Source organism: Erpetoichthys calabaricus, chromosome 9, assembly GCF_900747795.2.
Source record: "Erpetoichthys calabaricus chromosome 9, fErpCal1.3, whole genome shotgun sequence".
Taxonomy (NCBI): domain Eukaryota; kingdom Metazoa; phylum Chordata; class Cladistia; order Polypteriformes; family Polypteridae; genus Erpetoichthys; species Erpetoichthys calabaricus.
Genome location: NC_041402.2, coordinates 94955164 through 95095996, shown reverse-complemented (window position 1 = coordinate 95095996; position 140833 = coordinate 94955164). Strand labels below are relative to the sequence as shown.

General features: G+C 37.7%; 2 protein-coding genes across 2 annotated transcripts in view; both read left to right on the top strand.

Moving 5' to 3' along the window:
- Positions 1–19400: 19400 nt before the first annotated feature.
- Positions 19401–120542, top strand: LOC114657964 (transient receptor potential cation channel subfamily V member 5-like). Its single transcript, XM_051932217.1, has 18 exons — positions 19401–19466; positions 29742–29802; positions 29901–29978; positions 44465–44618; positions 61534–61631; positions 61736–61858; positions 62116–62256; positions 63145–63243; positions 65951–66126; positions 67619–67765; positions 74729–74941; positions 86658–86744; positions 87903–87979; positions 96983–97148; positions 109829–109895; positions 110006–110274; positions 119817–119923; positions 120023–120542. The coding sequence occupies exons 1-18, from the start codon at positions 19401–19403 to the stop codon at positions 120285–120287; spliced, it is 2394 nt and encodes a 797-aa protein (XP_051788177.1). The 3' UTR covers positions 120288–120542.
- A 9210-nt stretch (positions 120543–129752) lies between these two features.
- The window catches only part of LOC114657965 (transient receptor potential cation channel subfamily V member 5-like), a 78435-nt gene continuing 67354 nt past the window's right edge, over positions 129753–140833 (top strand). The window contains exon 1 of the mRNA XM_028809957.2: positions 129753–130041. Coding sequence (XP_028665790.1) covers position 130041 — 1 coding nt within the window. The 5' untranslated portion in view covers positions 129753–130040. The remainder of the gene's footprint in view (positions 130042–140833) is intronic.

Here is a 140833-nt window from a genome sequence, read left to right as displayed (position 1 = left end):
ACTGCCCTGGACCTAAGACTTCATCCTTCTGCTGGTCTCAGTATCATGTGAGTCATATCTTAGTTTCTCTGTCATTCCCAATGGATACTTTGAAGTATCTTCAGCTGCCCAAGAATCTGCTAATAGTACTCAAAATGAGCTCTACATCTGCAGTTCACAAAAGGAGAAACATAATAACCCCCAAAATTGCCTGGGGCTATTTACAGTAGAAATGTGATAGCAGGACTGAGACGTTTGCAATTATATCTCTTCTATATATAGTAATAATAAAAATATTAGCTGTTGATGAGTCTACAGAGACTACAGAAGTGACACTAATTGGCTCAACATTTCATTAGTTGGATTGGAAATCACAGTAGTCCCCAGAACAGAATAGAATAACTCCTCTTTTAGTCAAAATTAATTAGTTTTTATTTCTGAAGACCAGATGCTTTATAATCGGAGGTTAGTCAAGTCCTTTTAATATCTGATCATCTGTATTTAACAATAGTTGTATTTTATTCACAGCTGCTGCCTTCTTATTATTTAATTTTAAAGACAGATATACCATTATTTACATTATATAAAAAGCTAACACATGACACAGCACATTTTTTCTTCTTTGCAAAGATGGTGTCATAACCTCCTCATTAAGTCAAAAACAAATAAGCTACTTTAGGTAGGCTTAAGTATTTCTCTTACATTCCTCATATCAACATAAAGACATTTTATATAGCTCCAGTTATGCACTAAAGCTTACTTGTGAAATATGATAACATTACAGATCAATCAAAGATAATACACCTCTGACAGGACAAAAAAAAAGAGTTTGCCCTAAGAGAAAAAGAATAAAAAGCAAAACATTTCAATAAAGACACAGCAGACAAGTGTAATTGCCATCCCGGAGCCATCCACCATTAAAATTTCACAGCCCCTCCTTAGTAAATTTTCTAATTTAATAAGCTTGCATATAAAGTAAATAAAAGCAAATCAGTCATTTTCTAACCCAGTTATTCCTGAACAGGGTCACAGGGGGATGCTGGAGCCTGTCCCAGCTAGCAGAGGGCACAAGGCAGGAACAATTCCCTGGACAGGGCGCCAGCCCATCGTAAGGTGAACACACACACCAACCACAGACAAGGGCCAATATAGCATTGCCAATTCACTTTACCTGCATGTCTTTAGAATGTGGGAGGAAACAGGAGCACCCTGAGGAAATCCACCCAGACACAGGGAGAACATGAAAACTCCATATAGGGAGAACCCAGAAACTGAACCCTGATCTTCTTACTGTGAGGCAGCAGTGCTACCACTGCACCACTATGCCACCTGTAAAGCAAAGATTATACTGTAAAATCTGCCACTTCACCAAGCTGAATCTCCTTTTTGCTATCAAAATTATGTACTTTTTTAAAAATTAGATTCCCATCTAGTTTTTAGGACAAGTTTCAATTAACTACAAACTGCTCACAACAAATGATAGTGAAATGAGCCATGTTTAAACTTGATGTAGTAACATTTGGGGTAACAAGCTCATAAAACATCCAACATACTATGAGTTATCATTTCCATTACACCTGACTCACTAAAGAATCCAAAATAAGGTTCTAAGGTGGAATTATTCAACTTTTAACAGGAATGCATCCAAAAACTGGGCTAGTGTCAATAATCAATTTTTCCCGTGGCATACAACCTAGGTTCTGTATGACTTGATCACTCAAAATTACCACAGACTTATTAATAAGGAATAAAGCAGATGAATTTAACATAGGCATCAGCTTTTGTTTTTTTTTTTGGAAAATATATAAAACAAAAATAATGTGCAATTAAACTGACATCAAAAATAGCATGAGAAAAATTAATAGAGCATTTAAGTGCAAATGGTAACGACAGAAATACTGAAAAAATAACTTTATTGATATAATTGGATTTCCCCGTACTCAATAACCTGCCATTTTTGTCTATTATAGCACTGGAGAGTGGTGAAAAGTCCATGTTTGTCTCAAATGCAGATAAGAATTTCTCTCTGTTTGGTACTCATGTCCATACAGTTGTGACTACTACTGCATTTTTATGCATCTATTTTTAACCTTTTAATGTGCTGCTTAGCTCTTTCATAAAGAGCATTGGAAAGTCACTCTGAGTGTAGACAGCTCGGCATACGAAAGATAGGAAAAAGAATACAGAATTATGAATCTGTAATAATACGAATAACAAATGAAAAAGTGTCTCTATACCATAATTTAGGCATGCCTGTCATTCATGTAGTGGACTTACTCTTAATCACTGTATTTTGCGTACTTTCAGAACACTAGATAAAACAATTCAAAATGATGTCCAATCCCTGCTAATAAAAGCAGTCCAACTGAATCATGGTGCATATTCTTCAAGCATGCAAGTAAACATTTCACTACATTCGGAACACATAACAAAACTGCTACTACACCCACAAAAACATACTTGCTTTGACTTATTTTCCTTAAACTCCTATAATTCAGATTAAAATTGTCCAGCACAAGATTCAAAAATACATTTTCTCCATATGGAAGATTTTAAGACTATGGCATTTCATTTACACATTCAGTATAGTCAATCTCAAGTGAATAAAAGAATATAAATTCACATCAGATTATTTCTATAAAGTATCCTTCATAATGGCGATGACATTGAATACTTCACAATATGACACACACAACTAATTTTAAAAATCAGGTAAAATAAAGAAAAACTAAACAATATAAAGATGATAGAGAATGAGAATTCTTGTTGTGTAAAAGTGTTCTTGGTAAAGTTGATTCTTAGTAAAGTCACATGAAAATGTAAATACACCCCAAGAAAAATCCTGAAATTTTTAACATATTTGAACAGGAAAAAAGTGCCTACAGATAAAGGTGATACACCTGAATAAGTGAAACATAAAATGTACGTGGTGTATTAATTCATATAATTTAAATGAACAAATATGCAGATTTGTCATGTGGTAAAAGGAAGTGCATCCCAAGTGTACGTTTATCACCACTTCAAATTGCTAAAATTAAAATCAGATGTTCCAGTATAGGTAATGATGATTAGAACCTCCTTAGGGAGCTGCTGGAACCTGCCTTATTTAAAGTACAGATATTCAGGATCTGGAATTCCCTTTACTATTGACATGTTAGGTGTCATCATGCTAAGAGAAAAGAGCTCTCTAAGGCCCTCAAAAAGAAGGTTGTGGATGCCTTTGAGTCTGGCAAAAGATTTTTTAAAAAACACCAAATTATCAGAAATCAATCATTCCACTGTAAGGAAAATAATCTGCAAGTGGCACAGACTTCAAGCAACTGCTAATTTGTCCAAAATCTGGCTTTTTGAGACTAAAAAAAGGCACAAACTTTCACTGCGAGGTCTGCAGGTAACTGTTGCAAAAGTTATTGTTAAAGTATATGCATCTACAAACAGAAAGAACAGTACAAATTTGACTGGTTCCAGGAATAAAAGCCTTTGTTGTCCATAACAACATTAGAACAAGACTACAGTTTGTTCCACAAAGCCTGGTGTTTGCCTGTGTGTTCAATGGCAATATGCTCTGGACAGATAAATCAAAGAGAGAGTTGTTTGCGCATAGTAACAGTAGACATGTTTGTCACAAACCAAAGACAGCATTTCAGGAGAATAATAATTATTCTATGAATTGTGTTGGTGGAAATATAATGGCTTGGTGCTGCTTTGCTTGTTCAGGGTCTTGGCAGCTTGCAGTCATCAAGTCAACTATGAATGATGTGTCATATCAGAGTGTACTTGAGGAGAATGTGAGGCAACCTGTATGAACACTGAAGTTAAGCCAGATCCAAAACACACTAGCAAATCCTCCAAAGAATGAATCAGAAAGAAGACATGGAGGGTTATGGGGATGCCTGGTCAAAGCCCTGATTTGAATCCCATTCAATTGTTGAGGTAGAATTTGGAACAGGCAGTACATGCAAGAAATCCCACAAACATCTGAAGGAATTGTGCTTTGAGGCTTGGTCAAAAATTACACCACGTTGATGTCAGACTGGTAGACAGTTACAGCAAGGTTGTGGTGGACTTTGTCTAGTGGCAGGAAGAATCAGCAAGACAAAAGAGCTTGTGGTGGACTTCCAGAGTACCAAATAGCCTCTGAGACCAGTCACCATCCAGTTCAAGGACGTGAAAGTGGTGCAGATCTACATATACCTGGTGGTTCATGTAAACCGCAAACTGGACTGGTCTAACAACATGGTGGTGCTCTAAAAGAAGGGCCAGAGCAGGCTGTACTTCCTAAGAAGACTCAGGTCATTTGATGTATGCAGCACATTGCTGGAAATGCTCTATCAGTGCTGTAGACTCTTGAGGAAGCAACTTCAGCTCAAAATGCACAATTCCTGAGCAAATTCATCAGGAAAGCCTGCTCCATTACAGGGCTGACCCTATACATGCAGTAAGAGATTGTGGAAAAGTAGATGGTGGCAAAATTGGATTCCATTCCGAAGAATCCACTCTATCCCCTCCAGGAGGTGCTGTCTTGGAGCACTTTTAGCCATAGTCTTATACTACCAAAGTGTAATAAGAAGTGCCTCTGGAGGTCTTTCTGCCTGCTTGTATCAGGCAATTCAATGCTTCCTTACAACAGCTCAAATTAAATGCTGATATGTTTTTTTATTTTGATATTTCTGTATAATGTACATTATTTATTTATTGATTGTATTATTTGCCCTGCATCTTTATCCTTGTTTTTTATGTTTCTGCTGTTCCATGCATCTAAATTTCCCCTTGGGATTAATACAGTTTATCTAATTTAATCTAATTTCTGCTAAAGGGGTCAATGCCAGCTTCAAATGCAAGGTTGTACAAACCTTTGTCCCAGTAAACCATTATATTTATTGATATTTTTTCAAATGAATGATTAAAAAAGCAAATTTTCATTGTGTTTCTATTCAAGCATATCTCCTTTATCTGTAGCAACAGTTTGCATGAATATCTACTATTTGCCTGTTCAAGTTTCTTAAAGAATTCAACCATTACCATGGTTTTCCAAGAGTGTATATGTGTGCATTTGTTACAAATGTATATGCTTCATACTTGAATATTAGTAATAAGTTATGTTATAGTTACTGTAAAAGATAGGGAATGTAAATGAAAAGTGGCCAGTTTTGTGCTCTAAGTTAAGCATGTGGCTACAATGAACTTCTGAGAAGAATATTTGTTTACGTCTGTTTTCCATGCCTCCTTTTCCTTCCATTGACAACTTACATGTTTTTCCAATCAGGAAGTCCTTTCTACTGCACACAGTGTGCTAAAACCACTTTATCATATTTTAAATGACTTTCTCCATAATACATCTAACCCCTGACATTTTATGGGCTTTCTCATTTGTACTTGTTTCTCTTAAAGAACACCCTAGCACCCATTGTAGAATACACATTTCTGTTCTTTTGAGTAGCTCCCCCTTTTTCTTTCCAATAGCCTAGGTTTCACAGCCATACAGGTATATTTGTTAGAGTACTGTCTTATAAAACTTAACATTTCTATTTCCTTGACAATCTCTGATCATTTATAACTCCTCCCACTACTGTTCATTTTATTGTTCCATCTCTAACTCTGTCCTTTATTGCTGTTTCACAACCACCTTTTGCCTTGAACAGATAACCAAAGTGTTCAAAATGGTTCACTTGAGTTACTTCTACATTTGTTCTATTTATGGCTCTAACTCTTTCATTCCTTCCGTAACTACTAATGAAAGAGGGAATCAGCAGAGCTTTACGGACAGTTTTGCAAAATTGCCTCTAATGTAAAATTAATTTTGCATGACATTTCACAATTGTGATAATCAGAAAACGATAAAATAAAGTTTTGTTGGTGCTTTTTTTGGTGACCACACTCCTAGGCCATGGACTCTGTTTTCCATGTTCTGCACCAGTATAAATTTCCTCATGCACTAAAGTTGTCACTATTTACAACACACACCATAACTTCTGTCTTTTCAGCAGGTTCATCTTGCCTGAAGAAGGGGCCCGAGTTGCCTCGAAAGCTTGCATATTGTAATCTTTTTAGTTATCCAATAAAAGGTGTAATTTTGCTTGACTTCTCACAGCATTTACTCTAAATGTATGCTTCAGGGCTCCTGGCCAACAGTTTCAAGTTTTATATACAGACATTTGTTACTTAAAACCACAATTATTTTATTGATTCAGCGTAGTGTCCCACTACACATTATTTAGAAGGTACCCAGGGTGACAAATTTACTCCTTTTAGTCCCATTATCCAGTCAGAATCATGTATTTAATTATGTTCTTATTTGTTATAATGAACAATCCCTGCAAAAAACTTTTAAAATTGAACTGAATATGCTTAGTGTGAAAAGTGTCTTCAAGTCATGCTTACACAGTCAGCTTGTGTTTGTTTACCAGCCTTTTCGTACATCTTTCATACATAAGCCAATCACTGAAACAGAATCTTGAAAATTAAAGGAATCACTTTGAAAACACATCAGATCTCAATGGGAAAAAATCATGCTGGATATCTATACTGATATAGACTTGGTAAAGGATGCCATATCGTTTGATGGAAATGAAAATTATCAATCCACAGTGGGCTGAATTCAAAGACACCCGAAAATCAAAGTGAAAAAATGATGCAGCAGGTAGTTCATTTTGCCGAAATTTCATTGCAGCAACTCAAAATCGTACTCAGTAGTTTGTATGGCCACCATGTGCTTATATGCATGCCTGACAACATTGTGGCATGCTCCTAATGAGACAACGGATGGTGTCCTGGGGGATCCACCCCAGATCTGGACCAGGGCATCAATGAGCTCCTGGACAGTCTGAGGTGCAATCTGGCATCCGAAACATAATGTCCCAGAGGTGTTCTATTGGATTTAGGTCAGGTGAGCGTGGGGGCCAGTCAATGGTATCAATTCCTTCATCCTCCAGGAACTGCCTGCATACTCTCGATACATGAGTGCATTGTTGTGCACCAGGAGGAACTCAGGACCCACTACACCAGCATGGGGTCTGACAATGGGTCCAAGGATTTCATCCCGATACCTAATGACAGTCAAGGTGCCATTGTCGAGCCCAGGGGTCTCCAAACTTTTCAGCCCGAGGGCCGCATTAACTATCAAACAGCAGTTTGGGGGCCAACTACACACTCGAGGTCCAAATAAAAAAGAATCAAAACATAGATGTTGTTTTTAATTATTTATTTAATATTATTTTATTCAGTTATTATTTAATAACACATTGATACACTACACATGAACACCTGTATTAGTGGGAATGGTGAAATTGTTTCCTGGATGCCAAAATAGCAGACATTTCTGGCTTTAGATTTGATGTCCCTAACATCAACAGTGACCTGAGATTATCATCAGACAAGTTTGTTCTCAAATTGTTCTTCATGTATTTCATTCTTGAAAATGTTTGTTCACACAAGTATGTTCTTCCAAAGATTGAAAGGTACCTTGATGCAAAAGTTTTGACATTAGGAAAGTCTTCCTTGGGCAAAAACTGGTAAAAACCCACCAGTCCTTCTTTGAACTTGTCCCTAAGGAAGTCATTTACTTGCAACTCAATGACCTCCAACTGCAGTTCATCTGGGCAACTGGCCACATCTGCTTCAAATGGGTTTTGAAACAGTCTCACTTCTTCTGCCTTTGAATCCAAGTCAGAAAACCGCTCCTGAAACTGCAGCTGGAGGTCTTTGATGATCTCGCATGCAAATGACGTGGGGAACTCAGCTGTTGCTTCAGCCATGAAGACCTTGCACTGCTGAAAGTGCGTCAAGTTGTTGGCCTGTACTTGTTCCAAAAACAAGACAAGTTTAGATCTGAAGGCCTTTAGGTGGGTGTATAGATCAGAAACTAGATTTTTCTCTCCTTGTAGTTTTAGGTTCAGAAAATTTAAATGACTAGTTATGTCTGCAGCAAAGGCCAATTTCCATACCCACTCTTCATCAGATAGTAATGGCTGTGGCTTGCCTTTACTTTCCAGGATGTCACCTATTTCCTTTCTTAATTCAAATACTCTGCTCATAACTTTCTCACAATTTAGCCATCTTACTGCTGTGTGATATGGTAAATCTTGCGATTCTGTGTCAGTATCTTTCAACATGTCTCTGAACTGTCTATGGTTGAGCCAATGTGACCTTATTAAATTCACCATCTTCACCACAGGATTCAGTACACTGCGGGCCGTAGTTTGGAGACCCCTGGTCTAGCCTGTAGAGGTCTGTGCTTCCCTCTATGCCTCCCCAGACCATCACTGATCCACCACCAAACAGGTCATGCTGAACAATGTTACAGGCACCATAACATTCTCCACGTCTTCTCCAGACCCTTTCACGTCTGTCACATGTGCTCAGGGTGAACCTGCTCTGATCTGTGAATAGCACAGGGCACCAGTGGTGAACCTGCCAATTCTGGAATTCTATGGCAAATGCTAATCAAGCTCCATGGTGCCGGGCAGTGAGCACAGGGCCCACCAGAGGATGTTGGATCCTCAGGCCACCCTCATGAAGTCTGTTTCTGATTGTTTGGTCAGAGACATTCACACCAGTGGCCTGCTGGATGTCATTTTGTAGGGCTCTGGCAGTGCTCATTCTGTTCCTCCTTGCCTAAAGGAGTAGATATCGGTCCTGCTGATGGGTTAAGGACCTTCTACGGCCCTGTGCAGCTCTCCTAGAGTAATTACCTGTGTCCTGGAATCTCCTCCATGCCTTTGAGACTGTGCTGGGAGACACAGCAAACCTTCTGGCAATGGTACATATCGATGTGCCATCCAGGAGAAGTTGGACAATCTGTGCAACCTCTGTAGGGTCCAGGTATCGCCTCATGCTACCAGTAGTGACACTGACCATAGCCAAATGCAAAACTAGTGAAAAAACAGTCAGAAAAGATGAGGAGGGAAAAATGTCAGTGGCCTCCACCTGTTAAACCATTCCTGTTTTGGGGGTTGTCTCATTATTGCCCCTCTAGTGTACCTGTTGTTAATTTCATTAACACCAAAGCAGCTGAAACTGATTAACAACCCCCTTTGCCACTTAACTGTCCAGACTAATATCCCAGAAGTTTCACTGACTTGATGCTATACTCTGATTAAAAAGTGTTTCTTTAATTTTTTTGAGCAGTATATTTATATTTCGTGAACAGTCAAAGGATTGTCTGAACCCTAAGATAAGTAAATGGTTAGACTCAAAATTCAAGGTTCTTTTAGTGTCATTTGTATTTTTAAAGTACAATAAAATTGTTGAGGTCCAATATTCTCTTCCTAAAGTAATAGGTGAATGCAAGAGGGCTAGTAAAATACTATAAATAACAGCTGTGCAAGATAACACAATGCAAAAATACACAATAAACAAGACAATATAGTAATATAATTTATAAAAAAAGGTTAATATTATAACAATTCAAGGAGTGAGTGAGACAGAGGAATGGATTCAGCACTTAGACAATCTGGCCGTAGGTGGCCCTTGAAGGACCTTTAGTTCTTCCATGGCTGAAAATCCATCTTCTTCCTTGGCTGCTGATGCCACAACCCTAATCTTCATTGGGCTTTTCCAATGAAACTACATGCACTAACTAGTCCCTCGTTTTCATTACTAAAGTGAAGATGTCCTCTGGTGACCAGTCTGACTTCTTAAATACTGGTAAAGCGAGAAGTTAGAGTTCAGTCTTGGACCTGCTTCTGAGGACAGAGCTCTACACTCAGAAGAATAAAGCTCTTTATGGCAACCTCAGCCATTTTTATTCTTCACACAAGTACCTTTTCTTTCCTTTGGAAATTTTCTCATAAATAGAGATTCTCAAAACTTCTTTTGACTGTCTTATCTTTCACTCTGCATATACTGTATATTATAAATGCCAGAGAGAGAGAGAGAGAGAGAGAGAGAGAGACTGTAAGTGTAAAAGGGGTACCCCACCTGAAGTCTTCTGAAATCCACAGAACCCATTGTTGCAAGAATGTACAGTATATAAAAACATATATACAGTATATACACACACAGGGATAACTCAAAAGGTATCCACAATATATTTATAAAAATGAATATAGAAAGAATAGCTTATTTAAGCACCACTTTTGATATACTGTTTTGGATGTGTGTGATAGAAACTTAAGCCTTAATCCTGGTACACAATCTTTCCAGCAATTTTCAATCACAGTGTAGTATAACATCCCCGGTGTTTCAGTCATAGCGTTCTTAAACTATCCACTTCAAAATCAAACTTGGCAGAGTGGGCTCCGCCTATGTGAGAGTTGATAACCAATAAGTGCTCAGCCAGATGTATAGAGTATTCACAAAGGCAGAAGATCCTAATCACATCCACAAGAAAAAGAAGGTCATAGAATAGCAATGGCAGTCTCAAGAAATGAAGCAAATAATGTGTTCTGAACTGTTGAAACACAGAACAAGCTTGTGGAACTTTGTAAACAGCACAACCTCTTGTCTTTGCTGTGCAATGACTGAGTGGAGAAAGAATAACAATGCTCCGAATGGAGCAAGAGGAAATCTAACATTGTTTTGAGAAGTTAAAGGGGAGTCATGTAGTCTGAAATTCCATCATATTCTGTGGTTCCTAGTCATGCAATCTGACATCCATGACATGCAGTAACTGCAGCCATTAAGTGCAACATGCTGTCTGATTTAAAGTCATGTGTGCAATTTGAACCTTAGACAAACAAAAATCCTGCATTCATGTACCAGTACGGTTGTAGCCAAAAGCATAAAAAAACAGAAAAAAAAAACATTATTCACTTACCATCTTGTGGATGACGCAAGCTTCACTATTTGTTTTGACAGAAGACATTCCAGTGAGCCTTTTATTTAAAAGAAAAAAAAGAAGCACAGGGGGATTCAAACACTATGAATGAAAGAATGCCATTTTGTGAATGTCACAGGTGCTTTTTACAGCACACCCCAAGTAAGTCCACAACAGGTCTTTCAAGTATACCTTTTAGACAAAACAGCAATATTATACTTTAATCCCTTTAATTATAAAACAAATTCCAAATTGGTAAAAGGTGAATTTATTTACAAGTTTATGCCTTTCAAATAACTTTATCAATAAAACCCGATAATTTCAAAGCTTGTAGAAGTAAATAGAACAAAGAAGAAAATTATACAATGTAAATTAATTACCATGTATATAGACTATCTTCCTAGAGTTTAATGCAAAATTATATAAAAACATTTATTAGCATGTTTAATCCAACTCACCAGCATCAACCACAAGGACATCTTCTTTCATGGCACTGATCCGAGCTCCAGAAACATCCTACTTACTCTGAATCCTGGCATTTTCCAAAAGGTTTGCCCACAGCATGAGCAAGTTGCCTCTAACATGACAGGGAGAACTGTCAGATTTCTTGACTGCCCTTGACTGGGTTTGTGAACAGAGTCACTGACTGAGCCTGGGCAAGCTAAATCTGGGATGGTAGTTCATTTATTACCTCTTTTAATTCACATAAACATTCTACCATTGTGAAAGACCATTATTGTGGCCCATCTGTTTTTCTTACTGAATATGTTTTGGCTCATTTCTCCCTCACAAAGCATTGCAAACTCAACAACTTCTATGAGTAAGACAGAAGGTGGCATGGCTTTACCTAACTTTCAGTTTTATTACTGGGTGGTAAATATATAAGCTATAAAAACCTGGACATTGGCACAAATAGATGAACATATACAGGCTTGGTCCGCAATAGAAATAAAATCTTGCAGCACTTCTTTATATTCCTTGCTTTGTACCCCAGTAAATACAAGTTATCACCAATACACAATAAACAAAATCTGCCCAATTTTCCTCACTTCCCACCTACTTCTATTACGGAAGAAATATTGATCAGTCTTGAGGACTCAGAAAGTATTTCTGTAATATATTAAAACACTTTAAAGTCCCTCTCTTTCAAAGGTCCAAGAGTACAGTGGGAAAAGGATCTCTTACTCAACATTTCAGAAAAGGAGTGGAAGGCAGCCATGCACAGAATTGACTCTAGCTCCATATGCACAAAGCATACAATTTTTCAACTTAAAATTCTTTTGCAAGCACATCTATCTCATATAAAATTGTCCAAAATGTTTCCAGGGCGAGATCAAACCTGCAAATGTTGCAATCAAGTTCAGCCTCATTGGGCCACGTGTTTTGGGCCAGCACCAAATTAACATCATTCTGGACCAAAATCTTTAAACGCCTTTCAGACAACCTTGGTGTCGCAATCCCTCCTAATCCAGTAACAGTTGTGTTTGATGTACCCCCAGATGGACTTAAAGTGGAGAAGGACAAACAAACTGTGATTGCCTTTACTACACTATTGGCACATAGACTTATCTTGCTCGACTGGAAGAATCCTAACTCACCTCTTTTAAGTCAGTGGGTAACTGATGTTATATACTATTTGAAACTGGAAAAAATCTAATACTCACTTAGTGGATCAGTGCAAAACTTTTTTTAAAACTTGTCAGGATCTAATCAATAACGTTTTAGAATAAGCATTTAAATTGGGGAAAAGGATTTTCTTCCCCCCTTTTTTTCCCTACTCTTAAAGTTTTACTTAGTCAGTTGGCATAGCCATCTTTGTCATGGGTGGGGCTTGATTTGAACTTAGTTTTGTCAAGTGTGAATTGCTTGTATGGAATGTTATTTGCTTTTAATAAATTCAATAAAATGTTTAAAAAATGTAACAAATTAAATTAAAAAAAAATAAAAAACTACTTCTGTGAGAGCAGTTTCCACATTGGCCAGCAGAGAGAGGTAAACATGACACCACAGCAAAAGTGAGACACCCTTCAAGAAAGAAACGGTCACTTGAAAAATTATTCATGAGGCATAAAGAGAAAATCGAAATATGCAAGCCCCACCACCGTACATATATCTGAAGCAAAACTCCTTAAACTTTCTTAGGCCCTCCTAGTCCTTCTGTACAAATGTTTCTGTAGTTCCATTGCATAGTCTTACCAAAAAAGCATTCAATGGCAAACAAAAGCTGACTTAAGTCCATCAAGTGCTTTTTTGGTACATCTTCCAGGACTGTTAGTGCTTCTATAAACTGCTCACTCAGTCCGCATCCATGAGTTTCTGCTATAACTTCAAAACAAGTCCATAAAGTCACCCAGTATCTCAAAGAACCTTGGCATAAGAGGCTTTTGGTAGGTCCATTGAAGGCACTGGCTGGCTCACCTCCAGAATGCTCCTCAACATTAGAGCAAGATTCAGATGGGTCTAGAAAATCATCAGTCTACAGTATATGTTGCTCAGTGTATCCTTCTTCTACTTACATTGGTGGTACTATCCTTAACAGTACAACTTCATTCACACCAAAGTGTAACAATACTCAAGAAAATATGAAGAGAATGGAACTTCTCGCACACTTGTACTTAGTTTCAACATCAACAGTTGTTTATTCATAGGAAATATTTACTTTTAAGTTTATTTATATAGCACATTTAAAAATGACTGAAGGTGCTGCACAGCAGTTAAAGTAACAATAAATTTAAAAGAAAGAACGTGATAAGTTAAAATAATTAAAGTTAGAATTAATACATAACCAAGAAAAATACTTGCAAGCGTACAATCATAAAACTAAATATACAATTAGAGAATAGACGACAAAGATAACAAGAAAGTCTATCAATGGGACATAGAAGGAAGTGATTAAAAGAAGGTTTTTATTATGATTTAAAATTGCCTGTAGAAGGTGATCTTATTGTGAGGGGCAAGCTGCTCCAGTGATTAGGATCCACCACAGCTAAGGTGTGATCACCCCTAAGTTTCAAATGTGCACAGAACAAATAGTAATAACAGGTCAAAGGACCTAAGGAAACTGGAAAATGAGTCAAAACAGAGCAGATCAACAAAAAAAGCTGGAGCTGATCTGCGTTAATCCTGGAAAACAAGCAATACATTTTTAAAATCACCCTGTACCTCCCAAACAGCCAATTGAGAGAAGCTAACATATACCAACACACTCACCCTGTGCCTGGTGTTTAAATCTCAAAACACACTGATTCTTAGTAGGCTTTTAACCTATTTTGGGAAATGTCCAATCTCTGTGGTTTTTCAGCTCCTGTATTGCATAGTGCACAAAAAAACACACAGTAGGTGCTCCTCCTCTCACTGGACTTTAGAGGATAGCTCTTGGAAATCTAAATCGACTTAGAAGCCAGTCATAATCATGGGACAAGGAGCCAGTATGCTCTGTAAATACACACTCTTTTCTAATTCTTTCATTTAAAATGTCTTCTAACAATGCTAAAGCAGCCATGGTAGTTGTAATAGTTTGGCCATTATATTGTTACAGGTTGATTAAAATCAAGTACCTTAAATTTGTAAACAATATGCAATTAAGTTCTGAGGTTGCTGTGAAAATGTAAATAGCTTTACACCAAGTTAATTCTTATACATCTTGATGTGTGCTTGGAAATGGGCATATGCAACATTTTTGTGCGTATGCACCATTTATACATTAGGCCCAAAGTGTTTTCACAACGTGCTGCCCCTGAAAGTTTTTCTAACTGCGTGGCAATATGGATGAGGTGTCTTGTCCTTAAATGTTGAATTTCATGGACAGGCTGGTAAGAATGATAAACAAAGGGATGAATGTAACTTAACAGCCCATTAAAATGCAAGGAAAACCTGCAAAAATGCTTGAAATGCAACTGTTCATTATGTATAACACCTGGAATTTCGTGTCCCTTCTCATTTAATGCAGGTGCCCTTAAGTTGTGATTGTCTCCTTGTGCTTGTGCGTCTTTGTGTGCTGTTTCTCTTGAATTCTATGGAGCACAGATATCTTCATAACAGTCATATAAATTGATCTGCGAACACAAACTAATTCAGTTTCACCACTAGTACTGTAGTGCTTGTCTTATATTGTCAACGTCTTTCTTTTAGCAGGTAAGTAGATGTTTAAAGCACATGTTTAAGCACTGTATGTCTGACATGTGGTTCCCATTTACTCCTCTTATGATTCTTTTGAGTTTGAACAGAATCATTACAAATGAATGGGAACTTTTGTTGATAATTACCTTTTATTTAAGACACTGTTTTAATGCTGGATGGGTTTGATCAGACTGAGTAGAAAAAGCAATAGGAGGACTGAAGATTTTTGTGCCATGATGAAAAAGGGAGCACAGTATAATTAAAAATGTACTGTATATGTGATCCAGGCATTGAATTGCGGACTGAATTTATCCATGTCATTGCGAGGGAAAGCAAGTTACATCATCCTAGCAGACTCAGCAACAGAAATGATTCATTCTGTACCAACATATTTTTGATGAATAATTCTTAATGTTGGTGACTTCAGTGAAGGAATCAAGGCCTATTAGGTCTGTTCCTTTCGTGGACACTACTCTAGCTAAATATTAATGTCTTTAAATATAAATTTGTGGTGCAATTGAAGCAGGTCAGACTTACATCTTCACTTACAAGCTTGTATTGATAGTAGCTGCTATTTGTTATCCAAACCAAAAATTTTTTATGTGTGTTTTTGTAGGTATTTTTTTATCATATTTATTTTACTTATTTCTTTGGAGCTTCTGTAAAAGTTTAATATTTCCTTGATGACAAATAAAGTATTATCTAACATTTAATTCTCTTGTTCATTATACAATACAGTAACAACAACAACATATATTAGAATGTATAAATTGTTGGTTTTTGTACAATTTGTTATTGAAATTGTTTAAATAGAATATATAAACATAATATTTAAACTAAAACATTTATATCCATTAAAAAAGCACAAAATTAAAGCTTAAAAATATCATTCTAATGTTTAAGAATTATTTGCTTTAAACATTACTTTAACACACGCTTTTTAAGCTCATTAACTGTATAGGATTCTTTTAAATTTGAATTGAATCATTACATATGAACAAGACAGACAATTCTCTTTCATTTGATTCATGAACTGAATCATTACCTGAGAAGAAGGCATACAATTCTCATTCACTTATGATTGTCTTACATTTCATTTTATTTAAATTATGCATCACAAAGGCATATGATATGCATTATCAGCATGTTTAACATATTGATGAATCAAACAAATCAAAAGAATCAATTCACTTAAAAGTAAAATGAATTCAAATACCCATCACTAATCCACAGACAGCCAATTGTAAATTGCAATAATAGCATATTGAGGGATAGCAATATATATTTCACTGGCAGTGACAAGGGAGGTAAACCTTGCATTGAATAACTTTTTCCCACTGAATATCTACTGGAGAAGTAAAAGACAGGACAGAACAGGAGGTACAGCCTGCCACGCATTGCCTGGACCTGTTTTTCCACATACATGTAGGTATGTCAATGTCATTTTATTATTCCTTTTAGACATTTTCACTTTAGGTGAATTGATCTATCTTTGGTGTTCATTTCACATGTAACTTTTAATGATGTGAACTGCTGATTTACAAAACATCAGCCTGTTTGTTTGTCTAACTGAATACTGATGCTTACTTAAATATATCAGAATACTATCTATATATCTTAATGGTGTTTTGCTGTCTGGATACTTTCAATTTCACATGTAGACTTAAAGTTATGCATGCAGAAAGTGTCATTTATTCCACTGTAGAAGTTAATAATATATGATGTCAACTTAATTTTTTTAAACCTTACTTCACTACCTTTTCTTTTCACCAGCCACAAAAGCCAGGGAAAGTATTTATTTATTTATTTTAGGGGTGCTTTTTGATTAAAAAATGTAATGCTGATTTATTGCACAATTACCAATTGCTTAAACACAACAGTTTATTTGCTCTAGTTGTTCAAAGGATGCTGTTTTTTATTAACAATATATGCACCTACACAAAGGAAATGACCATTTTGTCACTGATCATGTTTGTCAATGATCAGAGCTTTAAAGTTGTTTGAAAAACTAGCTGTGAATACGCACCTGACTTTAGACTTGTAAAACAAGTATTCAGTTCAAAATATTAGTTGGCACTGCTTTGGGCTTTCCGTGTCAAAGTATCTAAACTTATACAAGTGCAGCTCACCATATCTCAAACTGGCTCATTCACCTTGTGATTGCCTTCTCTGATACACCACATACTTCGTTACCTGTAACTTTGTCATCAGGGGCCTCATGTGTAAATGGAGCATATGCACAAAAAATGTTGTGTACACCTGTTTCCAAGCTCACGTTAGGGTCTACAAAACCTAAACTTGGCGTAACTCTACACACATTTTCAAGGCAGCCTTACACCATGCTTTCGTATGTCTCTTCTCGGTTTTGTAAACGGGCGGCACCCAACATCAAAGCAGCGCTACTGTTTCTTTGGGGTTTCCCTTTCTTTTTAGATTTGCATCCATGATGCAGGCTTTATCAAATATACCGAAATGAATTGTCTAACATTATAATGTTGTACGGAATGGCCAAACTATTCCAAATACAATGGCTGCTTTAGCATTGTTAGAAGACATCGTAAATTGAAGAATTAGAAGAGAGCGCATATTTAGAGATCATACTGACTCCTTGTCCCATGATAGTGACTGGCTTCTAAGTCAATTTAGATAGAAGAGCTATCCTCTTGGAGCTGTGTGCTGTTAGAATATTGGGATGTATAGTTGATTTTATTTTTATGATGAAATGCATTAAATTATGTATACAGTAATACATTTTAAGGGTAAATTTTTAACGTCATTTAAATAATGTATTCTGTTAATATTTAAACATGTGGGAACACAGTGGAACGGTGTAAGCACTTCTACCTTCCAGTAAGGGGGTTAAGTCCCAGGTGTACACTGTCTGGAGTTTGTATGTTTTCCTGATGGGTTTCTTCCACATTGTCACACATGTGCGCTTAGGAGGACCTAATGAAGGTAATTCCATGCCAGGCCAGGGGGTGGCGGGCGCAGTAAACCTTCCTCTGTTATTTCTGCAGACCAAATACTGGAAATTCTGCCTGATTCAGTCTTGATGACATCACTTCTGGTTCCAGCCTAAATTATGTCACTTCCTGTAAAGACCTTTCAAACCACCATCTTTGGCTTAACTAAGTCACTTCAGTTTCAGACTCCAACCAATTTCACATCAGTGTTATTTTTCAAGCCCCTTTGCAGCCAGGGAAATTATACAGATAGCTGCCCCAAACCTTTTTAAGTGTGTCAAGTCTGTTAATTTCACAACGTGCTTTGGTTTCCTTGCAAAGCATTGCAAATTAGGGAATTTGGTGATGTTTTAAATTGACGCTACTAGTGTATGTGTGTGCTCGTATTCACCCTGAGATGAGCTTGTGCACAATCCTGGAATTGTTCTTGCATTGCGCTTAATGTTGCCTTGGACTGGCATAACCCTGGATGAAACAATGAAAGACACAGTGGTTTCTTTCCAAAGCATTGCAAGTTTGGGGATTTGGTGATCCTAAAATGTGATGAGCTGGCAATCCCATCCTAGGATTGCTCCTGCCTCACATGTGATGCTTTCTGGGACTGACGCGACCCTGGATGGATGGATTGATGGATGTATGGATGGATGAATGGAATAATTAAACATGTAAAATGAAGATTTTTCAATGTTCTTTACAAGTTTTGAAAAATCAGTGTTCTACGTTTACAGCTGGTTTTACATTTATTACAGACTTTATTGTATGGTGATTAGTTATGTGGTGGAAGAAAATAGAAAGATGGGAATTGGGGATTGGTATGTTTGATGGAGAAGGAACTGTTGCAATAAAGAAAGCCCATCAAGAAGGACATTCATTTAATCACCAGGCCACCTTGTCACAATATCTCTAAATGTAATTGCAAAAGCAGCTGTATGTTCAATGTAGAGAACCTTTATGGTCATTGTGACAAGGCTCTAAGGGGCTAGATGTATGAATTAGTATCCCACTGGTTTAATTGAAATACTGTGTAAATGTTGGGTTTGGGAGTTGGTGGTTGGGGACACAGAATTCAATGGATGTTCTCCTGAGCAGGCTTTCTTTATTGCATCCATGCTGTCTTTATTAAACATACCAAACCCCAGTTCCTATCCCTTCGTTTTCTTTCCTCACATAACCAATCAGCACACAATAAATGTTTTTTGTGATAGTAAAACTAGTTATAAACATAGAACACTGAGTGTTCAGAAATTTTAAGGAACATTGAAAAATCTTCATTATACATGTTTAATTATTCCATCCAGGGTAACGCCTGTCCTAGCAAGCATCGTGCACAACACAGGAACAATCCCTGGATGAGGTGCCAGCTCATTACATGGTCAATATGAGCACACACATATACCAGTAGCATAAATTTTGCATTACCAAATCCGCTAACCTGCATGTCTTTGGAAGGAAACCGCAGCACACCGAGAAAACCCACCAGGAAAATATGCAACCAATAGGCAATGAACCCCCAGGACGTGACCCCCCCCCCCCCTTTACTGCAAAGCGAGGCACAAGACGTGGCAGAATTCATGCAGAGGATGATGGCGGACATCCAAGCCTTAAAAGTCCTGGTGGAGCAAGAACAGACCCAAATCGTGAAAGCAGAGGTACATGGACACACTTGTGCAGTTCTCCAATGGGACCTATCTATGGGACTGTCCCAGGTATTGTTACCCTTGCACACTGATAACGATATTGAAACATTTTTTTTAAATTTTCAATCGCACAGCTTCATGGTAGTACTTGGACTGCGCAAAGTGAGCACCTTTCCTGTGGCAACTGGCAGAGTGCGCCTGTTACAATACGGAAGTAGCCGGTGATTACGATAAACTCAAGGCCAAGGTGCTGCTGAGATATGGGATGAACAGAGTAGGGCTTGTCATGAGTGGACCTTCAACCCCGAAAAACCTGCATGTGTTCTTTTATTAATGAGACTGAGGTGTCTGACAATGTGGTTAATTTAAATGTCTCTGAGCACAATTGTAATGCATTAAAGTGTGTAGACCATGAAGCTGTGTAGAGTGGGTCAGGCGATAATGGTGAAGAATTTATAGAGGAGAATCCTAATTAGGCTCTTAAGAATTCTTGAGTTGCCTGGGCTATTGAGTTTGGAATTTCAATGGTTGCTATTTACTGCTCTTGTCAATTCTTTATACCACTCAATCGAGCCTTGCAAAAGTTGCAGATTCTTCTTAAAATTAACAATGTAAAAGAGACAAGAGCACAAGATAAAGGGTCTGGGGCACCCAAAGGCAAACCCTGTATATTGAGGTTATGCAAAAGACATGGGGTGTTCAACCCCATTGATGCTTTGGCTCAGCACAGTATCCAAGCCTGTGTCTGAAGCATTGGTCTGCAAAATGAAAGGAAATGAAAAATCAGGGGTTATTACAGGTGTTGAAGTAAGGGCCTTTTTCAGGTCACAAAATGTGACTTCTGGCTTTCCATTCCACACCACCGAATTAGAAGCCCTTTTCCTTGTCAAATTCATTAAAGGGGCAGCCCTCTTGGAGAACTGGGGTACGAACTGATGATAATACCCTGCCGAAACCTAAGAAGCCTGGATTTGCCTCTTGGTTTTTTGACAGGGCCAGTTAAGTATGGCATTAACTTTGGAACATTGGGGACATACAATGCCTCTACCAGCCAAGTAGCCCAAATATTTTGCCTCAGATAAACCAAAGAAACATTTTTTGCCTTAATCCTTAGGCTGGCTTTACTACGTGTTAGTAACACCGCATGTACTTGTTGTATATGGTCTTCCCATGTACCAGAATAAATGACGATGTCATCCAGGAAGGCAGCGCTAAAGGCCTGGTGGGGCTGGAGCATTCTGTCCATCAGACACTGGAATGCTGCGGGTGCCCCGTGCAAACCAAATGAGAGAACCATATACTGCCAATGACCATTCAGGGTACTAAACATATTTTTTTCCTTTATGGATGCCGTTAAAGGAATTTTCCAATACCCTTTCGTCATGTCAAGAGTGGTCAAGAGTATTGTCCTTTTCCCAATCGCTTGAGGAGTTTGTCTACTCGCTGCATGAGATAGTGCCAGCTCCCATTTGTCTTTGGATCCAGAACGATGGGGCTATACCAAGGGCTAAAACTCTCCTCAATAACACCCAGATCGAGCATTCATCTGATATCCAATTAAACCACCACTAATTTGGCTTCTGGGAGGTGATATGGCCGTTCTCTGATAACAATGCTCAGTTTCATTACAATGTCATGCTCAATGACAGAGGTTCTTCTAGGTTGCTCATTAACAACTTCCAGGAATGACAAGAAAACTGCTTAGAGCTCTCGTCATTGCTAGGGAGTCAAATTATTGCCGCGATTCAGCTGGTGGAATGCAAAGAAGGAGTGAGGTTGGGAGGAGTAAGGCTTGGCTTCCCCCTCCCTCAAAGGTTTTAATAAGTTCACATGGTACACCTGATTAGCCAGTTGCCTATTGGGTTGTTTCACCAAATAGTCAACCAAACCTTTGCACTCCTTAATCTTGTAGGAGCCTTGCCAATTGGCCAATAATTTGGAATGGGTAGTGGGAATGAGCACCATAACACAGTCCCCGGGGCGAAACTCTTAAGGAGTCGCACCACAGTCGTCATAACGAGACTGAGCTGATTGAAGATGCTCAATGTTCTCTTTTAGAAAAGGTCTAATTTTGCCAAATCTATCTTGTAACTGTGCAATATATTCCAAAATATTTGTGGGAGGATTGGCCTCCTCTTCCCAGCTCTCCTTTAAAATATCCATGGGGTTGTTGTCCATAAAGTAACTCAAAAGGGGAATAAACCCATGGAAGCTTGTGGGACCTCCTGGTACGCAAACAGGATGAGGGGAATTAACTGATGTCAGTTTCTTCCATCCTCACTGACCACCTTACGTAGCATTTGTTTGACCATCTGGTTAAAGTGCTCTACTAAGCCATCCATTTCAGAATGGTATACAGAGATTTTTAAGTGCTTAATGTAGAGTAATTTGGTAACCTCTATGAACATTTCCAAGGTGAATGGTGTTCCCTGATCCATTAGGAATTCTTTTGGAATGCCCACTCGTGCAAAGACCCAAACAAGTTCCCATGCAATAGACTCCGATGTAGCCCCTCTCAAGGGGATGACCTCAGGGTATCAGGTAGCATCATCCACAATGATTAAGATATACTTGTGGCCTCTAGCAAAGGGATCTAGGGGTCCGACAATATCGACCCCAGTCGCTCAAAAGGAACATCAATTAGCAGAATCGGGACAAGAGGAGCATGGTCCCGCTGGGGAATCTGTTGCAATTGACATTCCGGACATGAAACACAAAAGAAATGGACCTCCTCATTGATTCCCAGCCAATAGAAATGGAGTTTAATTCTCTGAAAGGTCTTCTTGGTACCTGTAGGCACCAAAAAGGATGTTGATGGAAAGTCCGTGGGACTAACAGCAATGTCCGCACCTCACCCTCAAGATCAGATACCCAATATAGTAAATCATTTTTCAAGACAAAGTGAGGCCCCTGATGCATGGGATGATTTGTGCATTGGCCATCTGTCAGAACAACCACATTTAATGAAAACATCAAGGAATCATTGTTCCATTGATCTCATTTGAATGAAGCAGGCCTCTGTCTAAACTGAAAATGTAATTGGGTAAGGGGATCACGTGATAATTCAGCGGGGGAAGCAATGCATTGCAACACCATGTCTTCCACCTGATTTATATCATCAGGCAGCCGCAGCGGATCATCACTCCCCTCTGACTGAGTGGCTACATCAATAGTTGGGTGTGAATGTGGTGTGGTCACAACCTCTGATGGATTTTCCCTGTCAATGACAAGGCCCAGTGCTTTCTTAAAAGTGGGAAGGATACTTCAGCTGTTATTGTCCGACCAGTCTCACCTGAGAATTACAGGGATGGGAGGGCTGTGCTTAACAACCACTCAGATCTTTTCTGTGAAGCCATTATAAGTTATAATACATCGGGTGGACTGATACCACTGGGTTTCCCCATGGATACAGGTCAGACTGGTCGATCTGGACTCCCATTGTTACAGAAGTATATATCAGCGAGCTATGATAGAAACACTGCTGGAATCAGTAAATGTTGACACCTTAAACACGTTTACAACCACCACCACATCTCACAGAAAAGACAAAGGGTGCACAAAACAACAATACATTTCTCCATTGTAACAGTTGGGTGATGTATATGGCTTCCCCTCTGGCCACACCTTGGGGTCGTTGTCACACCAGGAGGGCTCCTGTGTAGCAACCCGTCCTTGCTGAGACTTGAGTCGCTCACCTTCTGCTTTCTCAACTTGAGAAGCAGTGTGGTGTCACTTGATGGCTGAAATTAGGACATCAATAGTTTAGTATTTTTGCCTCTGGACAATATAGGCAAGATTTTCTGGAGGACTTGTATGAGGAAGTCACAGGTAACAAGCTCTGTGATGTCTTGAGAGGAGTTGCTTTCAGGCTTTAACCAATGACCCACATGGCTCCAGATTTCATAGCCCTGAGTACATGCAGGCTTTCCAGGGTTGAAGGTCCACTCATGACAAGCCCTGTCTCAGCAGCACCTTGGCCTTGAGTTTATCGTAATCACCAGCTACTTCCATATTGTAACTGGCGCACTCTGCCGGTTGCTACAGGAAAGGTGCCCACTTTGCGCAGTCCAAGTACTAACATGCAGCTGTGCGCTTGAAAATTAAGAAATAAGTTTCAAAATCGTTATCAGTGTGCAAGGGTAACAATACTTGGGACAGTCCCATAGATAGGTCCCATTGGAGAACCGCACAAGTGTGTCCACGTACCTTTGCTTTGGCGATTTGGGTTTGTTCTTGCCTCACCAGGAGTTTTAAGGCTTGGATGTCCACCATCATCCTCTGCATGAATTTTGCTACATCTTGTGCCTTACTCACTGTTTGAATTTTTCCACAGAAATCCTGCCAACTGCGCCACTGTAAAGGAGACAAGAGCACAAAATAAATGGTCTGGGGCACCTGGAGGTAAACCCTGTATATTAAGGTTATGCAAAATGCATAAAAATAAAGCACGTGGTGATGCTCAAAACTGAGACGTCCTTGAAATCAGTCAGTCTGCCCAAGATAGCGTTATTTCCTCTTATGATGAATTCTGGGAGGAAGAGGCAGGTCCAGGTGGTTTGACCCGGGAACTGATGTCACAGTGGGAGAAGTGTCAATCTTCCATTCTGCCGGAGGGGAAGGAGAAGAGAGAATGTTATTACAAAGTGCCCCCTCATATCTCAGTGGTAAATTACACTCCCCAAGCACACGCGTATGACAACAGATGCTACACAACTGAGAAAACAGGGGAATGTCTTACTTCTGTTTTGGTATACTAAACTCCATAGCTGAAACACATGGCCAAATACTATATCAACTTTCAGGAAGACGTACTTTATCCCTATATCTGAATTTAATGGCATTCCATTGTACAAGAATACCAGTATGCAGCTTTCCCTTTCTAGGATTGCTGCAAGGAATTCATAAGAAACCTTTTATAATTGTGGAACACAGTTGAATACCTAAACCCACATCATTGGATGAGTAATTAAAGAAATTAATGCAAGTGAACATCCTACAGCCTGGTTTCTTGGTTAGATGAAAGGAGCTACAGTATTCCTTAAAATTAGTTCAGTTGTTTGTGATGCATGTGCCAGTGCATACAATAAAGGAATTAAGAGTCACGTGGGTTATTTATCATGTGATAAATACGTGCAGTGTTGAGTATATGTCCAATGACTTCTCCAAAAAGAACTGCTCCACCCTAGAACCGATGACTCCATCAATAATATTTGATGAAGAACAGCATTTGAATACATCACCTCTTGCTGATACAGGAATAGGCATGGTTTTATGCTTTCCATGTGATTACATGCATTAAATTTGTCTTGGTCCTGCCTTGTGCCCTGTGTTGGCTGGGATTGGCTCCAGCAGACCCCCGTGACCCTGTGTTCGGATTCAGCGGGTTGGATAATGGATGGATGGAAATTTGTCTTGGAGTTATGCGATGATTATTAGATCTGTGGACCAGTGTTTCCCTCAAAACTTGTTTACTAGTGTAAATGGTTATAAAATTATCTTAAAATTTACTTTCACACAAGGACTACATTTCATGTCAATTTGCTCGTAAACCAATTAGATCAGTTAAAAAAAGAAGTAGGTGGAAGGCAACAGAACTACACCAGCTTTTTGTATACACAAGCTTTATTGTTCTTTATAACACTGTAAGCATTCTGGTATGCAATCATTTTGTGTTACTTGCAGTTTCAGTTTCAATTCTTGTCAACCCTCCTCTATATGTTTTAATGTGTGACCACTCAAAGTCCTTACTGGTTCTTGTTTCTTTTGTGGAACATTTTGTCCAACTTTATGGCCCCAGAGTTTATGGTGTATAGCATAACATGGTCTGGTTCGTGTAAGCATTGACACCAAATTTCATGATATTCTTGACAACATATCTGGATTTCCTTTTTAGAATTTTTAAGGTCAAACTAAAAACGTGATCCAATAGCTAATGTTTCATGTCATGTCATAATTGTACTGCAGATTTTAGGAATCACCAATAATGCTTCTACCATTAAAAACATTAGAAAGCTGCATGCAAAAGAAGCTTTGTGATGGTTAATCTACTACAGTAAGTTAAAGGAACAGTGGTACAGTGTAAAGTGGTACACCACAAAGTTGTGCATAAAAGTCTCAAAAGGTGACAACTTTGTAAAAGCATTGGCTGGGGGCAAAACATATTGAAGACAATGAAGTTTACTTATTTTATCTTGAGATTGGATCTTTAAAAACATTTTATGATTATACACTTGACTCCATCATTTTGAGGGTCTGCTTTGTGTCACAACTATCCCAGGAGCTCAAAAGTGTCAAAATAGATAAGTGTATTACAAAATGTGCTTTACTTCTTTTATCAAATATATTTGTCAGCATTCCAGTTTTACATTTCAGTTAAGATACAGATATGTCTTCTGTCAACCACTTTACTCCGACTCTAGTTTGAATAATTAATGGTTTTAGGCCTTTATAACAGTGTTGGCATGTACATGAAAAAGCTCTTATAAAGATGGGTATTAGTTAAAAGTTTCAGCAAGGTTCTTTAAAAGGGTTTTTAGTCTATGAAATTATTTACATTTTTAGTACTGAAATATCTGGTGTTAATAAAAAGAACAATTGATTATTGGCATATGTAAATGTAAGATTTCCTCAGAGCTGTAATATTAATGTGTATGATATAGTAGATTTTGACAATGTATTTTTAAGTAAATTGTCATGTTTTTTGCCATGATTTTAAACAAAATATACACGGAATAAAATAATCCACATATCTGACAATATTTCTCTGTCAATATCTTTCATATTATACAATGTTTTATACAGCAGAATTTTTGGAGACACCCGTAGAGGAGCTAGTGCCAGTTTCATGGGTGAAGGATGTTGTCTGTGCCTGCTGGCCTACTTACATGTCAATAGACAAGATACAAAAGGCAAAAACGTGTCAGGAAATGTCTGGTGATATCATCTTGAGATCATCCTGGTCTTTCAGTGTTTGGGTACTTCATACTAAAGGTATGTCATGTGATTGTTGACTGTCTCTGCTATCAAAATCAGCACAATGTTAGAGATGAAAAGCATACTCAAATAGATTGTGCAGAATGATTGTTTTGAATAACAGTAACACTGACTTTATGTTTTATGTCAAAGTTTGTAAAATTACAAAGTGATGTGTAATGTGTTTTTATGTAATATAACCTTTTATTTAAAATGTAATAGTTAAAGAACTGGTCTATAGTCTGAAATGGTCCATTAAAGAAGTTCTGTAGAATAGCCAACACAAATTGTGTATGGCAACAGATGGACTATAAAATGGGCCTTAACCGTTTAAATATACCACGTTATATATACCAATGATATATAACTACAATGCAGGTTTTCTAATAAAGTAGGCAGTGCAATGCCTTTTGGGTAATTTGACTTTTTTATTCAATTTACAAAACAATAAGTATGTTTTGTTTTTGAAATATTTTTAACAGGTGCATTTAATGAAGCCCACTTGAAGCTTCCCAGGGCAACTTTAATGGTTTATTTGCAGATAGAAAAAGAGGGAGATCATTCAAAATATACGAAAATGTGTAAGAGCTGCTGAGGTTCTGGGGTGTTAAAATCTTGAAGGATGAGTACTAAGGTGTTAAATTGTTTTTCTAATCATGCAGTAGCCTTGACTTATATTTTATTTGAACCCATATTTGGATTAGCTTATAACTGCTTTTAGCCCATCTTTGCTTATTTTTATCTATTGCCTTAGCTTGTATATTGACTTTTTGACAAATAATGCAGCAACAATGTTAAGACTCTTAAGTCTCCTTCTATGGTTTGTACTAGCAAAGCTGCCTATGCCTATATTTTAAGATCATTTTGTTGTTTAAGAGAAATGATACTTGTTAAGAGATAAGTGATGACTTATGTGTAAACTTATAAAACCAGCCTGCTCAATGCAATGAGCACACACACATCTTAGGAGCTGCAGTAGGGTGCAGTGCATTTATGTGTGCCTAGCAATAAATCCTTGCTTCAGACATAAATGCGTAATCTTTTATTTTTCATAAAGGTAATAATTTTAAATGTTTCTACAAATGTAAAAAACTGTTTATTTCTGTAAATTATTTACTTTAGAAAAAAATGACAAATACCAGAATGTTAATTTCATAATCTAATGTCTAGTACTAGTATAGGGCTGATACATATGGATGGATGGCCCAAATAGTAACCCGTGGTGTGTGAGTAATGTAGGTGTTATCTCTTTAACAGACTAATTCACCCACCTGTATAAACTGGCCTGATAAAGGTCTCAAGCCACATGTTTGAGGAGACTAACGGCTAACTGGGTGTTGCAGTGAGGAAGTAAAATATATGTTCCTCAGATGTTCACTTTTGTGTGGTAGGTTTTAAGTTATTTTTTTTTTTTTAAAAAAGTATTTTTGTATATATGAATTTTTAAGGGTGAAGGTATTTTAACTAATTTTAACTTTTGTTTTGTAGATACAATGGGGCTTGTCATGTTTTTCTTTACATTTTTCATGATATTGTTAGATTGATTTGCCATGTATTATTGTTGCACCATTTGTTTATAGATTTTGCTTTTGTTTTATTATCATTTCACTAGTTCTTGGGGGTTTGTGGGGTTTTATTGCACATTACAAAGCTCATTTGTATTCCTGTTTAAATGAAAGCTTTGATGAGTTGCATTGTATTTATCTATTGTTTATAATAAATTGTATTTATATGACTCCATAAAGACACAAAAATTTATTATATTAAATGCCAGACTTGTGCTTCATTAGTTAGTGTAACTCAATCCAAAGTAATTAACAAACACTCTGTTTCTTGAGAATTTCAAGAGAAACTTCTGATATTTCTGGGCATTCCTTTACTAAGAATTGAACGATACACAGATATTAGCTGCCCCACAGAATTTGCTGACAGTGTATAAACCTGTCACTTGAACTATTTTGATATTTATTGAATTCACTTATAGTTTTAAATTGTGTTTATTTGTGCTTATTTTATTAGAGGAAGTAAAAGGTTAATGCCTATACTGAGAGTGGAGGGGATGAGTGTCCCATGGCAGGAAAGGTGCTGTAGGAAAAACTACAACCTTAATGCCTCCAGCACCTAACATACTATCACCACCATAACCACTGCAGCATGTTGAATCCTCACTCTTCAGCTGGCAAACTATTACCTGTTACTCAGGAGAGAGATTCAGTTAAAATTTCCATCCATCCATCCATTTTCCAACCCGCTGAATCTGAACACAGGGTCACGGGGGTCTGCTGGAGCCAATCCCAGCCAACACAGGGCTTAAGGCAGGAACCAATCCCGCGCAGGGTGCCAACCCACCGCAGGACACACACAAACACACCCACACACCAAGCACACACTAGGGCCAATTTAGAATCGCCAATTCACCTAACCTGCATGTCTGTGGGAGGAAACCGGAGCGCCCGGAGGAAACCCATGCAGACACAGGGAGAACATGCAAACTCCACGCAGGGAGGACCCGGGAAGCGAACCCAGGTCCCCAGGTCTCCCAACTGTGAGGCAGCAGCGCTACCCACTGTGCCACCGTGCCGCCCTCAGTTAAAATATTCAATCTGAATATCGACATAAGAATATAAGAAATTTGACAAATGAGAGGAGACCATTCAGTCCATTTGTCTCTTGTTTGTTTAACTAATAGCTAAGTTGTCCAAATACCTGATCCTTCTTAAAGATTGTCAAGGTATCTGCTTCAACTATGTGGCTCAGTAGTTTGTTCCAGCTTCCCACAATTCTTTTGTGAAAAGAAGTACTTTCTGTCTGGTGTCTGAACACATGACTCGCTGTTAATTTGAAAGAATTCTGTACCCGTACTTTATCAATGCCTTTGAGAATTTTAAAGACCTGACTTAGTTCCCCATGCAGTCTCCTCTGTTCGACACTGAACAGGTTTAATTCTCTGAGTTTGAAACAGTGGATGTACCAACAAGGTAGGTGTTCCTAAATGAGTGGTCACTAAATATATCGATACATTAAATGCACTTGAAGCAACAAATTTGTTAATGGACATGTTTTATGATGTAGCATTTGACATGCAATACAATGCACAAGGCAAAGGAAAGAGTTTTGTTTTGCTGAATTTCTTTACTGGTTAATGACTTAGTTATAATGTCACAGACCTGTTATTATCTGACATTATTTACCTACAACACTTTGGCATTTAGTCATTTAAATTTAATTCTCTTGATTGTTGCCATATTTGAAAGTTATTTGAGGTATGACCACCAAAGAAACTTTGTGGTGAATCATTTTAAAACTCACCTATAGGTGAACTGGAGTGGAGATCATCACAAAGAGGCTTTCAAGCTTTTGACTCTGAAGGATGTCAGTAGGTGGAACACAAGATACTTAGATATATTTTGGATAACAAATGGGTGAGGTTTGTTGTAACTTAATTTTCCTGATTAACCTGTTTATTTTTCATAGATGCAGTCATAATGAACGCCCCAACAAAAAATTCATCTGACAAGGAAATTGAAGAGATGGCACCTGACAGTGAAGGTGGCAAGAGAGAGAGCAAAATCTAAAAATAAGGAGTAGTTATACCTACTATTTAGAGCAATGTAAGCATTTCTGATACAAAGCAGTTGCTGCATATATTGACTATTTAAGTCTCATTGATTAATTCTTATGATTATTTTCAAAATTTCTTTTCCTTTGCCTTCCTTCTATATATTAAATAAATATACCTTGTAACTGGAGTACACTTGTGACTAGCTTTACTGGCTGCTTATTAAAGCATTTTTTAAAACTTTCTTTCCAAATTAAGCCATGTAATTTGCTTTTCTGCAGTATTTTTTACAAATTATTAATCAGTTTGCAAGTATGGGATTATATTAAAGTATATATTAATGCAGTAAATGATCAACAAAAAGAAGCAGGGAGATTCTGATTTAAAGTGTACAAGAGGCTATAGATTCCGACATGGTGACTTCAGCATTCAAATCATTGGCTCCCACAGCTGCCGCGGATTGACTAGGGATTTAAGTCAAGTGCTATGGAAATAGCACAATTCTGGCTTCAAGTGTAAAATATATGATTCTGGCATGGTCCAGAGGAATCTGATTTTAATGGAGATCTGAGTTTTTCACTACACGATCAGCTTTGGTGAGTGATCGGCTGCCACTTCTGGCCTGAATGTCTCCGATCAGCGACAGGCAGTTATTCCAAACAGACTTGTCCCGATTACTGTACTACAAACACATCTAGGCCAACAAATTAGGATCTGGCTTGGAACAATCTGCCCAGATGTAGCCTATGTGTATTTTGCTATAGGGTATGGTGTGTGCCAGTTTGTCAGTAACAACACAGAATTCTTTATACACTATCTATACTTTATGCAAAATATAATATCCACAAAGTCAACAGATTTCCTGACTCAATCTTTGATGATCTTTATTACCAGCTTTTCTCTTTTAAAGAATGCATTGGTAATGAGGCAGACAAATATAAGAATCCAGTGGGGACTATGGCTCTTGGTTAAATATAGCATTTAATGTTCCTGCAGAACTAATTGAGAACTCTGTGATAATATAGGCAAGTCGAGGAGTCTTAATGTTTGGGCACTGCCTGAGGATCCCAGGAGCATTGGGGTCTACAATGTTTCTGGTCTGCTGTCAAAGAGGGGCCCCTGCGTACCACTTTGCCCAAGTGTAGTACTATGAAAATATTGTCATCTGCTTCTGTTGCTTCCGCCCTCAGAAGTATACAGACGATTGCGATTAAAATTTCCCAAGTAAATGTGGCGCAGAGGGACAGCGTGAAGTTTTTCATCCTTTGCACACACGTTTTTATTGTAACCATCGGCAATCAACGGCATTATTTATATAAAGGCACACATTCCAAAACGAGTAGGTTTACCAAATCCATTAATCGTGAAATTGTCAACAGAGTTTCTGCAAATACAATAATGCTTGTTTCTCTGTAATCGAAATGAAAGCGCACATATGCTGATAATTCTTTTGTTTTAGTCCAGTTTGTTTCGCAAATAGAAAAATCGGTGAGGGAAATCGCACCCACTTGATTGTTTTTCAGGCTCTTTCTCATATTTTCCTTCATGACCCCTACGGTGTTCTTTTCTGGTTATACGACTTCGAGAAAAATGTTTCTGAGTTAGTGGTCATTTTCACAGAAAAATCGAGCGTCATTCAGGTAGATTTCGCTGAAACAGGCACCGCGTCCGCTGTATCCAATCCGATTGTAGATTGATAGGAAGAGTAACAAGTCGGGAGAAGAGTAACAAAGTCAGGAGAAATTAATCTAAATAACAAACGTAAAATTAAACATTTTGAATTCTTTGACTGTTCTGTGACACCGAAAATAATTACATTTAAATAAAAGAAAAGTTTAGGATAGGGTAGACAACGTTAAAAAAAGTGAAACGTTTAAAAAATACAGAGCGATACGATGCCTTTGTCCTTATCGTGTATTACCAGATAAATGCCAATTTACTAATAAGGTCCTCCTCATTTGATGAAGAATAATGATGTGCAATCCCATTGAAAATGTCTCATGATTGGCATTGTAATGTGCAATACATAACTTACCACTGATCAGTCCAATGGCACAGATGTCAGAATAATTCTGATCCAAAAATAAATGCCATCCGATTTTGCATAAATGGCATTGCATATTTATTCAAATGATACATACTGCAATGTACCATACTGTTTATTTTAAATATAAATGAAAGCGAAACGCATATATTTTTATTAATTTACTACTTAAAGAAAAATAATCAGCTACATATAAAAATACACTTCCACATTCTAGCGTTGTGGTAATGGTTGACTGTCACGGAATGTACAAGTGACGAGTGATTTGCGCTTGGCACGATGGGTGGGGATGGGGTTTGCGCTATGGCTTCATTCTTATAGTGACCCGGGTTCAAAGTGCAGGCAAGAGAACAGTTTTGAGTTTTCAAGTACTAATGCCTGTATAGTTACTGCGATTGCATCCCAGTCGAAAGATGCACATGTTAACTAAATACATCCAAACTGACCTTATCAGAGCTGTGAGAGTTTTACATGTTGGAATAGCGTTACGTCGTCAACCTGTTTCAAACTTGAGGCCAAATACCCCGGTTTTGACATCTGCTTCCCGTAATCCATGATGGAAAAATAGCTTTTTCGACTGATGGCCCAATTTGTAAGTGGTTTGCGAAATTGCCTACTTTTGTTACTGTTTTTAAAATCCACTAATTTTCACCTCAAAAATTTTTAAACCGTAGCTCATCTTTACTCAGTCGGGGTAAAGACTGGAATCAGTCTCCGAAAAACAGACCGTCACTCACAAGGCGCGCTCAGAGACAATCGCTCAGTCGTCAGTGTCCGGTTTTGAGCAGCAAAGAAACACAAGACGCTCGTCTTTGAGATGTTCTACCACATATACTGGATCCAGCTGCCGCCATGCTGAACTGGACAAACACACATATACAAGCATGATGGATGTATTCTTGGAAAATCGGGTACTAAACGGACGGCACGGAAGGCAGTTCCTATCTATTCTAGTGTTGGGCTCCGTGGGGGAGGCGCCCCGGTTGCTTAATTTTTATAGTTTAAATTATTAGACTGACCTATCACATATACTGACCTTAACGTTAGTGGGATGGAGCATAGTTGCCTATAGGTCCCTAATGGTAATGTCCCCTTTGGGTGCCTAATGTTAAAAATGAAAATCCGATTTGCGTCACGATAATAGAAAAGGGTAGGCCTACTAGCCGTCCGTTTTATGTTATGGAGGGATTATTTGTGTCTTTTATTATTCACGCGCGGCACAGCAGTGCATCCTTACAGAAATAAATCATCCATGCGGCTTCACCGTGTCGTTTTAATCTCGCTGTTGAAAATTAGCAGCGTGAGCAGCACCACCCCTCCCAGCAGATAGGCTGAAAAGTTTTTGACTGTGGGACGTCTTACTCTTTCATAGCGCTTAGTCACTGTAACGAAATGCAAATTTCCCCAAAACGACTTTAAATCTATCAAAAGGGAGTTATTAAATCATCAAACAAAGTGACAGATGCGACAGGCGTGAAGGTATAAAGGTATAAAAAAACGAAAGCATTTACACGCACTATTCACCTGCTGTTCGAAATATTTCGGCCGCGTTACAGACAAGTAAGTTAAGATTTCAGTCATTATGTGCTTTGTAAATGGAATATTGTATCAACTCTAGCCATTGTTTAAATGCGAAAGACAAAGAACGCGCATTCTTTTAAAAAAGTGTAATTATTGTAAATAGTATATGCTGCTATAAACTTCTTCTTTCGGCTGCTCCCTATAAACACTAGCTTTAATTTATGTCTGGTATATATACTGTTTTCGACATGAACCTGGGAATGATAATCTGTTTTAACAGTTAACGTTTTAATTTAACAAGTCACTACTATATGTTTTGATGCCTACAAATGACATTCTTATGAGTCAGATTTGCTGGATACTAGATTTCGAATTCGAGAAGTATCATTTTAGAATTATAGAGATCCACGTTTTCCCTATGATGCCATAATACGCATTTATACTGTCTTATGTTTTTTTTTTTTTTTTTTAAATGATATAAACATTTAGTAGCAGTTTATCACTATATGATGACCAGAGTAACAGTCACTGAAAAACTAATGACCCATTAAATATTTTGAATATGTCAAGCCTCTTAAATGAACAGATTTCATTCCTTCCATTCTTATTTGGATAGTTGTCATAAACATGTAAAAAATGATACACATTGTAAATTAACTCCTAGTAAAATAATAATAATTTTACTCTTTTCAATTTAGTTTATTTGTATTTATCAACAGTCTTTTATATTTTTTCACTGAAGCTATTTTTCTCAGTAAATCTGGGTTCTTGAATAAGGATATCTTTACATAGCATGCTAATGAAATTGAGTCTTGTGAGGATTAGCCCTTTAACTGAATTTGTTCTGCCCTTTCGAAAACAAGCATATTTCTTGTTCAAGTATTCTGTGAAGTTGCACTTTCATTTCGGCATAATTGATATTTCTGGATTTATGTAAATGAAAGAATTATGAAAATATTATAAAATTGCTTGAAGAAGTGACTTATTACTTGATCCACCGATAACTAAAAAGATATTGCATTTAAATGACAGAATAAATGTGTGATTTTTTAAAACTGAAACTTTAATAGTTGATTAGTTCATTGACAATTATAAATCCATTTTGGAACAACGGTTGGTAATAACAATATTTTCCATTAAAATATTATAAAGCAGTACTTACTCGCACTTAAATACGACGGACTGTACCTGGATGTATGAAATGTCTTGTTTAACCAAGCTGCTAAAAGAAGAATCGAAAATGAAATCTCACACAGAAAACGTGAAATAGAAATTTCGATTTTGAATGAATTCACTTAGTTACGTTGAATTAGGATTACCAATAATTAAGGAAAGGAACCACGTTTATAATGAACTATCTACTTGCCAAGAAAAAGAAACCTGAATTCAAAAGATGAAGTGGAAAAGCCAAGCTGGACCGATATTGACTATTCTCGTCAATATCTGCGTAATTATTTACTACCGGAATGGAAGTGAAGATTCTGGGGAAAAAGTGTGCGCACTACTTCCGCAAATGCTGGTTGGTGTACGGCTTTCAGTTTATACCAATGATAAGGATATGGAGATTTTCAAATTTTAGGAGCCAAAATTCCAAACATTTTCAAAATTTTATAAATTTCTCCTGGATAGCCCATGGCGCGTTAAAAATTAGGATGTCCGGGAAAATGAAGACGACTGGCAGGCGGCAGCCCTATATTAGCATAAACTCTTTAATGTCACAGCGACTTCAAATCCTCAGCTCTTTTCTGTGTATTACTAGGACACAAATGTGCCCAAATAATGCGATCATTATTTTTCTTAGTTAAATTGCTCGTTGTCAATGTATTTAGGGTTGTTTGTATTTTTCTGCACTTGGTAAAGCAGGTGGGTGGTTTAACTTAATGCGATTTAGAAGTAAACAGGGTGAATTTCCCTGAAGCCCCCTAAAGCAAGAACGTCTTAATGTCAATATTAAGGTAAATCGTTAATTCAAAAAGATGTCCCGAAATCCACCGAAACTAAAGTAGCACGTTAAGTCCTTCGTGATCACAGTTGTGATGTGCAGGCGTATTCTCTTCACGGTCTCATGCCACTGTTGTTTTTCTGATTTTTGAAATTTAAGTCTGCCCTAAACAAGGACACTGACGAAAACGCTTTCTTTTGAAAAACGTGTTTTTTGACTATTTCTGATGTCATTTATTGTTCGTTCATCCTAGAAACTATGTAATTATGCGCGTTGACTAAGTATATACTACTTTGTATTTGCTCATAAAGTGATCGATTAAGACAGGTTTCAGACAACCCACGAAAAAGTTGCTCTTTACTCAATAATAGTCATTGATTTCGGGAAACTAACTCGATTTGGTAATGAGATATTTCCAAATGTAAGGACAAAAGTATCGTCTATGATCTGCATGCAAACACATATCAATCCTCAGTTTTCTTAAATCGTTTTTTACCATTGGAATCTATGCCAGCAGCATTGTGCTCAGGAAGGGACACCAGTGCTTAACAGTGCACAGACTCATAAAGTGCCAAAGTAAAAATGTCAGCCAGTACAATATGCAACCATTTTGGGCTTTTAATAAATTCTGTTCCTGTTTTCTTCTCTGTGCATGGCAAAGGGCATATGTATTGTTTGCCTTAGAAACTGGCATTCATTGCACATATTTTCACTCCAGATATACATTTTAGCCAAAACTTTATAACTCTGCCTCATTTATCCATTTTTGTAGATAAGGATTAATAACCCCATGTCTTTTGAAATGTTGCCTTACCATTTACTGTAACTAAAAACTTTCTTGCTCTTTGAGGACTCTTGACTTATAACATTATTATTATGGTCTATGATGAACTTATACCAAAGTTAATATTGTTATTAAGTTATTATATTGATGGCCCAATGAGTGAATAAGTTGGTGTGCATGTGTATGTGTCAGTGTCGCCCTGCAATGAACTGTGTCCTGATCCAGGACTGCTCCCTGGCCACCAGCTAATGACCTCTGGTTCCAGAAAGCTTGATTGTCTAAAATACACATCAGATTAAATGAAGTACGTATTCAACTAAACTATATTACATTTTAGTATTATTGCTATACTTTTATTTTGGAGTTTAATTACAACTGTGTAACTTGCATTAAAAGTTAAAATGACATTTACAGTCCAATTCTGATCTATTTTTATCTTAGTTTATTTAAATAATTTATATTCATTTAATGGGGGAGATTCTTTAGTATTTTAGAAATTAGAATATACCAAGGAGGGCTGTTCTACCATGGAATACAAAAGATACTTTATTTCTTGTCTAGCTATTCATGCAAACGCAATTTTGTGTAGTTGTGACACATATTTTTTGAAGCTGGAAACATAGACAGTTGAAGGCAAGATCTTGTCAATATGCTGACAATTATTTTATATTCAAAGACACAACCAAGAAAACTGTTTATTGAAATAGATGCATTTTCATTATGACTCTGCTCTTCATTTTTATTTGTTTTTTATATTCTTGGAATAAGAAATTTATCAGCCTTTAGTGGGGTTCCCCTAAACATTTGAGTTAGCAGGCTATGCTCTGTGTTTTCTTTTAACCAAATACGTTTTGCAGCAGTTTTACTATAAAATACAAGAAACAAATTATTTTCATATTAGAGAAAATTAATATATTTAACATAATGTTTGAAATAACTAGATAGGAAAATAATCAGTAGCTATCACCCTAATTTGAGAATTCACTGTTAAAAATAAGGCTAATTGGTTATAGATAGTTTTATGCATATGAAGGAACATAAGGATAAAATGTTTCTGATATTGATATTTTTTTAAAATTCAAACAACAGACAACGTTTTGAAACAATGAGATGGGCCTTAGTCAATGCTGTAATAAGTCAATGTGTCATTGAGCTTGAACTTCCCTTTCAAGAACATTATGATACACTTTTAATTTCTTTAAAGAAGGTCTACTGATGGACACATTGAGAGAATCACAAACCAATAAAATATGTATTAATTTTATTCAGTATGGGTTCTGTAACTATTTCATTTTTTAACAAACTAATAGTAAAAGTGCAAACCATTTTAATAAATGTTCTACTGGTCTGATAAATTATTTTAACAAGAAACCTCTGAGCACATTAAAATTCTTCACTGGCAAGTTGGCAGCTCAAGTAACTCAAGTAAAAGCATTATGTATAATAAAATAACTTTTTAATCTTGATGTATTTTAGGTGTTTCTGACTGTGTCACTTCACAGTTATTGCAATTTTAAACCAGTTTTGCATTGATGATACTGATAAAGATGAAACAAAAGCCCTGCAAAGAATTCCCATAAGAATGCATTAAATTAACCACATATTTTTGCAGCAAAAGATATAATACAATAAATGGTTAAACAACAATGCTTTTATACATATACATGCATGTAAATTTACATTTAAGCTGTGTTTTAGCACCCAATATCAATCCATTGTTTAAATGTGCAAGAGTATTCAATGAATAGATTGATGCATTGCCATAAATGCACCGGTGAGATATTGGTTGAAATTGTTTGGTAATATAGAACAAGGCTTTGCACTCTCAATGTGATGCAATATCCGTAAATCTTAATAACAGAAATGTGTTTCTTTTTTTTTGACCAACGAGAAAAGTACTGCCTCATTACATTTATATTAAAGTATTTATACAAACAGGTTATCCCAACCTTGAAGTATAGTGGCCACCCACATATCTGAGTTAACGTAAATGATTCGGTTAAGGCAGAAACCTGGTTTCTTAAAAATACATGTTTAAAAATCCTTGGTTACATGGCCATGAAGTGCTTTGAGAGGCTGTTGCTAGAACACATCAAGGACATCATCCCTGACAGTCTGGATCCCCTCCAGTTTGCCTACCGTTGCAACAGGTCCACTGAGGATGCCATCTCCATAACACTTCACACCACCCTGTCTTATCTGGAGAACAAGAACTGTTATGCCAGGCTACTGTTTGTGGACTACTGTGAAAAGCACCCCACAGGTCAACGTGCTGAGCCCCCTTCTTTACTCTCTCTACACCCATGACTGCGTAGCTAAGTACAGGTCTCACACCATCCTCAAGTTTGCTGATGATACCACTGTAATAGGTCTGATCAGCGAGGATGATGAGACGGCCTACAGGGAGGAGGTCAGACTCCTGGAAGAGGGTGTCAGAACAACAACCTCACCCTCAACGTTAGCAAAACTAAGGAGATGATTGTGGATTTCCACAAACAGGCAACAGAGCACAGCCCCATCTACATCGGTGGCGAGGCTGTGGAGCTGGTCAGCAGCTTTAGGTTCCTCGGAGTCATCCTCACTGATGACCTTAAATGGGCAAGTCACACTGCGGCAATAGTCAAGAAAGCCCAACAAGCCTCTAATTCCTCAGGAGACTGAGTAAGGCCCAGATGTCCCCCTCAACCCTGTGCAGATTCTAGAGGTGTACTGTGGAATCCATCCTGACAAGATGCATCACCTCCTGGTACAGCAACTGCTCAGTTCAGGAGTGCAGAGCTCTGCAGCGTGTGGTGAATACAGCACAGCAGATCACGGGCACACAGCTCACTGCAATCCATGACATCCACACTACATGCTGTCTCAGGAAAGTGAACCGTATCAGGCGGGGCCCCAGACAAGAAAAAACTCCCAAACAAACTCTTGCAGCAGCATTTTGGATTAACTGGAGGCTGTATAAAGAATAGTTTGAACTTCCAGTGAACACTGTTTATTTAGAAAGTACCTTAATTTCCCAACATTTTTAAAATGGAAGAAACATGATTTGGACAACTTTGGTAATGTGGGTTTAAAATGACATGCTAGAGTCAAAGATAACTCCTAGATTGCGGGCTGATTCCGTAAAATTAATGGTGATTCCAACTGAGTTAATTAATGACAGAATATTGTTGTGATCAGCGTCATTCCCTCCAACAATTAACATCTCTGTTTTATCTGTGTTTAAAGACAAGTAGTTCTCATCCATCCACTCCTTTAATTCACTAACACAACTAATTAAAGACAACATCGGATAAACTTCATTTGATGTAAATGAAAGGGAAAATCTAATTGAAAGGGATCTAAATGAACTGGGTGTCATCTGCATACGAGTGAAAATTAACGTTATATTTCCTAATGATAGATCCCAGTGGAAGCATGTAAATTGAGAATAGTAAAGGTCCCAGTACTGAGCCCTGCGGGACACCATATCTCAGTTCTGTGTATAATGATGGAGTACTGTCAGCACATTTCTGGAATTGATTTGATAAATAAGAACTAAACCAAGCGAGCACAGTGCCTGTAACCCCAACATCATTTTCTAGCCTGTGCAGTGAAATAGAATGGTCGATGGTGTCAAATGCTGCACTTAAGTCTAACAACATAATTACAGTGGAGTTTCCTTCATCAGAGGATATCAGAATGTCATTTACAACCCGCATTAGTGCCGTTTCTGTACTATGACCAGTGCGGAAACCAGACTGGAAAAACGCGAGCAGCATTCTCTTTTCTACTTGATTGTGAGATTGAGCCCTGCAAAGGAACCGACAAGTGTATCTAGCCTTACACACAGTGCTTCTGGAACAATAATAACATATGCATTTTTATTTCGATATGTTAAGTATTGCATTAAGTTGCTCGTTACTTTAAAAAGTAATCGGACTATGTAACACACGTTGTTTCAACATGTTACCGTGCTGCTTTCCAAATTGTTATGCTGAGTTTAGTACTGTATGTCCAGCTCATTGACATATATTTGGCGATTTTTGAAATATTGAGACAGGTTATTTCAGCCTGGAGAAGGAACAATGCAATGACCTAAACGATTGTCTCTTTAAATTTATTTTAATAACGTTTAGAGTATATCCTTGGCTGCTGAAAGCATATGCGAAGCAAATACATGTGTAGGCTGACAGAGTGCAACAGACATGTTTAGCTACAAAAGCCTTAACAGTAACACAGTTATGGGTTAACACGGTAATATTGTGAGGTTATTGGTGGATAAATTTGCCAATGTTAACCATTTTTTTAAAGAGGCCAATAACCTGGTTTCTCTAACCAGAATAAGGGCTTTAATTACTTTTTAAAAAACAGGTTTTTGTTGATTACAGTGGTGATTACTGGTGGATTTCGGTTTACTGAGGTGCATGTAAACGCACCTACCGTGATTAGCATAGTGAAGAATACAATTTATTACAATTCATTCAAAACTTAACTCACCAAGTGTTCTTTGTACAAATACCTTAAAATGATTTAACTCCTAAGCTCATACTCATACTTGCTGAATTTATGCAGTTGTAACAGCTCAGGTGGTGGTCAGAAGTTTTCAAGTGGCTGAATGTATAACGGTCTCATTGTGTCGGCAGGCGCACATTTTTTCTTCCTTTCTGTGTACTTAAAGCATCAAAGTATTCCCAAGAAGATTCAAAGAATCAACACAGAAGCGAATGAATCTAGTGAGAAAAGCATGAGGGTCACCCTAACTGTCCGCCATTGAGAAATGGGACTCTAGTCTGATTCATTCATCTATTTTCATTGTCTGTCAATAGAAACAAATCTATGTAAACTGCTCAAAGAAATTAAAGGAACACTTTGAAAAGTGTTGAAAAGTGGGAAAAAAAATCATGCTGGATATCTATACTGATATGGACTAGGTAATGCGTTAGGAACGAAAGGATGCCACATCTTTTTGATGGAAATGAAAATTATCAACCTACAGAGGGCTGAATTCAAAGACACCCCAAAAATCAAAGTGAAAAAAATTATGTGGCAGGGTAGTTCGTTTTGCCGAAATTTCATTGGAACAACTCAAAATTGTACTCAGTAGTTTGTATGGCCCCCACATGCTTGTATGCATGCCTGATAATGTCGGGGCAAGCTCCTAATGAGACAACAAATGGTGTCGTGGGGGATCTCCTCCCAGATCTGGACCAGGGCATCACTGAGCTCCTGGACAGTCTGAGCTGCAACCTGGCAGCGTCGGATGGACTGAAACATAATCTCCCAGAGACGTTCTATTGGATTTATGTCAGGCGAGTGTGGGGGCCAGTCAGTGGTATCAATTCCTTTATCCTCCAGGAACTGCCTGCATACTCTCAAGACAAGAGGCTGAGCATTGTTGTGCACCAGAAGGAACCCAGGACCCACAGCAGCAGCATGGGGTCTGACAGTGGGTCCAAGGAGTTTATCCCGATACCTAATGGCAGTCATGGTGCCGTTGTCTAGCCTGTAGAGGTCTGTGCGTCCCTCTATGGATATATATCAGACCATCACTGACCTACCACCAAACAGGTCATGCTGAACGATGTTACGGGCAGCATAACCTTCTCCATGGCTTCTCCAGACCCTTTCACATCTGTCACATGTGGTCAGAATGAACCTGCTCTGATCTGTGAAAAGCACAGGGCACCAGTGGTGGACCTACTAATTCTGCTATTCTATGGCAAATGCCAGTTGAGCTCCACGGTGCTGGGCAGTGAGCACTGGGCCCACCAGAGGACATGAAGTCTGTTTCTGATTGTTTGGTCAGAGACATTCACACCAGTGGCCTGCTGCAGGTCATTTTGTAGAAATCTGGCAGTGCTCATCCTGTTCCTCCTTGCCCAAAGGAGCAGATACCGGTCCTGCTGATGGGTTAAAGACCTTCTACAGCCCTGTCCAGCTCTCATAGAGTAACTACCTGTATCCTGGAATCTCCTCCATGCCTTTGTGACTGTGCTGGGAGACACAGCAAACCTTCTCACAATGACATCTATGAAGAAGTAGAACTACCTGTGCAACCTCTGTAGGGTCCAGGTATCGCCTCATGCAACAAGTAGTGACACTGACCTTAGCCAAATGCAAAACTAGTGAAAAAACAGTCAGAAAAGATGAGGAGGGAAAAAATGTCAGTGGCCTCTACCTGTTAAACCATTCCTGTTTTGTGGGTCGTCTCATTGTTGCCTCTCTAGTGCATTTTTTGTTAATTTCATTAACACCAAAGCAGCTGAAACTAATTAATAACCCTCTGCTACTTAAGAAGGTATAGAGGTTCTTTTGTGTGCCAAAAGTCAATAACCAGTTCCATGGTTTTGCTGATGTTAAGTTGTAGACCATTTTTTCTGCACCATGAAGCCAAGTTTTCCACGTGACTCCTATACTGTGTTGCATCCCCCTTACCATTAGTGCAGAATCATTAGAGAAATTTCTGCAAATGATAAGATCTGGTGTTATAGTCTGAGGTGTACATAGCGAAGAGAAAAGAAGACAGGACTGTTCCTCGTGGTACTCAAGTGTTGCTCACAACCACGCTAGAAACACAGTCCTTGAGCCTTACAAACTGTGGTCTGCAAAGAGATTATCCATCTCTGAGTTTACTGCTTAATAGGAATGGCTGGATGGTATCTGGAAAAAAAGAACAAAAAAAAAAAAAAAACCCATAATCCTCTTAGTGCTACCAGCTTTCTCCAGGTGAGAATAATCCCTGCGGATAAGCAGATAGATAACTGCATTCTCTGCTACAATCTTTATGTGACTGTAGTGTACTACCACTAGTAGTGTACTCTGATTAAAAATTGTTCCTTTACTTTTTTGAGCAGTATATATACATGGCTAATCGTTTAAATATTTTTTGTTGTTCTTTTGTAATAATTAGGTTTTGCTGTTCAGTGCATTAAATGGATGTCTTAAATTATTGAAAAATTCAGTTGTTTATGTAAAACGATCTTTCTATCCTATATTTCTTTTCTGAACCATAATGAAGACAAATGGTTAAGACAAATTTAACTGGCTTGACACTACTGGGATTTTTCAAATTAGAAAAGAAGATGAAAAAAAAAGTTGACACTTCATTGTGAATGTAGTAATAAATCAATATGCACATCATAGGCAGGGCAGAAGGATCTCTGTGATTCCTAAATAGATTAAGCAGTAGTTAATGCATGAATAGACAGTGCCCAAGGATATTTGAAATATTAAAATATGAGATACTGTATTTAGTACTACTCTTCTAAAGAAAAGATGTAAAACTTCATTTTCTGTGGAAAATGCAGTGCATGGAAAGTATAATTTGGCCTTTGCTGTATTTGTTAGCTGATGTTTTTATTTAAAAACTTTCTCCATGGCTTCTCCAGACCCTTTCACGTCTGTCACATGTGGTCAGAGTGAACCTGCTCTCATCTGTGAAAAGCACAGGGCACCAGTGTTGGACCTGCCAATTCTGGTATTCTATGGCAAATGCCAATCCTAACCTTTCACTCATGCTGAAATACGTCTGTCACAAACTACTCCTGACACTGTTCTCCACCCATTCCACCCTACCTGCACTGTGTTTCACCTCTCTTCCACAATCCCCATTACTCTGTACTGTTGATCCCAAGTATTTAAACTCATCCACCTTCGCCAACTCTACTCCTTGCATCCTCACCATTCCACTGACATCCCTCTCATTTACACACATGTATTCTGTCTTGTTCCTACTGGCTTTCATTCCTCTCCTGCCCAGACCATATCTCCATCTCTCCAGGGTCTCCTCAACCTGCTCCCTAGTATTGTTACAGATCACAATGTCATCAGCAAACAAGAGAGTAGTGCTCTATTAAGATTAAACGGAGCTGAATTGAATCTGGGACAGACCTCTGCCACCTGAGACCCTAAACTGGATTAAGAGGATTTCAGAATGTTATGTTGTGAATGAGATATCTAAATCACATTATATCACTGAAGTAGTGTTCATCACTAAACTTTATTTAATCTAAAAGTTTTATTTGCATCAATTATTGAAAGCAATATACAGGAACTAGAGTCGCATTATATTTAATTTTGCTAATTGCTACAGTTTGAAAGCAATTATTGTATGCAAACTATACCCTTTCAGCTATTTTTCAAGTGACTTATGTCAGGTTTGATCTTTTATTTTCATATTGTATATTAAATGTATTCTTTGTTTTAACAGTGTCCAGTGCGGATTTAACCAAAACAAAACCACCTCTATTTTTACGTGCTAACCGATTAATAAGAGAATGGTGGAGTGAACTTTTATATAGTTATCACCACAAGAAAGACTGGCAAGAAGTAGTTGATGAAGCTCACCTCCAACAGCTTCGCAGGTAAGGACTAAACTAATTACCTTTTTCATTCTGATTATTTGCATTGTGCAGTGTAAAAAACATACAATTCTAAAGTAGAGGGATATTGAATAATGATTAGCTTTTTTGAAGAAGCTCTTACAAATGAGAACATGAAGATTTTTGATTTCTTTTAGCATATGTTCCTCAATGTGCATGGCTTATTTTATGGAATGTAACAATATGGGCAGCGGCCAGATTAAGCATAAAGTAGATCCATTAAATAGGAATAATAATACTAGGAGTTTATTCTTTTTCCATAATTCTCTAATGTGGCCAATTACAATCTGCGAGGTCACACTATCCCATATCAAACATGAAGTAGCTTGGACTACCATGATACCTCAGCAGCATAGGCCTGTATGGGCTCTCTGCCTATATTAAGCCTTGAAGAGGAATATAAATGTGATAAAAAGGAAGACTAGATATGGAGTCCCATGACCCCTTCGTAAGAAATGCTGTGCCAGTCCTAGCGACAGGGAGGAAGTGGGATGCAGCTTCAGCAGTGGCAGAAGCAAAGGCTGCCCTCAGACACCAGAACATTGTCAGACAAGTCCAACATGGCAGAGGGGGAACTTGGTTTGACACCAACAATACCCATATGGCAAAAGGCTACACTAAATGTATGCCAGCATCTGGTGGTGGAGGAAGAGGAAGCAGCCAGATGTGCCAGCACAGTCTCTTGGCCTTAGCACTAGGAGACAAGTGAGTGTCAACTAACACCATCCACTTAAATACCCAAGCTACCTTCCCGCAACTAACATCCTTCATCTGGGAAGAGGGGAAACAGTAGACTAAGCCTTCACCTTCTGACTTATGCCCGCTGAATATATCCATCTGAAGTCACAGCCACTCTCTACCCAGACTTGGTTCTTTGGTCTTCAGCCAATATGTCATTGTTGAGCTGACAGTCCCTTGGGATGATGCCATCGATGAGGCATATGAAAGAAAAAAGCTGCAGTATGGCAATCTTGCAGCTAAAGCAGAGGAGCAAGGCTGGAAAGTGATGGTGCGTGCAGTAGAGTTGAGCTAAGGGGCTTTGTAGCCAGATCCACTACAAGGCTGCTGAAGGAAGTGTGCATCAGAGGGCACGCTCATTGGAAGGCGAATAAGGAACTCGCCACTGTCAGTGAAAGAAGCAGTCACTGGTTGTGGAGGAAGCAAAAGGAGACAGTACGGGCTGCCACATGACCACTTAGTAACCATTCAAAACACACCCAGGTCTGATCAGCCTGTGGTGGGCCTGCCTCGGCTGAGGATGTCTTGTTTTAAAAGGCCAAAACACCCTATGAGGCCGGGGTACACAACTGATGATATGTCATATTGGTGGAAACATCACTAAGTGGTCATTATCATTGTCATCCAGACAAAGAAGACATCTCCAATCCCACTCAAGGTAAGTGCTGTGCTGAATCATCAGGGATTGTAATATCTAGTCCTTTTAAACAAACTAAAAAAAAAACATGAGTTCTCTATTCCCTTTTTTTTTAAATTTTGAAATATATTTTGTTTCCATTTCATCCACCATTTTGTAATTTTTTGATTGCTGCCATTTGGGTTTCCCATTGTTAGTGCTAATGCACTGTTAGGGGCATGTCCTCAGAGGTCATGAACTTTGATCACAAAGTAATGAAATAAAAGGTTATCCTGATAAACACTTTCTCATTTGAGCTTCAGATTCCAAACCCAAATCTCTTATTTCTTTTCCTAACTTTCCTAACTTTGATTATTGGTATTTTTGACTTTTTGCTTTAATTTTTCAACTACACATTTTTGTCTAATGTTTTGACTTAGACAATTGTTATTACTGTATTTATCTCCTAGTTTTAACTCTTTCTCTGGCATTTTTTTTATCTCCTGCCTCACTCTCAAATATTGTCTGCTTGCAAGTCAAACTGAGACCTTTCAGCTCATACAGATTTAACAAGTTTTGTAGTTAATGTGTTACTATGCAGTAAAAAGCATTTAAATGTAGTCATTATTATAATAAAATGCATTGTGGACCACTGGGCTGCGTACAGCCACCATAACTCGAAACAGACAGGCAGAGACACGAAGTTGCCACACAGCACACATTTTATTCACGTGGGGAAGCACTCTTTCTCTGCTCCCAATAGCACAGTCCAGCCCATTAACCTTTCTTGTTTCTTCTTCTCCACCTCCACTCCTCTTCCGCTAAACTTCATTCACCTCTTCCCGACTCTGGCACCCTGAATAGAGTGAGGCGGCTCCTTTTATTCACCTCCTGGGAGTGCTCCAGGTGGCTCATCAGCGTTACCTGGAATCAGTCCCAGGTGTGGTGGAAGTCCACTCTAGGGCTCTTTAGCTCCCCCTGGGGAGCCCCCACAGAATCCAACAGGGCTGTACCAAACTCCAGCTCCCAGCATGCCCTGTGGGAATCTGTGGTGCCACAGCCACCCAGGAAGGCTACCCTCTAGCATCCCAGGAGAGGCAGTGCCTTGCAGGTGCTATCTTCCTCGGTCCTTCCATCCAGCTGCCGTCCCGGCTGAGTAATAGCCATGGCTGTCTGTCACAGCGTGTTAACCTAAGAACTGATGTATACCAGAAACATGTATACAGTGGATTAAAAAAATATTCAGACCTATTCACTTTCTGCACAATTTCTTATGTTTTACATTTAATTTTAAATGGATAAATTTGCCATTTTGACCATCAATCTGCACTTAATATCCTATAAAGTCAAAGTGAAAATAATGTTTCAGAAAAGTCAGCAAATTTATATATAAAAAAAAAGTTTTATAAAAGTATTCAGACCCTTTTGCTTTGGCACTCCAAATTGTGGCCAGAAGCGTCTGTTTGCTTTAATTATCCTTGAGATGTGTCTAAAGTCAGAAAAGTATTTTCAAACACTCCCTTAAGTTGCACTTTATGTTCAATTGTTGTTAATTGTTAGATGCCCCCTAGACAATTCACAGAACTAGAGTTGATATATAACTGACCTGTAAGTGAAGCACCTTATAATCAAATCAGTAAAGTTTTCTGTGTTACATTGAACTATATTTGAATCAAGCAGTCATATGAAAAAGTTTGGGAACCCCTCTTAATTCTTTGGATTTTTGTTTATCATTGGCTGAGCTTTCAAAGTAGCAACTTCCTTTTAATATATGGCATGTCTTATGGAAGCAGTAGTATTTCAGCAGTGACATTAAGTTTATTGGATTAACAGAAAATATGCAATATGCATCATAACAAAATTAGACAGGTGCATATATTTGGGCACCCCAACAGAGATATTACATCAACACTTAGTTGAGCCTTCTTTTGCAAATATAACAGCATCTAGACGCCTCCTATAGCCTTTGATGAGTGTCTGGATTCTGGATGGAGGTATTTTTGACCATTCTTCCATACAAAATCTCTTCATTTCTGTTAAATTTGATGGCTGCCGAGCATGGACAGCCTGCTTCAAATCATCCCATAGATTTTCAATGATATTCAAGTCAGGGAACTGTGACAGCCATGCCAGAACATTGTATTTCTCCCTCTGCATGAATGCCTTTGTAGATTTCGAACTGTGTTTTGGGTCATTGTCTTGTTGGAATATCCAACCCCTGCGTAACTTCAACTTTGTGACTGATGCTTGAACATTATCCTGAAGAATTTGTTGTTATTGGGTTGAATTCATTCGACCCTCTACTTTAACAAGGGCCCCAGTCCCTGAACGAGCCACACAGCCCCACAGCATAATGGAACCTCCACCAAATATGACAGTAGGTAGCAGGTGTTTTTCTTGGAATGCGGTGTTCTTCTTCCGCCATGCAAAGCGCTTTTTGTTATGACCAAATAACTACATTTTTGTCTCATCAGTCCAAAGCACTTTGTTCTAAAATGAATTTGGCTTGTCAAAATGAGCATTTGCATACAACAAGTGACTCTGTTTGTGGCGTGAGTGCAGAAAGGGCTTCTTTCTCATCACCCTGCCATACAGATGTTCTTTGTGCAAATTTCGCTGAATTGTAGAACGATGTACAGATACACCATCTGCAGCAAGATGTTCTTGCAGGTCTTTGGAGGTGATCTGCGGATTGTCTGTAACCATTCTCACAATCCTGTATTTTTCTTGGCATGCCAGACCTGGGTTTAACAGCAACTGTGCATGTGGCCTTCCATTTCCTGATTACATTCCTTACAGTTGAAACTGACAGTTTAAACCTCTGAGATAGCTTTTTGTAGCCTTCCCCTAAACCATGATACTGAACTATCTTTGTTTTAAGATCTTTTGAGAATTGCTTTGAGGATCCCATGCTGTCACTTTTCACAGGAGAGTCAAACGGAAGCACAACTTGCATTTGACCACCTTAAATACCCTTTCTCATGATTGGACACACCTGTATATGAAGTTCAAGGCTTAACGAGCTAATCCAACCAATTTGGTGTTGCAAGTAATCAGTATTGAGCTGTTACATGAATTCAAATCAGCAAAATTACAATGGTACCCAAATTTTTTGCACAGCCAGTTTTTCACATTTGATTTAATTTCATACAACTAAATACTGCTTCACTAAAAATCTTTGTTTAGAAAAACACCCCAATACTCAGATGTTCCTAGGAAATAAAAGACATACCACTGTTATCTTTTTTGTTGAAAGTAGAGTAAATTATCATGCAGGCTGAGAGGGGATCCCAAACTTTTTCATATGACTGTATATCTCAGAACCTGACATGGTGTCAGAAATGGTGCAGCTGAAGTAAAAACGTGTTGTGGAAAGAATTGTTCCAAACAAAAAGAAAAAGAGAATGAAAATATGGTGAAAATTGAGAAGTTACAGCTACATCCTATCCTTCAGTTTTCAGATAATCTTGCCAAGAACTGGAAATGATTTAAACAGTGATTCAAAGTATATTTAGTGGCAATTGGTGCAGATGAAAAAAGCAAGTAAATGTCTGAATTTGGAGAGTTAACAAAATCCCTCATAAAAGACAGGATTATCTATGGAATACCAGACAACGCACTTAAAGAAAGGTTACTAAGAGAGCAGGACTGGGATTTGGAAAAAGTAATAAGAATAAGCAAAGCAGCTGAAACAATCAAAGTACAAGTAAAAGAAATGTGTAATGAAGAAAACTCAGTACATGTAGTGAACAAAAAAGAAAAGAATGAAATGCATTTAAATACAGAGAAAAATAAAATTGGAAATAAAAAACAAACAGCATAAAACAGGCATGTGGACATTGTGTATATAAAGTTTGTAAAAAATGTGCAAAATACAACCATTTTGCATGCTGCTGCCAGTCGTAAGTAAAACAAAGCCAAGTGCACACTGCAGAAGAGCTTTTATATAGATAAATTGACTGAAGTAAGTGGGAGAAAGAAATAGTGTCAGTTCAAGTGGACAATGCAGTTATTTCATTTGAATTAGATACCGGAGCACAAGTGAACATCAAGCCTGAAAAGGAAAAGAAAACTACAGCCCAGACCATGTCTGCAGGAACCAGAAAAAAATACTCAATATTCAGGAGTGCAAATACCTGTTAAACGGCAATGTATAGCTAGAGTTGTGTATAAAAACAAACAAAATTCATTGTTATTTGTAGTTATGCCAAAAATGCTCAGGCAATTTTAGGATTGTCTCCTTGTGAGAAAATTAACTTGATTGAAAGAGCGCTCAATATTAATGTGGAGGGCAGTGCACAATATAAAACACTGCTCCAAAAATATAGTGATCTATTTAAAGAATTATGTTGTCTTTCTGGGGAACACAACATAAACACAGAAAAAAAGCATAACTCCTGTCATACACCCCAGTAGAAAGGTCCCATTTGCCCTGAAGGACAAAAGGATCTGGACAGAATGTAGAGCATGAAAGGAATCAAGGAAGTTGATGAACCTACTAAATTGCTGAGCTCTCTGGTTATTGCAGAAAAGAAAGATGGTAATATAAGAATATATTTTGATAGACCTGAATCGAGCTTTCAAGAGGGAATACTTCAAACTTCCAACAAGAGAAGAAATTATGGCACAGTTTGCAAATGCAAAATATTTTGGTAAACTAGATGCCTCTTCAGGATTGTGGCAGCTAAAACTGGATGAGTCTGGTTCTAAATTATGCACATTTAATACTCCATTTGTCAGATATTGATTTCTGAGATTGCCTTTTGGCATAGCATCAGCACCAGAGGTCTATCACAAACATTTAGAAGAAGTTGACACCTCTGTGGATGACATAATTGTAAGGGGATCTTCAAAAGAAGAACATGATTAAAGACTGAAGAAAATATTAGATGCTACAAAAGCATCAAATTTAAACAAAGAAAAATGTATGATAGGAATACAGAAACTAACATGACTAACATCTGCTATTAAAAGAAAGACATATAGCGATTTATGGGTATGGATATTTATCTTGCAAAATTTATTCCAAATCTGTCAAATATATTGGCTAATAAAAGATTAGGTGTTAAAGTTCTATAATCCACATAAACCAATCAAGATTTCATCTAATGCCTCACAATATGTATTAGGAGCTGTACTGCTACAAAAGCATGAAGAAACATATGCAGTCAGCAGCATATGTATCTAGATCTCTTACTGGAGCCGAGACTAAATATGCACAAATAGAGAAGGAGCTATTGAACATCATTTACGGATGTGAACGCTTCCATCAATTTGCATCTGGACAAACTGTAATGGTTGAAACAAACTGCAAACCATTGATTGCTTTATTAAAAAAAAAAACTCGTATTGACTGTACACCATGTATACAATCCATGATGATTAAACTACAGTTATACATTCTGCATGTAACATTCACTCTTGGCAGATGGATGTTTACAGCTAACACCTGTCAAGAGCAGTAGATGAAAAGTTTAGACATGAACAAAAGGTCTCTGAGGCAATTGAAGCATATGTAAATATGGTGGTAATAGCAATGCCAGAGTCAAACAGCAAAACACAGCTTATCAGAACAGAGACAGTAAAGGATGAAGCAATGCAAAAGCTGAAAGAAGTAATTATTCAAGTATTCCAGAAAACAAGCATGACTGCATCCCACAAGTAAGTGAGTACTGGAACTGACAGGCAGAATTTACAGTTGTGGATGGAATTATCTGTAAAGGTTGTAAAATTGTGTTACCAATATCATTAAGAAATCAGATGTTACAAAAAAAATCATTAAGGGCATGTAGGAATTGAAAAGTGCAGGGAAAAGGCACATGAGGATTAATCAAGATGTAAGTGACGAAATGGAAAGATGTTCAGTATGTTTAAAATATAGACCTAGAAATCCTGCAGAGCCTTTAACATCTCATCTTGTACCAAAGAGTCCATATGAAAAAGTCGGTGTTGATTTGTTTATGTGTCAAGGAAAAGAATTTCTGATGGTCACTGATTACTTTTCTGCATATCCTAAAGTGTGTGCATTGAGTACTGCAAAGAGTGAAGCAGTAACAAAATGTTTGAAAGCTATTTTTTTCCAGAAATGGGTTGCCAATTGAAGTCTTCAGTGAAATGGGCTATACTGTAATTTACAACTGTTAAATTCAGTGAGAAATCAAGCAAAATGACACCTTTTATTGGCTAACTAAAAAGATTACAATATATAAGCTTTTGAGGCAACTGAGGCCCATTCCTCAGGCAAGATGTAATTAAGATGTGATTACATAGTTTGTACTGGCCTCTCTCCACTCGCTACCAGTGAGATTTTGGATTGATTTTAAAAGTTTATTGTTTGCTTTTAAGGTCTTGCATGGTTTAGTGTCAAAATACATCTCCAATCTCCTTCATCCCCTCTTGGGAATGAGGGCTTTGAGGTCATCAGCTCAACTACTCCTTGCAGTTCCAAGATCATGGATGAAGTCTAGGGGTGACAGGGCTTTTCAGTTTTTGCTCCTAGGCTTTGGAATGATCTGCCGTTCCACATCTGGGGCTTCCTGTATAACGTCGTTTGTAGAATTCATATTAAAACATGGAGTACAGACAACAACAGAAATGTGCATACGCTCAAAAAATTCAGATGCATAAAACTATCCATAAGCAAAGTTCCATGCACTTCCCCTTTATAAATCCTAATCAATGTGAATTTTAACATACATGCATGCGAAATAGCCCCAACGCTGACTTCTCTCAGAATTTTGCATATTTGAATAGGAAAATCAATATGAATAGACCTTTCCATTCAGTGTTTTGATAAAAGACAATGGTGAAAGCACATATAAAAAAGAAGAAATTCACCAAATGTGAAGTGCAGGTCATACTCGGTGAAGTGGAGGCAAGGAAAAGCGTACAATTTGCTGGATTAGGCAGTGGTATGAGCAACAGAAGGAAATTGATAGAGGCACTCTAAAGTTCAGAAAATCAGTGCCCAAAATAAAAGAGAAGTGGTTAGATGTCAAAGTCGACGTGAATAGTCGAGTGTCTGAGTGTCATATAAAACATATTAGGACCACAGAGAAGAAAAAAAAGGTCCATGTCGAGATTAAAGTTGAAAATCTTTAAAGTAGAACATCATAAACAGAAACAGTAGCACTGCTTTGACACTGGGTGCAGCCTGTTTGCAACACTGAGCAGAAAAGTGCACAACATAGTGTGAGGCTGCCATGAAAATGTGCGTGGCTTTATACCATGTTGGAAACAAGCGTAGGCAACATTTTTGTGCGTACACACTGTTTATACATGAGACCCCGGATCATCTTCTACTGAGGTTTTAAGACTTGATTTAAAATCTACTTTTTCTTTTTCATCTTTCACTCTGGATAAGGTCGTCAGGTGGGAGGATGGAAATTAAATAGTCATTAATAAACTATTTTACATATTTGTTTGCTTTACAGTAGTCTTGTATGTTCTTTTGTATAGCACTTTGATACAGCTTCTGTTGTTTTTAAATGTGCTTTTATAAATAAATTTGAATGGGAAAATGCAGATGTTGTGCATTGTTTGAATGGTGACATTTTGTTCTTTGCCTATGAAGACTAAGGTATACTAACCAGGTATTATGGGTAAATGATTAAAGACAATCATCCATCCATCCATCCATTTTCCAACCCGCTGAATCTGAACACAGGGTCACGGGGGGTCTGCTGGAGCCAATCCCAGCAAACACAGGGCACAAGGCAGGAACCAATCCTGGGCAGGGTTCCAACCCACCGCAGAAGACAATCATTAGACTACTAATTATATTCTATGGACCCAAGTTTAATTTATTGAGATGCATGGTAAAACTATAATTATGTTATCACAATCACTGTACATACCTGTTAGGCTGACAGTTTAAACTGAAGGCTAACCTTTCAAATACTTGTTTGTATTGCTACTAAATGTTAATAACTCTTTGCTCATATTGCAGACATTTGACCATTTTAGAGAAACTTTAATAAATATAGAATTAAAAGAAAACCTTCCAATGCAGTCCAGTTACAATGAGTTTTCTGAAATATGTTTTTCCATGATAGTTTTGCTAAGTGGCTCCTCTCCCGTTCTCACTGGTTTCTACATGCAAATCTAGCAGTGATGATCCCAATCAAAGCATGTTTGAAAATTTGCCACTGTGAGCTGAGAAATTTGTAGACATCCTGTTCTGTGAATAATTTGCAGTTTGCATGTAGATGGTATTTATGATTGGCTATTAAGTTTCATCTATCACATTAATGATTTTTTAATTATTTTGTTGATTCAGGATAGAGATTGGTACATAGTCATATGAGAATTGAATTGCTAATAAAATTAGTTTGAACTGTCAACCAAAAAAATTGGATATGAGCAGATGGTATGGACTTTTCAAATCATTTTTACTAATGTGACTTTTTTCTAGCAGTGCTTTGGTGGGGGACAGGGGCTGTCCTCTTGCCCTCATTTCCTCCCAGAGATGACACCTGTATTTAGAAGAATTCTGAACTTATGTCTTTATGTAAGACAGATAACGATATACTGAAATACATTCAGTAACTGTCTGAGTCATTTTTTATGATGATCCCTTAATGTTTGCTTTTTACCAGTTAAGCAAGTAAGGAGCTTTCTCCTGAGACTAACCTGTGCTTTTTTTCTGTTTTATATGTAATAGTCAGTTTAGACTGGTTACAGGATGACATCTCTGTATTAGTTCCACCCAAAATGCTTATGTATAGTTTAGCCAAGCATATTTAAAACTTAATTTAGTTTTATCAATAAAGTGTAATCTCTCTCTAAGTAGTTCCAGTTATTCTTGGCATGTTCAATACTTAAAAAGATCAAGTATTCTCTTGATCAGTATCTTTATTGTTTTGAAAGAATGGGACAAATGTTCAGTTGCCTGTAGCAGTAAGGCAGTCTAGTTCTCTTTAAATTTAAACTTAAACGTGAATTACTAGTTTTAGAAATCCAGTTTCTGCTTTAACTTCAACAACAGCAACAAAAACCCTGAAAGGCTCTTGAAATATGTCTTCATATAACAAGGAATGGAAGTAATGAGTGATTATATTCCTTTTGGAGTAATAAACAATTAATATGCTTTTTGTGTTTATTTATACTTTAATATAACTATTAATGGAAAAAATATTCAGGCACAGAACAATGCTTAACAACAACCAAAATTTGCAGTGGACATTTATGTTTCTATGATTAATTTTCAGAGTATTCCTATGTAGAAACTATTTATAGATGATCCAACTGAAAACACAGCCTATTTTTTAAACTTTATATTTCAGTGGTTTTAACTATGTAATCTAGGTACTAAAAAGTTACATAAACAGCCCATGTAAAATATTTGCACGGTGTTGGTACACCTAGACACAGACCTTCTTGTTTACATTTTTACACATTTTTCAGAACTTTACTAGGGGGCTTCTCCCCCTGCTTGCTTTGCTCACCAACCCCCATACCTGCGACTACGTGCTAGCCTCTTTGCAGTTCTGTCACTCGCATATGGGGATGTAGATGTACAATTTAAACAGATTTTTATTTTCATGGGAATTCTTACAAATGCATAATAGAACTATTTTACATTACAGCAAGTAATTAACCATATTGAAAAGAGTAAAACGTAATAATTTGAAAGTAAATTATATTTCATGTTGTGTTAGAGTTAATCATTGCGTAATACGATTTTGTTCTGTTTGGCTTTGAAATAAACACGCAAATACTTTTTAAACTTACACTTTCACTGTAAAACTTCAGTAAAAACTATTTTTGGTATTAAATTTTCCTCAATATCGCACTGAATTTTGATTCTGTGTTTGGACTTTCATTGTTATAATGCAAGGTATAACTGACCGTGATTGAATTTAATTTTTTTCTCCCTTTTAAATAAAATGACTTTTCAAATGTTTGGCTCTGAGATTTGTTAATTGTCTTTGCTATTCTAACGGGAGACTGTTAACGTTTTAATACGAATGGCATATCAAGATCTCATTTGTTGTGTAATGTTATCCTCGGAAGATGTCCTACATTACCTTTCTTGGATACATACTTCTTTTTACAGTAATTTGTGGAAGACCAGACTGTGTTAACGGTTGTAGATATTCTTCGGGATATTGTAAGTTGCTGTTTACATCTTCTGCACGATCACCGCCAACTGTTTCAGCATAGTCTATTGATACACATTTAACCAATTTGCCGTGTAACCGATTGACATTTTTGGCATTAATTTGTTTGACTTCATCGTTTCTCAGTGCTAGGATTGCTCGTGTACTCATTTTTTCTGTTGATAACCCTTTGTGATGAAATTCTTCAGTAAGATTTGGACATAATACATCTTCTTTGATTGGGAACTTAAAGTGAGGAAAACATTAAAATTCATGTCAAAAGCATTCACACGAATGAGAAATGGGATTACCGTGTGTGTGGTTGAATTTGGTTGAGAGGAGGGCATGACTTGAAAAAATCTCATGGTCAAAGTCTTATCTCGTGGGACTTGAAACAATCTTCAAAAAAAGTCTTGTCTCATCTGAAAGTAAAAGGTAAAGGAGTAATGAGAATGTTTCAAGGAATTTTGTCTGGGACTCATACAATATGATAAAATATGAGTTTATGTACAATGGAGAAATATGTAACAGAATTAATTTGATCATATTTATGAATATTGTTTAAATGTTAAAATTTATTTTCTTTTTGTTGCCCACTATATAATAATTGTATACAGTAAATTGATTACTTTTATGATGGCTCTGTGGGTAGGTGCTCCAACTACAATGTGCTTATAATGAATGCCTTCAATATTGCTTTGAAAAATCTCAAACACTGGGCTTTGTTATTTTCTACCAGCCATATTGATCTCTGATTCCATCTCAGACACAAACAATTTATAGACAGAATTTTGCACCTGCAGGCCTGAAAAGATATTAAAAAAATAAGAAAAGAGATTGTACTGTGTTCTGACAGGTGTGACCATGAAAATCATGGGGGCTAAGGAAGAACAGGGCTCTTAGGCTTGAATCAGCATGCAGACCCCACCTAGCTGTACTGAGGGAAACAAAGAAAAACAAACATGTAGTGTCAAGGTTAGGGGCAGTGAGACTTGAAAAGCTCACACACAGTAAACCCTGAATGGGCAGAGTGAGAGCAGGTAATACAAGTATGGACAGGCACAAAATGACAGAGACAGCAGCTGAGATTAAGAACAATATATACATTATCTAAACCTGTTTATCCAGAGCAGGATCACAGGAACCTGGAGCCTACCCCAGCAGGGTTGGATGCAAGGCAGGAAAAATCCTTGGTATGCAGTGTGTATGGTATGGCTGATGTTAAGAATAAAAAGAATATGATATTTCAACTATCTCTTTTGAGAGAGAGAAAAACATTGAAAAAATGGGGACAGATATTTTAAAACATAATTCTTCTACTGGATTTTTTTTTGCAATATCAGGTATTTTGAGCTGTGAATATGAACTAAAAAACATAAATTAATAAATATAGAATAAATACAAAAGCAAATTAGTATGTTTAGCTTTTCATCACTTGGTAGACTCTCTTCCCCCACCTAGTTCAGTAGAGACATTGCCAACTCTGGAATTTTACAAGGTTTGTATCGTTTCATTGTTAAACAACATTTTTAAAGCAAAAGGGATTGGTTGGTAACCATATGCTGATTTTGTTTGATGACCTTGTCAGTCTCTTGATCAGTGTTGTTTTATTTTCAAAAATCGGGAGTGGCTTCCTCTAGACTCTCTCGTGTAACCAGATATGGGGATAGATATTTGAGGAGTAAACCTCAAGACAATGATTATATTATGTACATTAAAGAACCATCAACAACAAATCAAATCAAATTAATAATATATTGAACAATTAGTTGAATAAATTGGACTCTGGGGCTGCATGAATAAAAAAAATCGAGTATGTGTTCAGGTAAAGTACCACTTCCGGTTGATGGATTTGACCCAAAAGTTAATACAGATCTACAATTCTGGTGTAACAACCACATGCCAAATTTGAACCATCTACAGTCATATGAAAAAGTCTGGGAACCCCTCTTAATTCTTTGGATTTTTGTTTATCATCGGAGGAGCTTTCAAAGTAGCAACTTCCTTTTAATATATGAGATGCCTTATGGAACAGTAGTATTTCAGCAGTGACATTAAGTTTATTACATTAACAGAAAATATGCAATATGCATCATAACAAAATTAGACAGGTGCATAAATTTGGGCACACCAACAGAAATATTACATCAATACTTAGTTGTGCCTTCTTTTGCAAATATGCCTCCTATAGCCTTTGATGAGTGTCTGGATTCTGAATGGAGGTATTTTTGACCATTCTTCCATACACAATCTCTCCAGTTCAGTTAAATTTGATGGCTGCCAAGCATGAACAGCCTGCTTCAAATCATCCCATATATTTTCTATGAAATTCAAGTCATGGGACTGTGATGGCCATTCCAAAACATTGTACTTCTCCCTCTGTATGAATGCCATTGTAGATTTCGAACTGTGTTTTGGGTCATTGTCTTGTTGGAATATCCAACCCCTGCGTAACTTCAACTTTGTGACTGATGCTTGAACATTATCCTGAAGAATTTGTTGATATTGGGTTGAATTCATCCGACCCTCGACTTTAACAAGGGCCCCAGTCCCTGAACTAGCCACACAGCCCCGCAGCATGATGGAACCTCCTCCAAATTTGACAGTAGGTAGCAGGTGTTTTTCTTGGAATGCAGTGTTCTTCTTCCGCCATACAAAGCACTTTTTGTTATGACCAAATAACTAAATTTTTGTCTCATCAGTCCAAAGCACTTTGTTCCAAAATGAATTTGGCTTGTCAAAATTAGCATTTGCATACAACAAACGACCCTGTTTGTGGCGTGAGTCCAGAAAGGGCTTCTTTCTTATCACCCTGCCATACAGATGTTCTTTGTGAAAATTGCTCTGAATTGTAGAACGATGTACAGATACACCATCTGCAGCAAGATGTTTTTGCAGGTCTTTGGAGGTGATCTCTGGGTTGTCTGTAACCATTCTCATAATCCTGCGCATATGCCACTCCTGTATTTTTCTTGGCCTGCCAGACCTGGGTTTAACAGCAACTGTACCTGTGGCCTTCCATTTCCTGATTACATTCCATACAGTTGAAACTGACAGTTTAAACCTCTGAGATAGCTTTTTGTAGCCTTCCCCTAAACCATGATACTGAACAATCTTTGTTTTCAGATCTTTTGAGAGTTGCTTTGAGGATCCCATGCTGTCACTCTTCAGAGGAGAGTCAAAGGGAAGCACAACTTGCAATTGACCACCTTAAATACCTTTTCTCATGATTGGACACACCCGTCTATGAAGTTCGAGGCTTAACAAGCTAATCCAACCAATTTGGTGTTGCAAGTAATCAGTTCTGAGCAATTATATGCATTCATATCAGCAAAATTACAAGGGTACCCAAATTTTTGCACAATCAGTTTTTCACATTTGATTTAATTTCATACAACTAAATACTGCTTCACTAAAAATGTTTGTTCGGAAAACACCCCAGTACTCCGATGTTCCTAGGAAATGAAAGACATACCACTGTTATCTTTTTTGTTGAAAGTAGAGTAAATTATCATGCAAGCTGAGAGGGGTTCCCAAACTGTTTCATATGACTGGATACAGTTGCTTATTTGAGTTATCGTGTTTACACACACACACAGACATAATTCCAAAAAACTGTATTTTCGGACCCGGGGAGGTCTAAGATTCATCAAAATGACGAAGTTGAATTTTTTTCGTGATTACTATACTTTCTCTATACTTCGTGTGCGAAGTGGCAGGTGAATTACTGTCAACAAAAAAAAGGCACCTGAGAAATAAACTGAAATGTTACTCATGATTTTTCTGTCCATACGGTAAAGTTTTTGTTGACCAGCACATTCCGATTTCAGGCGTTTGAATTACATCTTGATATACAAGAAGTGCAAAGAAAGGTGGCACGTAAATCGCATTTCTTATTCCACAGGCTTTACACGCGTATTCTGTTTGCTGTTGTGTGAACACTCACCCTCCTTCACCAGCCGCTGTTCACGGAATGAATATGTGCTGGCGACTCATGGTGGATGACTTTCGATTTCTTCCATTTTTTTTCCCTACAAGGGTTTTTTTTTGGAAGTTTTTTCTTGTCTTCTTAGAGAGTCAATGCTGGGGGGCTGTCAAAAGGCAGGGCCTGTTAAAGCCCATTGCGGCACTTCTTGTGTGATTTCGGGCTATACAAATATAAATTGTATTGTATTGTATTGTATCTTTCTTTGACTTTTGCTACAGTTTTAATATAAATTAGAAATTACATGTGGCTTATTTTGTCTTTTCGTCATATAACTCATTGATGTAGTTTTTTTATAGTTTGAAGGATTTTATTTTTTCTTTTTTTTTCTTTTTTGAACACAGTGGTTTTATTGCTGCATTACTTAAATGAGTGTGTCTTTGGCTGGAATTGCTGTATGTATTTTGTTCTCTTAAATAACATCAAATTCAGAAAAAAAGAAAGACACTGGGCTTTACAACCTTAGGACTTGGATGATGTGCCATAACTGAAGGAACTAAAAATGATGAACTGTATAAAAAAAAAAAAATCATACGGAAAATGTCCAGGCATCTGTCCATGAAGCTGAAAGATAGTTGGATAATACAATAAGACGAGCCAAAAAAAAAAAAGCAAGTCAACATCAAAATGTCTAAAATGAAGCAACTTTTGGACTAGCCTAGTCCAAAATTAAAGTCATGCTTCTGAGTTAAAGTTGCTTTACAAGGATAGAGTCAACTAAAATTCTTCAACAGCAATTTGAAAGACAGGCATTGAATTTTAATTCAGTGAAGATTTTTTAACTTTAAATGGTCAGACTTGCTATGTACTAAATGAGCAAACACCAATTGCAAACATGTATTACACTGACCATGGCAGCTGATTCCTATCTTGTACAGTAACCATTAGTTTGGTGTCCCAAACTGTGAAATATTAATCCTTTGCAGTATTAGAATAGACCGGATTTTCCACTGTTCACTTGGCTGGACAGCAAATTGTCTACCAGTGAAAATATTATTATTAAGTGGTGATTTGTCCAGTACAGGTTCTTACCTTGCTGACAAGTTCTGCATTGTCTGTACCCAATCTTCAATACAATGACCAAATGGATAGGTATCTGTATATTATACTGTATGTCATCGAGAAAAACATGAATTAATGTATTTTGTTATAAAGAGATGCATTAGCAGCATTCTGACTTTTAAAAATAGTAAATATTATTACATGTATATTAGTCTGCGGTGGGTTGGCACCCTGCCCGGGATTCGTTCCTGCCTTGTGCCCTGTGTTGGCTGGGATTGGCTCCAGCAGACCCCCGTGACCCTGTGTTCGGATTCAGCGGGTTGGAAAATGGATGGATGGATGTATATTAGTAGTCACACAACAGCATCTCTTTAGTGCTAAGACATTAGTTTATTGATGGCGAACACAAATAAAAACTCCCAATGTAATGAATTACTTTAACTTTCTTGTTCACAGTATTCATGAAAATCTTCTTTTTCTTGCTGCTAAAGAAAATGATGTGAAGTCTATTAAAGAATTAATCAAGTTCTCCAAGACAGATATTTTTGAGAAAGGTATGTTATGTTATGATGCAAAAAATACTGTATACTATGTAGAAAATGCCCATTTCTCTTTGCCTAATAGAAGTAATCTATTGGTTCTTTTGTTTTTTGTACAGGTGCACTTGGGGAAACCGCACTTCATATTGCTGCTTTGTTCAACAGCCTGGAAGCTGCTGTTGCTTTGATTGAGGCAGCACCTGACCTCATTAATGAGCCCATTGTTTCAGACTTCTATGAAGGTAAGTGCAGACATGTTTTAGCCCTGCATAAACACAATATGAGTGAGCCATCACATATACAATCTGATAACTGGAAGTAGCTGCCAAAAGCAGGTTTGTTTAGGACATAATCTACAAGTGGTTTTAATTTAGATTTTACTTTACATGACTTTGTTTCATTTGGTCTACTGATTAGCATGTTTTAGCTGATAAAGAATATTCTGTAATGCTAAGAGACTAGCCTGTCTGTGACAATTTATAAAGTTGTTCTTTTTCAGGGGTGACAGCACTCCATATTGCTGTGATAAATGAGAATATGAATTTTGTCCAGGAGCTGATTCACAGAGGAGCTGAGGTGGACACCCCTCGGGCAACAGGGGAATGCGTTCAAAAAAAGACAAAAAATCTTGGGTATTTTGGTAAGGATTAAGCAATGATACAAATAATATGCTCATAGCAAAATAGAAATGTAACTTTTAATGGTGTTAACAAGGAAGGGGTTCATGATGGTGTTATGGCTAGTGCTGATAACTTGTACCTTAAAAACTCTGAGTTCAAATCCAAACCTGAAATCTAAATAAGTAAAAGGTGTTTTGTCCACCTCCAAATTAAAAAGATATGGAATTTCTATGGGTTGGGAAATTCTAAATTATCTAAGACAGAAATTCCATCAAGTTTTGGGTCTGCCTTACTCCCAAAGTTGCCAGTGACTGGCTACAGTAAAAAAATGCAACAAATATACAGGATGCAATAACTTTTGGAGAAGTTTTTTATATTTAAGATAGTCAGCATGGAAAAAAGTAAAACACACAGTATATGGAGGACAAAACCTAAAAAATATTTAGCTAGAAGTGATAGTATTGAGTTGTGATTATGATACTGTTGGGATTACAGAAGCATGGATCAATTAAAGTGATGGAGAAGAATATAATAGCAATGATTATATATCTTTTAGGAAAGACCAAGTGTAGGTGAGGAGAAAGTGGGGTGTTATATGTCAAAAAATATCCAGGTGCATAATATCCACACAGAAAAAGATTTAATCAAGTTCTCCACGACAGATATTTTTGGAGAAAGGTATGAAATTAAATACAGATATAATTTTATATTTCAAAGAAACTTCAAAATGTTAACCATTATTTAGCCCATTGACACACATTATGGAGACAGAGTAACTGCCTTCAGGGTTTTTATTTTCCATTCTTCTTCTTTACTTTTTATTTATTGGATCAGGCTTTTTGGTTTGTATTTTATTTTAATCCTTGCCACTTTCTCAACTTTGTGCTTTTGTTGTTTTCATATTCCAGGTGAACACATTCTGTCATTTGCAGCCTGCACAGGAAAGAAAGAGATTGTTCAATTACTGATTGAGAATGGGGCAGACATAAGGGCTCAAGACAAACATGGTTTGTCACACAGTTACATTTCTGTTTTTTCACATAGTGTAATCCTTTCTATGAATGTAAAACATAACTTTTGTCTGTTGGTTTATTAAAATAAATATATATACAGTACATAAACTACAAATATTGTTGGCTATTTTCACATTTTTTTCCATCATACACAAAGTCAAATACATTTTTGGAATACAAGCTTATGTGGCCATCTAGGATTGTGACCTTGGTGTGGTAATCTATCTCATTAATTCTTAGAACTATTCAGTTTTTAGGTCTTTGTTCTTGATAGGATTGTTCATGGCACTCTGATCTAAAGGAAGAGGCAATACTTGACTTAAGCAGGTGTCTCTGTCTGATAGCTGACCTTCAGATCCAGGAGGATAAATGAGGTTTCTGTCTGCACCATTGAAGACTAGACCAACTCTTTACTTTTGCACAGATATGTAAAGGTTCATGGGAATTATTTAATTCTGTTTACATATGCTTTGTGGATTTTGAAAACACTTATGACCATGTACCTCTCATTGCCTTCTGAAAGGTCTTACAAGAGTATAGGACTCCATGGCTGCTGTTGCATGCTATTAAGTCCCTGTATTTGCAGCATGAGAGCTGTGTTTGCATACTTTGCATTTAGTCAAGTCTGATCAATATGGAAATTGGATTAAAACAGTGGTGCATCTTGTCTCACATTCTGTTCATGATTTTCATGTACATGATATAATAATTGCATGTCTGCTTTTTGAAGATGATGTAATCCTCTTTACTTAATTAGATTGTGATCATTGGCATATGCTAAAATGGTTCAAAACAGTATTATTTATTTGGGATAAGAATCAGCATGTCCAAATTTGACATGATTGTCCTTTCCTAGAATAGAGTAGATTGTGCTTTTAGGAAAGGGGTGAACAATTACCCAAGTTCAAGTACCTTGAGTCTTTTTTACAAATGAGAAAAGAGTTAATTGTGAGATTGACCAACAAATCAGTGTAGAGCATATTAATTAAGCATTCTACTGGATATTCTACTGGTGGTAATGAAATGGAAACTAAATTATTGATAAAGCTTTCATTTGACTAGTCCATTTCTATCTTTATCCCTACATATGCTCACATGGATAACATCCAAAAAATTGAGATTGTGAGTACAAATGGCCAAAATGAACTTATTTTATAGGGTTACCAGGCTCACTCCCTGTAATAGGGTCAGTAGGTCAATGATCTGAGAAGGATTTGGAGTTGAACTGCTGCTTCGTCTTTTCAAAATGAGTTAATGTATTTTGGGGTTGTATTTAAGGTGCCCCCTTGGCACCTCCCTTGGGATGTTAATGAGGCACAACTCACTGTTAGGAGATCCACAGGCAAATCCAGGACATGCAGGACAGACTATTTCTTTCAGCTATCAATTCCTCAGAGGTGCTGGAAGAAGTTCCCATGGACATGGTTGCCTAGTCAACCTAGCTTTGTATGGTCCTAATCAGGATAAGCAGAATGAAATTAGGTTGAACCATATCTGTGGAGTAATCAAAAAGTTTTAAGATAGTAAGAAAAACACCAGTAAAAACATTTATTTTTCAATATAATCCTTGTGAATACACTTATAACATTAATAAAGTATTTCTATGCCACTCATTCCATTTTGTCTTGCTTGTGAAACCACTTCTGTATTCGACTTGACATGTTATAATTGGCTTAATGAGGTATCTTGAAGTAGCCCTTCAGAATGGGGAACAGGTGATTGCCACAGAGAACCAGATTTGCAGAATAGGGTGTGTATGTTATCTCATGAAATTCACAGGTTTTCAGAGCAGTTTTTGCAGCAGTGTGAGTAGGGGCATTGTCATGAAGCAGAAGGATGACAGTTGACAGCTTTCCTTGCTGGTTTTCTCTGATTGACAGCCATGACACCAATTCAAACCAGGATAACCAGTTCTGAGGGCCTTTTGAAGCATGTATTAAATATGACAACATCATAAAATATTATTGATATGATCTTGCTAGAACAGGATTAGGCCTTGAATTTAGTTGGCATTGGAGAATCACTGGTCTTGTTTTATTTATTTTTTAACTATTTGTTATAAGATATTTAAGTTTCATCCCCGGTTATGAAATGCTTTTCAAATTTTTCCATCTGATTTCATTAGCTCAAAATTCTCCCTAGAAAATTGGACGTGCTCATATATAAAGATATTTTACTTATATTGTTTGTTCATGACCTATGACTAAACCCCAACAGTGTTTGCTGTCTTACACACTGTCAGTGTTTGATTCTTCATTAAGATGCATTCCATAATGGCATAAGAATGTAAAAGGCTTTAAGTCATCATCAAAAGAACCCTGCATCCCATCTTGATTGCGATAAGTGGAGGAATAATAGTTTTGGGACACATTGACTAGTCAAATATGAATTTCTTAAGGTATATTGTACTATAATATTAGTAATACAGTGATAGCACAAAACTTGATCTTGGGTTGCTTGTGAAAAAAGAAACATGCGTTGTAAGTGATAAATACTAGAGACTTGTAATTCACAGATTTTACTGCGCAGAAAGTAATCTTCTGTCACTTATAAAATCAGAATACTGGCTTGATGTTCAAGCTGAAAACATTTTGATTATGCCTTGCATGTGCAGATTTTTATAATTTCATTTTCTGCCATTAGAGACTATAATATATACAATATGACTTATTGGTTCATACTGTATTTTTGTTTCTATCAGGTAATACAGTGCTGCATATTCTGGTCTTTCAACCAAATAGGATCAACTCCTGCAAGATATATGACCTAATTATGGCTTGTGATTTGAAGGAAAACCACAGAATTCCGTTGGATCTCATCCAGAACAGTAAAGGATTGACACCTTTCAAACTAGCTGCAGCTGTGGGTAACTCAGTGGTTCGTATGATCTTGACTTGATATTTGTGAGTTTAAGCAAAGGCATTGGTGATTGTTCTGTGCAATAAACTCAGTTTATATTCTCATCAATAAGAGAACTGAGATGCTGGTGTAACAGAAACCCGGACCACAGACAGACACCACGCCTTATTCACACAACACACCTTTATTTTTAGTACTTTCACAGCACACACAGTGCACCAATCCCCACAGTACTCAGTCCCTTCTTCCTCTTTTCTAGCAGGCTCCACTCCTCTGCTCTCCTCCAAGCTCTGTCCACTGCCACCCGACTCCAGCTCCCTGAGTTGTGGCAGCTGTCTCCTTTTATAGAGGACCTGGAAGTGCTCCAGCTGTTCCATGCCCTGCACAGGAGGGCTCAGCCATTCTCCACATGCCTCCTGGTGGTGTCCATGAGCCACAGGGTTGAGCTTCCCTGCTTTGTGGCAGTGTAGCAAACCAGGAGGGCTGTCCTCTGTCGTCCTGGCCGGGTAAGCATCCTGGCCGCCCATTACACTGGTTACAATATTCTTATTTCTAGAGGAAGAAATTCAATGACAAAGATGTAGCAGAATGTGCTGCTGCTTCATTGTGCTTGAGCTCTATGTTTGTCCTTCTTAGGAGTTTTTTGTATAGAGTTTGCATTTTGTTCCCACATGCATGACCTTATTTTCTTGATATAAAACATGCTTCTTATTCTAATGGTGACCTGCAGAAAATTGGTAGAAGATCTCCTGGTTGTCACTGTTTAGTCCTACCGTATACTCCGTGCGACATAGCCTAAAAATACAGGCTTTAATTGAATAGATGGACAAAAGTCACAAACACAAGAAAGAATATACAAACATGACATAATCTAAAATTCAACTTACATTCAAATGTTGTCCAGAATTGTTTAAATAATATTTGATAAATGAAAATTTTAACCTTACAGTATGTACAAATTAATCATAACTAAGCAGTAACACCTTATTTACCTAATGGAGTAATGTGTTCATATAAAGGTCTGTGTAGACATTACTTACAAATAAAATCCTTCTGACAATAAGTAGTTAATAATATGTTTGGTAAACTACAGTGTTGCCAAGGAAAAATAAAACTGTTATATACATGTACAATCTCCAGTCTAATAATGGTGTTTTACTAAAGAATTGGTCAAAAGTAGATGCTAAACACTTTAGGTAAAAAGCAATCCATGTGTACTAATTTGAAGTATTTTTTTCTAGATGTACAGGTATGTTTACTTGATTTTACAATGAAGAAGAAAATATATGTGGCCAAAGCTGCTATTTCAACTCACAAGGTTTCAGCTATTGTATAGCAGTGAAAATATAAGTGTTACTAATTTAACTCTTATTCTGGTGTTGTGTTTTTTTTGGCATCTACCAGCATAAAATGCCATAATACAATTCCATAAAAATGAAGAAACAGTTGTGAAGGAGCTACTGGAAAAGCTGAGTACAACACAATTCTAAAGTTCATTCTTGTCTTTTAGATGTTTCAACATATAGTGAACTTACGTCGCATTTACCAGAGTTGTTTGGTTCCACGGTCAACTTATCTCTATGACCTTTCAGAAATTGACTCCTGGGCAGATGACAACTCAGTCCTGGAACTTATTATCTGCAGTGAAAGCAGAGAGGTACCGTGTTCTTTTTATTTTATTTTGTCTTATTTATGTTGTGGTGGTAATTCGCCTTTCTGAAAGAACAGGTGACAATATGAAGTTAATTTAAATTACCAAGGACTACAGGCACAGTTTACAAAAAAAAAGCAAAAGTTGAGCATAAGTCACATTTCAGTACTCAAATGGAAGAGACTATATTTATGGTAAGTTTATACAGTACAAATGTGAGGAAATTAAAATTTCCACACTAGTTTAACCATAAAATAGAAAAATATTTTTATACATAAATTTGTGGTTTAATCCTAATCTGTCCATTTTGTAACCCCCTTATTGCAAACTAGGGTGATAGGGGGCCTTTGCATATGCTGACAGTATATAGCATAAGACAGGAATCAAGCCTGAACAGGGTGCATGTCCATTACAGCACAAACACGTTCATACCAAGCCAGTTGAGTGCAGCAACTCATTCTAACAGTCATTTCTTAGAAACATGAGAACATAGAGAGCTGTAAAAAATGCACTCATACACTGAGAAGAAAGCAGGTACACACTGCACATAGTGAGTGGACAGGGTGTTAAACCTAGTCTTCAAGAGCTCTGAGACAGCAGTGAAAAAATGTGCCATGATGCCCCTCACCTTTTATGTTCTGTATTTTATAAATGAGTAATGATAATAATAAACAGATACTGTTTTCAAAATCTTCATTAATACACTCCAAGTTTTATCTTTATTAGTTTTATTACATTACATTAAGTGTGATTCAGAACAATTAAGCATACAATTAGTAACAGCATATTACATATCAATTAAAATATTCAACTTCAACACCATCTATCTACAGATCTATGAGATTAGATAATCTAATATGCAGTTGTCATTCAAGGATAGTGGAGCACCTGAAAGATTACAAAAGTCCCAGTATATTTATTTAAAGACTACATTAATATATTCTTGCCAAATTGTAAAGAAGCTTTGGACATCTCCTCAGTTGGAAAATAAAATGTTTTCTAATTTTAAATATATTTGGACATCATTTTTCCCACTATGTTACAATAAAATAAGTCAACAAGTAGGCTATATATTAAAATATATTACATTACTAGCAAAATACCCGCGCTTCGCAGCGGAGAAGTAGTGTGTTAAAGAGGTTATGTAGACACATATCTACATATATATATATATATAATATATATATATATATATATATATATATATATATATATATATATATATATATATATATATATATATATATATATACACATATACACATCCACATATATATACATATATATATATATACACATATCAACATATATATACACACATACATATACACACATACATAAACACACACATATACATATATACATATATACATACATACATAGTGCGTTGTAACACGGGCTGTGATTGTTACATGGGAGGGAGATGACAAATCACAGCTTCCCGCTTTCTAATCGGGCCTGTGATTGGTGCTTTGACGGATGCCCAGATCCCACAGTATGTCCCCTTAGGAGAGGCGTTAGGCAAGTGTAATTGAATAGTGGTGCTGCAAGTTTAGCTTTACACCTGTTTTTAAGGCTTATTGACTGAAAGGGGCTTTCATGAAAAAACTTAGGGCTTTGCTACAGGATACACCCTCCACAAGTTAAGGAAGTAAAAATAAAGGTATATATTTCTTGTTTTATTTAAACCTTTTAAGTTTGTATGCGGGCGGCATGGTGGCGCAGTGAAAGGGTGCCAGTTAGGAGACCCGGGTTCGCTTCCCTGCGTGGAGTTTGAATGTTCTCCCCGTGTCTGTCTGGGTTTCCTCCGGTACTCCGGTTTCCTCCACAGTCCAAGAGACATGCAGGTTAGGTGCATTGGCGATTCTAAATTGTCCCTGGTGTGTGGGTGTGTGTGGGTGTGTGCGCCCTGCGGTGGGCTGGCACCTTGCCCGGGGTTTGTTTCCTGCCTTGTGCCCTGTGTTGGCAGGGATTGGCTCTTGTATTTAGGATATAGCGGGTTGGATAATGGATGGATGGACATTTGTATGCATAGCCCCATTTGCCCGTTTTCGTTTTTTTTCTTTCTTCTGTAATATTTCAGCAAACCCGGAGCTTGTCAGTTCAAATCCTGGTACTGACACCACTATGTGACCCTGAGGAAGTCACTTCACCTGCCTGTGCTGCAATAAACAAAAGTAATGTAACAAATTGTACCTCAGATGTTGCAAGTTGCTGGAATAAAGGCATAGTAAAATAGATAAATATGTATTATACACATAGGAACTATTCATTTATTTTCAGTTAAGTCATCTGCAGCAAACCTTTATAAATGAGGGTTTCTCCTTTGTTAGATAGTGCAAACTGTTTCTTCTTCATTGAGGTTTTTCTTGGAGAGCTTTTTTCATTTCATTGAAAATGAAGCAGCAGCTGCCAAAATATGTAGCTTTCTTATTAATTTTCAACATTGTGTAAAATAACTTTATAAAGTAACATAAAAGGTTTAAATACTGGTTATACTTTTACACTAAAATATTACTAAAGAGATACAAAAAAAGTAAAATGCATATGTTGTTTTTCTTTAAGGAGATTAAATATTACTGAAGAAAGAAAAAAAAACCCAAAACAGCCAAATGGGGCTATGCATACGAACTTAAAAGGTTTAAATAAAACAGAAATATATACCTTTTATTTTTACTTCCTTAACTTGTGGAGGGTGTATCCTGTAGCAAAGCCCTAACTTTTTTCGTGAAAGCCTGTTTCAATCAATAAGTCTTAAAAAGAGGTGTAAAGATATTGACAATAAGCTACGCAAACCCACCAAGACATGCCATCGTTTAAATCAAGGCGCGAGTCGAAAAACACCATCCCATACTATTAGTTAACAATTAACACATTTCTATATGTATTGTAAGCATACAACTGATAATATGTTGCGCTTATTTATCTGGTGTACCGACATTTTTCCGCGTTTAACGGCTGAAATCTAACGTGGTTTGTGCCCTTCAGAATGAAAACAGTTTGCATTTACCTTTTTAATAAAAGGCGATCTTTTAAGCCTGAGAAATCACCCCATAAATGCACACGTTTAATTCTTTATCACTTTAAACAACAGAACTATCCAGAACATTTCAGGCATACATCCAGCATTCAAACTATGTATAAAAAGCACAACTGTTAAAGGAATTCAGCATTTCTTAATTGAAAATGTTCCTTTAATCCTCAACATGTCTCAATGAGTCGTTCTGGTGGTTTTACTTGACGTTTTGATCTTCTGGTTAATTGTGTTTGCAGTTGAGATGTTCTTTCCTGATTTATACTTGTTTTCTCATTAATATTTGTTTCGCTGGTGTTAGTGTTCTGATTAGAGGTTATTGGTCCTTTGATGTCTCGACGGTTTCTTCTTAGAACAGCTCCTATTACACAATTCTGTCACATACTGGTCTATTGTTTCTGGAAACATGTAAAAAACTTGTGCCGCTCAAACGTCACATTGCGCTTTGGGTTGCAATACGTTTCAAATTTTTCAACTATTTTGTTCAATTTCATATTGTCTCCATCTTCTTCAAACTGAAAATTGTTATACACCTCTAGCGCCTCTTCGCCAATTACATGTAGAAGCATAGACGCTTTCATTTTTTCACTTTTCCTATCTGCTTCAATCGCAGCAAGATACAACTCGAATCTCTGTTTAAATCTTTTCCAATTTTCAGCTACATTTCCCTTTAACTGGAGATTTGGTGGGGGCTGTAATCCTTCCATATTTTTTTTTTCTCTTTTGCTAGAACGTCTTAGCGCTTTCTGACCGCGTTTTCGGGTTACTCACAGACACGAGACTTGTTCAAAAGCTGAACCTCTTCTTCACATTCCTCTTCCAATCCGCCACTTCTGACACCATGTAGTGATCTTGTTAGGTTCGTAGTTTAATCAATACACAGGATTGAAAGATATAATAACCTTTTAATAGACAGACTTTAGAAACATTTACTGTACAAGTTACTACTCGTTCTTTAGTTCACGCCCATTCTCCTACTTGCATTGGCATTCACAAGCAATACTAATCATTCTGTAAGTATCCCTTAATAGACCTTACTAATAATCTATCATTACAAAATCCAACATGGTTTGTGCCCTTCAGAATGAAAACAGTTTGCATTTACTTTTTTAATAAAAGGCGAGCTTTTAAGCCTGAGAAATCCCCCCGTAAATGCACACGTTTAATTGCACATGTGTTAATATGTATGCTTACACAGTATTAAACCCACCAAGACATGGAATCGTTTAAATCAAGGCGCTGCTCTACCTTCTTCCAGATCGGCCCCAAGGCGTTTCACGTGATTACGTAGGAGGCGTGATGACGCGATACGCGACTCCGCCCCGTCCATTACAGTATATGGACAAAAAAGAGTTCCAGTTATGACCATTACGCTTTGAATTTGAAATGAAACCTGCCTAACTTTTGTAAGTAAGCTGTAAGGAATGAGCCTGCCAAATTTTCAGCCTTCCACCTACACGGGAAGTTGGAGAATTAGTGATGAGTGAGTGAGTGAGTGAGTGAGTGAGTGAGTGAGGGAGTGAGTGAGTGAGTGAGTGAGTGAGTGAGTGAGTGAGTCAGTCAGTCAGTCAGTCAGTCAGTCAGTGAGGGCTTTGCCTTTTATTAGTATAGATTAATTGGCCTGTATTATCATGTCTGGTAATAATAAGTGAGTAGAGTAGGAGTAATGGTTTCAATACTGTCTTAACAGATAGGCAAAGATTTTTTTCCCAGTATGGTCTGAGTGTGGGACAGTCCCAGAACCTTTGACTAAGCAAGGAGGGTGTGTGACAACACACTCACAATTATGATCTTTGCTTATATTATATATTTTTAATGCTCTGTGACTTTGATTTCATGCTCATTATTGATTTATGTGATTATGTTCCTAACTTTGCTAACCTTTTTTATGACAGCTTATATTAGGGATTACAGAGAACATTAATAAGGAATTCTTTATTGTCCCTATTTGTAAGTTTTTGAATTTTAGAATTTATATCTTTAAATAAAAGAAGATATTATCTTCTAAAAGATATACAGGTAAAATTCCATTATAACGAATATCTTTACAACAAAATTTTCATTACAACAAAGTATTTTTATGGTCCCGACAATTTCCCCATATGACACAAGTCTATAGAAATCTCGTTACTACGAAATACATTCAGCAGATACTTTCATTACAACGAAGTGCCCAGAAGACCTTGAAATGCTTGAATGAATCAGTCACAGCTCAGTTGTGCACAACAATCCCCAAACAGAAACATTGTAAAAAAAATTTTATTTCTTCGAACTTTCCTCGTACTGTTTTTTTTTTTTTTTGCTGTTTTTGTTTTCGGTGGTTTTCAGTGATACCTTTTGCTTATTGCTCGGCAACATTTGAAAAACATCCACTGGAATTTAACTCATTGTCACCCTCCTATAGAAATGGCAGACACGAAAAAACGATAACAGTTCATATTAGAAAAAAAAAACTTTACATTTTTGCAGCTGTCGATTGCGGCAAAAAGAAAAAAGATGTTGCCTGTGAATTTAGAATTTTGCCATCGACGCTGTCAATTTTCTTGAAAGACCTGGGAAAAAAAGAAGAAAAATCTGTGGTTGCAAATGTATGCAAACTGCTGCGTTTAAAGACGTCGAAAAAGCAGTTTTTATGTGGTTCAGTGATGCTCTTTCAAGAAACATTCCTATTAATGCGGCACTCATTCAAGAAAATGTGAGGTTTCTAAACTCTCTTGGTACCTCCCCCAACTAGACAGCAAGCTGAAGAGCGTCCTGAAGTGTGATCACCATGTCTGTGGAAAACTGTTTATCTGTTGCCAGAGCAACAGCAGGCTCACAGCTCTGATGCGGCTCGACACTGAAGCAAACAGAAAAGATCTCAATGGGTGATGCAAGGAACATTGTAATTGCAGGTAACAGTATTAACTAACCTATAGTCACAACCCTGCCTGACTGCTGTGTCTGTGTGTAGGAGAGTGGCAGATCCCACTACAACAAATAACCCTGCTGTTCCTGTTTCAAGCTAAATAAAGCTGGTTTTGCTAAACTACTGAGACTCAGCCTCGTGTTTTTGTGTGTAAGACAGGGACTTATAGTGTGACCACGATCTTTTAGGATTTTCTTCTGTGGCGCCTCACTGCACCGCTGTGAGCCTGTTGTTGCCCTGCCCCGGGAACGGACAAAGAATCTTACATAGACTCGGAAATCACGCTTTAGGACACACTTCAGCATGACGTTCCCGTTGGGTGGGGTGTGGGGGGATCCCAAAAGAGTTCAGAAACCTTACAATATGAAGAAGAAGAAAAGGATGATTCAGCTTCTGATTGATAACTGTGCTGCATACAACATGCTTCTGCACTTAGATAATGTTCGCATTGAATTCCTCCTAACCAATTGCACGGCAGTGCTTCAGCCATTGGATTTGAGCATCATTCACACCCTGAAAGTGTATTATTGCAAGGAAATGCTGAGAAAAATGCTCATCAGCATAACTTGTAGACAAGAGAAGATTAAAATGAACATGAAAGAAGCTATTGAAATGATTGCAAACACCTAGATGCAAGTTAAAGAAAGCACTATAGCAACAAATACAGAATCTCATTACTACAAAATTTTCATTACAACGAAATATTTTTTAGGTCCCTGGCAATTCATTGTAACAGAATTTTACCTGTATATTGTTTAAGCATGGAATGTTTTGGATGCCAAAGACTGCATCCAGTGCTGCTGCAGAGTAGCTCCCTAGGTATTACATAAATTCAGTGAAAGTTGATTCCTACAAACCCTCATAAAATTATTTTAGGAGCAACATGAAACATTTGCATATTTACAGAACACTATGTTTCTGAATGATGTGTTTTGATGCATCTTGTTCATCATATTTTCCAGGAACATCATGAATACAGTAATCAATACCATGTTTTCTTTTAACTTTTTCAAATTATTTTTAATAGGCATGTTCTATTCTGGAAATGACTCCGGTGAAGCAGCTGGTCAAGTTAAAGTGGATGAAATATGCAAGGCATTATTTTCGCTTCCTGATGCTTGTGTATATTTTGTACATCATCATCTTTACCCTATGCTGCATATTTCGACCACTTAAATTACGTCCGGACAATGCAACGGATCCCAGGGACGTCTTGCTATATGTTAAAAAAAGTGTGCAGGTAATGCCTATACTTCCTCTCCTAAAAATAGAGGAAGACATTTTCTTTTTTTAAACATTTCACTATCTAAACACATATGTCTATAATTTGAATTTCCCTGTTTCCATCTGTTTATGCATCTTTCATGCACAATATTTCATATATCGTGTTTTCTTTTTCTGTGTGTTTATTTAGTACTTTTTGATGAAATTGTACATCTGGGAGTCTCTATATATTTTAATAGTGTATTCTCTGTTCAACTCTGTATTTGTGTTCCTTGTAGTTATATTATTTGGAAGTTTTTCTGCCTATTTTTGAACATGTCTGGTACCCTTTTTTTCACACTATCCTTCTTAATTTAGTAAAGGGAAATTATATGTTACCAGTATTTTTCTATGAACTATTCATTTATTATCTATTTTTGCATGATCTTTTCCATATACATTATCCATTCATCATTTTATCAAGGTTGAATATTGTGCAGAAAGAAGTGATTAAAAGTTAAAGTCATAAGAGCTGGAGAAATGTGTCATCAGACAAACAAACATGTTTACTTTAGAGCAACTAGTACAGTTCCTTATGGTATTATTCCCTTAACAAACAGTATAGTCTGAGAAGACTACAGATTCTTGATATTTTAATGCTTCATCATTTACTTTCAAGGTTGAATAGATGGTTAAAGTCTATCCTTTAAAACGTCTCATCAGGGTATACCATTATCTTGGGCTTTCTAGGTAAATCATACAATGTTGTAGATGAATATGACTCTACTCTATGATTCTGAAATTTTTACTTACTTTTTAGAACATTAGAACAATTTGATGAGAATAGACAACAACAAAGCTTGTCTGTCCTATCTTCTTAATTTGTTCGAAATAACATCAAGCCTAACTCTGAAGGTTGCCAAAGTCCTACTGTCCACCACACTACTTAGCCTTTTGCAAACACCCGAGCAAGTTCAACTGAAGTAAAGCCGGCAGCTGACCAAGAGAAATAACCGGCAGTGAGAAATTAAAGTCGATCGCTCAGCGGGTGGTGGAAACTTAAAGCCGACGGTCTCTTGGTGATTCAGCTGATTTTGGAAAGCGCTGAAGCACCGAAGTTACTACAAAAAAAAAGGAGACGATGACATCAACACTAAATGTAAGTTCTATCTGCTCTCTGCCTGTTGAGGGCACGTTTATATGTTGTATGTCCTGCAGCATGTACAGTTCAGGTTTTCTGGCCGACACTGTAGACAGCTTCACCTGCCAAAAGTGTTTAGTTAATTCAGAGTTGGTCGGAAAAATATGCGAATTGGAGGACCGCATTAAGAATCTGATAGCAATTAGGCAAACCAAAAATTGGATCGACTCAGTTTGTTTAGACAGTTCGGCTACTTCTGATTCGGCTTCAGTCTCTCCAGGTCCCACTGTAGTCAGTGCGCGGCCAAAGTCAGCAGCACCAATTCAGCCACAGGGCGAGTGGGTAACAGTAAGACGGGGGTCTAAGAATCCAAAATTTAGTCCCCCTGCACCCAGGTCGCCAATTCGGACCCAGAACAGATTCTCAGCACTCCGCAGCGCCTGTGGAAACTGAGAATAAGAAAGTGCTCATAACTGGCGATTCCATATTGCGGAATGTTAGAATACCAATCTGTGTTAAACCAGCAGTTAATGTTAAATGCCTCGCAGGGGCCAAGACTTATGGCATAGAGGCCACATTGTACCGTGTCGCAGACGATGAAGTATCTACCTTATTGCTGCATGTCGTCACTAATGATATTTATTCACAGCAATCTGAGGTATTAAAGAGGAACTTCATCTCTCTATGCATCAAAGCTAAAAGAAAATGTCAGAATTTAGTTATATCTGGCCCCTTACCATTATTATATAGAGGGGATGTGATTTATAGCAGATTGCATTCCCTTCACTGCTGGCTAGAAACCTGGTGTGCAAATAAAAGCATAGCGTTTGTGAACAATTGGAATGATTTTTGGGAAAGGCCTGGATTTTTCAAAAGAGATGGTCTTCATCCTAACTGGAGGGGATCTTATGTGTTATCCCAAAATATGGCAGCAAAACTGCCCGGTTGACTGATTAGAGCACCATCCAGGCCGCAGTCATGTGATCTTAAATCACAGACTGTTGTTTATCCCACCTGTTACCATCCTGAAGCTGTTACCCAAAATCCCTGTCATGGGGCATCCAGTAAATTTAGTCTTGATACAAACCTTAAATTAATTGATAACCAAAAAATAAGGTGTATAATTAGACCAAGGGATAAAACCAGACCCTCCACCAGGGACATCTGTAATAGAAACTTACTTCCAATTAAAACAAAAAATATATCACCAGTTCAGAAAGAACCATGCAGTTTTAAATGCTGCTTATTAAACATTCGCTCTCTTGGCACTAAAGCTGTTTTGGTAAATGATATTATATTAAGTAGAAAATCTGACCTGTGTCTTCTTACTGAAACCTGGCTTAGTAAATGCGACACTGTCCCCCTAGCTGAGGCGTCACCAGATGGCTACTCGTTCCTTCATAAGTCTAGAGATTCTGGTCGAGGAGGAGGACTTGGAATAATTCACTGTAGCAAAATGCAAATCACTTCTTAAAATTTAGGCAACTTTACATCCTTTGAGGCATTCATTTTAAATATTCTAACAGATTCCAATTCAATTATAATGCTAGTCTACAGACCACCAGGGCCATATTCATTGTTCATGACTGAATTTAGCAACCTTCTATCTGATTTGGCTATAAATTATGATCACGTAGTACTGATGGGGGATTTTAATGTACACATTGATGTGGAAACTGACACATTTACCAAATGTTTTACTTATTTGTTAAATTCAGTAGGATTTTGTCAGAATGTCAAAGGTCCAACTCATAATCATAACCACACATTACATTTAATTATAACTTACAAAGTTGAAATTCAAAATTTAAATATTACTCCATTAAATGAAGTTATTTCTGATCACTACTTAATTACATTTGATTTAGTCCTGCCCTTGCCAACACACTCACAGATTAAATCAAAGACAGTGCGACATCTACATAGTAATTCTGCTTCAAAATTTATGGATACTTTGAGTAAGTAGAGTGTAATTGTGGAAAACCATTTAGATCAGTTAACATCAAATGTAAACGTGGAAAACAATTTAGATCAGCTAACATCACATTATAATGTGACCTTAAGAAATGCTCTGGACACAGTGGCTCCCCTTAAAACAAAAGTGATCAAAGCACATAGAAACTCTCTCTGGTTTAATGAAAATACTCAAGCTCTTAAATTAGAGTGTCGAAAACTGGAGTGCAGATGGAGAACAACAAAGCTGCATGCTTTTCAAATTGCATGGACAGAGAGTATTAATAAATATAAAAAAGCCCTCTTTAAAACTAACTTAGAATACTATTCTACAATAATAGATAGCAATAATAAAAATCCTCGGGTATTGTTTAGAACAGTGGCTAAATTAACAAATGGAAATTCAGATCAACAGTGCAAAATACCAACAGATATTAGCAGTACAGACTTTATGAACTTCTTCAATGAGAAAATTAAAATATAAGATCCCAGATCTCTGCATCACAGTACAAACCAAATACTAGCTTAGCAGACCCTGTCTCACATTGCATTCAGCACTTTAGTAATTTTAATCCTGTAACTGAGCAGGAAGTCTTAACTTTAACTTCTAAAATGAAGCCCACTACTTGTTCCCTAGGTCCAGTGCCAACAAAACTTGTAAAAATTGCAATGGATGTTCTTGCAGCGCCTATTCTAAACATTATCAATAGTTCATTATTCCATGGCACAGTACCTGATGCACTAAAAGTGTCAGTCATTAAACCATTACTTAAAAAGTCAGACCTAGACCCACACATACTAAATAATTATAGGCCTATTTCAAATTTACTGTTTCTCTCTAAAATACTAGAAAAAGTTGTCGCCAGTCAGCTTCAGTCACACTTTACGCATTACAATTTATTTGAGAAATTCCAATCTGGTTTCCGCACTGGTCATAGTACAGAAACGTGACTAACACAGGTTGTAAACGACATTCTGATATCCTCTGATGAAGGAAACTCCACTGTAATTATGTTGTTGGACTTAAGTGCAGCATTTGACACCATTGACCATTCTATTTTACTGCACAGGATAGAAAATGATGTTGGGCTTACAGGCACCATGCTCGCTTGGTTTAGTTCTTATTTATCAAATTGATTCCAATATGTACAGAAATGTGCTGACAGGACTCCATCTTTATACACAGAAGTTCATTATGGTGTCCCATAGGGCTCAGTACTGGGACCTTTATTGGTTTCACTTTACATGCTTCCACTGGGATCTCTCATTTGGAAACATAATGTTAATTTTCACTCGTATGCAGATGACACCCAGTTATACTTTAATTTAAATCAAATGAAGTTTCTCCACTGTTGTATTTAATTAGTTGTGTTAGTGAATTAAAGGAGTAGATGAATGAGATCTACCTGTCTTTAAATAGAGATAAACAGAGATGTTAATTGTTGGAGGGAATGACGCTGATCACAACGATATTTTGTCATCATTTAATTCAGTTGGAATCCCCATTAATTATACTGAATCAGCCCGCAATCTAGGAGTTATCTTTGACTCTAGCATGGCATTTAAAATGCATATTACAAAGTTGTCCAAATCATGTTTCTTCCATCTTAAAAATGTTAGGAAATTAAGGCACTTTCTAAATAAACAGGATTCTGAGAAAATAATACATGCATTTATCTCTAGTAGGATTGAGTACTGCAATGCGGTGTTCACTGGATGTTCAAACTGTTCTTTATACAGCCTCCAGTTAATCGAAAATGCTGCTGCAAGAATTATTACAAGAACAAGAAAATACAAACACATAACTCCAGTTCTTAAATCCTTACACTGGATCCCGGTTAAGTTTAGGGCAGATTTCAAAATCCTCCTTTTAACATATAAAGCATTAAATTGTCAGGGTCCGGCTTACTTGTCGGAACTTATCATGACTTACAAACCAGAGCGCACATTAAGATCTCAATATGCCGGTCTGCTTATGATTCCAAGGATTAATAAAATAACAATGGGAGGTCAAGCTTTTAGTTACAGGGCCCCTAAACTGTGGAATGGTCTGCCTGCTACTATAAGAGATGCCCCTTCGGTCTCAGCTTTTAAATCCCGGCTGAAGACTCACTACTTCAGTTTAGCATATCCTGACTAGAGCTGCTGATTAACTGTACAGACTGCATCTCTGTTGTTAGTCATTAGCACTAAAACATAAGTAACATGATAGTTATAATTGGATACTAACCCTCACCTATTCTGTTTCTCTTCTTGGTACTGAAATGTGGCACTTGGTGCCACGGCCCACCTGCCAAGTTGTTTTGCCTGCCTAAGGTAAAGTCATCCCTGATGGAGGATTGCAGGAATCTTGGGAAAAATCGGGTCCTTTCATTGGATTGGCTGGCCCAGCGCTGTTTCGGCTGTGGAATGGCCAAATAGGGGAGGCAGCTTGATGGATGAGGTCTCCAGGACTCTAAATATATCCAACTCTTCTTATGTGATATCATCTACTGTTAAATTCTTCTCTGTACTTCTAAAATTTTTATTTTTATACTGTATTGAGGATTTGTTCTGTTGTGTGTATTGTATTGTATTGTATTGACCTCCTTCTTTTGACACCCACTGCACGCCCAACCTACCTGGAAAGAGGTCTCTCTTTGAACTGCCTTTCCCAAGGTTTCTTCCACACTGCAAAAAATCAGTGTGAAAAAATGAGAAAAAACAAATAAAAAATAAGAAAAAGGTATTAGAATCAAGCAAAATTATCTGCCAATATAGTGAGAAAGTTTAACTTGTTAACTTGTTAAATTTTCTAAAAATTAGATTATATATCTCACACTTACAAATCTACTCAAGTCAGTTATTCTTAAAATAAAAAAACAAGATCTATTATTTCTTTTCAAGATTGTCTGGCTTGTTAAGATTTCATTTTTTGCAGTGCATTTTTTCCCTACTAGATTTTTTTGGGAGTTTTTCCTTGTCTTCTTAGAGAGTCAAGGCTGGGGGGCTGTCAAGAGGCAGGGCCTGTTAAAGCCCATTGCGGCACTTCTTGTGTGATTTTGGGCTATTCAAAAATAAATTGTATTGTATTGTATTGTATTGTATTGTATTGTATTGTACTTGGCAACTTATTTTATGTGTCTATTGTTCTCTGCGTGAAGAAAAACTTCCTAATGTTTGTGCAAAATTTACCCTTAACAAACGTCTAACTGTATTCATGTGATCTTGTTGAAATCATTTTAAAGTAACAATTTCAATCCAGTGTACTAATTCCTTTCATAATTTTTAACACTTCAATCATGTCACCTTTTAACCTTCTTTTGCTTAAACTGAAAAGGCTTAGCTCCTTTAATCTTTCCTCAAAACTCATCCCCTACGGTCCTGGAATCAACCTAGTTGCTTTTCTCTGGATATTTTCTTACACTTTTAGGACAAAGGCATCAGTGTACTTGTCTGATATCCTAACTTAGATCTCCAGTTCTCCTCTTTTTTCTTTTCCTTTCATCTCATTGCTTATGGTTGGCCATAGGTTTCATAAGCACACTGAAAAAAGAAGGATTGTGTCATTAGGGTAGAAATCTAAAAATACTACACCTGTAAGTTAGATTTGAGGCAATCTAAAACAAGCCATTGGTACCTGATCTTTTAACTGGCAAGGGAGACTGAAGCATTAAAGATATTTAGTAACTAGATAGTGTTTAATTAGGTTTCATATAGCTTTAAAATAACATAAATGCGAGGCTTTAAGTGCATTTTCCAAGTTGTAAGCATAAATACTGGTACTACGTAGCTGCACAAGTCACCCACTAGCTCATGCACACCTTCTGCACTCAGTACAAGATTAAATGAACATTAACCTGAACGTTTTAAAGCTTTTCCTCCAAAACTAATTATTACCTGGCCGTAGAAATCTTTCAATTTGTCTAGTAAGCAAACAAGTAACAGGGGGAACACATAAAGCTGCAATCCCACTAACAAGCAAAATGTCACCTCTTTTATTATATAAATGGTGATATTGCCATGATTGTCTAGTGCATTGAGCAAAATCGAGGGGGGTTTCAAATGACAAATCCATCTAAACGAGTTTGTAAAATGTTTTTACTTAAGATTATTAACAAGATTACTGGAAAAAAAATTAGTTAAATTCTATTCTCTGTTGCTTTGTTGACCTTTAATAACTTATTGTCATGAGCAAACCCAGGAATTGAACCACATTTAATACAACTACAAATCATTGCGAATACAGTATCATGCCATATTGTTTAACCAATGCACCAGTAGTTTAGGTATTTGTAAATGACATATTTAGAAATGTTTTGGATACCTTCATATCGGTTTACATTGATGGCATACTATTTTTTGCAACAGCATGTCTCACATGTCAGAAAGGCTTTGTCATGTCTTCATAAAAACAATTTGTACATAAAAAATAGAAAAGTATACATTTCAAAAGAACTATTTTTAGCATATGTAATTCTGGATGAAAAATGAACTAATCTAAGGAAGCTTTTATTTTAAATTTTAAGTTCCCAGGAAACTGAACTGAACTGGTTTCTTGGATAGCAGAAGAGTTATTTGACAAATTAGATAACATGTTTACAGCTGCACCCATTCTTTGTTATTATGATATCATCTTTCAATTCGAATTTGAAGTAGACGAGTCCAGTGCTGGAGTGCAATTCTATTGCAGAATTTGCCAGACACAGAAAAACTTCATCCTTGTGCAAATTATTCTAAGAAACTAACTTAAACTGAACAAAATGATGATGCTGGAAATTAAAATATAATTTCAATTAAATAAGCTTTGGAAGAATGGCTTCTCTAGCTAGAATATCCATATGTAATTTATGTATATCACAAAAACTTACATATTAGAAAACGTCATCTTCTTCTTCTTTTGGCTGCTCCTGTTAGGGGTTGCCACAGTGGATCATCTTGTTCCATATCTTCCTGTCCTCTGCATCTTGCTCTATTACACCTATCACCTGTAATGTCCTCTCTCGCCACATCCATAAATCTTCTCTTAGGCTTTCCTCTTTTCCTCTTGCCTGACAGCTCTATCTTTAACATCCTTTCCCCAATATACCAAGCATCTCTCCTCTGCACATGTCCAAACCAACGCAATCTCGCCTCTCTCACTTTGTCTGCCAACCATCCAACCTGAGTCAACCCTCTAATGTACTCATTTCTAATCCTGTCCATCCTCGTCACACCCAATGCAAATCTTAGCATGTTTAACTATGCCACCTCCAGCTCTGTCTCCTGATTTCTGGTCAGTGCCAACGTCTCCAACCCATATAACAAAGCTGGTCTCACTACCATCCTGTAGATCTTCCCTTTCACTCTTGCTGATAACTGTCTGTCACAAAGTACTCCTGACACTCTTCTCCACCCATTCCACCCTGCCTGTACTCTCTTTTCACCTCTCTTCCACAATCCCCGTTACTCTGTACTGTTGATCCCAAGTATTTAAACTCATCCACCTTCACCAACTGTACTCTCTCCATCCTTACCATTCCTCTGAGATCCCTCTGCTTTACACACATGTATTCTTATTTGTTCCTCAATAGGGCTTATCTCCACCTCTCCAGAGTCTCCTCAACCTGCTCCCTACTTACAGATCACAATATCATCAATAAACATCATAGTTCATGGGGACTGCAGTCAAATCTCATCTGTCAAACTATCCGTCACTCAGAGCGGATCCCTGATGTAATCCCAACTCCATGTTGAATGCATCTGTCACTCCTACCACAGACCTCACCACTGTCACACTTCCCTCGTACATATCCTGTACAACTCTTACGTACTTCTCTGCCACTCCCGACTTCCTCATACAATACCACAACTCCTCTTGAGGCACCCTGTCATATGCTTTCTCCAGGTCCACAAAGACACTTTCTGGCCCTCTCTATACTTCTCCATCAACACCCTCAGAGCAAACATTGCATCTTTTGTGCTCTTTCTTGGAATGAAACCATACTGCTGCTCACTAATCATTACCTCCCTTCTCAACCTAGCTTCCTCTACTGTTTCCCATAATTTCATGCTGTGGCTCATCAATTTTATCCCCATGTAGTTACTACAGCTCTGCATATCACCCTTATTCTTAAAAATCAGTACCAGTACACTTCTTCTCCACTCCTCAGGCATCCTCTCACTTTCCAAGATTCCATTAAACAATCTGGTTAAAAACTCCACTGCCATCTCTCCTAAACACCTCCATGCTTCCACAGGTATGTCATCTGGCCCAACGGTCTTTCCATTCTTCATTTTCTTCATAGCTGTCCTTACTCCCTCCTTGCTAATCCGTTGCACTTCCTGATTCACTATCTCCACATCATCCAACCTTCTCTCTCCCCCATTCTCTTCATTCATCAGCCTCTTTCCATCTTCTGAAAACACCCTCCTCGCCTGTGAGTATGTTTCCATCGTTATCCTTTATGACCCTAACCTTCTGTACATCTTTCCCAGCTCGGTCCCTCTGTCTAGCCAATCGGTACAAGTTCTATTCTCCCTCCTTAGTGTCCAACCTCTCATACAAGTCATCATATGCATTTTCTTTAAACTTTGCCACCTCTCTTCTCACCTTGCGCCTTATCTCCTTGTACTCTTGTCTACTTTCTGCATCTCTCTGACTATCCCACTTATTCTTCGCTATCTTCTTCCTCTGTATAATCTCCTGTACTTCCCCATTCCACCACCAGGTTTCCTTTTCTTCCTTCCTCTGTCCAGATGTCATACCAAGCACCCTTCTTGCTGTAACCCTTACTACATCTGCTGTAGTTGCCCAGATGTCTGGTAACTCTTCACTACCACCCAGTGCCTGTCTTACCTCCTCCCTAAACTCAACCTTGCAGTCTTCCTTTTTTCAACTTCCACCATTTGATCCTTGTCTCTGCCCTCACTCTCCTCCTCTTTTTGATCTCCAATGTCATCCTACAGACCACCATCCTATGTTGTCTAACTACACATTCCCATGCTACCACTTTACAGTCTTTAATCTCCTTCAGATTGACTCTTCTGCATAGGATATACACTACCTGTGTGCATCTTCCTCCACTCTTGTACATCACCCTATGTTCCTCCCTCTTCTAAAAAACATATTCACCACAGCCATGCCCATCCTTTTTGGAAAATCCATTATCATCTGACCTTCTTCATTCCTCTCCTTGACACTATACCTACTCATCATCTCCTTGTCACCTCTGTTCCCTTCACAAATATGTCCATTGAAATTCACTCCAATCACCACCTTCTGTCCCTTGGGTCCATCACTTCATCCAGCTCACTCCAGAAATCTTCTTTCTCATCCATCACACACCCAACTTGCGGGGCATATACACTAACAACATTCATCATCACACCTCCAATTTCGAGCTTCATAATTATTACTCTGTCTGACACTTTTTTCACTTCCAAAACACTCTTGACATACTGTTGCTTCAGAATAACCCCTACCACATTTCTCCTCCCATCCACACCATGATAGAACAATCTGAATCCACCTCCGGTCCACCTGGCCTTACTCCCCTTCCATTTAGTCACTTACACACACAATATATCAATCTTCCTTCTCTCCATCATATCGGCTAACTCTCTCCCCTTACCAGTCATACTGCCAACATTCAAAATTCCTACCCTCAGTTCCACTCTGTTTACCTTCCTCCTCTTCTCTTTCCTCCGGACACGTCTTACACCTCTTCTTCTCCTTCTTTGGCCAACAGTAGCCCAATTTCTATCTGCACCCTGTTGGCTAACAGTACTGATGACGGTCGTTGTTAATACGGGACTCGACAAATCTGGTATGGAAATTTGTATTTTCAACATGTTGATCTGGCAAAATTTTACACTGGATGCCCTTCCTGATGTAACCCTCCCCATTTATCCGGGCTTGGGACCAGCATGAAGAAACACACTGGTTTGTGCATCCCCTGTGGCTGGGTTTTAGAAAATATACATATTACAAAATTTACTCTTATTACATAAAACACAAAACTTACTCCCCTAATGGTTCAGGATATCATCAGTTTTGTTTATTTAGTTTTTCTCTTATTGTCTAAATATAATTTTATATATTATGTTATTAATTCAGTTTTTGGTTTAGTTTTGTCATTGTGTTTTGGTAATGTTATGATTTTTGTTGTTATTATGTATTCGTGTAGTGTTGATCTGTCGTTTCTCCTGTATTTAGAGCTGAAGGTGGTGGAACCACCTAACTGTGTGACTGGGGTTCTGGCCTCACCAGTACTAGTAGTACTTGTGCTATTTTATTTTGTATTTATTTAATAGTAGTAATTATGTTTATTTTGATTCACATTGGTTTGTACATTTTTGGATTCTTTAGCCTTTGACCCTGCATTTCTCAAATTACGGAATATCTTTTGATTCTAAATGGGGTTCTATACAAGTGCTAGTTATAGTCATTATTATTATCATACAGTATAGCTTTAAACTTTTTTGTAATCCATCTTGTTATGTTCCTTTATAACAAAAAAATTCCTTCAATCAACCAGTTCTTTTTTTAATCTGCTTACCTAGTTCAAGGTTGTGAGTTATCAAAAATTTTGACAGATGACAGCCTATTTATGAGTTTTTATTTAAAACACATTGATGTTTGTAACCAAGGTTATGACTATTCTAAACACAAAGTATTACCAATTTCATTTATTCTCAGGAAAGTTACATAACCTACAGTGATCATCTTAGACTGGTTGGTGAATTGATTAGTGTAATTGGTGCAGTGGTCATCCTTCTTTTAGAGGTAGGTATTCCTCTGTTTCATTTATACACTCCAGTTTAGGTTCCTCTACTTTTTTTTTTACCTAGCTGTAATAGATATTAAATTGCTCAGAAATTAAAATATACAAAGGAGAAATTAACTGATTTAAGGTCTGCAGAAAGTGCACTTGTTTTGTTTGTTAATATTCTTTTGCTTTTGTGCATTTAAAATATTTAACACTGTTACAACTGTATGTTATTCCTTTTAAGAATACGTTAAATTTGAACTGGATTTTTAAAAGAAAGAAAGTAATTTCTGACTAGTAAGCATGTATTCTAACTGAAAAGGGTAAAAAAACAGCTATTTGTTTTTGGAAGTTTACTGATAAAAATGGCTGTTTTGATTTTTACTTAATCCCCTTCCCACACACACACCACCACCACCAAGTGTCTTTAGGATATTCCATTGAGTGCTGACTCAGGATGTGAAATGTGTGGTGGGGGTAGGAGGGAAATAAAGCTGCTGCTTCTGAGGTACTTGTGAAATGATATCTCTCTGAGATAGTCTTAAAATGTAATCTCTGAATAAAGCTCCTGCTTCTGATATGGTTTAGATGTGCCGTGCTTAAACACAAACTACACTTTGATATTCCAGAAGCATGGATTTAGTTTAATGACCTCTGAATATAGACAGGAAACTTTAGAATTTATGATCTGACATTTAAACATTGAATGTGTTGCTGATCTTCATCTCCTTTCAGAATCACAGAATGATCCAGGTTGTACTGGTATTAATTGCCACAACCCTATTTTACTTTTGGTTTATATCAATATAATATGTACAGTTATGAGTGAAGTCCTAAGGTAGTATACTATAGTCTTGGGTGCAAGTGCATTGCAATTGTGAATGGTATATCTCTAAAGGCTGTAAAGTTTGTAAATAGAAAAACAGGAGTAGCAGCAGAGGTGAAACATATAACTGCAGTCTATGCATTTGATAAAAAGGGATTTATTGTTTTCAGGAAGGTTGCCCCCAAAATCCTTCCCATGATAAAACACTAACTTTCACATAAAGTGCATCTACACTAGGGTTAACCTCAGCCCCAGGAAGAATAATTAAATGCATTTGAATTCAACTGAAAGTGTACCAGCTGTGTTTCATTTCCTAATTATTAATGAATATTTTTTTTTTATTTTCAAGATCCCAGATATACTGAGAGTTGGACCTACAAAATATTTTGGTCAAACAGTTTTGGGTGGTCCTTTTCATGTTATCATGTGAGTGTGTGTTTTTCTTTAATTTTTTACCACTCGTTATTTTAGACTGAGTAGGCTGTATCAGTGAGTGTTGAAAATAGATTAACAGACTTTGCTACTCAATCTGGAGTATTAAAGAATATCTACCTTTCATGCCCATGTATTTTGAAGCCTCATTATTTATAAATTATTCAAGAAAATTAATTTAACAGTTCATTGATTTATTTATTTTTATGAATACAGTGTTTGTTACAAAGTTAAAGAAAGTGAGATTCTAATTCAGGAATAATAGGCAACAGGAGATACACGTAATGAAACCCAGACAAATTGTCAGTATATTATAATAAGAACTCATTCACCCTAGCTCGCTTATAAGATGAACTCACACAGCCTACCTCACTTACACTGTGACAGTATATACTTGTCAACCAAACAAAACAAACAAACAAACAAAAAACCCTGAGATTTAAACAGATTTAACAACAATTCTGACTCACTCAGTTTTAAAAAAAGGTATAGTGAAACACAAGAAATGTGATTTCTTTGAAAGAAAACAATAGGTCAATGACAATATAGCTTGTTGCCATCATAAGGGAAACACAAGTAAGAGGCTTTCACCCTCTTTATAACATTAACATTCTTACTGATTTTAGTTTATATAGCACAAGTAGTATATTGCACATAATTACTACAAATTAATATATGTACAAATTGCAATAAATCATGCAATTTGGATCAAACTATTGTGAGAGAAACACAAGCTGGAGACTCCATGGGTCAGACTTGTTTTTCCAGCAAATCACCTAGATGCTCAATTGGATTTAGATCTGGTGAATTTGGAGGTCACTTCAATACCTTGAACTCTTTGTTATGTTCCTCAAACCATTCCTTAACAATTTTAGCAGTGAGGCGGGGCACATTATCCTGATGAAAGCGGCCATTGCCATCAGGGAATACTTTTGTCATGAAGGAGTGTGCATGGTCTGCAACAACTTTAGGAAGGTGATGCATGTCCATACACATCAATGCCAGGACCCAAGGTTTCCCAGCAGAATACTGACCAGAGAATCACACTGCCTCCACTGGCCTTTATTCTTCTCAGGGTGCATCTTGCTGTCTCCTCTTCCCCATGTAAATGACACATATTCACCCAGCCATCCACATGATCTAAAAGAAAATGTTATTCATCAGACCAAATCACCTTGTTCCATTGGTTCATGGTTTAATTCTGACACTTATTTACACTTTGTGGGGTCAGCTTGGGCAATCTGAGAAGTCTGTGGCTAAATAGACCCATAAGAAAGCAATTATTTATGAATAGCTGAAGATAGTTCATGCTGTTACTGTGCAAACATGTTTCTTCTTGTTCCTGTCCCATTGCTAGGAGTCAGCTGCCTTAAGGAGTCTCCTCCATCTTTACCTAGTCTTCACATTATCTCTTCTTAACCTCTCTTCCTCATATTCATCTTCCCACACTTCTCCTATTTTAGCACCTGTCTCTCATTTGACCTTATCTCTAGGACAAGACTTCTTTATATTCTGTCATTAGTACCCTACTTGTTTTTACTAATTACATGCCCATACCATCTGAATATGTCTTATTTAATTTTCTTACTGATAATGTAACACTCCAGTCACTGATGCTAACCTCTTCATTTCTTAGATTCTGACTCAGTAAGAAAGTCAACCTTTGCAATCTCATTTTTGATTCTTTCAAGTTTCTCTTCCTTTCTTTTCTTTATTGCCCATGTCCCTAATTCTAATGTTAATAGATATACTGTAGTGTTAAACAGTGAAATTCAGCAATATGCTTTTTACAGCTAATATGCTATGTTTGCCAAGTATTTTCCAGAAATACTGTATGTTGTGCAGCGTGTTTAGATGAACATAATTTGCCAAGTGCTCTGCGATTCTTTGCAATGTTTTCCAAATACTCTGTCATGCTTTGCGAGGTCAGCATGACATCAAAGAGCTTTAGCAGACATGCGCAGAACGTTCACGCATGCTTACTGTAATGCCATTGTTTTGATGATTTGTGCTGCCTTGTGGAAATATGCTACTATAACACATATTTATACATTTAAAAGTAAAAACATTAAAATGAACATAAGATTTTTATGGTATTACTCACCATCAGCCAACATTTTTTCCTAAGGTTGCACAAATCAATGGGAACGGTGAAGTATGAGTTGAAATGTATACTTGAAGTTCTTCTAGTAATGGTTTCCTAAGATGTTTTTTCATTGGCCATTTAGTTTTAAGTGTGTTGCTATATGATATTTAGATTTTTGAAATCAAAAATATAAAAATTAGTATGACAAAGCAATACCCAATGTACAATATACTGTGATCAATGCACAAGGAAATTTTATAGTGACATCAGTAAATCAGCTAGTCGCAGATGTGACTGTCTCTGGGTCACAAACACACAAGGAAAAAAATGTTGTTTTAGCTGCTGAGATGCGCAGAAACCACTCCCAGTCCACCAAAACATTTGACAGTGCTGTGCTGTTTTTCTGGTATAAAACCACACTTGTTTCATCAAGGGGAACCTCGCTCTTCCACTAATAGTCAATTCAACTTCCAAAACCTGCTTTTAGACTTTGATTGCTATACAGTATGTGGGTCATCAGTGGACTTAAAAAGGTAAAAATGGGTCCCAAAGCCACAAAGGTTGAGAAACACTGCCAGATTTCATTCCGGATGCATTAAAAAAAAACAAAAAACTTTTAACTATTGTCATTTGAGGGACATGTTAGCTGACTATAATAAGAATATTACTTATAATGTCACCAGATAAATAACACTGATTTCTGTAGCTGGCAGCAGAGCATCACATGGCTAATTATGTATGTAAATTAGCCACATTCTTAGCTGCAATTCCCAAAATAAGCCTTAAAGGAGCTCTCTTCCTCCCCTTCCCTTCACCAGTAATACAGGACACGCTGTGAAATATTCATTCATTCATTTCCCACTGCTTATCCAAAGCTAGGCCCAAAATGTCCTTTTCTATAGCCACACTTGTCAACACATACTGTGGGATCTCAAGGCATTCTCAGGACCTCTGGGTGATATAATCCTCCCACGTGAGCCTTGGGTCTTCCCCATGGTCTTCTCCCAGCTGGTCGTGGCTGTAAAACCTCCAAATGGAGGCGTCCAGGAGGCATCCTCATCAGACGCCCAAGCCTCCTTAATTGGCTTTTCTCAATGTGGAGGGTCAGCGGCTCTACTCCAAGCCTCTCCCAGATGTCTGTTCTTCTCACCCTATCTCTAAGGGAGAGCCCAGACACTCTGCAGAAAAAGCTCATTTCAGCCACTTCTACCCACGATCTCATTCTTTTGGTCATTACCCAAAGCTCATGACCATAGGTAATTTGAGAGCTTCACCTTCTGACTCAATTCCTTCTTTCCCACTACAGATCGGTACAGTGATCGCGTAACTGCGCTTGCCACCCTCATGTTGATCTCACATCTCTCATCCCCTCACTCATGAACAAGATCCTGAGGTACAGTATTTAATCTCTTCCACTTGAGGCAGTAACTCACCACCCCCTCAGAGAGGACAGTCCACCCTTTTCCTACTGAGGGCTTTGACCTCAGATTTGGAGGTGCTGACCCTCGTCCCTGCCGCTTCACACTCGGTTGTAAACTGTCCCAATGCATGCTGGAGTTCGCAGCCCAATGAAGCAAACAGAAACACGTCATCTGCAAAAACAAGTGATGCAATTGTTTACTGGGCATTTCTTTCTTCTTGATAGAAGAATAAAGTGTGAGGCATCAACACAGATACAGTGGTGTGAAAAACTATTTGCCCCCTTCCTGATTTCTTATTCTTTTGCATGTTTGTCACACAAAATGTTTCTGATCATCAAACACATTTAACCATTAGTCAAATATAACACAAGTAAATACAAAATGCAGTTTGTAAATGATGGTTTTTATTATTTAGGGAGAAAAAAAATCCAAACCTACATGGCCCTGTGTGAAAAAGTAATTGCCCCCTTGTTAAAAAATAACCTAACTGTGGTGTATCACACCTGAGTTCAATTTCCGTAGCCACCCCCAGGCCTGATTACTGCCACACCTGTTTCAATCAAGAAATCACTTAAATAGGAGCTGCCTGACACAGAGAAGTAGACCAAAAGCACCTCAAAAGCTAGACATCATGCCAAGATCCAAAGAAATTCAGGAACAAATGAGAACAGAAGTAATTGAGATCTATCAGTCTGGTAAAGGTTATAAAGCCATTTCTAAAGCTTTGGGACTCCAGCGAACCACAGTGAGAGCCATTATCCACAAATGGCAAAAACATGGAACAGTGGTGAACCTTCCCAGGAGTGGCCGGCCGACCAAAATTACCCCAAGAGCGCAGAGACGACTCATCCGAGAGGTCACAAAAGACCCCAGGACAACGTCTAAAGAACTGCAGGCCTCACTTGCCTCAATTAAGGTCAGTGTTCACGACTCCACCATAAGAAAGAGACTGGGCAAAAACGGCCTGCATGGCAGATTTCCAAGACGCAAACCACTGTTAAGCAAAAAGAACATTAGGGCTCGTCTCAATTTTGCTAAGAAACATCTCAATGATTGCCAAGACTTTTGGGAAAATACCTTGTGGACTGATGAGTCAAAAGTTGAACTTTTTGGAAGGCAAATGTCCCGTTACATCTGGCGTAAAAGGAACACAGCATTTCAGAAAAAGAACATCATACCAACAGTAAAATATGGTGGTGGTAGTGTGATGGTCTGGGGTTGTTTGGCTGCTTCAAGACCTGGAAGGCTTGCTGTGATAGATGGAACCATGAATTCTACTGTCTACCAAAAAATCCTGAAGGAGAATGTCCGGCCATCTGTTCGTCAACTCAAGCTGAAGCGATCTTGGGTGCTGCAACAGGACAATGACCCAAAACACACCAGCAAATCCACCTCTGAATGGCTGAAGAAAAACAAAATGAAGACTTTGGAGTGGCCTAGTCAAAGTCCTGACCTGAATCCAATTGAGATGCTATGGCATGACCTTAAAAAGGCGGTTCATGCTAGAAAACCCTCAAATAAAGCTGAATTACAACAATTTTGCAAAGATGAGTGGGCCAAAATTCCTCCAGAGCGCTGTAAAAGACTCATTGCAAGTTATCGCAAACGCTTGATTGCAGTTATTGCTGTTAAGGGTGGCCCAACCAGTTATTAGGTTCAGGGGGCAATTACTTTTTCACACAGGGCCATGTAGGTTTGGATTTTTTTTTCTCCCTAAATAATAAAAACCATCATTTAAAAACTGCATTTTGTGTTTACTTGTGTTATATTTGACTAATGGTTAAATGTGTTTGATGATCAGAAACATTTTGTGTGACAAACATGCAAAAGAATAAGAAATCAGGAAGGGGGCAAATAGTTTTTCACACCACTGTACATGGCAAAGGAACAAAAAAGATGTTCGCACTGTGCCCAGAGCCGCACTGCAAACAATGGAACTAGCCAATCCCATGCAGCCGCTCAGTGGAATGGCCAATGTGTGCCCCAAGAGTGGGACTCTGTGAGTGCAATGATCCATATTTTATTTACTTATTGCTAGTTTGTAGCTGTTTGTTGAATTGTATTTATGGTATTCATTCCATCTGCGACTTTTCTTGTTTGAAGTGCAGCGGTTGTCACGGCTGCCTCAAAGCTTAGATCACACATTTGGCCAAAGTTAAACCAACATATTTGGCACACTTTTCCCTAGCACCCAGGGACATCCTCCTTCCCTATTGACTTCAATGCATTTTGCAGTGTTTAACAATATCGCAAACATTTCCATGATTTCGCCAAACTCGCTACAAAAATTTTTTTGCAATGTTCGCTCATCATTAATCATTACTTTTATTTTGCATTCCACAGTGGTACCTCGTACCATTCCCTCTATATTATCTTCATTGTTTCAGCTTTTTCCACTTGAAAGCACCCCCTCTTGGATTATAACTGACCCCAAGTAATTGGGTCTGGTTATACTGATCAAATGCAGATTAAAACTTAACACGTGCAAACAGGATTTTCCAATAATCATGGGTGATTGGAATTCAAAAGTTGCAGACAATGAACAAGAACAGGTACTTGAGAAATATGGCCTAAGCAGCATTAATGAAGCTGGAGAACGCTTGATAGAATTTTGAAAGACCAATATCATATTTTTTCAAATACTTTTTTCATGCAGTATACCATGATCTTTGGCTTACTAGCATTTGATTTCAAGCATCCCTTCTCATTCCCCAATGTCACCCAATTTCCTTTCTCTACAATTTTTCCTATGACGCTGCCATGACCCCTTGGTGATCAGCACATAAAAATTCCCAGAATTTACCACCCCAATATACACACTGAGAACATTGACAACAAGAACAAAGTGGAGAGGGCTAAGAGCTGAAATCTGATGCAAGTCTACATAATTACACATTCAGTTTCTCCATATGTAGTTCCCACCATTGTTATTAACACCTCAGATCATTTCTGCCACTCTTGTGAGTTTTTAGAACCTACCGTTTCTTTACCTTTAGTGAATCCATACTGTCTATCAACTATTTTAACAACTTCTCTTTATCTGTCATCTATTACGCTTTTGAAAACTTTGACAAGTATTCTATTAACTGGACCCCACTATTGTTTCCACAATCCAGCATATCTCTCTTGTTTTTTTTAAAAAGGGGACTGGTGTTTTCTGCAGCGCATCTGCAATTTTTTTTTTTTTGTTTGTTTGTTTTTTCTGTCCTCCTGGCCATCTAACCTTACTTTATTCTTTGTTACTTAGTATTGGCTAATCTTATTTTTACTTCATATAAACCTTTCCTTCTTCATCTTGTAAAGCACTTTAAGCTACACCATTTGTATGAAAATGTGCTATATAAATAAATGTTGTCAATAGGACCACCCAGTCCTCCTTTACTTCCCTCAAACTATCAATGTGTTTTTCCTGTCTTCATCAAATCTAATGCCTCCCTACTTTCCAGACTTTGTAAATTATCATCGGTCCTACTACCTTTTCAAATATTTCTAGTTGCCTCAATGATACTCTGCATTTGGTCATAGTACTTTGTCCATCTACTCTTAATAGCATTCTTATTTTGCAGTATATTTTTCATTCTTAATTACAAAGACACTTTCCAGATCTTTTTTGTTGTTGTTTTCTGATCCTTTCTATCCTTTACCGATGCTTTTCTCCTGACCTGCTTCCAATTTCACAAACAAATCTTCCCCCACCCATGCTCTTGTTGTCCTTACTTCTGTATCAAATGCCTCACTTTACAATCCTTAATTGCCTTTGACATCTCCCTTACTGCTTACTGCACTTCACCATCCCACCACAACCACTCCTTCCCCTGTGGATTATGTTCAACACTGTCTCTGCTACTTTCATGCATAAAATTTTTATTTCTCTTAAAATATAATTTCTTCCTTTCCCAATGGAAAAACCTAAAAAATTCTGTTTTCTCTTATCGACTTTCTAAACTTCTCACTCTTTTCTTCCGTCATACCACACATCTTAATTGTTCAAATATCCACATCAGTTAGTATCAGCCTGTGCTGTTTCCTACAGGATTTTTTGGTATTTTACAGTTGACTGTAAACTTTCTGTCACCTCTCCTCATCAGGATGTAATCTATCTGATTTTGAACTCCACTACTCTTACAGGTCATCACATTCTGCTCTGATTTCAGAAAGCAGATGTTTATGCACACCAGCACAAAGCTTCTTTCTTGAACATATTCTCCCTATTTGTTACTTCTTTCAAATCCACATTCTCTCTATTCAACGTTGTATCTATCACTCTCCTTTCCCACTCCCTCATTCATATCTGCTCCAGCATAATTATCTCCTAATTCCTTAACTCTGGCTCGCTTCTGCTTCCAGTTCCTCTTTAAATGCCTCCTTTTTCTCTTTTTCACAAACCATTTGAAGTACATGTGCAGAAATTACATTCAGAATTTAATTTCCCAATAATTATCTTATATTAAGTTATCTATTACTAGCCCTTCCAACTTCCACCACCTTATCCCAACATTCTGAGACTCATAATAGTATGTGCTAGCAGAGCTGGCTCAGTTTTCAAGCTTGCCTAACAAACAATTAAGTGGATATCTTCTATGTTTTGATGAGTCAAGGTAACACCATTTCAATCCTCCTTTACAAGCATTTGTTCCCCCACTATATCTGCAAACTCTTTACCATACTGAATAGCAGCAGAACAGCATTAACCTAGCATAACATTATCAAACATGCTTAACTTCTTTAGTGTTGCAGGGGGACAGAGACTATCAACACAGCATTGGGCAGAAAGCAGGAGAAAATTCTAGAAAAGGCACCATCTTATCACAAGGCATTGACACCTACACTGGGACAATCTGGAATATGAAGTTAACTTAATTTCTTTGACTTTGAGATTGTGGGAGGTGAACTAGAATTTTCAGAGTAAAATGCGAGTATACATGAGAGACATGGATCTGTGAGGCGGCAGCATTACCCACTATACCACCATGGCACCCTATGTCTGTATTTATTTATTTCTGTTTCATGGCACCTGTCTGTTTATATTTTCAGTATTACCATCGTGATTAATACAGTTACATATGTAGTCAGGCGCTCTGGCACAAAAATGGTAATCTATTGATCAAAGTGTTTGTTTTTTTTGAGTAGCAAAATAAGCATAAATATTATGCTCAATGTGCTTTGACATTTCTGACTGTATTTGTGAAGTGGGTCAGAAAATGGATGAATGGTTATCTATTGAGAAAGTATAGCCTCATTTATGATAATGAGATGGTCTGATAAATAGAAAAACTAATATCTGAAAATGAAATTGGTTGCACTTTTAAATCTGGAACTATTTTCACAATTCTTTCTTAAATTGTGGAATACATTACAACCAACTAGTTCAGAAGTGCAAAAAAATTCTGATATTGACCTGTAACTTAAGGAATTTTTTTAAACAGCCATAACAGAATTATTATTCGTATTCATTTCTCCTCATTTACTCAATCTTTCCTTTTTCTCCAGCATAATTTATTCTTGTCTATTACTGATCTTACTTATACTGCGGGTAACCAACTCAGATGGAGAAATGGAACTTATGGCATTTGCACTGGTGCTTGCATGGTGTAATGTACTCTTCTTTTTTCGTGGATTTGAAATGTTAGGCCCATACATTGTTATAGTCCAGAAGGTAAGTTTATTCCTCCAGATTATTATGTTACTCTTGACCTCAATTGATATATTAATGCAAACAGTTATTTAATATCTGAACCCTCTTAGTCCATTTCAGAATTGCAATGAACTTAAAACACCTGTCTATTGACCTTACTTATACATGCACAGCAAAGTAGTTTAGATTTTTCCACATACACACATATGTTAGAAAAATGGAGTACCTGGAGAAAGCCCATGTGGGTATGGGTAACTCTTGGAAATTGCACATGGTGACCATGCCAGGGATCAAATCTGGGTCTCAGGAACTGTGAGACAATCGTGCCAGTAATTGTAGCACTGAGTTGCACTATTATTCTATAGGGTAAAATGATGACAGGTGATGATTTAGAGTTATATATAGAGCAATACCTGAAAAACTAGACAAGCATGACATTTAGCATTATACACAATACAAATACAAAGTATTAAACAATGCTGATGACGCAGATACAGTTTAAATTTAAACTCTTATTTAATTTATAACTCATGTTGATTTTCCTTTATCAGTTTGTTTGGTTTTTTCCATCTCTCTCCTGCAATTCCACATTAAAATATCTTAACACCTCTTTATTTTCAACTTTCTCTACCTCTAATCGACCTTTATTTGTTCTTGCCTTTATAGACTTCCATAGTCTGCCTTTACTTTCAACTTTTTATTTTTTAAAAAGCTTTTGACAAAACTGGCGTACAGTTAGGTCCATAAATATTTGGACAGAGACAACCTTTTTCTAATTTTGGTTCTGTACATTACCACAATGAATTTTAAATGAAACAACTCAGATGTAGTTGAAGTGCAGACTTTCAGCTTTAATTCAGTGGGGTGAACAAAATGATTGCATAAAAATGTGAGGCAACTAAAGCATTTTTTGAACACAATCCCTTCATTTCAGGGGCTCAAAAGTAATTGGACAATTGACTCAAAGGCTATTCCATGGGCAGGTGTGGGCAAGTCCGTCATTATGTCATTATCAATTAAGCAGATAAAAGGCCTGGAGTTGATTTGAGGTGTGGTGCTTGCATGTGGAAGATTTTGCTGTGAACAAACAACATGCGGTCAAAGGAGCTGTCCATGCAGGTGAAAGAAGCCATCCTTAAGCTTCGAAAACAGAAAAAAGCCATCCGAGAAATTGCTACAATATTACGAGTGGCAAAATCTACAGTTTGGTACATCCTGAGAAAGAAAGCAAGCACTAGTGAACTCAGCAACGCAAAAAGACCTGGATGTCCACGGAAGACAACAGTAGTGGATGATCGCAGAATCATTTCCATGGTGAAGAGTAACCTCATCACAACAGCCAACCAAGTGAACAACACTTTCCAGGGGGTAGGCGTATCGATGTCCAAGTCTACCATAAAGAGAAGACTGCATTAAAGTAAATACAGAGGGTGCACTGCAAGGTGCAAGCCACTCATAAGCCTCAAGAATAGAAAGGCTAGATTGGACTTTGCAAAAGAACATCTAAAAAAGCCAGCACAGTTCTGGAAAAACATTCTTTGGACAGATGAAACCAAGATCAACCTCTACCAGAATGATGGCAAGAAAAAAGTATGGAGAAGGCGTGGAACAGCTCATTATCCAAAGCATACCACATCATCTGTAAAACACGGTGGAGGCAGTGTGATGGCTTGGGCGTGCATGGCTGCCAGTGGCACTGGGACACTAGTGTTTATTGATGATGTGACACAGGACAGAAGCAGCCGAATTAATTCTGAGGTGTTCAGAGACATACTGTCTGTTCAAATCCAGCTAAATGCAGTCAAATTGATTGGGTGGCGTTTCATGATACAGATGGACAATGACCCAAAACATACAGCCAAAGCAACCCAGGAGTTTATTAAAGCAAAGAAGTGGAAAATTCTTGAATGGCCAAGTCAGTCACCTGATCTTAACCCAATTGAGCATGCATTTCACTTGTTGAAGACTAAACTTCTGACAGAAAGGCCCACAAACAAACAGCAACTGAAAGGCACTGCAGTAAAGGCCTGGAAGAGCATTAAAAAGGAGGAAACCCAACATCTGATGATGTCCATGAGTTCAAGACTTCAGGCTGTCATTGCCAGCAAAGGGTTTTCAACCAAGTATTAGAAATGAACATTTTATTTCCAGTTATTTAATTTGTCCAATTACTTTTGAGCCCCTGAAATGAAGGGATTGTGTTAAAAAATGCTTTAGTTGCCTCACATTTTTATGCAATCGTTTTTGTTCACTCCACTGAATTAAAGCTGAAAGTCTGCACTTCAAGTGCATCTGAGTTGTTTCATTTAAAATTCATTGTGGTAATGTACAGAACCAAAATTAGAAAAAAGTTGTCTCTGTCCAAATATTTATGGACCTAACTGTATATTTAGAATTTTGTCATCTTTGTCAACATACATTAATTTCCACTTCATTTAAAATTAATAAGTTTCTCAGATCAGCTTAATCTAATCCAGTGTCACGGGGTGATATAAAATAGTTACCTGAAAATGTATTTGTTACTTGCATTTGTTGCTTACCAGGAATATTCAGTCTAGTTTAATATATTTTTTTAATGTGAAATCCAATAAATCTCCATTTCATAACTCATAACTGGCAGAGCATTTCACACATATACACACACACCAACTCTGCTACCTGACTGTATGTCTTTTATCATGCTTCCACAAGTATTTTCCATCTCAGGTTTCATAGCAAACAAATTTTGCTCACATGTATGACTATATAAATATATAAAGTGCCTACAAAAAATATCCACCCTCTTGGAGTTTTTACATTTTGTTTTTATACAACATTGGATCACAGTGGATTTGATTTGTTTTTTTTTTACACTGATGAACAGAAAACGGCTCTTTCATATCAAAGTGAAAAAAGATCTCCGCAAAATTATATAAATTAATTACAAATATAAAACACAAAATAACTGATCACACAAGTTATCACCCCTCTTTAATTTGACACACCTTAAATCAATAATTAAGAAATGGAATGAGTAAGACATAGATGTAAATCACCTTACAGCAGGAGGCACCCAAAAACTGAGTCATTGTGCAAAAAGAAGACGTGTGAGGGAGGTCACCAAGAGATTTATGAAAACTCTAAAGGAGTCACTAGCTACAGGGATTGAGATTGAAGAGACTGTGCAGACAACAACTACTGCAAGCATAATTCACCAGTCACAGCTTTATGGAAAAGAGGCAAAGAGAAAGCCTCTGGTAAAAAAATAATGTATATGTCATCTCAACTACAGTTTTTCAGAAGGTACATTAGAAACTCTGAAGTCAGCTGGTGAAAGGAGACCAAAACTGAGTTTTTTGCCCATCTGTGGCATGTTTGTTGTAAGCCAAACACTACATACTACCAAAAGCACACCATTTCCTGTGTGTGACACCAGGGGCCTCATGCATAACGGCGTGCGTAGAATTCGCACTATAACATGACGTAAGCACAAAAGCCGAAATGTGCTTACGCACAGAAAAATCCAGATGCAGGAATCTGTGCGTTTGCCAACTTCCGTGTTCTTCCACTACATAAATCCCGCTCAACTTGGAAATAAACGCACGTGCACGCGCTTGCTATCCCGCCCCAACTCCTCCCAGAATTACGCCTCTTTGAATATGCAAATCAATATAAATAGCCCTTAAGCCCAGTGTTCTGTGAAAAGACAATGGCAAAAGTACGAGGAAAAATAGAATTTCAGCGAATACCAAATGGAGGCAAAGAAAAATGTACTATTTGTTGGTTTAAACAGTTATATAAGCAACAAAAGGAAGTTGATCGAGTGACATAGTGTGTCGGAGAAACTCAAAAGCTCAAGTTCACAAAGTCGCACAGTGCCCGAAATAAAAAAGTTGTCACATATCAAAGTTGGCGTGAAAAGGCGACTTGTAGCCCACCGTCTGAGTGTCATATGAAAGCTTATTAGGGTACAGTGAAAAAAAAGGCACACAGTGGGGGAAAAGCACGAAATGTCAACTTTAATCTCAAAATTTCCACTTTAATCACGTAGTTTATTTTGTCATTAAAGTAGAACATCATTAACTATATCTTAAAATCATTTAATTTACTAGTTTCTCAAATCCCATCGTAACTAAAGTAGCACATTAAATGCTTTGTTTTGTATTTGATCTTATATGTGCTCTATGTGCCTGAATCACTATGTGCTCTTCCTCCGACAGGACACAGAATCCATTACGTTCGTAATATTACAGCTCTCTGAGTAATTAAAATACTGAGAAGTACACGTGATATCATTTTCATGATGATATGATTTAAAGCATGTTATTAAACATGGGAACACGGTGGTGCAGTGATTGTTCATGTCTTGCAACAAGATGCTTGCTGCGCCATGCGCGACCTTCAATGAAATGCTTTACAGTATTACAGAAGTGCTGTCTTTTTCAAACGTACTAACCCCCAATTCCTGTCCTTACTTTTCTTTCTCCAAATACCCAATCACCACACAATCAGCTCTGTAATAGATGTTAAGCCATCTGTAAGCTTAGAACACTGATTCTTCAAAACTTTTAAGGAACATCGAAATACAGTATCTTCGTAATGTTTAATTATTCTATCCATCTATCCTTCCAGTGTTGCGCCAGCCACAGCATGAAAACAGCGCGAGGCAGGAACAAACCGTGAACAAAGCTCAAGCTCGCTAGCGCTGAGGCACTGTGTAGTTAAAGTTAAAGTTTTATCTGTATAATATAATCAACATATTTTGCTGCATTTCATCTTAAAAATGATATCGTCATCATATGTAAATACGTGCTTTATAAAGTGGCTCAGGTTGTGCAATATTATAACTGTATCATAAGTACAATTACCTCAGGGTAACTTACACGTACAAACAGTTCTACAAGGAGCACTTGATGGACTGATTGAGTGCGTGTATAGTTCTTGGGATGAAATAGTTTGTGAACCGCGAGGTCCGAACAGGAAAGGCTGTGAAGCATTGGTCGGATGAGAGCAGTTCAAATAGCGAATGGCTAAGGCAGCGAGTGCTTGATGCTGTATACCGATAATTCTCTTTCCAATCGCTCTAGATCTGTGATTCACACTCAGATACAGTGATATAAATACTCCAAGTGGTGCAGTTTGAGTAATATGGAAAAAGATGATCCGCTGTGGCAACCCCTAATGGGAGCAGCTGACAGAAGAAGAAGGTGCAGTGAGAGTAACAACACTAAAGCAGTTATGGTATTTAGAATAGTTTGACTATTCTGTGGACCATTATATTGTTACAAGTTAATTAGAATCAGATGCATTAAATTTATGAACGATATGTGGTTAATTTCAGTGTATTTGATAAAGCCGCCGTCTTGGATGTGGATCTAAGAAAGGGTAACCACACAGGAACAGTAGCACTGCTTTGATGCTGGGTGCCGCCAGTCTGCAAAACCGAGCGGAGAACTTGCGTACGACAGGGTATGAGGTACCATGGAAAAGTGCGTGGCTTTGCGCCAAGTGTAGATTTTATACATCGTGATCTGAACGTGGAAGCGTTCTTACGCAACATTTCTGTGCGTACGCACCGTTTATACACGAGGCCCCTGATGTTGTGGGAGAAGATTGCGTAAGGATAAATCTAAGACTATGCAGGAATTGCTTGAAAACAACAACATTTTATTGTTCTTGTAATTTTAATGTTCTGTAGTGGCCAAGTCAGAGTCCAGATCTCAATCCAATAGAGAATTTGTAGCTAAACTTGAAAAACGCTGTTCACTCATGATCCCCATGCAATCTGATAGAGCTTGAACAGTTTTGCCAAAAGAATGGGGGAAAATTGCAGTTTCCAGATGTGCAAAGATGATAAAGACCTGTCTATACAGTCTCAAGGCTGGAAATGATGGCAAAGGTGCGTCTACTAAATAGTGACTTTTCAGACACGGATACTTATGCAACCAATTAGTTAATGTTTAAATTTGTAATTCATTTACACAACTTTTCAGAGATTTGTTTTAATTTTGACATTAAATACTCTTTTTCTGTTGATAAATGTCAAGAAAGTAAAATTAAATCCACTGATTTAATGTTATATAACAATAAAAGGTAGAAACGTCCAAGTGGGTGAATACTTTTTAATGGTGCTGTATGGTGACAGTTGTAGAGAGGAGGACACTATGCAAGCTGCTATTTATTATGGACAATGAACATCATCCACTATACACCATAAACTATACTAGCTGTATTAGCTATGTGCTACACCTGATATGTCACTTCTTGATCGCTACTGTATAACTTTTTCAGAATGTGTCACTTTAAACATGTTACACTGTCATCTTAAGCCATGTTACTTTATTTTATTTTATTTTAATATTAATGTCACTTTAGTATCTGTCACTTTAATATTATGTGCCATGTGTCTCTTTGGTAGTATAGTATTATTTACACAATTCCCATTGCACTGGCATTATTGCATGCACCAGCTTGTGACTGAATTATTTGTACAGTATTTGTAATTTTTTACATTGTGTACTTAAATATTTCTACTTAATCTGTTACAATTCTTGGCTACTGTTCCTTAAATTCCCATCGTGATCAATAAAGTATCTATCTATTGTGGACGAAAAAGGCACACTGAAAAGCAGACAGATAATATTTTCTCAATTCTCTTTATTTATTCATTCGGAGTCGCAGTAAGTAGAGATTCAAAAGAGCATAACTTGTTGCCGCAAAGCTCAATTGAACCCTGATCAAAAGCCAGGAGGGGTTTTTTATACTTCAGCATCTCATGATTAATAAGACAGAAAGAACATCCTTATCAAAACAGTAAAGTTAAACAATATGTCTGTTGAGCTAAGCATTATCTGTGTTTTGGAAGCTAAGCACAGGAGAGACGCCTTTGCATAAATTACTGTACATGTACTTTCTGCAGCCTTGTGACCTTGTCCCTGAAACATTCACTCTGAGAAAGGGAAAACAAGAAACAGCTTAGATTTTATTCATGTGGACACTATTTCTCCTGAACCCTGGAATAACATATTTTTGTTAGTTCATAAGCCAAAGCGTCTCTCACTGGCAAGTTACAAAATAGTTATTATAAAAATTCTAATTTACTAAACACACAAAATACATGGCGCTGAGGAGAACATTCTTCTTCTACACTATCTATCTATCTATCTATCTATCTATCTATCTATCTATCTATCTATCTATCTATCTATCTATCTATCTATCTATCTATCTATCTATCTATCTATCTATCTATCTATCTATCTATCTATCTATCTATCTATCTATCTATCTATCTAATTAAACACCAAGACAGGATCAGAACAATAAGAACATTGACTTGAATTTTACTGTTAATTTTGCTTTCATGTTGTCTTTGATACAATACAATACAATACAATTTATTTTTGTATAGCCCAAAATCACTCAAGAAGTTCCGCAATGGTCTTTAACAGGCCCTGCCTCTTGACAGCCCCCCAGCCTTGACTCTCTAAGAAGACAAGGAAAAACTCCCAAAAAAACCCTTGCAGCTGCATTTTGGATTAACTGGAGGCTGTATAAAGAACAGTTTGAACTTCCAATGAACACCACATTGCAGTAGTCAATCCTACTAGAGATAAATGCATGAATTATTTTCTCAGAATCCTGTTTATTTAGAAAGTGCCTTAATTTCCCAACATTTTTAAGATGGAAGAAACATGTTTTGGACAACTTTGTAATATGCGCTTTAAATGACATGCTAGAGTCAAAGATAACTCCTAGATTGCGGGCTTATTCAGTAAAATTAATGGGGATTCCAACTGAGCTAAATGATGACAAAATATTGTTGTGATCAGCATAATTCCCTCCAATAATTAACATCTCTGTTTTATCTGTATTTAAAGACAAGTAGTTCTCATTCATCCACTCCTTTAATTCACTAACACAACTAATTAAAGACAACATCGGAGAAACTTCATTTGATTTAAATGAAAGGTATAACTGGGTGTCATCTGCATCCGAGTGAAAATTAACATTATGTTTCCTAATGAGAGATCCCAGTGGAAGCATGTAAATTGAAAACACTAAAGGTCCCAGTACTGAGCCCTGCGGGACACCATATTGAACTTTTGTGTATAATGATGGAGTACTGTCAGCACATTTCTGTACATATTGGAATTGATTTGATAAATAAGAAGTAAACCAAGCGAGCACGGTGCCTGTAAGCCCAACATCATTTTCTAGCCTGTGCAGTAAAATAGAATGGTCGATGGTGTCAAATGCTGCACTTAAGTTCAACAACATAATTACAGTGGAGTTTCCTTCATCAGAGGATATCAGAATGTCATTTACAACCCATGCTAGTGCCGTTTCTGTACTATCACCAGTGCGGAAACCAGACTGGAATTTCTCAAATAAATTGTAATGCGTAAGGTGTGACTGAAGCTGACTGGCGACTACTTTTTCTAGTATTTTAGAGAGAAACTGTAAATTTGCAATAGGCCTATAATTATTTATTATGTGTGGGTCTAGGTCTGACTTTTTAAGTAATGGTTTAATGACTGACACTTTTAGTGTATCAGGTACTGTGCCATGCAATAATAAACTATTGATAATGTTTAGAATATTCGCTGCAAGAATATCTATTGCACTTTTTACTAATTTTGTTGGCACTGAATCTAGGGAACAAGTAGTGGGCTTCATTTTAGAAATTAAAGTTAAGACTTCCTGCTCAGTTACAGTATTAAAATTACTAAAGTGCTGAATGCAATGTGAGACAGGGTCTGCTAAGCTAGTATTTGGTTTGTACTGTGATGCAGAGATCTGGGATCTTATATTTTTAGTTTTCTCGTTGAAGAAGTTCATAAAGTCTGTACTGCTAATATCTGTTGGTATTTTGTACTGTTGATCTGAATTTCCATTTGTTAATTTAGCCACTATTCTAAACAGTACCCAAGGATTTTTATTATTGCTATCTATTATTGTAGAATAGTATTCTGAGCGAGCTTTAAAGAGGGCTTTTTTATATTTATTAACACTCTCTGTCCATGCAATTTGAAAGACGTGTAGCTTTGTTGTTCTCCATCTGGATCTGTCTTAGTCCATCTCTGAGATGAAGACTGAACTTCTTCGGTACTGTTTATCTTTGGAGAATCCTTGGGTACTGCTGGTTTGACTATGTGTCAAATGAGTGGTTGGTCATGGAGACCCAAATGAGGCACATTACCTGCATTGTGAGCTAGTGAAAGTTATGGCGTTACAAGCATGTGGTGTAATTCCCTGAGGGTGATTCAGCTCGCTCGAGCACCTGGACCAGACCAGACCAACACCTGGCTGTGGCAGATAATGGTCATTTCTAGAGGGTGGGACAGGACTGTGTGTCTGCCTAGGCAGTTGCTAATCATGATCCTGAGCTGTTTCGTTGTGTGGTGGGTGCAGCAACGTGCTGTATTAGGGAATGCTCCCCAATCTGACCTGTTGTGTTTGAGTTCTATGAAGATGTGAAGATATGGGAAAGAGTGATGGATGCTAGGCTGAGAGGAGAGGTGGTGATCTGTGAGCAGCAATATGGTTTCATGTCAGGAAATGATGTTTGATGTTTGCTTTAAGAATGTTGATCTACTGTAGAAGTACAGAGAAGGGCAGAAGAAACTGCATTGCATGTTTGTGGATGTAAAGAAAAGGTATGACAGGTTGCCAAGAGAGGAGTTATGGTACTGTATGAGGAAGTCAGGAGGAGCAGCATAAAAGTATGTGAGAGTGGTGTAAGATATGTATAAGTACAGTGCGACTATGGTGAGATGTGCAGTACGAATGACAGGCTGGTTCATGGTGAGAGTGGGATTACATCAATGCCTTGAGCCCTTTCCTGTTTGCAATGGTGATTAACAGGTTGACAGATGAGGTCAGACAGGAATCTATGTGGACTATAATGATCATGAATGACATTGTGATCTGTAGTGAAAGCAGACAGCAGGTTGAAACCAACCTGGAGAGGTGCAGGTATGCACTGGAGAGAAACAGAATGAAAGTCAGTAGGAGTAAGATGTAGTACATGTACATGAATGAGAGGGAAAGCGATGGGAGGGTGCAACTGCAAGGGGCAGAGGTGGTGATGGTAGACAAATTTAAATATTTGGGCTCAACATTCCAATGTAGCAGAGGGGTAAAGAAGAGAGTGCAGGCAGGGTGGACTGGGTGGAGAAGAGTGGCAGATGTGATTTGTGACTGAAGAGTACCTGCAAGAGTGAAAGGGAAGGTCTATAAAAAGGTAGTGATACCAGCTATGTTGTATGGTTTGGAGACAGTGGCACTGACGAAAAGAAAGGAGGCAGAACTGAAAGTGGGAGAGATAAGGGAAAGAATTTTGGAATTTGAGGATGGAACTGCCAGAGAAGATGAAAAAAAGAATGCCAAAGAAGAGGTTTATAGATGTGTTGAGGGAAGACATGAAGGCAATCGGTGTAACAGAAAATGATGTAAAAGAAAGGAATAGCTAGAGATGGATGATCCACTGTGGTGACCCCTAAATGGGAGCAGCCAAAAGAAGAAGAAAGAAGTTGTCTCTTTGAGTTCTAAAATGTGTCATGAGCAATTAAAAATTTGTGTACTTTGTAATGTTGTTCCGTTGGTGTTTTATCTTGGTAGAGTAATATATTGCTCTACTTTCCCCTATTGTATTATTAATTTGTAGCCTTTGTCAGAATGCCTCAAATCTCACAGACTTATCACTGTTTATAAGGTATTATAGTATATAACTTCTCCCCACCTTCCCTTCTACATGTATAACCTCAGGCAATTAGGTGTAGTAAAAGACAAGCAGGAGTTAAGTTACAATTTAAACAATGTATTATTGATAATATTCATAAATAATAACAATATGCAAAGTACATTTGAATATTGGCAACTATACAACATGATAAATGGTGATGTGTAGTTTCAGGCGGCACACAGACTTGTTAGTTACTTAAAAATGTCTCTAGTTAAGGCATCATTTGTGGTCAGCTTTCTTCAGAACAGGCCACATTGTCTGTCTCAATTTGACTGCCGAGCTGTGCTCTTCATTGTGTTGTCTTTTTCAGTTCATCAGTTTGGTAGAGGAAGGTAGAGTGAGGGAGTGAGCAAATTTATAGATGTTCTGTCCAACCCCTAGAGCCAATAGGACGTCATAGTACTTAAAGGCTTCTGATACAAGCCAGTTCCAAACAGCCATACTTCAGACCAATGGGGGGGATAGAACACCTTAACACCTGCCATCCCCCAAAGCCATATGTTAAGGTAAAGCTTGGCAGTTAGGCACCCTGGCTTTGTGTGGGAGTTGAGAGACTTCAGAGAAACATTTACCAAACTTGTCTCAGGCACTTCCCCCAAATCCTGCCGTATAATTGAAAGAAACAGTTCTGGTGGTTGGGGTCTGGGGTTCTTAAACTATCAAACCATTGCTGTTATTACCAATAATATAACACTAATATTGCATTGCTTTGCCTAAGTTACAAATAAAGACATACAAAATATTTATCAAGTTAGATGCACAATCTCACATCACAACTGTTCGTGTAGAGCAAATATCCAGGAATGTTCTGAGAAAAACTTACTAGTGATAGAGGTGTCAGACATCTTCTATATCCATAATCATTAATGTGACTATCCCTTTGGAGTTGAGTCTTGTTTGTAGTTTATTAGTTTTATTGTTATCGTCCCCTCCATCATGACATATGCATAATGCAAAGCTACATGTGACTGTGGGAGCCAATCCCAGCCAACACAGGGCACAAGGCAGGAACCAATCCCGGGCAGGGTGCCAACCCACCGCAGGACACACACAAACACACCCACACACCAAGCACACACTAGGGACAATTTAGAATCGCCAATCCACCTAACCTGCATGTCTTTGGACTGTGGGAGGAAACCGGAGTGCCCGGAGGAAACCCACGCAGACACGGGAGAATATGCAAACTCCACGCAGGGAGGACCCGGGAAGCGAACCCAGGTCCCCAGGTCTCCCAACTGCAAGGCAGCAGCGCTACCCACTGCGCCACCCCTCTTATAAACCAGTACAATCCAAATTCAAACCATACCGAGCAACGTTTTTGTTGACACTAGGCCTTAGGTATAAGGGCCATGGAAGCAAAACAAAAACAGGGCATAGGATTTAAAATAGTTTTAAAAACTTTCAGATTTATATTACTTTTATTCCAAATTTGGTAAACCACTTTTGTCATTTTATAGTTTTATTAGATTCTGACAAATCAGTAATCTGACTGTATGCTATTAGTTGCCAGTAGTTACCTTTTTTAACCCATGTAGTCTAGTGTATTTTATCTTGTATATTGAAAGCCTGTCCTTGAGCAAATTTTCTTCTCTTCTCTTATTTTGTAGTGTGAATTTGTGACATCTCTTATTTTGCTCTTTGTGAAGGTGTGACATCCTTAGGACAGGAATATTTGTTCTTTAGCATAGAGCTATTCTCTCATAGATGGATTACCCAAACTCAGAAATCTTCCATTTCATATATACACAAAGACCTTGCTTTGCAACATCAGGCGTTCTGTCACCCACTTTCAACAGAACGTTATTTCACTTTTGTTTTCAAAAGCAAGACCTATAAGAAACAATATATGACTGCAGGCTTGTTTTATAAAATCAGCCATTTAAATAGTATTTTGCTAACTGTCATACTGTAAACCGAGTCATACTGCAGGTATTCCCTTGTCATTTAATTCATGATATTTTGTTTCTGGCAGGTTATGTTTAGTGATATGTTGAGATTTATTTGTCTGATGACCTTTACTGTGATTGGCTTCACTGCAGGTTAGTAAGAGTAATAATTTTGGCTTTATTTTATTTTTATTTGTTCATATAAGGATTTATAGTGTACATTTATATTCATATTTACATTTATTTCCTTTATTTTCCCTTAGCTCTATGGATGGCTTACATGACTCAGGATCCCTCTGCTGATCCACAATTTGGTGACTTTCCCACAACTTTCTTTGTACAATTTGAGTTGTCTCTAGGACTTCTGGATATTCCACTAAATTATTCAGTGTGGACTCCAAACATAGTGAAAGTTCTCCATGCAGCTTTAACCATCTTTGGTTTCCTCCTCATCATGAATCTGCTAATTGCCATGCTAGGGGACACACAGACAAGACTGGCACAGGAAAGAGATGAGATTTGGAGAGGCCAAGTGAGTTATCCAAATTCCTTAACAACAATTTAAGATATACATCATTAGTTTAACAATCCAATTCCTAGCATCGAACAATGTAATTCTTCTAAAGAAATTCCTTGTTTCTCTTTTACCTCTTTATACCTACTTTAAAGTCAATTGATAGCCAGCTGTGCTCTTTCTTACTTGCATATGTATCTTGTGGAGCTAACAGTTTGTAAATTGAAATAATTACTGAGTGTGCACCATCAGTGAAACTGAAACAATGCAAGGACCTTGAACACAGAATGACCAAACCAACTGTCTATTATTTTTGATACCTGGAACAATTTTATTACTTTACTTTAACCTAATATAATTTTTGCCAATAACATTACCTCAAATTTTAGGTAAAAATTCTTTTCTTAGTACTTAATATGTCTCCTGATGATTTGCACTATTGTGAATCATATTTTAAAACACATGTTTCAAGTCAACAAAAAAATGAATGCTCATAGTTTACAATAAGCTTTTTGAGTCATATCAACTTTAGTTAAATTAGAAAAAGATCCATCATACTTTAATAAGTAGGTTGAATTAGTCTTGCATTTATGTTTTTTTAATTACAGTGTATGTAATAATTAACTGTTTAAACCCAATTTTTTATTAAGTCGGTTACACAAAAAATGTAATTGTTTTGTAAGATATTTTGAGCATCACCTATACCTCCTGCGACAGAAGCCCTGATGTTGTTATTGTGAGGCAGTAGAGCAACCTCTTTATGTGTCATGTACTGATCAAATATAAAAAGAAATTAAAGGTTTTAAGCTGACTACATTTCACACATTTAAATTGTTCTAGATAGTAATAACTTATTTTTTACCATCTTCAAGTTATATTTTGACATCTACATAAAGGCATTATTAGTTGTATCATGAACCAAAGCCTCTATACAGACATTACTTTGATCATAAGAATGTGTTTGTAAAGTAATACTCACTCTAAGTGAGTGTTTCTGCACTACAAACACTGTTGTTTTGCTGATAGGTAATGCACCATGAACTTGTGCAGACATGTTAACTAGGCAGGAACTTTAACAACCTGTTTTAAATAAAGGTTGAGAGAAATCACACCATCCAACCAGCTTGATAAAATTTACACAACATAATATTTTAGTTTTTATCAGTGTAATTATGAAGTGGAGTTCAAATTGCATACAAAAGTAAGCTTAAGTAATAACTATTACTACTGTGTCAGTACAATGTTTTAAATAATGTTTGCAATTCATCATTATTAAATTATTAGATTTGATTTTTTAACAGGCAATCATGCATTAATTTAAATATTTGCTAAAGGTCCCCTGAATTAATTTGTAGAGTGTGGAATAGGAAGATCAATCTGCATATGAAGCATATATGCTATTTAGAGTCATTGAAAAGGATGGCTGTGATTTCAAATATCTTCGTAAATGCAAACTAAAACTTTGCTATCTTAGTATGAGTAAATAATGTTTTTAAAGTTGTAATATGTTAATATCATTCCTTAATAAGTTTTTTTCAGGATATATAAATTTAAGAAGTTTCAGTAAGACCATGCCATTCAGTCCAAAATAGCTCATCAAACTTTTACAATATATCATAGCACTTGCCAACACCAACACAATGGATTTTTGCTCATTTCATCGCTCTTGATTTAGTCAAAGTAGAATGGTGAACATGTGACTGTGGCAGGCTCGCCGTTTTTATAGGCTCTCCTGTGGCTGCCGCTGATGTTGCTCATTTGAATAATACAAAGCTGGCTCATACTGCTGATGCCAGATGATGCAAGATTCAGCCCTGCTACAATATTGTTAAATCTAGATTTCAAGGTCACCAAAGTACTACTGTTTATAACCCTACTTGGTAACTTATTCCATGTGTCTATGTATTCCATTGTGAAGGAAGCCTTTTCAATATTGCTATGAAATTTCCCCCTATCCACCTTTCATCTATGTATATGTTCATGATGAAGAATTCATTTTAAAGCAAGAGATGCCCTCAACACTAATAACTCTTTTCATAATTTTAAACACTTTAATTACCTCCATGAACGAGCCCCGGACACAGACAGGCAGACATGGTACATTGCACCACCACACATTTATTTACACTATATACAACAAAGTTCTGTGCCACACAAACAAACCCCAAGACTCCCCCAAAGTCCAGGCTTCTCACATAGCCTTCTCTCTCTCTCTCTCTCTTCATGGGCCACTCTTTTGCCTCCTCCCAGACCTCGTCCTTCTCCTCACCCGACTCCAGTCCTTAATGAGGGGAGGCGGCTCCTTAAATAGGCAGGCGGCTGATGACCACACCCTGCCACACCTCACATCTTAATTTACTTAAATGAAAAAAAAAATCTCCTTAAGCCTTTTAATATTGCTCATACTGTGCAAATGAAAGACAGGTTTAACAGCTGTGTTTTAGATCTTCTTGAGTGTTGTTATTTCTTATTAAAAAAGAGGTGTATAAGGCACAAGATATTCTTCATCATGTTGTGCAGTTCAAGAATAACCTGTTTTGACTTTTACTCTGCAAAGCAGGCTATTTAACATAACCTTCTATTAGAGTCTCATTTGTTTTTTTAAGAGTACAGTGTGACTGTGATGGTGCAGGTTGGCCCCACACTACCGAGTACTTCTGGGGAGCTTCTTGAACCCACTACCACCGATAATGTGCCCAAGAGATGAGCCAGCAGATGAAGACACTCACACAAAGCAAGAGGCGCAGCTGCATAAAAGTGCAAAATTTCTCCAGTGCTTTTATTAAAACAATCCAAACAAACATTATTCAAATGGTGCAGGGTTCGAAAAAAACAAAAAAACTTAAAAAACTGGTGACAGTCCGTGAGATTAAATATCAGAATTAAAAATGAGAGTAAACCAACAGTCATCGGGTCCTTCATGCTCTGTCAGATGAGCCCAATGCAAGTCCTTCTTTGTCTCCCCAGCTCACCCATTGCTCGCTCAGATGGAGGAGACACTACAGCTGCAGTCCTCACCTTCTGACCCCCATCTTAGCTGCCTGGAGTGACATCGGCCAGACTGCTAGGGGGTCGTTTGTCCTCACATCTTCCTTCTCGCTCCCCTGGTATACCTCAGATACCTGGGGTAGGACTCCCTCTTGATCACACCCACTCCTCACCAATATTGATTAGGGACATTCTGCCCCAGTAAGCTGATCCTTTGTGGGGCTCACATCCGCACTGCCCTTCACCGCATTGTCTGGCATGGCATATGTTGAGCCATGGGACCAATCACAATTGGTATTTGTTTCCTTGGCACATGTTACCTTAACGTTCTTCTCAGATAGGTAGGGTACAATCACAAAGTAAGCTGTCAGGGCCTTGCCAATTTGGAAAGACTGACCTCATTGCTATTCATCACTCTTTACTAGCATTTTTGTTTATTTTACCATGGTGAATTGGGCTTAAGCTCATGTCATATTTTTGTTATCTTGTGGTGTCTATTTCTTTTTTGCTGACTGTAAAACCCATCTCTAAGTAAAAAATTATCTGTTTTTGTTCAATAGCACAACAAGGATGTATAGGATAAGCAGGAAACAACAAAATATATGTTATACTAGCCAACCCGCGGCATTTATTGATGGGTGAACACTTCCTGAACGACACAGTTGTCCAAATGGGGTGGGTTTGAGGATACGACTGTGAGTGAATGAAAAGATGGAACTCTGGAGAGAGCAACATACAATTGTCCTTGACTGAAAACTGGTTTTGGCAGATACAGGCATATCTTTTTAAACGTTTGTCCCTGTGCCTTATTAATTGTCATTGCAAAGGCCAATCTAACAGGAAATTGTCTGCGTGTAAAAGTAAAAGGAAAATTTGAATCTGATGGGGTCAGGGAAATCCGGGGAATATGGACAGTTTGTGAGGTAGCAGCTGTGATTGTTTTACACTCTAGTACATTGCGGTGAATGCTGGTAACAGTCAGTCTAGTGCCTTTACAGAGACTTCTTGCTGGCATGAGGTTTCTGAGAAGCATGACGACTGAACCAATTTAAAGTTTGAGTTTATGCGGAGGCATGCCAGTGGGAGTAAGATTGCCAAGAAATTCTTCGGGGAATGAAAGTTGATGTGAAGGATCGTCTGTGACGATGGAGTCAACGCTGGTGAAAGTTACTTCGTCAGTAGGGATAAGTTTCAGTAACTGTTCATTAAGGTGTAGCGAGTCTTCGTTGGTGACGCTTAATATAGCTTGCGTACTGAGTTGTTCCGGAGTCACAGTTGAGAAACACTTTTTTAATGAGTTTTAAGCACAGGGAAAAAAATGAACATTTGAAACATCCGTAATGTAATAAACCACCAAGAAAAGTAACATTGCAACAATGCACACTACGAACCGATCGCCGTAAACAGAAGTGAAAACAAAATCAAGCCCGGTGCATTCTTTAACTGTCTTCTCTGCCTTATGTGTCCAGCACCCTGCGTGTGTCTCTCTCTCGCGCACCTGTGTGTGTGTCTCTCTCTCTCTCGCGCACCTGTGTGTGTGTGTCTCTCTCTCGCACGCCTGTGTGTGTGTGCCTCTCCCGCGCGCCTGTGTGTGTGTCTCTCTCTCTCTCGCGCCTGTGTGTGTGTGTCTCTCTCTCGTGCGCCTGTGTGTGTGTGTCTCTCTCTCGCGCGCCTGTGTGTGTCGCTCTCTCTCTCTTTGGTTCGCTCGCTCGCTGCACAGGGAATGCACAGGGAGAGACTGAACACGTGTGGAAATTATCGGCGCGCACGGCTGCTTAGTGAATTATTTTGGTGGGACGGGGCTCTGTGAGTTGGCGGGTCCTGCTTGCCATAGATGGTTTCTAAGAAGCATGACGACTGAACCTATTTTAATTTTGAGTTTATGCGGAGGCATGCCAATGGGAGTAAGACTGTTAAGAAATTCTTCGGGGAATGAAACTTGATCTGTGGGATCGTCTGTGATGATGGAGACAGCGCTGGTGAAAGTTACTTTGTCGGTTGGGATAAGTTTCAGTACTTGTTCATTATGGTGTAGCGAGTCTTCGTTGGTGATGCTTAATATAGCTCGCGTACTGAGTTGTGCCGGAGTCACAGTTGAGAAGTGGATGTCACCATATAGTTGTTGAACGGGATCAGAAATAAAAGGAAAACAATGTGAAGGTAATGGACGTGGGAGGAGTGTTAGAGTTGGCGGGCGGGGCTCTGTCGTGCGTGCCATGGTCGGCTGCTTAGTGAATTGTTGGTGGGCGGGGCTCTGTGAGTTGGCGGGCGTGACTCTGTCTTGCGTGCGTCTTGCTTGCCATGTCTTGCGTGCGTCTTGCTTGCCATGGACTTAGTGAATTATATACAGTGATCCCTCGCTATATCGCGCTTCGCCTTTCGCGGCTTCACTCTATTGCGGATTTTATATGTAAGCATATTTAAATATATATCGCAGATTTTTTGCTGGTTCGCGGATTTCTGCGGACAATGGGTCTTTTAATTTCTGGTACATGCTTCCTCAGTTGGTTTGCCCAGTTGATTTCATACAAGGGACGCTATTGGCAGATGGCTGAGAAGCTACCCAGCTTACTTTTCTCTCTCTCTCTCTCTCTCTTGCGCTGACTTTTTCTGATCCTGATGTAGGGGGATTGAGCAGGGGGGCTGTTCGCACACCTAGACGATACGGACGCTCGTCTAAAAATGCTGAAAGATTATCTTCACGTTGGCTACCTTCTGTGCAGCTGCTTCGTGAAGTGACATGCTGCACGGTGCTTCGCATACTTAAAAGCACGAAGGGCACGTATTGATTTTTTTATCTGTCTCTCTCTCTCTCTCTCTCTGCTCCTGACGGAGGGGGTGTGAGCTGCCGCCTTCAACAGCTTTGTGCCGCGGTGCTTCGCATACTTAAAAGCAAACAGCCCAATTGATTTGTTTGCTCCTTTGAAGAGGAAGATATGTTTGCATTCTTTTAATTGTGAGACTGAACTGTCGTCTCTGTCTTGTCATGGAGCACAGTTTAAACTTTTGAAAAAGAGACAAATGTTTGTTTGCAGTGTTTGAATAACGCTCCTGTCTCTCTACAACCTCCTGTGTTTCTGCGCAAATCTGTGACCCAAGCATGACAATATAAAAATAACCATATAAACATATGGTTTCTACTTCGCGGATTTTCTTATTTCGCGGGTGGCTCTGGAACGCAACCCCCGCGATGGAGGAGGGATTACTGTATCTAGATGTACAAAATAAAAGGAAAAGAAAAAAGGATAAAAGGACACATTTAGAAAGCAGCTGATCATCACAAAATATATTCAATAGCCAAGAATTTAAGCAATTAAACAAACATATTGTAACAAATTAATAAACATACAAAGTATAATTATAAGACAGAGTCTATTTGACCTAGTAAAGTTAGTCATAAGATTACACAGATAATTCTCGAACTAACGCAAAATACAAATGTTTACATAATTGTAAAAATAAATGTTTTTCTGTGTTTACCTGGTACCAGAGCACCTTAGGCCAAAAATCTATGATTGATTTCATAATCGATTCATCAGATTTGCTGCCGTATGTTTAGGACAATCGGGTGAAGAGAGGGGCAGAGTTGTCAACTAATCACCACCTGGTGGTGTGTTGGGTCAGATGATGGGGGAGGTGCCTGGACAGATCCCTGGAAAGCCCAAGCAAGTAGTGAGGGATGCCTAGCAATGTTTGGGAGAGGCCCCTGTCCAGAAAACTTTTTACTCCATTCTTCGAAAGAGCTTTCCTACATCCCAGGGGAGGCTAGGGACATAGAGTCCAGAGGGGCCTTTTTTCAAAGCCTCCATTGTGGAAGCAGCAGGAGGTGTGGGAGGAGTTTGGAGAAATCATGGAAAGTGACTGTCGATTGGGCTCAAAGAAGTTCTGGCAAACCATCAGAAAAATCGGAAAGGAAATGCAGGGATTTACCCAGGCTGTTCTAAGCAAGAGAGAAGAGCTGACCTGGACTGGGGATGTTGTCTGGGAGTGGAAGGAACATTTTGAGTAGCTCCTGAACCCGAAGGACACACCCTTTGTGGAAGAGTCACAGGCAAAAGCTTATGGGGGATCAATGCCCATTTGCCTGAAGGAGGTCACTGAAGAAGTTAGACAACTCTGCAGTGGCAAGGCCGCACAGGTGAATGAGATCCTCCTAGAAGTGCTAAAGACTATGGACATTGTAGGAATGTCATAGCTGACATGCCTGTTCAGTGTTGAGTGGTCATCAGGAACTGTGCCTCTGGAGTGGCACGCCGGGGTGGTAGTCCCCATTTTTAAAAAGAGGAAAAGGAGGGTGTGCTCCAACTCTCTGGGGATCATAATCCTCAGCCTTCAAGGGAAAGCTTATGCTGTGGTACTAGAAAAGAGACACCGCCCATCGTTAGTTCCTGGAAGAGCAATGTGAATTCCGCCCAAGCCATGGAACTGTGGACCAGCTCTTTACCGCCATTGAGGATTCTGGAGTGGGGTTTCTTGGGAGTACGCCCAATCAGTCTTCATGTGTTTTGTAGACTTAGAGAAGGCATGCGACAGTGTTCCTCAAGGAATACGGTGGGCAGTACTGGGAGAGTACTGGGGCCTAATAAGAGCTATTCAGTCCCTGTATAATCACAATGAGAGCTGTGTTCACATACTCAAATCAAATTGTGGTGAGGCATAAACCAGAGAAATGATATAAAACTATTTGTAAAGCTTTGAGTGTACCCATGAGCACAGTGGCCTCAATAATTTCAAAATGGAAGAAAATTGGAACAATCAGGACTCTTCCTAGAGTTGGGTATCTCGTCAAACTGAGTAACCATGTAAGAAGGGCCTTGGTCAGTGAGGTCACCAAGAACCCAATGGTCACTTCAAACAGAACTTCAGAAGTCCTCTGCTGAGATTGGAGAGTCTGTCAGAAAGATGGCAGATGGCTATCTCGGCAGCATTCCATCAATCAGGTGATTATACTAGAGTGGATGGATAGATGTCACTCTTGAGCAAAAGCCATACGACCATTTAAAGGACTCAGAGAGTGTGAGGAAAAAGAATCTCTAGTCTGATGAGACAAACTGAACTATATGTTGTGAAAAACAGGCACAGTTTATCTCCTGCCTAATACCATTGTTATGGTGAAGCATGAAGGTTGAAAACATCAGCTATAGGGTGCTTCTCAAGGGCAGGAACAGACAGGGAGACTGGTCAGAATTTAGAGAAGGATAAATGCATCCATATACAAGGAGGTGCAAGAGTGTACATGACCTCTAACTGGGGTCAGCATGACAATGACCAAAAGCATACAGAAAGACAGTTTGGTTCCTATCAAAATTATTCTATCTCGAACAAAGACTCTTGTGGTCTCATGCCTCCTCTCGAAGCATCCCTATTAACTGGTAAGCTGTGTCTAGTATCTCTCCCTTATCTGTGCTGACTACCACCTGGCAATATCTGCCATGTACAGAATTTCTCTAGCTGTCAGTGTGGCTCCCTCTTTCTGTTCAGGGGAATTTCTGTAGAACTCAGCCATGTACTGTGCCTTGTTGTTAGTACCTTGCCCATGTAGAATTCCCAGTAAATTAGGGATCTTTCAGATTCCATTAAAGGAAGAGATTACACCAGCTTGGACAAAGTTTATATTTCAATCAGAATATTCTGGTACCCTGATGCACTGTTCTGCCTGACTCAAAGTCCCTTGTTCAAAAGAGAGTTTTTATAAAAGAATGGAAAATTGGCTTGATAAGCCTGTTGTTATCTGCATTTGTACACATAACAGTTAGAATTATGTTGTTCCCACATTTCTGAAGGTGTGAAAGACTTTTAAAAAAATTGACACATCAAAGAATTGATATACCCTAATAGACAGTTTCCTTACATCAAAAGGTTAAATTATATTATTGTCTAACAGGACATTTATAAGACCAAAGGCAGTTTACTGGATACAGTGGTTATTCTTAGCAAAATGCCTTTCCTAATCCATGTTTTTACATTAGAGAGGTAAATGATATTGTTTTGTTACCACACCTCTTTCAACACACCAGGCAGTATTCCTTTCAAAAAGGCATTGAAATGTATATTACAAGAATGACTGTACACTCCCCACTGAGTGCCAATATAAGTGAGTAAGTTAGCCAACCTGACAGCCATCAGTGGTATAACTATGAAGATGATGTACTATGAATCTTTGATTTTTACAAAAGCATAACCCAAATAAAGTAGTTTGTTTACCAAAACCACTTATTCTAATAAATAAGTGCAAAGGAGGTTGCATTTATTGGCAACATCAGGTGCATGGCCAGACCCAACCATCTTTAGGAAGCCATTCTATTACAAGGTATACTAATGCACAGGGACAATTCAGAAATACCAATCAACCTAATAATTTGTAACGAAGTCAGGGTAGTTGTATAAAACATAAACTGACACATAAAAAATGTATAAACACCCAATCTGTTCCCATTATAGGAGTTTAACCCATACACTTGGAGAAATAAGGCACCCATGCTGGAGACTAAGCACAAAGTGTTACCCTCAAATAAATTCAATCACATAGAGTATAATGATCCAACATAAAGGAATTTTAATATTTTTTTTAGGTTGTAGCAACTATAATAATGCTAGAACGAAGACTGCCTCGATGGATGTGGATAAGATTTGGGATTTGCGGAAAACAATATGGATTAGAGAACAAGTGGTATTTGAGGTAGGAATAAACCTCCTCTACATGGTTTTGTCCTTTAATTGTGTGCATGCCCTTGTTGATATCTTAATCAATGTTTGCTGCTTTTCATTTTCCTTTCAGAGTTGAAAGCTCTAAAACTTTAACTACTAAGAAACGGTATCATAACATTCAAACTTTTAATGGTGACATGAACAAATCTGACTTAGATGAGAGTTACAAGGAAGAGTTGGACATATCAATGTCTAAAGTGAATCTAAGTACATTTAATGAAGAATCCATGGATCAGTCCCAGAAATCTTTACAGAGCCCGGAAATCATCTTCAACAGCCCTGTACACTCTTTTTATTTTGAAAATGATGGACTGGGAAATGTATATGATGTCTAAAAATTATAGTTTTTTTCTTAAATTAAGAAAAAGTTAATCTTTAATACAAATGTATATATTTCTAACTTGGCTGACTGGTTCTCATGCAAAAGAATGCTCATGTTATTTTGGACAATCTAGGTGTATAAAAAGGATGAGCTTGTTAGGCTAAATGGCCTGTTCTCACAATTTTTTAATGTTCAAATAAAAAAAGCAAGATTGTGACAAGACAAAATTACATACAATGTGTAAGTATAAATAAAGAAGGCTGACAACATTTGTGTACTGATATTAATGACTTAACAGCTCATATATTTGAAACTTAATGAGAAGTTTCTTTAAAAGAGTTAATTATTCTGATTCTATTATCAGTATTCAGAATGTGGCAGTATAATAAATGTATACACTGCAAAAAATGAAATCTTAACAAGCCAGATAATCTTGAAAAGAAATAATAGATCTTGTTTTTTTTTATTTTAAGAATAACTGACTTGAGTAGATTTGTATGTGTAAGATATATAATCTCATTTTTAGAAAATTTAACAAGTTAACAAGTTAAACTTTCTCACTATATTGGCAGATAATTTTGCTTGATTCTAATACCTTTTTCTTGTTTTAACAAGAAAAACAAGAAAAAGGTATTAGAATCAAGCAAAATTATCTGCCAATATAGTGAGAAAATTTAACTTGTTAACTTGTTAAATTTTCTAAAAATGAGATTATATATCTTACACATACAAATCTACTCAAGTCAGTTATTCTTAAAATAAAAAAAAACAAGATCTATTATTTCTTTTCAAGATTACCTGGCTTGTTAAGATTTCATTTTTTGCAGTGTATATGGGGCACTAACTTTTCTTGTTTAAAAAAATGTTAACTCAGAACATTTTTGGTATGTTTAACCATTGTTTATGTTAAAAATGACAATAATTGCAATATGTATACCTGAAAAGTGAGATTCCATACATTTTATTTGTACAGTATCGTCTCTTTTTGCACAGTTTAATGCTTCTAGTTCACACAGGCTATTGCAACATTGATGTTGTCCATTTATATTTTAATTTTTATTAATTATAATGTAATGAAATAATTTTATTATGTGATTGCTTTTGGTCTGCTTTTGCCCTTGCCAATGAGTGATCATTTTAGAAATAGAACAAAAGTATTTAAAACATTCACTACTTCATTCACATCCTCAACACAAAGGTCATTAAAGTATAAGAGAGTTCTGCATACTTTTGTTTTGTCTATTAGCCTAAACTGCATGTCTTCTGGGAGGAAAACCCACACAGACACAGGGAAAATGTGAGAACTCAATATGGACATACTGTATGTGCTAAAAACTTGAATATTGGTTATGGTCACAGTTTTACTTTTTCACATTAAAGCACTATGTTTGTGTGTGACATTGTCTAATTATACATGAACTATTAAAACAACACTTGACTCTACTTTTTATCTAGATGATAAAATGCAAACATCAATGTAGCATGATGTATGTAGGTCTTCAGAATTCAATATAAAATAAAATTCTTAAATCCACTTAATCCAAATTAGGGCTGGGGCAGTTTTTTAACAGTCACACACAGTCAGTAATTGGACATGGGATATTAATTGAATTTACTCCGTGGCTACAAAACTAAAAAGAAAAATGAAAAGGAGAATTGACTGAATAGTAGAACAAGTCTCCCTGGTCATCACATAGAAGCAAAGTGGTGAATTTGAACCCACCATTGCCTATACTGGAAGGCAGGCCATCAGGCTGCTACCAGCAGATCCTTGGCCTTTAACTATGACCTTGAACAAAACCAGGAGAATTATGAAGGAGCCTTTCAGGGAAGGTTTCAGGAGTTTCTGAGGATATTTCTGAGCTTTAAAGAAACCTCAATGTAAGGTTGGCTGAGGAGAAAGAGGACATGCTGACGTCAACTTTGCAAACAAGAGATGCTGCTGAGAGTTTTTGAGTTTTCTGTGGCGTGAGAGTTAATTAAAAAAATAAATTTTGCTCCCATAAAGTTGGGTGTTGGATGCCGCTAAAGAACTGTGCGGGAACGTTTAAAGCTTTTTCCCCTTTAGAAGGGTTTTTTGCTTTTTTTTTGCCCACACAGGAAAAAAAGTAGCTAGTGTTTGGAAGTGCACTTGGAAAAGTTCCTTTGTACGTGTACTGGTTCTTGTTATCTGTATTTGAACTAGCATCGAGGAGGCAGGGTACAAAGAAGGAGTAACTGATATCAGCATCTGTAAGTACATAACTGTGTCGTGGCAATAAATAGCTAATTAGTATGGAAGCGTACTAGGGCCACAGAGAAGAAAAAAAAAAGTATGGACTCAGTGAAGAAAAAAAAGTGTCTGTCGACATGCCAACTTTATTCTCGACATACATTTTTTTTTTCTTCTCTGTGGCCCTAGTACGCTTCCATAAAATAAGTAACTGAAAAGTAACTAGCAGCAAATATTCACTAAGCAAGTTTTATTTATTTAGTTAGTTTAGATTGAATGGTTCTTAGTGGTCCAGAGGTAGAACAGTTAAGTGGGTGACAGCATAACAGTTCATTAATACGGGGGAATACAAACAGTGCGAGTGCAGAGCTTTTACATGAGGAATAAGAAGAGAACAAAGTTAGAAAAACAGATAGAGAAAAGTAAAGTTAATCTCATAGAAGAACAAACAGCAGGCAGTTGAGAGGGAGAATAGTACAGGAGCTTAAGGGGACAGAAGGTGTAAAATGCCTGTAGCAGTTCTGTCTATTTTCTTTGGCTAACTTTTTTTAGTTTTACCATTTAAGTTAAATAATTTAATTTTAATTAAACAAAAAGAAAAAGTTAAGGCAGTTTTAGTAATCCTGAATGAAATTTTAACAATGAGGCCAGTGCAATGCAAGTCCTTTTAGATGATGGCTTGGAGGAGCCAGTCGTGTATGAGGGCTACATCTGCAGGAGATGCCAGCTGATCCAGCACTTCGAGCTCAGGGTTGCTGAACTGGAGGAGGAATTGGCTGGCCTGCAATGTAGTAGATAATTGGTGGATACCTGGCCCAGGTGTTCTTTAGAGAAATAGTGTGCTCCTTAAGGTGGTGTGGGAGGAGATTCCAGACCAGACAGGTAGAGATAGGTGGGGCATGGTAACAAAGCGTAAGGTAAAACGTACCCACTGTCTGAGGGTATCAACCCCAGAATTAGAAATGCCAAAGCGTTTTCAGGTTTTTGCAGAGCTGGACAGTGTCTCTTATGATTCTAAGGTGGTAGGCAAAGATAAGGAGCTCCAACGGGCTACCTCAAAACCAGTTCTCAGAAAGAGAGAGGTAGTGATAGTTAGGGAGCCAATAATTAGGGGGACTGAAGTGCAAGTTTGCTCCAGAAACAGTCTCGTACAGGATGTTGCCTTCTGGGTGCACTGGTGGGGGACTTCCCTGGAAGGGTGGATAGGCTATTGGCCAGAGCAGGGGAGAATCCAGTTGTCATTGTCTATGTTGGAACAAATGACATACATAAGAGTAGTCTGTCTGTTCTGTGGTCCAAATTCAAAGAGTTAGGTGCCATTCTGAGGAGCAGAACTGAAGTTCTGTCTGTGCCATGCTCCAGTCCAGGTAAGACTGAGGAGATTAGAAGGCTCAAATCCTGGTGCACGGTAGAAGGGTATAGGTTTATGGGGCATTAGAACTCCTTTTGGAACAGATGGGATCTGTTCCACTGCGATGGGCTACATCTGAACTGGAGGGGTAACAATGTATTGGGAAGGCATTTGAGTAGGCTAGTCGAGAATTGTTTTAACTAGGGAATGGGGAGGCAGGGAGTTTAGGACAGGCCAGGTTTAGAAATATATCTAACTCCTCAAATGATACTAGCTAGGATGGACAATTTGAATTTGGAAGAAAATAAAATTTTCTTTTTGAGGATCATTTCATGATTTTTTTTCAGAATTTGGTAAGAACTCATCACTGTAACTGTAAGGGAATTATGCTGGGCCTGTGCTGTACTTTTCATTTTATTTTCTGTTTTATTCCACATGAATAATCACTTAAATGTGATTATTTTTTATACAAGCTCTCTGAGTTAGTCGGAGATCGAGTACTGAGTTTCTTGGATTGTCTTTGAACACTGTGCTTTGTTAATGTGTTGTGTTCATTAAATAAAATAATATTTTAAAAATACACCTTAGACTCCAATACCTAAATAATTTAAAAGAAAAGTGCATAATTAGCAGTTACTAGAATGTTTAGTAGAAACTAGATTATGCATCAATTCATCCTTCCATCCATCCATCCATCCATCCATCCATCCATCCATCCATCCATCCATCCATCCATCCATCCATCCATCCATCCATCCATCCATCCATCCATCTATCTTCCAAACCTGTTTTATCCTGAGAAGGGTGACTGGAAAGCTGGAGCTTATCCCAGTAAGCATAGGATGCTAGGAAAGTACAATCCCTGGATAAGGCACCAGTCCATCACAGGGTGAGCACACACACATTCATCAGGGCCAATTTAGCATCACCAATCCACCTAACCATTGCAGAGAAGGACATCTACAATATGTTTGAATTCCCCAAGGAGTACAGAGATAAGTACACAGCTGTTATGGCAAACTTTGAGTAATATTGCAGGCTAAGAAAGAATGAAACATACAAACTATGTGTTTTTTGCAACAGAATCCAAAAAGAGACAGAATACAGGGAGCAAAATGTAACAGACTTGTGCTTAAAAAGTCAATCCCGTAACTTAAGAGATCACATTGTCATTGGCGTTTTAGACAAATGAGTGAGAATGCAGCTGCTCAAAGAAACTAAACTGAGCCTTGGAAAGGCTATTTAAATTTGCCAGGCCTCAGAAGGTGCGAAAAAGCAGCAAAGATGTTTCACACTGACTATGAGTGTGCGACAGTGGATGTGGTGCAAAAATGTGCAAAATGGGTTAGTAAGGATAAGTCAAACAAAATTAAGTAGAAAACAGACAACAGGGATTGTATACACTGTGGGACTAAGCATGCACCAAAGAAATGTCCAGCTTATTACCTACAGACAATAATGAATTGCAAAGGGTTCTAGGCTTAGTGAATTATATATGAAAGTTTATTCCAAATCTTCCAGCAAATACAAAGGCTTTGCACAGCTTATTAGCAAAAAAAAAAAACAAAACATGAATGGCAGTGCAAACAGGAACATGCCAAAGAATGGGATAAGCTAAAAAACATTCTCATCAAAGAGCCAGTGCTCACTTTTTTGATACAGTCAAGCCAGTCAAGTTCTCAATGGACACAGCTAAAGACAGATTGTGAGCTGTATTACTTCAAGAGCATGGCACAGAGTGGTTCCCTGTAGCTTATGTTTCATGAATGATGATAACAGCTGAAATAAACTATGCAGTATGCACAAATGGAAAAAGAGATATTGGGTGCAGTTTTCAGCTGTGAAAAGTTTCATTAATATGTTTATGACAAAGAAGTTATACTTGAGATGGACCATAAACCGCTAATAGCCATTTCACAGAAGGTTCTGGGAGATGCGCCACCACACATTCATTGCATTTGTTCTTCATCTTCAAAAGTATAATCTGACTTTTGAGTTCACTCCAAACAAACGCTTGATTGTGGCAGATGCCTTATGTAGAGCAAGCTTGTGTAATATAGGATCAAGCAGAATCAAACAAGAGATACAAATTAATGTAGACTGTGTGAAAGCCCAGTTCCCTGTGTCTGTGTAGAAATGAATGAAGATTGCAAAGACAACAAAAAGTGACAAACAGTTGCAAAATGTTGTTCAGATAATTAGTTAATCACATAAACAGAAGCTGCTGAATCTTTACCAACACTTCCAAGCTAAACTCACACCTACCACAATGAGTCAAAGTCAAAGCAAACTTTATTATCATCTCAACCATATACAAGTATACAGATAGACGAAATTGCGAAGCTCAGGGTCCACAGTGTAACAACATGAAGTGCAAGTAAAAAATTAAAATTAAATTAAAAATAGAATTAAAATATAAATTTAAAACACAAACAAGATAAGACATTGTGCAAAGACAAGACAAAGAAGTAGAAGCAATATTGACGTGTAGTAAGCAATATGAACATTAATGCAATGTATGATATTATGCAATCTAGATACATAAATATAATCAATAAATATGTAATATAATAAATAAATAATAGATATAGAAAATACAGAAATTATCAGTGTATGATGATAGTTGTTTAAGACATGTGTAAACAATGACAGGTCAGAATGTTTCACAGCAGAAAGATATCAAAGAATGTCAAAGTGCAGTGTGCAAAATACTTAAAGGTCAGTATGAGACTACAAATGACTACGCTGATACATGAAGGCATTGAAAAATGCAAAAGACATGCATGTGATGTTATGTTCTGACCATTTATGAATAGAGACATTGAGACACTTTTGCCAATAGCATAGGTACAGACAGTTCAAAGAACCACTTTTGGCGCATAAGAAACCAAATGAGCCGTGGAGAAAGGTAGGAGCAGATTTGTTCCAGCTAAATGGGAAAGACTATTTAATTATAATCAATTACTACTCAAAATACCCAGAATATGCACTGCTTCCAAATACCACTGCAAAGCAGATACTTTTACAGTCTAAGGTAATCTTCGCAAGGCATGGAATTCAAATTACTCTACTGAGTAATAATGGCCCATAGTTCAGTAGCCAAGAGTTCAAAGACTTTTCAAAACAGTACGGATTTCAATGTGTAAGCTCTAGCCCAATATACCTTCAGTCAAATGGACTAGCTGAAAAAGTCTGAAAAGGAAAGCAGCAGAGGCTGGTGATGATATTTTGCTGTCCTGAATTATACAGCATCATCATTAGAATGTGGCCGATCACCAGCTGAGTTACTCATGAACAGAAAGTTAAGGACACAACTACTATCAAATTAACATCTTCAACATACTGAACAATATTCACAGAGGCAACACGAATACCACAGTTTTATAACTAAACCTTTGTATCCACTAGGACAGGAGGCCCTAGTATGAGTCAGATGTGATGAAAGATGGGGGCCAACTGCAAAGATTCTCAAAGAGACAGCACCAAGATCAAGTAAGTACTTACTGAGTATGGCAAAACACTGCACAGGAATCGACAACATCTACTAAAAATCCCACCTAAGGAGTTCCTGGGTCCAGAAAGCTCTTATGGTTCAGGATTATTAAGTATTCAGTTCAGTGCTAAAAATAAATAAAGTGTACACTGCAGCTGAAGTTGAGAACTTAGACCTAAAACCATCAGTCCCTCTGACATTTGGAGTGTAAAGGCCAAAGTGAATGATTATTAAACCTAAAAGACTCATTGAAGAGTGCTGGTCAGCATTGCTTATTTCTTATTAGTACTACAGAAGAAAAGATTAGAACCTTGTTCAGTGAATTTGACAGGATACCATTGTTTACAATAAATTAAAATGGTTATTGGAATTACATATTGGTGACACTGATGCTATGTTAATGTAAATAATTACTTTATGAAACTGTGAATGCAGAAATATTATCTTCTTTCAAAAAGGGGGCACTGATAAGAAACAGTAGAGGATACTCTAGCTGTTATGTATTTATGATAGAACGTTTTCAATATACTTATTCTAGTATATTGCATCAGAGACTAGCATGAGCATGCATAACAATACAACCTCCATCAAACCACCAAGACTGAAGTTAAAGAAATACTCTACATAGGAGCAATATTTTATTTATTTGTTACTTACTTTGTGTCGTTTGTAGTGATGAAAAAAATGTAATATCTAGTTTTCATGGAAAATGAGGGTGACAAAGCTTGTGATACAACAGGCTTCAATTGGGACCAGCTGGGGGCCAATATTTAGCATAAAGACAACATTCAATGAAACGGAGAATAAAATGATTATCTTTAAAAAGGAATCTTTATCCACAATTCCTATTTACTGTGTATTTGCCCGTGTATGCAAATAATGCAATCTCTCTATCCAAAAAAAAGGCTTTAGCTTGCCCAGAGCGAATCTCGCAAATGATGGTGAGCAACAAAAGACGATATTTGCTAAGTTTTAACACAAGTTAAACATTTGGCAGACGATCATTATTTGGGTTAAGTCAGCTTTTAGCAATTGACTTAAGAGCGTAGTACAGTCCTTATTTCGCCAAGTCTATCTCATTCTCGCATCATCATGATTGTTGGTGTTATTGTTGGACGGTGTAGGTCGTCAGACATTAAGTCCAACATCGCTAGTATGCGAAAAAAATAATCGTTTTGAATCCGACTGTTCGTAGGTTTGTATTACTTAAAAAATGTCTAGTCGCCCAGGGCCGTTTCTGGGCAACAGATTGTGCTGTGCATAGTGTAGACAGTGCAGGCACTGCTGAGGCGCACAGCATAAGCATTTCTATTTGTTCCGATCTGGTGCAGACAATTTTTTTCTAAACTAAATGATTACATCTTGCCTGAAGAAGGGGCTCGAGTTGCCTCGAAAGCTTGCATACTGTAATCTTTTTAGTTAGCCAATAAAAGCTGTTATTTTGCTTGACTTCTCACTACATTCATAATGGCTAACACGGTACAACACCCTAGTACAGTATTTCTAAACAAAATAAAGGTAGGAGTCTCTAAATGGGACTGCATTAATGCACCCTTACCACAAGAGGGCGCTTGCCTAGACCACCTATGCCCAGACACGGCCCTGGAATGCACTGAATTATTGCGTTTTGAAAACAATTTATTTTTTACGAAAAAAAATGCACATTTGAAGAAAAATGAACGCTTGTGAACTGAAAGTTGCAAAATACGATTTACTTAGTTTTTCCCTAATTATTTTAAAATTTGTATTTCGCAGAAATGATGCTTCAACTGTTAAATGAATGTTGAACCTCAAGTTAACTTTATCTCGCCGGATAATAATAGAAAAATTGCCACATACATCTACAATTTGGGTTTGTGTATGTTGCTGCCTTGTCCCTAATGCTTGCTGAGATCCAGCTTCTTCTCGACCCTCCTCTGCATAAGCAGGTTTGGAAAATGGATGGATTTATCGTCACGTCAGCTCTTACACCTAATTAGGTAAATCCGTGTTTCTGCATACGTTTAAAGTGAAACTATGAGAGAGAAAAAAAAACAAAAAACTTGTCGCTACTACAAGGTGTTGCCTATATCGAGGATTAGTAGCGCCAGCACCGCCGACATCGGTGCGCTTCGCTCCACAGATAGACATCTTGCCGAAGAGCTGAATTTTGTGCAAGTACAGCACATTTTCAATCACTAAGAGGACTGACAATAGTCTTAAAATAAAGATAACATCGTAGAGAAAGGCGGGGTTACTTTATCAAGTACTGTAGATCTGCGGTCATTGGGTTTATGTTATTTAGGGCAGTCCTTCAACAGCCAATCAGCTGTAAATATCGCCACTGACGGCATAAAGTGGGATTTGCAGAAAACATGCAGGATTCTTTGGAAAAAAAAAACACAAAAAAAAAAAAAAATGTTCAGTTCCTAAAGTAATCCGATTTTTAATTGATTGTTTAAAAACATACTATTGTGTGCCTAGCATTCAGTACCTTATTTATGATACAAGAGGTTGTCTTTAAAGATGATTGGTTGAAAATTAATTAATTTCCTGAAAAAAAAAGTTTCGATGTTGTTCCAGGAACAGAAAACTGACGCTCTAAACCTATTAAATCATCAAAAAGACGACAGGTTTTACAGGTAAAGGGTATAAAACGAGGCAAGTGTGGCGAACACGCTCCAAATCCAATTGCTGTTTGGTTTTTTTGCATCACTTGACAGCCACGACAAGTAAGTTGTGATTTCAGCAATTGCGCACTTTATAAACTAAGGATTTTATTGATTTACAGTACTCCGTTTTCTGCTACGTGATTTTGAAAGCGAGATGAAGTTGTTCAGAAATATCCGACAAGGTTGTACTTTAAATGCGATGATACAATATAATTTAAACGGATTTAAATGAACGCCCAAGATTATAATTTAGGTATTTAAAATCTTAACCGTGTGATGCGTTTCATTTGGTTGTGTTGGGTATATTATGTATACGTAGAATACAAACTTTTCTGAAAATTTAAATGCCCAGAAACTATGGCAAGTTACTTTAACATCTGATGTTGTAATTTGGTAAGTCATACCTACATTCTGATTAATAACAATTAGGTTCAGATAAGTCAAAATTACTAGATAATAGATTTCCAATTTGAAATATCCACAGTATATTTTTCAAATTATATATAGGCCTATCTACATTTCAGTATTGTCTAGACAGAATGTGAACTAGAAATATGCATACAATTTATTAAGTGCCATACAAATAAGGCACTTGTCACGTTTTCATCTAGAGAGAGATTTAAATTCGAGATATTACAAGTTGACCACTCTAAATTAAAACTTGGGGCATCTGCCAACGAAATTTTAACTAGCAAGAATTTTTGATAAAGCACATGTGCTTATATTTTGTCAAAGTAAAATTCTATTTCAGTATCAAAAATTAACATTTTTCTTTGAAGCACATCAGTTATATCTGTAATTCTTATTTTAAACAGTGAAGATGCAGTTTCACATATGAACACTCCCATTGATGTCGGTTTTGCAATTTCCTTTGTTTTAGTCAAAATCAAGTTACAAATATTTGCAGTTAGCATTCTGACTGTTGAAAATGTAATTAACAAAGTTACAATTGAATATCTCCTGCTAAATCCTAAGTTAAAACAGTTTGTCATATTGGGTTTGTATAGAATAACCTTGTATATCTATTTATTTAATGAGATCAAATTGGCCAAGTCATGTTTCTGAGATGGTTAAACAAGAAATCTGAGAAGGTGCTTAGGAATGCTTGTACCCTTCTGCTGTTTAATCTGCACATGGTTAGTTTAAAGGAATGTACCATGGAATAAACCAGCTCGGTAATAAGATACTTTATGGTTCATGTATTCTACAGACAATAAAAAGACCCATATCTGTCCATCAGTTTTCCTTTATTATTTTTTCCATTAAAGTTTAGTCCAGCAACATTGAGTTAACAGCAAGAATCAGGCCAGGAAGAGATACCAGATCAGCAATTAACATTGCAGGAACTTTCAGTGTCAATGTAAAAATGTCGATATGAGCAATCTACAGCCACTTTGAAAAGAAAATGGAAAATTTAGAGAGAATGTTTGCATATAATGGGAGAATATTCGAACTCGTCTCATTGACTGAGTTGGGAAGTTAACTCATCTGTGGAACGCCGAGATAACAGTGCTATCCTCCACCGCCTTTCAGCCCAGTAACATTTCTAATAGATAGATACTTTATTAATCCCAAGGGGAAATTCACATTAGTATTTTAAAACATTTCATTTGAAATTAGTGTTTTTATAAGGGCAAAATATTTTCTAATATTTTTATAAAATTTGCTCTTAACCAACTTCTAGTTGAGCTTGTAAATTCTTAGTTTTAGTTTTTAAGTTGAACATCTTACAATGCATATTTAATGTTTAGATATAAATGATTTGTGATGTTTCCTCTTAAATTTCTGTAAGCTGCAAGAATTCAAGTTCTTCAGTCTTTCAAAACAGCTCTTGCTCTATAGTCCAGGAAAAATGTAGTAGCTCTTTGATGTTTTGCTTTCTTTTTTTCCTAATGTTGTTGTATCTCTTTTTTTATATATAAATATGGAGTCCAAAAACTCAACTCATTTCAGTTGATTCTCTTTTTTATAGTTCATTTCCCATTTACAAGCTCAGAGATGTATTCTCATATGTACAGTGGCATGCCAATGTATTCAATCCCATTGAAAGTCATAGTAATTTTCTGTATGACAGATGATTTGTACACATTTATCCATTCAGCATTTTTAATGTGAACTCTTATTCTGTAACAATACATTTCCAATGTCAAAATAAACAATTTTCTGTAGATATTTAACTGAACAAGAAAAGAACGAGAGAGGGGTTGGGAGCAGGCACTGATACAGATGGTTGCTGCACCCACCACACAACGAACCATCTGAGGATCCCAAATTAGGATCCGAGTGCAGCCGTACAATGGGTGACACCTCAGCACCACACGGAGTGGAATGGTGTGAAGGTTTTTACAGTGGCTGGAGTGCCAATCGTGCTGGCAAAGCTGAATGCACACAAGAAAAACTCAAAAGTTAGTGTTTCCATAAGTATTTAAACTTCTGTGCTTTGGAAGCTCCAGGTTTATACAAATGACAAATTAAATACAGACTACACGATGGTGACAGTCATTTGACCATAATTAAACATAATTAAGTACTACTTGTGAGACATTTAAATCTTTGCAAAAATGAACACAAAGGAGCATTGCCTTTTTAATCTGGGTTTGTCTTGATGTTACTAAAGGTGTAACAAATGCTAAGTGTCATCCTTCTTGGTTTATAAAGAAATGGTACTGTAAATGTACTGTTAATGCATTTTCACATGATGATGAAAATGTTAAATCTGTAGCCTTTTTTCAGTTTTCTGTAACATAACAAGTATATATCAGTACATGCAGTATATTCGGGTGAGTTATATAACTTACCCTAAAAATGGAATTTAAACTTTTCCATAAACTGATGCACAGAAAAACAAAATATCAGATTTAAATTTGATTTCACTTTTTAAATTAGATAACTTAACTTTTTCTGGCCAACATATCACCATTTCTAGTATGCTTACAATTGTATATTCTGAGTGCACTTTTTTGGAAAAAATCTTTACATGATTACAGATAATGCACTTTTCCAAATTTTTCCCCTTTGCATTAATGTCATAATGGGTTTAGTGTTTGTACTTCTATTCAGTGGGAATCTAGTGGCCCTTCCTTACCCAGAAGTATGCCGCAGACACCTTTGTGTGATATATTTTCTATTTCCTTTGCCTGCCTAAGCCACCAAATTAAACAAATTCATATAACTAATCACTTCAAAAATGCATTTATTTCATGTTTTAAATTACTGTAACTAACTTGTGATTTGCACTTCAGTGCTTTTTATAGGTTTGTTTGAAAAGATGTTAAAAACTTAACTATTATGTCCTACATTAATTTTACCGAGCATAAGTAAGACACACAGTAAATTATACTGAACTGCCTTTTTTTTTTTTTAAAAAAAAACACGTTTAACACTTCATTATGGATTAAATCATACAACATACAAACAAACCTAACAACATACAAAAGTAAGATATAAGGCAGATTAGTTCCAGTTTAATGTATCAAGTAAGGGTCAAAGGGCCTCTTTTGCCTTTGGAGAATCACTGCCAACCTTCATAGCAGAGCAATACTGGATGCTTAAACAACCCACTGCAACCCACCGCAACACACTTCACAAACTAAATGTGACGCTTTCCATTAAATACGATGGTGACTCGTGACATCCAGGCGGCAACCTGTGACTCAACCATATTTTAAGAAACTTGGATATACACTGAGCATCTTCAACGTCAGGAAGAGTCTGTTTTCTCACCTTCTGTCAACTCACTGATATTATGGAAGCCATTATACGCAGCCCTTTAATTCTCCATCTCCTTTTTGCTTGTGTCAGGCACCCATGCTGTGCATTTGCTATATTTCAGAAAATTAATAACAAAAGACCAAGGTATTTGCTTTTCTGTACTTTAAAACCTTTTGAATACTCCTTACTATATAGTAATCATAAACCTATTATTTAACTGAAATGAACACTTGTACAAATGAGAAACTTATGGACACAGACTTGAATCATGAAAAGTCCAGAATGAATGCAAAAAACGTATAAGACCATACTTCAAGGAATTCTGCTAAACTATTATCCTGGAATATTTTCATGATCATTATTAGATGCTTAACCAACAAGACTGATGTTCACGTTGGTTCTATTTATTCAGTGTATACATGTAGGGTTACATTTTGCTTGATAATGAGCAAATCTGAATGGATCTGCATAGTCTGAGGTAAATGTAATTATAATATTTAAAGATGTTTGGTGTACTCAAAAATGAGGCTAAAATCGTATATTTTCATTATCAGTTATTGAAACAGCTGCAAATTACATTGTAAAATGGAACTGATGAATTTTTAGTCCTAACCAGTATGCTATTATGTTGTGGAATGTCCAGAAAGGGCTTGGTGGCCAGTTGTCCAAAGTTGGAATTATTTTGATTTTCAATTTTATCAAGAAACTAGGGGGCTAAGCCCCCGGCTCGCTTCGCTTGCCAACCCCCGTTTGATTTTTTTGTCTTTGAATTGTTGCCATTTCATTAGTTTCACGTTTATTTCTGAACTTCTGTAAAAAACAATATGTGGAATCTTTTGAGTCCCAATGTGCTGAATCTTTTAAATGAGGTCCGTTTGATGTGTTTAATGACTTTGTACCAATCATTCAGGATTGGTTTCTCTGTTTAGCATTTCAGCACAGACCAAACAATCCCCATCATCAGCGGTGAATAATTTCTTTTGCAAAGTAACCAATGAATGCATGTGTGGTATTTGTCTTTCTTTGCACCAATGCAATGTTTACTTTGTTTGTCTTGACACTGTCTTTTTTTCTGCTTTCATATTCTGTATCTTCCTCTGCATGTGTTTCGTGCCAAGGTTTTTTTTGAAGCTTTTGAATTCCGGTTTTCATTATCTGTAACCTGCTCTCCATGTGTTTGGCCCCCTTTTTAAACCCCTGTATGACGTTTTACTTTGTTTTCTACTCTGTCTATCATTTCTGACCTCGCTGTGTCCTGCTGTTGTTTCAATGACACCTGGTCCGCGGTGATTATATTTTCCCTTTTTCGAGTAACAATTTCCATTTGTTTGCGATACTGTGATCTTCACCGTACTGTTAATAATGCATCACTGTAATGTGATTCACCTATGCTGTATAGTTTGGATGTGTGAGGATGACGTATGTTTAATACGGAGTATTCGCCCGTGTCACTCTGGGCGCCCCCCCCCCCCAATAATAATACGGAGCTCTTTCCGTACTATTATGCGGTGCATTGTGGACCACCGCGGACTCCGTAGTGTTTCCCGTTTCACTTTGTATCTCGGTTAGTCGAGCTCTTTCTTTTTGGAGCCATGCCTGCCTGGTTTGCGGTATTTCAGACGCACATTGTAGGCGCCTGCGTTCATTAATTATATCCAGGCAGGCGCGTTTTTGTATCTCGGTCACTCGAGCTGTTTCGTTTTGACCCCTTGCCTGCTTTGCCTCCGCAGTTTGAGACTTGCGTTGTAGGCGTCTACATTCATTATATCTGTACACGCGGGCTCATTGTTGTAGCTGTGTTAGTTGTTGAGCTGTTTGGTTTTGGAGCCGAGGTAGTTTTGCTACTGCGGTTTCAGACGCCTGTCCGTATCATCTTGGGTTTGATGTATGAACCTATGTGGACTCTGTAGTGTGTCCCGTTTCACTCTGCGGCAGGGCGTTGACTCCTCTTGTTTTACTATGTCTCCTGCGTCCATGGGTATGTACCTGCTTCCATATTACTTCTCTCCCGTTTCACTGGGGGGGGGGGGGCTTTGTGTGGCGCCTGCGCACATTCGTAGTCTCTCCCGTTTCACTCTGGGGAGGGGGGCTTTGTGTGGCGCCTGCGCACTATGTCTCCTGCGTCCACGGGCATGTACCTGCATCCATATCCGGTTTACCATTCTCGGTTAGTAATATAGATATTGGCATTAAAAGATAGACTTCTTTTTGTGGTTCCTCAAGATCTATGTAAATGGAATATACAGTGGAACCTCTAGATACAAGTTTAATTCGTTCCAGCACTGAGCTTGTATAACTAATTTCTCGTATCTAGAACAAACTTCCCCATTGAAAATAATGGAAATCCAGTTAATCCGTTCCGCATCCCATCCATCCATCCATCCATCCATTTTCCAACCCGCTGAATCCGAACACAGGGTCACGGGGGTCTGCCGGAGCCAATCCCAGCCAACACAGGGCACAAGGCAGGGAACCAATCCCGGGCAGGGTGCCAATCCACCGCAGGACACACACAAACACACCCACACACCAAGCACACACTAGGGCCAATTTAGAATCACCAATCCACCTAACCAGCATGTCTTTGGACTGTGGGAGGAAACCGGAGCGCCCGGAGGAAACCCACGCAGACACGGGGAGAACATGCAAACCCCACGCAGGGTGGAGCATCCCAAATATATTAACATAAAAATCAATTTTCCTAACAAATAACACTGATAAATTATATATACTGTAGTCTACCTTTAATAAATAACACTGGTAAATAATATAACTGATTATTAAAAGAATCAAAACAGGTGTCCAAAGTGCAGTAGAGCATTCAATAAATCTTTAAATAAATAATCCTTAAAACAGTTGTGAAGTGGAGGTTTAAAATACACAAGAATAACAATCCTTTAACACGAGGTTAAAACGTCTTTAAAAAACAGATGACAATCCCCGGTGCTTCTTCTCTGTTAGCATCTCACCTGCGGGCTCTGCAACAGGCGAGACACTCTTAATGCAGCTGACCTTCTCTACACCGCCCTGCTTCAGCTGTTTGGCTCGCCTGTTCAGCTCACTGTTCAGTTACACGCGAGCCAGCGTGCCTGCCTGCTTTTTTTCTCTCTCTCTCTCTCTCTCTCTCTCTCTTTTATTTTATTTTACTTCTTCTCCCCCTTAACCGGCTCGCGCTTCTCTATATATGCGGGGAGGACATGGCAGCTGCAGCCCATCAGCCACAGGAACAATCATGGATGTGGGCAGTTTCCCACCTGTGCACTTAAGTGAGAAACGCAGACACTGCAGATCGCGGCTCGCAACTGCTACCACGCCCCCTCGCTAAGCCGCGAGCTATACCCACAGCCTGGCTCGTGGCTCGTTACGCGAGCCAATGCTCGCATTTAGATCTGAATTTTTCGCTCATACTTTCCACGTATTTTGAATTTCTCGTATACAGAGGTGATCGTATCTCGAGGTTCCACTGTATTTGTTTTCCTTTTCTCAGAAGCCAGCTGGCTTTACTTATATTACTTTACTCTCCTTTGATTTTCCTTGCTTTAATAATAATAATACATTTTATTTATACAAGGTGCCTTTCAGAGAACTCAAGGACACCAAACAAACAGTAAATAAATAAATAAATAAATAAATAAAAGACACAATTATAAACAACTTAAAACATCAGAAAATCTAAAAATTAAAACCAAACAAAACCACTATAATCAGGAGGAAAAAGAAAAAGCCATTTTAAACAGATGTGTTTTAAGTTTACATTTGAAGGATGAATATGATTTGATGTTTCGAAGCTCCGCAGGTAATGAATTCCAGAGCTTGGGAGCAGAACGGCTGAAAGCTCTGCTCCCCATGGTGGTTAGACGGGCGGGAGGGACGGTCAGATGGGTGGAGGAAGAGGATCTAAGGTTACGGGATGGAATGGCAACATGAAGAAGGTCAGACAGATATGGAGGCGCGAGGTTATGGATGGCCTTAAATGTTAATAGCAGAATCTTAAAATCAGTATGAAACTTGATCAGGAGCCAATGAAGCTGCTGCAAGACCGGAGTAATATGGTGAAAAGATGGGGTTTGAGTGATGATACGTGCTGCAGAATTCTGGACTAACTGAAGCTTATGAAGAGATTTATTAGGGAGACCAAAGAGGAGTGAATTGCAGTAGTCCAGCCGAGAAGTGACAAGACTATGAACAAGAATGGCAGAGGTATGAGGAGTGAGGGAGGGGTGAATGCGATTAATATTACGTAGGTGGAAGTGAGCAGACCAGGTGATGTTATTAATGTGACATTGGAAAGATAGAGTACTGTCGAGGATGACACCCAGACTCTTGACCTGAGATGATGGGGAAACAACAGAGTTATCAATAATAAGAGAAAGATTATTGGTTTTGGATAATGATGATTTTGAACCAATGAGGAGAACCTCAGTTTTGTCACTATTTAATTTAAGAAAATTCGAAGAAATCCAGGATTTAATTTCAGAAATGCAGTCAATAAGCGAGGGTGGTGGAAAAGAGGAGGTGGGTTTACCAGCAAGGTAGAGCTGGGTGTCATCAGCATAACAGTGAAAATTAATGTTATATTTGCGAAAAATATTGCCAAGGGAAAGAAGGCAAATAATAAAAAGAAGAGGCCCCAGGACAGAGCCCTGGGGCACACCAGATGTAACAGCAGTGGGTTGGGATGTGAAGGTTTTAAACTGTATGAATTGAGTGCGGCCTGAGAGGTAGGATCTAAACCAATCAAATGAAGTGTGAGTAATGCCAATCAAAGATAATCTATTAAGCAGAGTGGTATGACAAATAGTATCAAAGGCCGCACTCAGATCAAGGAGGATGAGAATAGTGATTAGACCAGATTCAGCAGCCATAAGGAGGTCATTGGTAATTTTAACAAGTGCCGTTTCTGTACTATGAAGGGGGCGAAAACCAGACTGGAACTTTTCATATAAATTATTGTGAGATAACTGGGTGTGAAGTTGGATAGCTACTATTTTTTCAAGAATTTTGGAGATAAAGGGCAAGTTAGAAATGGGGCGAAAATTATTGAAATTAGTAGGATCAGCACCAGGTTTTTTTAGCATTGGGGTTTTGAAAGCAGCAGTTTTGAAAGATGAGGGAATAATACCAGTAGTAAGAGAAGAATGAATGATGGCAGAAATAAGAGGGACTAGAGAGGGGAGGCAGGCTTTAACCAGAACTGTAGGCAGGGGGTCCAGTGGACAAGTAGATGACTTGGATTTGCAGATGAGATCTGAGATTTCAGAGGAAGTGGGAAGCTGGAAAGAAGAGAAAGAGTGAATAGGTGAGTGTAGTTCAGAAGGAATACAGAGAAGATTTGGACCAAGGTGCTGATGTATCTTTTGGATTTTCTCATTGAAAAAAGACATAAGAGAATTACAGAAAGCAGTTGAGTAAAGGTGAGATGGTAAAGAGTCTGGAGGTTGTGTAACATGATTAAGTAAAGAAAACAAAGACTTGGTGTTACCTGTATTACAAGTAATTAACTGAGTGTAATAATTAGATTTGGTTTGAGCTATACAATCCTTGTAATAGAGTACATGATTTTTATACATCTCTTTGTGGACAAAGAGTATGGATTTTTTAAACAACCTTTCAAGTTGCCTGCCCTTAGCTTTCAGAAGCCGAAGTTAAGGCGTAAACCAGGGGGCAGAAAAAGAAAAAGAAACAGATCTGGTTTTTAGCGGAGCCAGAGAATTAAGAATACCATTAAGACAAGTGTTATATTATGAGACCAGTTCTATGGGAGTGTATAAATTATAAAAGTCCATTTGGGAATCAATTCTAGAAGACAACAAATTCAAGTTAATATTCTTAATGTTACGAAAAGCTATGAGACGTGGAAGCTTAGGAACAGAAAAGGTAAGTTAGGCATTGAATGAAAGGAGAAAATGGTCGGTTATAGTGAGTTCATCTGCTGTAAGATCAAAAGGAACAACACCAGAGCAGCAGATCAGGTCCACAATATGTCCTTTACAATGGGTAGGAACATCAGTGTGCTGCTGGTATCCAAAACTCTCCAGGCATGATAAAAAGTCTCTAATGAGAGGGATATTGATATTGTCCAGATGTATATTAATATCCCCCAGCAGAATTGTATTTGGAGTAATTACAGATAAATGGGTAAGGAAGGTAGCAAGATCGTTCAAAAAATTGTTGTGTGACTTAGGAGGATGGTAGACAGTTGCAATGATGGTAGGAACTGACCCAGACAACTGACACACAGTCGATTCAAAAGAGCTAACAGCAGGAGCAGACAACGGCAGGACTTTCCACTTCTCGCTTAAATTATCGCGACACCTCCGCCACGGCCAGAGGCACGGGGTTGACAAGTGTAAACAAACCCTGGGGGGGTGCATTCATTAAGTTGTGAAAAGTCTTGAGGTTGCTGCCAAGTCTCAGTTAAACAGAGAAAGTCAAACTTACGGTCAATGAGGAGATCCTGAATGAGATATCTCTTGCTCGTAAGTGAGCGGATGTTCAGTAGACCAAAGCTGAAAATGTTGCTGTCGTATTTGACAGTAGTGTTAGTCGACCGAGCTAAGCTGGCCAACACGCTATGGTCAGGGTACCTATCTGTGTTACGAACAGCGGGTGACAAAAATCAGACCAAAAAGAGTTAATTCCTTTCGAGGCGTCCGTTCGGAATCTCCGGCGGGACCCACGGTGGATGTATCTCCGGAGAGGGAGAAGTATGACATCCGGGTCGAAATACAGCACCGACAGCAGAGGCGCAGACTGGAGAAGAAGTCGAAGAAGCTCAGCAGCTGGGTACTGGAGGAGGCCAGTCGCAGGTTGGATAACGAGCTACAAAAGACTCCAAACAAACATTAACCAAGCTAATATCCTACCAGTCCACATTGTAGGCGAGGAAGCCACAGGCAGCTCAGATGTCCAGAGAATAAACCGGTAACTTTCAAACGAAACGGAGGTTAGACTAAAGCTAAATGCATACACAGCATATACAGCCACGCAGAGATGTCAGCAAAAATGGCAAAAAGTACCATCAAAATCACTAGTCTAGCAAAATCACATAGTCTAGTTACCGGCGAGCAGCGGCGACCAGTGCCGGCAGCGTTCACTCAAACCGGAAGTCCTTAGATAGATAGATAGATAGATAGATAGA

Bases quoted from the DNA above. Each gene is read 5' to 3' on its own strand.
- LOC114657964 (XM_051932217.1), top strand. From the start codon at position 19,401: ATGGCGGACATCCAAGCCTTAAAAGTCCTGGTGGAGCAAGAACAGACC. The intron at 61,859-62,115 runs GTAAGTGCAGAC...GTTCTTTTTCAG, and splicing joins TGTTTCAGACTTCTATGAAG to GGGTGACAGCACTCCATATT. The intron at 62,257-63,144 runs GTAAGGATTAAG...TTCATATTCCAG, and splicing joins AAAAAATCTTGGGTATTTTG to GTGAACACATTCTGTCATTT.